At 34.3% G+C, this 144,179-nt stretch overlaps 3 protein-coding genes across 4 annotated transcripts; 2 read left to right on the forward strand and 1 right to left on the reverse strand.

The window, feature by feature from the left end:
* Positions 1-35,479: 35,479 nt before the first annotated feature.
* On the reverse strand, positions 35,480-71,662 carry LOC150096185 (uncharacterized). Of its 2 annotated transcripts, none has more exons than XM_090409162.1 (15): positions 71,644-71,662; positions 68,273-68,332; positions 68,093-68,144; positions 66,325-66,472; positions 63,272-63,434; positions 58,973-59,015; positions 57,322-57,442; positions 53,928-54,093; positions 50,473-50,521; positions 46,096-46,231; positions 42,235-42,397; positions 40,915-40,966; positions 39,347-39,479; positions 35,932-36,094; positions 35,480-35,678 (listed from the first exon to the last, which is right to left on the reverse strand). In XM_090409162.1, the coding sequence occupies exons 2-15, from the start codon at positions 68,328-68,330 to the stop codon at positions 35,617-35,619; spliced, it is 1,509 nt and encodes a 502-aa protein (XP_090265288.1). In that variant the 5' UTR covers positions 68,331-68,332; positions 71,644-71,662; the 3' UTR covers positions 35,480-35,616. The 2 variants fall into 2 exon arrangements, with proteins under 2 accessions (XP_090265288.1, XP_090265287.1); XM_090409161.1 differs by having other exon boundaries at positions 57,322-57,445.
* A 3,413-nt stretch (positions 71,663-75,075) lies between these two features.
* On the forward strand, positions 75,076-99,107 carry LOC150096186 (uncharacterized). The gene is made up of 7 exons (XM_090409483.1): positions 75,076-75,141; positions 77,519-77,578; positions 77,673-77,727; positions 82,153-82,276; positions 86,771-86,912; positions 95,777-95,826; positions 98,941-99,107. Exons 2-6 carry the CDS (start codon positions 77,521-77,523, stop codon positions 95,812-95,814), a joined length of 417 nt encoding a protein of 138 aa, XP_090265609.1. The 5' UTR covers positions 75,076-75,141; positions 77,519-77,520; the 3' UTR covers positions 95,815-95,826; positions 98,941-99,107.
* Positions 99,108-119,436: 20,329 nt separating this feature from the next.
* LOC150096187 (uncharacterized) lies at positions 119,437-124,685 on the forward strand. The gene is made up of 9 exons (XM_090409443.1): positions 119,437-119,493; positions 119,672-119,731; positions 119,815-119,923; positions 120,241-120,364; positions 123,200-123,329; positions 123,563-123,633; positions 123,743-123,808; positions 124,091-124,357; positions 124,486-124,685. Exons 2-9 carry the CDS (start codon positions 119,674-119,676, stop codon positions 124,630-124,632), a joined length of 972 nt encoding a protein of 323 aa, XP_090265569.1. The 5' UTR covers positions 119,437-119,493; positions 119,672-119,673; the 3' UTR covers positions 124,633-124,685.
* The last annotated feature ends 19,494 nt before the right edge of the window (positions 124,686-144,179 follow it).

A 144,179-nucleotide genomic window follows, 5' to 3' on the forward strand; every position in this document is an offset into this window, starting at 1 on the left:
ATAGTCATTAGAGAGGACAGAGACTTTAACCTATTCAAATATCGAAACCATTGAAGCTGAAGTAAAAACGCATCTTGTTTTATTCTATGTGATGGTCACAGTTTGGTTTTGAATTCCCTAATACAATCTACTTCATTTCTGTTGCAATCCGTTTATCATAATTTGTGGTAAAAATTAAAGTTCACTGATATTTTAACGTGAAGATTTTATTTTACTTTTTTCTTATGTGTCCGTTATGCTCATCTAATCACCCCTTCTCTTGTGTAATTAGGCCCGGTTGCTTGTAACAGCCAAAAAACATGGATTCATGGGAAAATCCTGCTCTGATGGGATTGAAAATGCTATGAACAAATCCTCTTGGTCTGTTACATGTATCATATGGCCTGGCTGTTTATCTTGAAAGAAGAAAAACTCTGCCATCTTCGTAGGAGACTGGTAAATTCACCCCTCAGTTTAAAAAATGTAAACGTTTTCAGTCATCTTAGATAGCATTTGAACCCAGGCCTTATCAACATATGAGCTTTGTCGGTCGTCCTCATCTTTATTCTTATTCCCCATATATTACTTTAGTTACCCTCTTGTTTCTGAATATGTTGTTGTACGTGTGTATTTTCACCACTAATGCCTTGTGTTTGCTCCTCAGTGTGTGAGTTTGTGCCTTTATCTTATGATGATTGTTCGACATCTTGCATTTGTATACCGTGAGATTTATAACACGAAACCATTACTAAGTCTCTTTTATTTACCAATTTTGATTTCATTCCCTTTTTTATACTTTCTTTTCAGCATCAAACTAAGAATTGCATTATTAATAATAATTACCTGTAAGGGGAATCATGATTGTGTCATCTGTGTTTGAAACTAAAGATTTACAATAGTTTTTACATTCAAATGTTATTTTATGTTTCCTTGCTCTTAATGCATCTTTAGCTGTTGCATTACCGCTGCTAGTTATATTCCCTCATTAGTGCATTTGGTCATATAAAGCACTAGAAAACGTAAAGGTTGTTGTTAAAAAGTAACTGATGTTCAAACAGTCCTCAAACCTTACGAAAAGCGGTGGAGGAAATCACAGCGAATTCTTTGGAACTGTACACCTTGCTGATCTCAGTTTTTCAGCTTCTTCAAACGTTGGTATTCGTAAACCTCTTTTGCATTTTTTACGGAGTTGATTAAAGGGCTGGCAAATGTCTTTATGATGTGTATTTTTCTGAAAAATATATCGCTCTAAACAAACAGCACATCTTCTATAAGATGAGTTGTTTATTATTGATTCCTCCCTTATAATATGGAACTTGTAAGTTGCGTTATGCCTTCCTTAAGATTGTTGGCGTGAGTGAAACCCGGCGAACGGAGTCAAATGTTGTAACTGGGTTCGAGTGTAAAAGATATGCTTAAGGTGCGAAGTGCAGGTAAGAGAATGAACTACATGGTGGAGTGTTGCTATAGACTTGGCGGCTCCTTTCCAGGGGACGATAAAATGCAACCCTATTTAGCTTCATGGGTACTACGACTGATCATTATCAGTTAACTTTATTTATCCAAGCGTTGAGTAGAAGAGAACTCTACTAATAAGAATTAAGAGCCACTTATTGAATTGTTACGAGAGAACTTACTAAGGTGGTTTGTGAAAGAAGGAAGTAATTCGAGGTCAACGAGTGTTAGATTTATTAATAGCATCGGAAGGGTCTCTGTTAAGAATATGACTATTTCACGCTAGCTGGTGAGTGATCATGCGGTGCTTTCTTGTGATGTATCTAATTATATTGATGTTCCAATTAGAACAGATTACATACTAAGGTATAAAGCTGGAAGTCCCATTTGATCGGCTACTGGTACAGATTTAAAGATTTAACCACCTCCTTAGTTTCCAAAAGTTCGATACGAGTAACAGGACTCGTCTACTGTCCCGTTACTGACTACTTGTTTGTAACTTAAATATAAAGAGCCAATAGGCTTCATTTCGGCGATATAAACATTATTTAAATTAAGGGGATATTAAATCCCACATTGTTTCAAAACCGAATAAGAAACTCAAAGACCGGAATCGGAGAGTTTCATGCCGAATATAGTATAGTAAACTATAAAAGTATCGGCGACTACCAGCATGAGCCAATGCACATTATCGAAAGTATTTTCGATAATGTAAAACACATTTCCTAGGAAATCGAGTTGCCCGAGTTTTTACTAAATGTGTTTTACATTATCGAAAATTCCAAGAATAGCGATCAGAACTTGACCCACCTTTGCTGCGAGTTGCCCGAGTTTGTACTACGTACTTGGAACGACGTGCAATGGCTCATGCTGTTAGTCGCCGATACTTTTATAGTTTACTATACTATATTCGGCATGAAACTCTCTGATTCTGGTCTTTGAGTTTCTTATTCGGTTTTGAAAGAATGTGGGATTTAAATATCCCCTTAATTTAAAACTTGTTTGTAATTTTGGACGGACATTGTATTTTGCATTACAATAACTTTTCTGTCCAGTCTGCATTAAATGTCGATTGTTGTAGGTTCTCTTACCATAGTCATCTATCTGAATTCACGCGTTTTCTTAAGAATTTCATATCATCATTCCTATTTTCTTGGAAATTAACTTAACTTGCTTTTGAGAATTTGTTTTTTTTCGAACATGATGAAAGATCAGATGCCTGGAAGTTTCTACGGATGCCCTGATGGCTAAGTTTTTTTTTTTTTTTGTGTGTGTGTGTGTGTGTGTGTGTGTGTGTGTGTGTGTGTGTGTGTGTGTGTGTGTGTGTGTGTGTGTGTGTGTGTGTGTGTGTGTGTGTGTGTGTGTGTGTGCGTGCGTGCGTATAAGAGAGAGAGAGCGAAAGGGATGGACATTGAGTGGAAACAGAAACAGGTCATGCAAGTTAAATGTTCAAGGAAGTATGATATTTCAGTTTTGTATAAATACATGAATTGAAATTGCCCTACCAGAACGGAAGAATTCATATAGCATATTTATAAAACTACATCTTCTTTTTATATTAAAAAAATCTAGGAAAAAAATTTGTTGTCCCGTTAGAATGTGATTGCCCAGAGCTCAGACAACTTTCGACTCCTGCTTGGTGGAAAAATCGTCTTTCTTCATTCCGCTTCGGGCCGTCAATAGGTAAGGGCCACACCAGGCACATAACATAAAACCCCTCCGTTTATTCTTGTCGTCACGAAAGAAATATTTATATGGACGTTTCTCAATAGACTAAGATTTGTTAGTCTTAGTTTCATTCGGAAAGAAGCAGACCGTAGTTAACATACAAAAGACGTAAGTTTCTTATGGAAAATGCTTCACTTCTATCCGTATAAGTTCAATCGTGTGCAAGCACTAACTCCCGCACATTATGATAAGTGAATGACCTTCGCGCTAACGTTTCTTGCCCGACTTGAGGTCGACAATGACTAGCCTTGGAGAATATTGTGGGGCGAATTTTTATCTGAATGGGTCGGTCAACACTCACAACTGCAGAATTTGGACATCTCAACATCCCCAGGCGATCCAGCAAGTATCACTGCATTCTCCGAAAGTAACCGTGTGGTGTGTCTTGTCTTCACAGCGGATTTCATAATAGAACCATACTTTTTTGAGCGTATTACCCCTATAGATCCTGTAACCTGCTCCATTACATTGAAGCAAAGACAATGTTTCGACTCCATAATTTCTATGAAGGATGGAGCACGGCCACACATTGAACATTCAGTACAGCATCTTTTACTTCAGCATTTCCGTAATAAGAGGGTTATCAGTGAGTTGTTTCCGACGGCATGGCCGCATCGATCCCCGGACATCACTCCATGTGACTTTTGGCTGTGGGGGTGTTTGAAATCCGTTGTGTATGTTGGTGGCTTTCCCAACTTGCATGTCTAGAAAGAGAACATAAAACGGGCTGTTATGAACATCCAATCGGAATCCTTAGGCTCAGCTGCAGAGCATGTCGCGCACCAGATGCAATTTGTTGTAAACAAGAAAGGTCAGCACACATGAAAATCGTGTATGTGGTCCAGGGGACCCTGATTCTGATGAATAAAACACGATTTCCTGTGAGTTCAATCGCTACATTAATTTCTGTGTCTCTCGCAAGTTGTTGTTTTAGTTTAGTTATTATTATTCTTATTATCATTGTAACACGCCACATATCCATCTAGAATGAGTGATGCGGTTGTCGCTTACACCGTCGAAATATTATTATTCCATTTTATCTGCCTCTAATGTAATTATCCGCTTTTTTTCGGCTCCGCCAGTGCCAAAAATTTCCCTATCGGCGACTTTTGGTACTAAATATATTTTTTCACAGAAATCATCTCCCCATGTCTCCAGAAGTCTCAATATAAAATTTGGTCTCATTCTGTTTATTGGTTTTAGCTACAGATGCTTCCAAAGAGGGAAAGTTATTGTATGGCCACCCTGTACATTTGTGATTTAAATTATCATAGTGTTGAGTAGCTACCGGAGATAGAAAAGGATTTGTGTAATATGCAAGTAGACAACATGTTATGTATTACTTGAATTATTGCATTGCACATGTTTCCGAAAAAGGACTTCAAAATATGAACGTTTATTATTAATATTGGGTTTAATAGGTCGTAATGCACATAATTAAACCAACTAGAAAAATTTAATAATTTATATTACGACCTATTAAACTCAGTATTAGTTACCATTTCTCATATTCGTTTCTTGGTCGAAACTTCTCGATACTCATCACGCTCTTAAATAATAAATATTATAAAGTAAATTATTTATTTGCAATCCAGTGCCAACGTAGTTTGTGTTCCTAAACCCTCGGCATGAATTATTTACGAAGGTAGTTAAAATACATATACTGACTTCACATGAAACTTTTCTTACGTATAGAAAGATATCATCGATGTGGCTGAAAATTTATTTGATTTCCATTTTAAATGGAAGCGTAAATCCAAAAACTATAAGGTTTCATATTTCTTTCCTTTACTCACATAAAACATTATATAAGATTATTAATGTAATGACATAATACAAAAATAGGTAGAATTGAACGTTTCAAAATGTCAAACATAAAATAAATGCGAAAACCCCATAAATAAAGGTAAAACTGAAATGAAGGATCTCGAAATGCATTACCCTGACGCTTTTCCAGATTTTTAGAAACTCCGATGACGCACTGGATACCGTTACACAGCATCACTGATCTGCATCATGCGAAAGAGTTTTTCACGTAGCCTCTTAAGTAATTTAAATTTAAACTCTAAACTTTTTTTTTTAGTTTTATCACGAAACCTAATATTGTTAGGTTTAAAAATGAGGATATTATCATTTCTTGAAATATCACATTAACCGGAGAATATTTTGACACTTGACAATATTTCATGTTTTCGTGTCCTAATTTGTTTATACGGTTTTACTGAGAATTAAGCAGGACTTCTCCGTAATGCAATTGCTAAAACGAAGGACCTTTTTTGCCGATTTTTCTCAAACCCATGGCCTCGGTTTTGAATGACCTGGGTTCAGATATTATGTTAGAGATTGATTGTAGGTTGTCGATTAACCACGAATTAGCTGTGATCACATGCAAGAGGAATGATTTTTCCTTGTCGAAATTCTAGGCTTTCACCTAGCAAAACTGATAATGTAACCGAGGTTTCTTTGTTTGTAATTCCAACTAAAACAAATCAATAGATATTAAAATCTTCAAACAACACTAATTCATTATTTTAATTCAATTACAATTACCTTTCACTTTTATTCATTGTTTTTAAATACGCTGTGGAGAGATCAACACACACCATAGTGTGAGGAACAAACAGCCATGGTGCACACTTTAAGAATATGCAAAATCTCCTTTCGCTGCAATGAATATAACATTTCTACGGCGATTATCATAGAAATCAATGGGAATTTTGGACCATTCTTCCTGCGTGTTGGCATGCAGGAAGAATGGGCGTCCGTCCCGCTGTTGGGGGACGGATGCCCTTCAGTTGATCCAACAGATGATCAATAGAGTTGAAATCAGGGCTCTGTGGTGGTCAGACAATTTTGGTTACACTCACGTCTACAAACTACAGTTATAACAGGAAACTTATAACACAGTATATTGTCTTGCTGATAGAGCGATCAGTTCCGTAGAAATGTCACAAATTACGAAACATTTCAGAGACAAATCAGAAAAAACAGGACCATACCATCCCTCCGCAACTGCGCATTTCATTGTTGGGGTTACCCACTCTGACAAGAGACGTTCATCGGAATCCGCTACACCCATACTCGTCCATCTGCTCGGTAGCGTGATTGAATTGTCGCTCCGTATTACAGCTTTCCAAGCTTCCATGCACCTCTGTACACGGTCCTTGCACCACTGAATCTTTGCATGTTGCTTCGAATAATGTGGAATTTGCATATTACAGTCCTATCATCGAAGTCCATATTGCGAGGGTCGGTTCTGAATCTTTCTGTGCAGATTAGTGTTCCAGTTGATGACCTGAAATTCGCATTCAACTTCGCGGCGGAAGAATGGCCAAATTTACATATTATCCTTCCGGGTGCCCTGCTGTTCGGTATGTGTGGTGGGTCAGCCACTGAGGGTAGCACTTACAGTTGACTCCCTACGCTTCTGCCTGAGTGTGGTGTCACTGATTGTTGATCTGGGATGTTTCTATTTTCAACAATTTGCCAAATTGATACGCAACAAACCATCGAACACTACCCATTTTTCAAACACTGTCAGTTCCCAACTCGAAGTCCTTTCACTCGGTCACAGTTGTACAACATTCTGAGCATTATATTACTCCAAATCATACCAACTGCAAACAAGTGACTCGTTACATGGCGCGATGCACCTAGCTCATATGGGTATCTATTGACTTCTTTCGAAACAGTGCATTCGTAATAAAGAAATGGATATTTCAATTTCTAAATCGGTTGGTGAGTCAAAAGCCAATTACACTGATAATCATCATCATCTCTTTATATTAATATCATCATCATCATCATCATCATCAAATTCCTGCCATGTACCCCTCAAGGGGTGTACAGGATATGACAGTACTACATGAAAAATTTACATCTTTACTAACTTCCTATCTACAATTTTCCTCCAAATCAGTCTGTTACTTGTCAAGACTCCAACATTATCAGATCTTATATTTCTATCGTCTAAGGCACTTTGTACCGTATCAATCCACCTATATCTCGCTCTTCCTCTGGGTCGTTTTCCTGCCAACCTGGCGGAGAACACTTGTTTGGCTAATCTTTCCTCTCCCATTCTATTTAAGTGACCACACCACCTGAGATTAGCTCTGCTAATGCATTCCTGGATGCTGACAATGTCAAGTTCTTTCCTAATATCCTCATTTTTAATATGATATTGCCATTGATGCCATCTGTTCACGCCTCTAATCTTTCTCAGGACTCTCATATCTGCGGTCTCTAGTCTTTGGTCAAGTGTTTTACTTCTGACCCAGCTCTCAGATCCATTAGTTAAAACTGGTTTAAACACTGTCTTGTATACAGCTAATTTAGTGTTCTGACTAATTTCTCTCTTATTCCATATGAATTTATTCAATTGACTTCCCACCATACCAGCTGATTAAGGGTCAAAGCTGTATAACTGAGAGGAGACCTCCACATAGCCGTTAAAGGAATGTGGAGAACCGACCAGGGCTTCTGACCTAATGTCCAATCCTCACCTTCTCGTGGTGCACCCTGTTAGGTATCTACTTTGATACTGAACGAACGAGGATGGGCTGGCAATTTGGGATTTAGCCGACCAAATTGTATTCTTATTGGTTAAACCAAAATAAAAAATGATGGTACAACATGACAAAATATATTAATATTAGTATTGTTATTTTTATTTGAAACCTCCAGGGAGTGAAGGACTCATTGAAGAATGCTATAAATCATAAAACCCCGCTTTTTTACCCTCCCTTAAATCCATTCAGACTTGATGCACTCACACCCCTAAAGGCAAACTATTTGATTCACTCACTGCTCTCTGGGAGAAAAACCTAGCTCTTACCACTTTCTTCACTGTGAACCAATGACAACCAGTGACGGACCAAAATAATTTCGGGCCCCGGGCAGCCTCCGTGTGTGATGCCCTTAAGTTTTTTTTTTATATACTTAAGTACTTTCTAACTGCAAGCATACCATTTTTTAGAAATTATTAATAATTTCATTGCTTCATTATTTCTACTTATCATATTTGTTCACTCAGATTTATTAGATAAAAATGAAGCAAATAAAAATGATTACAAACAAAACGTTTTGATTTTACACTGTAATTTTAATTCAATCAATTATCATACAGATATATAATATTTTCTTGATTTTAAATCTGTCAAAGCTTTTATTTCTTCACTAATGTCTACTTTCTGAGCAACAGCATTTTCAATAGATAACAAGAATAAAGAATTTAATCACTCACTGCCCATTGTCGATCGCAAATATGTTTTGATAAGTTTTAATTTTCTAAAACTTCTTTTAGCCATTGCTACCGTTATAGGAAAATTGTCAGCAAAATTCTCAATGCGACAGCACTTATTTGGAGCTATATTCTGAAAATTTCATTATTTTTGGAAGGAGCGCGGTCTCTAAGGCGTTAGAGCCGGCCTTGGTTTAGGCGAGTGCCCGGTCAGCCCTTGTGTCCTCCCCTTAATCCGGCACTGATGACACCGTGTTCTCTCTTCACCTTACACATAACAAAAAATTTCATTAGATGATATCCTATAACACCCATTCAAAAGTTTATAGAGTTCTATCATATCACCCTCTCTTTATCCTGTTAAGCAGAGTCTACAATCCACATACTCGCCATCTGTTATTATAAAATAAATCCCATAATCAGGATAAATATAATTTATCCTGTTCTTTGGATCCTTTCCACAGCTTCTTTCTCTTCCTTGGAACCCGAGACACCAAATCTCCGCCGTAACATTGTTATAAAATATGGGCAAAGTGTTAAACATGACTTTGTTTTAGTAAACCCGTGCTGTTCCTTGAAGAGAATACAATGTTTTTCTACCCATTTCTGTATGCGAATTCTTACCAATTTCTCTAAACTCTTCACTACCAGAGCAGAGATACTGATAAGTTCGGTAATTAGACACATCAGTGTTTGCACCATCTTTTTACAATGAAACTATCATACATTCCTTCCATTCCTGTGACCTTATCAAGCCTCATAAATAAGCAAAATGCTTCCTTATCGTTACATGGCAAGGTTAGCTTCACTATCGCAATTATTGAAGGTGGATAGGAGTTTGAATTTCAAACTCCTATCCACCAATACGCCGAGATTCATTGCCTCCTGAGTTTCCTGTAGCATAACTCCGCTAATATAACATGACGCTGGAAATCTCATCACTCCATAGTGCATAACTTTACATTTATTAACATTAAACTGATAGCCGTTTTCTTTTGCTCAAATTTCCAGCCAATTCAAATCATTTTGTAAGTGCTGAATGTCAGTATCATCTCTGATTGTCCTGCCTATCTTTGCGTCATCGGCAAGCAAATGCACATCTCATTTTGATCCTGCCTGATGTCATAAATGCATAGATAGAACAATAATGGTTCAAGAACTGAACCCTGAGGCACACCAATGGCTCACCTTACATCTAACAGATTATCACCCACCGTATACCAATTTTTGATATCTGTGTGTCGAAATACACTTATCCAAGTCAAGAGTTTATATTTTAATCCCATATTCTCCAGTTTATGCAACAGCCTTTCCTGTGGTATACAATCAAATGCTTAGAAAACTCCAACATTATCATAGTGTATCCATTCCCTTTATCCAACCCGACCGTAACGTTGTTATAAAATATGAGCAAATTGCTAAAAATGACCTTCTCTTAGTACGCTCATGCTGTTCCTTGCAGAATATGAATACCCATACCTCTATCCGAATTCTTACTAACTTCTCTAAAATCTTCAATAACTCATCAGTATCTCTGGTATGGTAGTGAAAATTTTAGAGAAGTTAGTAAGAACTGGACACATCAGTGTTTGCACCACCCTTGTACAATGGAACTATCATACATTCCTTCCATTCCTGCAGTATCATTCCTGAGCTAAGACTCAAGTAATACAAATATGCAAGAGGCGTAGCCACTTTGGATGATCATTCCTTTAGCAAACGGGCTGATATTCCATTTATCCCTATAGACAAACTCTTATCCAGGTTAATGCAACAGCTTTTCAATCTCTCTTTCATGAGCCTCTAACTCTTCATCCAATATAACAGTAGCACTGTGCACCATGTTACTTACACCTGATTGACATGTTTTAGCAAAGTCAACACCCATTAACTTAGCAATCTCATTAGCTTCCGACACTCGAGTACCATCTGCATTCGATAAAATAATTCTTCCACATTCATTCTTTCTTTTGCTTACGGCATAACGATAAACTTCTTTTGGATTGCCATTAGCTTGCATGGCCAATTTCGTTTAATACTCCGATTTAGCTTTCCGCACAATACTCATTACTTTTCTGGCCTGAGATTTATATATTTCATAACTCTTCTCACTCATATTCTCATGATATTCTTTCCGCATCATCTGCTTCTTGTGGATATCTTGCTTAATTAGGTTGCACATCCATTATACTCCCAATATAATTCTTCGAACACTAGGGATACATTCAGATACATTTTCCCTATTCAGTAACTGATACCATGGGACCAAAGATAGTATTCTTCCAGCTTTGTAGTTCCACATGTAACGTTTTTAATCAGAGCATCTATACAATTAGATATTTTCCAGGAAAGCACTGCATGATCATTGTCACCAGTTTGTGGTAAAATAGCCATATTCTTTACAGAGACCCCTTCTGTCGCTATGAGCAAATCCAACGTTCTTTGACCTCAAGTTCTTTCTTTCACATGCTGCTTGAGAAAGTTATCTCGCAACAATTCAATTAATTTTTCTTTTTTCTTATCATGAGATTTCTCTTCTACTCAATTAATGTTTGCAAAATTAAAGTCACCCATAATGATCATTCGTTTGGTTCCCATAAGGCTAAATTGGCGATGAATTTCTTCCTCCCCTGCAACTGAGCCACCAGGTCTGCAGCAACACCCCTACCATATATTTCTTTCTGTTAACCTCCACTTCATACCAGGTGGATTCAAAGTCACCGCTACACGGGACATTGTTATCATCATTGTTTTCTTGTTTTTATATAACGAAACTTGTGGTGAATTCATCACTAAAAACACACGTACTAATCACAGTGATTAGTTTTAATAGGTAAATATTTCATCCCAAGTATCTTGGGACATCATCAGTACAGTAGTTCAAACAATGCTAGGAATGACAAACAATTAGGGCGCATGATTACAATGGAATCTCAATATGCGTACAGGAACGTGTTATAGAAGTAAATTAAATATAAAAAAATAAAATAAAATAAATAAATAAATAAATAATAATAATAATAATATTAATAATAATAATAATAATAATAATAATAATAATAATAATAATAATAATAATAATAATAATAATAATAATAATAATAATAATATATAAAGATTATTTTACACATTTTTGTATGACAATTTCCCATACTTTAGAAATAGTAAGGACGTCGTTGCGGTTTAAATTTGGTCTGTGTAGTAGGTCTTCAGCACTTCCTTTATATAAACGTTCATGTTTATATAAAGATCTATGTAAAAGTTTCGACTTTTCCCAATGGATTCTATGGTTTGGATTTTCACCTCTGTGTTGGGAGAGACCAGATTTCTGCGTTTTGAAAAGACGAATGTGGTCTTGATGTTCCGAGATGCGTTTCTGAACAGACCTACCTGTCTGACCAAAGTAAGACAATTTGCAGCAGCATGGGATCTCATAAACGCCCCGTAACATCAGAGGTGAGAATTTGTCCTTAGGAGAAGGCAACAAGTTACAAATTTGGTTGTCTTACTTTGGTCAGACAGGTAGGTCTGTTCAGAAACGCATCTCGGAACATCAAGACCACATTCGTCTTTTCAAACCGCAGAAATCTGGTCTCTCCCAACACAGAGTTGAAAATCCAAACCATAGAATCCATTGGGAAAAGTCGAAACTTTTACATAGATCTTTATATAAACATGAACGTTTATATAAAGAAAGTGTTGAAGCCCTACTACACAGACCAAATTTAAACCGCAACGACGTCCTTACTATTCCTAAAGTATGGGAAATTGTCATACAAAAATGTGTAAAATAATCTCTCTCTCTCTATATATATATATATACATATATATATATATATATATTTTGTTTGAACTACTGTACTGATGATGTCCCAAGATACTTGGTATGAAATATTTACGAATTAAATAGTCATCACTGTGGTTAATACGTGTGCTTTTAGTGATTGTTTTCTTCTGTTTCCATCCTTATTGGACATAAGTCATCTGATATCATTAGTAGCACTCCTCCACTTCTCCTATCTCTTCTGTCATTTCTAAAAATAGTATACCCATTACACTCTATCTCACTTACCATATCTGATTCTGATAGCCAGGTTTCATTAATGCCAACAATCTTAAGCCACATGATATTCAATAAACTCAACTCCTTTGTTTCTAATGCTCCTGTGTGTATAGACGTAATAAATTACCACCTAGCCTATTGTTCTAATTAGATATGCAATCGATTTGGTCTTGTTCGAGAATTTTCACGGTCTCAAAAGGTTCGAACCCAAAGAATATTTTTCCAACCATTCCCCACATACTTCGAAAACCATGTTTTTGAAGATATTCATATCGTAATCAAGTTTGCATACTATAGCTGAACTTTCTCACACATTTTCTGCATTCCTCCCTTGATGGTCTAGTTTCCCTCACTCTCTGCATTAGGTCTCATACCAAGAAGTAATTTCTCCAAGCATCGCATTCCAAATGAATTCAAGTGTAGACCATCCTTCTTATAGAAGTCTTTATTGCATCAAACACACTGTACACATCTAAAAACTCGCATCCATTTGTTCTACACAGCCTGCGCGTGAAATCGTTTGCTATCATCGTCCTCCTTAACTCAGTACTGCGATATCTGGGTAGTAATCCAACAATTTTTACTCTCTCACATTTCTTTCTTGCTTCTCCCAACATACTTTTCATATCTTCTATCATACTATGTTTGTCACTACTTAAATTATTAGTACCTACCAGATCTGCGATCTCTTTTACTTTTCTTTTTTTTCTTTTCAATTAGATTTGTTATGTTTTTAATTTTCTCCCCGGGGAAACTAGAACTGACTGATGACTCCCTCGGCAAAGCGCAAATATTAATATTGAGTCACTATACCATATCACCTCTTTTGTCTTAGATTTTAGCTGACTTACCTTGTTGTTATTAATATTTCGGCTACCAAGTTCAGTACTTTCCTGTCTGTTCTTGTTCTGATCTTTTTCCTATCGTGTGCAAGTTTAGTCAAACGTTTTTCTACCTTTTCAGTTCTTTGGTCGATTTTCTAATAATTTCTTTTCAATTTCTTTCCTTTCAATAATTTCTTTTAAATTGACATTACGTTTAATGTCAATTTATCCGTAGATAAATTATCATCACTGCAGCAGTACTACGTTTCATCAGGACAAACACTCTCCTTAGCAGTAATAGACAAACACTCTCCTTAGACGCTGCCTTGCTACGACGAGTTTTCGACGCCATTCTAAAGAGTACTAAAATGTAAGTACTATACCATGTAAAGAGAATGCAAATAAAGTGAGTTTAGTAGCTTACGATCTAGATGACTACCTGAGGTGCAGTTCTAACGCTCATATCAAGACACCCCCATGTAGCTTGAGTTTAAACAAAACTGATCACCCTTGAAATGTATTTAGATTTATATATCCGGGCAACATCCGAGAATTGGAGTTTAATAGTTACATGCAGTAGGATTCTGATTTGGGCTAATTCTGTTCAAAATCGTTGGGTTATCTTATGTGAATTAGCAGGACAAACAAATATTCATTTGTTTGTTCTTTATGCAATGTTGAGGAAATGAAAGGAATAATTTCTAAGGTTAGGTCGCTTCAGTGAGATATATACATATATAAACCCTTTAGCAGACATTATATTTTCCGAGGTTATCCTTTAGTAATATATACTGTATTAGTGGTTTAATGTTACAAGAGGTGAATGGAAGTCTGGGTATGAGTCAGAAGAAGCTGTGAGGTTCAAGAGTCATTTTTTGAATCTGTTTCGGACTACATGACATATTACAGCTGTTATAAGAAACACGTGGATAAGTAAATAAGGAGGTGTACCTTACACTACACATGCCATTGATGAGATTGTTGTGCCGATAACTGCGCACCCGCTTTCCATTGTGATGAAAAACGTCCCGAGAGGGGTACATGTACAAGTAACTAAAATATCAGTACACTGGAATGATGATTACGTGGAACCTTGAGAGAATTTAAATTTCATTGTTGTGGATAGGAGAAAGAAAAGGTAGTGATAGACACATTTAAGTTAGGTGATAAGATTTTACTAGATTAATACAGAAGATGTTATAGTAGAGGCATGACTGCGTTGTGAGATGACATTATCACTGGAAGTTAGTAATCTTGGATGAAAAAGAAAGCGAGCAGTAAATTTTTACGTGTAGAATGCCGAGTGAATGTAATGTGTTGTCAAAGTTAGTTGTGTATCCTCCGTGGTTAAGGTTATCACAACTTTTCAGCACACCCTCGTATACTGATTCTATAGAGTGTTCCTACTAACACCAAATTGTACATTGTTTTTATACTATCCTCCCATACAGAAGATGGGATCATTAATGGCAAATCATTGCCCCTTTTGTAGACAATATGCGACCATGGGGAAAGAAGGAATGTATTGAAACATTTCTGGAAAGCCTGGGACTGTTAGTCGGAGAATATTTCGTGAGGATGACTGTTTTATAGATGGAGAAAAGACGAGTAGATGAGAAGAATCAATTTTATTGTGTTTAAAGTTGCACTATAAATGAATGTTGGGAAGATTGTACTCGGATTTTATTAAGCACTTTAGAATTTTATTAAGATACGATTACTTTGTATACCAATTTTGCAATTTGTGTTATTAATAGACAGAGAATCTAAACGTTGGTTCTAGTCTTGTTTTTTATTGCTGAATTTAGTAAATTTTCTCTTTCTTCTTTCATAGTAATTTTACTCAAAGCAAGAGAAGATTCTACTTTTGAACGTAACTGTAGTGACGTGTAGTAATTATCTGTTAGTCAGTACGTTATAACAGATAGATTATAGTGGTTTTATAGTGCACATTAAGTGATTTAATATAGTGCACATTATAATGTTTTTTATAATGCATGTTATAGTGCAAATTAAGTGATAATTATAGGAGGATATGATTTTATTTTCGGTTATCTTAATAGTTTCAATATGAAATAGAAATTTCTCTTCGCTCATCAGTGTAATTTTTCTTCAAAATCTTTTTATAAATAGATGCTTATTTTCTGCACATTAGGCCCAATGGATATTTTCTATCTTCACATCGGTTCTTTCGTGGTTTCTTGCAGTGTAGATTGTAGAATATCATTCGAATAACTTTTGTCTCAAGTCCTGCACGCATTCCAACTCAAGATGTGTTTTTTATGTATCTGTGCCCATCCAAACCTGCATGGTATGTTGTAAGTTAGTATCCTTACCAATCATCTGTGGTACGAAGTCTCATTGCAACACATCGAAAGACCGTGATTTAGACTTCTAAATGTTAAGTGGATTCTTTAGTTCATTCTTTTTGGTGTGAAACTCACCTACATACGATGGTAAGTCTGGATTTCATTACTATTATTAGCATGGATGGATCAGGAATTATACACTCATGAGCAGTTGAATTAGAGACACCTGCCTAGTAGCGGGTAGCACTCCCTTTCGCCTTCATGACGGCGGCGATGCGGCCTGGCATGGACTCCACAAGGCACCAGTAGCGTTGGGTAGCCAAATCGATCCATGACCGCTGCACAGCCTCCCACAATGCACGGAGATTGGTCAGAGCAGGGTCCAAGGAGCGTATATCTCTCTCGACAGCATCCCACATCTGTTCAATAGCATTGAGGTCAGGGGAACTCGGGGGCCAGCCAAGCATCCTCATGTCCGTGGAGTGTTCATCCACCCACTCGGCCACAATTCTGCAGCGGTGAGCCGGTGCATTGTCTTGCTGTAGGTACAGGTCTCCTGCATAGTGCTGTAGGAGCATAAATGGGTGCACATGATCTGACAGCAGGTCACTGGATCGTCCGCTGGTGAGCGACGATGGTAGATGTACCAGCGGACCCATTTCATCCCACGTAAACAGTCCCCATACGAGGATATCACCACCAACCGCCTGAACTGTACCCTACTGACACGAGGGATCCATCGCTTGATGTGCTTGGCGATGTGTACCTCGACTCATCAGTCCGGGCGACCTTTATCTATGCGTCGAGGGTCCAATGGCGGTGTTCCTGAGCCCATGCTGATCGTTGTGCCTTGCCGCGCGGTGAGCAGAGGTGGCTTATTCGGACGGTGGCTTCTATACCCTATAGCGAGGAGATGGTTCTGGTTGGTGTGGCTGCTCACACGTTGTTGTCCAGCATTGAATTGGCGAGTGATCTGCGGTACTGCTAATGCTTCTGCCTTGAACACACGATGTTCAAGGCGCATTAGCAAGTCTATCCACTGTTACAATCCGAGGTAGCCGACTGCGTCCCCTGTCATCGACACGTTGTACACCACGCCAGTTTTCCCTGGCGGCTGTGGTTTTACGCGATTCCATGTACACACGGTAAACTCTTGACACAGTTGTCCGTGAAAAGCCCAGTGCCTGCACGACTTCGAGATGGAGTGCCCACATACTGCTGGCTCCGACTATCTCGCCACGATCGAATTCGCTGATATCTCGAGTCTTCCCCATTCTGTGCTCGACTATTACTCTGACAGTCAGTACAAGTTCGTGGCACTATTCCATTCGCCGGGGCGACCACAGCACCAGTCTATTGGTTGGGAAGCTTTGTTTCTAGATTATGTAAATTCGTTCAACTTTGCTGGAAAGTTATGTCCGTCGTTTTGAAATAAACATATGACGGGTAACAATGATAATATCTATAACGGTATTTTCCATATATATTTTTATTCTGATCTCTTCTCTTCATATTCATAACGATTTTCAGATCAATTAGCCATGTATTAACTAACGACGTCCTATTTAAACAAGTTAATTTAAATTATATTTTATTTCAGGAAAGATAAATTTCATAGACTAAATGTATATCTATCTATTTTTGTTTGGTAAGTTCTGGACTAACGGCATTAATGTTCGCTTCAAATAGCAAACAAAAATCAGCCAATACTGAGTTTTGTTGTTGTTGAGAAGCCAGCAGAGAATAATTATTTATTCTATTAGAAATTGTTAATTCTTGACCAGAACGATTAATGAAAATTAACTATTATTTAGATATTGGTCAAATGTAGGTGAATAAGTAATTTAATTACCAACTAGTTTCGCTGCTTGTGCTGTCGGCTTCATCAGGGTACAATCAGGAAAGCAAAGAAACGAAAATTACAAGCTAAACCTTAACTGACAATTCTATTTCAATAACAAAATGGTAGTGCGCTGAAACAATATGCGTGTCGTGGATACATGATTTACTTGTTGAGATGCATTTTGTAGTGTGCACTGAAGTTCATTTCTTGTGTGTTTATTGATCTAATTAAAGTCTTCCATTTATCTGGTATTAAACCTTGGTTCCTGTTGAGGTTATTTGTAGAACGGGCGACTGTAGCAGCTTCATTGAAGATTCTGGAACGGTAGTTTTCTTCTATATATGGCATAAGACTTTTATTCCATTTAATAATGTGGTTGGTTGTACACAAGTGGGACGAAAGGCCAGAAATATCTTGTCTGTTGTTTCTGACATAGCTGATGTGTTCCTTTTGTCTCACTTCGAAGCTTCTAGACGACTGACCAATGTAACTTAGACCACAGGAACAGGGGATGTTATAAACTCCTGCATGTTTGTAGAAAGGATTGAAATCTTTTCATCTTGGAAATTTCTGGATAGTTTCAACTGGTTTGAAGGTCACTCTAATATTGTGTGGTTTTAGGAGGCGAGCTAGTTTTTTGGAGATGGTACCAACGTATGGAATAGTTATAGTAGTTATATATTGGGTGTCATCACGTTGTCTTTGTGGTGTATCAGAGAAGAGAATCTTGTTAACAAGTCCTCTAGGTAGCCATTTAGGAGTAGATCGTTTGATATTTTATTTAATTCTTCTTGTAGATCATTATGGTCTGTAGTGAATTGTATAGCTCTTTTCTTAACATATGAATAATACTGAGTCTTTGGGAGATGTGGTGTAATCAGCTAAAGTTTAGATAACGTCCAGTATTTGTTGGTTTTCTATAAACTGACAAGTTGGCACTGTTATTTTCTTTTTCTTTATTGTGATGTCTAGGAATGGTAGTTGTTTGTCCTTTTCAAGATCTAGTGTGAATTTGATACTATGGTGGAACATATTGATTTTCTTTACATAATCTAATAGCTCTTCCTTTTGTAGTTCCAAACGATAAAGATGTCATCAACAAATCTGAACCATGCCTTAGGTTTTGGATTAATTTGAGATAAGATTTTACTTTCAAGATCTTCCATAAATAAGTCAGCACAAGAAGGTGAGAGGGGGCTGCCCATGGCCAATCTGGTTAATTGTTTGTAAATTGTTTTCTTCCATACGAAATAGTTAGAAGATAGACAGTGGCTAAACAATGAAGAGACGGCTTGTGGGAATAAATTGTCTAAGATGTTAATAACTTCAACCACTGGAATGTTGGTAAACAGGGAAGTCACATCAAGGCTGGCAAGTATATCATTTTCAGAGATAGAGATGTTTTTTAATTTTTCTATAAAAATGTTGAGAGTTTTTAATATAAGTATCTGAATTGTGGATGTGTTGTTTTAGAATTTTAGCTAGATATTTTTACAGTAAATACGTTGGAGAGTTGATTCCATCTACTATGGGGCGTAATGGTGAACCATCCTTATGTACTTTTGGAACGCCGTATAGTTTAGGAGTTAGAGGATGCATAGATTTTAACTTCTGTAGATCTAATTAAAGTTTGTCATCTGACGTAATAATTCATTGGTATCGTTATGGTTTTTTAACGTAGAATCTGTGTTAAGTACATTATAGACAGTTGTATCCGATAAACGATTATTGCAATTGTCTTCATAATCTTTTGTGTTTAAGATGACAGTGCTGTTCCCTTTGTCCGCCATAAGTATGATGATGTCTTTGTTGTTCTTTACGTTGAGTAGCGTTCTTTTTTCATAGTGGTGACGTTGGTGTGAGGAGATCTTGAAGGAGACGAGAGGATTATGCTGCTGCTTTGAAATCTAAGGTCATTAGCTATAAGTTGTGGTAGTAGTGATATCGCTTTCTCTAAATTGCCGATGAAATCTACTTCATGTATTACAGAGGGTGTTAAGGCGAAATTGAAGCCTTTTTTGAGAATAGCGGTCTCGGGTTTAGTTAGTATGTGCTTAGATTGGTTAACGATCACTTTGTTGTCCGGTATAGAAGGTTTTGACTCAAGATTATTATACAAATGATTGAATTTCTCGATTTGAGTTCGTTTGCTATTTCTGGAGGTTTTATCATAACTTGTGTAAATCATATTATCTAGAACTTGCCAAATATCTTCATCCACTGTATTAGAGATGTCTGCGAAGAATTCATAGCATTTTGAGTCTATATTTGGCTTAAAGTAAGTCTTGTATGACGTATTCTTTCATGTAAGAGAGAGAGAGAGAGAGAGAGAGATGTTTTATGATAAATGCGTTTAGCTCGTCTAGAATTAAAATGCTATCTGAGAGGTAGGAACTTTGGGATAACGTTGTTGTCCTGATATATTTTTAAAAACGTTAGGTGATTTAAAAACATTGCTTTTTTACAATTTAAAAGTTCAAGATGGCGTATCTTCCATTTAGTAATCTCATCGATCCTGCTCATATTAGAAATTGTTAATTCTTGACCACAAAAATTAATGAACATTAACTATTATTTAGATATTGGTCAAGTGTAGGTGAATAACTAATTTAATTACCAACTAGATTCGCCGGCTTATGCTGTCAGGAAAACAAAGAAACAAAAATTACAAGCTAAACGTTAACTGACAATTCGATTTCAATAACAAAATAGTAGTGAGCGTGAAACAATATGCGTATCGCGGATACATGATATACTTGTTGAGGTGCATTTTGCACTTCAAACCAGTTGAAACTATCCAGAAATTTCCAAGATGAAAAGATTTCAATCCTTTCTACAAACATGCAGGAGTTTATAACATCCCCTGTTCCTGTGGTCTAAGTTACATTGGTCAGTCGTCTAGAAGCTTCGAAGTGAGACAAAAGGAACACATCAGCTATGTCAGAAACAACAGACAAGATATTTCTGGCCTTTCGTCCCACTTGTGTACAACCAACCACATTATTAAATGGAATAAAAGTCTTATGCCATATATAGAAGAAAACTACCGTTCCAGAATCTTCAATGAAGCTGCTACAGTCGCCCGTTCTACAAATAACCTCAACAGGAACCAAGGTTTAATACCAGATAAATGGAAGACTTTAATTAGATCAATAAACACACAAGAAATGAACTTCAGTGCACACTACAAAATGCATCTCAACAAGTAAATCATGTATCCGCGACACGCATATTGTTTCAGCGCACTACCATTTTGTTATTGAAATAGAATTGTCAGTTAAGGTTTAGCTTGTAATTTTCGTTTCTTTGCTTTCCTGATTGTACCCTGATGAAGCCGACAGCACAAGCAGCGAAACTAGTTGGTAATTAAATTAGTTATTCACCTACACTTGACCAATATCTAAATAATAGTTAATTTTCATTAATCTTTCTGGTCAAGAATTAACAAGAATTAGATAAGTACCAGATCGACATAATAGGGGTGACTGAAACAAAAAAGACAAAAACTGGTGAGATCTTTCTGAGCAAGAAATGCAAACTGTTATGTTTAGGCAATGACAATCAAGGAAAAAAGGATTAGCCATAGTATTCAACACAAAATACGAGGCTAATCTTCTTGAATGGCAGCCAGTCTCAAGTAGACTGCCTGCTTGGGAAATTGGGGAATGGAGATAGAATGGGGAACTGGACAATGAGACTTATTTGTGCCTATGGTCCCACAGAAGGTTCTACTAAGGTAGAAGTGAGGAATTTTTTGATGCTTTAGAAAAAGCAACTGACACAATGAAAAAGGAAACGTTGGTCATTGTTGGGGATCTAAAATAGCAGGGTAGGAAATAGTTGTTAGACATACAAACATATTTTGGGAAAATTTGAAGAAAAGAGCAAATCTAATAATAATGGCAAATACCTGTTGGATTTCTGCTCAGGACATGGACTGGTTATTACTAACACCATGTTCCAACATAAAAACGTGAACAAATTCACATGGAGAGAAGAGGCAAGGAATAAGAAAAGTCTCATTGACAATATTATTGTTGATAGTGATGTTTTTTGGTGTCCCTGGTGCAGGACACCAGAGTGTACAGAGGATTTGAAATTGGAAGAGATCACTATTTATTATTGAGCAGGATAAAATTGAATTTCATATTGAAAAGAAGAACATGTAACAAAGGTTTAAAGCGAGTAAAAGTGGAGCAGCTCTCAGATATTAATTGTAGACTAAAATACACAAACATTATTCAAGAAAAAAAAATAAAAGCCTTTTTTCCTGTTCTCAAACGCTTTCATTTTTTTCTTGAATAATATTTGAATAAAATAATAATATTTTAGTCTACAATTCATATCTGAGAGCTTTTTCCACTTTTATTCGCTTTAGAACTTTCTTATATTTATCTTCTTTTCAATAGGAAATTCAATTTTATCCTGCCCAATAATAAATAGTGATCACTTCCAATTTCAAATCCTCTGTACACTCTAGTGTCCTGCACCAGGGAGAAAACACCCTTATCAACAATAACATAGTCACTGAGACTTTTCTAATTCCTTGCATCTTCTCTTCATGCGAATTTGGAGATTCATTGTCAAGCTCTAAAGAAAACATCGATCGATTCAGTCAGAGAAGCATGAGGTGAGGATGTCTGCAAAGATAGAAAAATTAGAACTCCGTGGTGGACACAGGAAGTTAAACAGATAGTGAAAGTAAAGAAGAAAGCATATCAAAAGTTCCTAGCAAATAAGGCAGCTTTTGTATAAAACTAGCCAAACAAAAGTCATGGGAAGAATTTGCTAAGAACATAGAAGCTGAATATAAATATCAAGAAGGTGGCAAGATATTCTGGAGGTTGTTGAGGAAACTCAGAAATGGAGGAAAGAGTGCTGTAAAAGGAATTAGAGATGATAAAGTTGACATCGAAACATGAGAAAAAGATATCCTTAAAGTATGGAGTAACTACTTCGAAAAAGTGCTAAATGAAACAAGCAGTGTTGACAGCACAGTGGTAAAAAACACTCAACAGAGATGCAGTCAGTCAGGAATACGTGTCATACTTGAAGTAGAATAAGCTATTATAAGTTTCAGTAAGGAAATACCGTGAGTAGACATATTACTTACTATTATAATAACGGAATTAACTGACGTAAAATATTCTTTATTAGTAGAATTTTCGCCAGAGTATCACAGGCATCATCAGTACAAGTACAAAGGTTAATTAAACAATAACTTATATATTCAGAAAGTGCCACCTAAGTAGCTAAGGTAAAATTTCCTAAATTTATTTCAAAAAAAGAAATTAATTAATAAATAAATAAATAAAAAATATATATGTAATAATTTTTTTTGTAAAAAATTTATTATATATATATATATACAGTATATATATATATATATATATATATATATATATATATATATATATATATATATATATATATATATATATATATGTTAAAGATACCAAGCAAATTTAAACCTGGTTTTACTCCAATTCCCAAGTAAGCAAACAGACTAAAAGTCAAGTTTGCGCCTGCAATTGATGCAAGTCTAACTGATCCCACAGGTAGTGCAGGAACAATATATATATATATATATATATATATATATATATATATATATATATATATATATATATATATATATATATATATATATATATATATATATATATATATATATTGTTGAAATTAGGATTTACTTGGGATGTATACATTTATAAAAATAAATTTAACTGACTAGAACCCGAGAAAGTATAACAAAAACCTTTAATACATCACAACTAGTTTCATCGGTGATCCGACTTCTTCAGGTGAGAAATAAAAACATAAGACATAAAATAACACGGTAAAAAATGAACTCTTTACAGCTTAATAAAAAGCAGAATAATAACAGTCATATTTGAATAGGTGACCGCGTGCTACCGTTGGCATGAGTAAAATGTGTGCGACAGCTAATTTTTGAGCGCCAGTACTGGATTACTGCGCTGTGGGAATCGGGTAAATTGTAGCTAAGATTATTGTTTAAATGTGAAGGGTCCAGAACTATTTCTTTTGATTCAATGATTCTTCTTTCGAATTCATCCTTGCAAATATATAAATTAGTAGTGCGTTCCCAATCAACTTGATGTGGCTGTTCTTCAAGGTTAGAGTTTGCCGAGAAAAGGACATGACTGGAAAGGGCGCTCGCTCGTGCTCTACTGTAGGAGATGTCACGTCTATGTTCCTCAAGACGAAGTGAAACAGAATTGTCTGTCTGGCCAAAATAAGGTCGACCACAGTTGCGCAAAACTTTATAAACACCAGGAAAATGCAGATGGTTGTGTTTTGGTTTTGGTCGACTCAGAAAAGAACGAAGTTTTGGCAGCGTAGTATAGTCGGTCTTTATGTTGAATTTTTTCAGAATCTTAGCTAGTTTTGGGTAAGAGTGCTGATAAAAGGTAACTGTATATGAGTGATAGGGTTGGAGTCATCTTCTTGTCGAGGATGTTGGCGTGGTCTCAAACGTTTAGTGATGTTACGAGACGAATATCCATTATTTAAGAAGGTGTTTTTCAGGAAGTTAAGCTCTGTTTGAAGGTCTTCTTCAAAACACAACCATCTGCATTTTCCTGGTGTTTATAAAGTTTTGTGCAACTGTGGTCACCTATTCAAATATGACTGTTATTATTCTGCTTTTTATTAAGCTGTAAAGTTCATTTTTTACCGTGTTATTTTATGTCTTATGTTTTTATTTCTCACCTGAAGAAGTCGGATCACCGATGAAACTAGTTGTGATGTATTAAAGGTTTTTGTTATACTTTCTCGGGTTCTAGTCAGTTAAATTTATTTTTATAAATATATATATATATATATATATATATATATATATATATATATATATATATATATATATATATATATATATATATATATATATATATATATATATATATATATATATATATATATATATATATATATATATATATATATTTATGAAAAGAATTGAATGACTAGAACCGAGATTTAATTAAAAAGGTTTTAATATAAACACACTACTAGTTTCGGCCTGTAACAGCCTTCTTCAGGTGACATTATAAAAGAAAAAACACTAAACATTGAGGGTTAAAAGACTATGAACATCATAGACAGTCTTCATAATTAGCATTAAAACGTTGTAGTTGTATTTGAAGCTGTTCTTTCATTTGTTGCATTGTTGGGAGAGTGCGTGCTTGCTGCATCACGTGAACGCCAGTACATGATTACAGCTGAATGACTATCAGGGAGGTTGTAGCTTAAGTTGTTATTTAGATGAACAGGACTGAAGATGATTTCTCTCGATTCCACAATTTTTCTCTCTATTTCGTCACTGCAACGGAAGATGTTTGTAGATTTTTCCCAGCAGACTTTGTGACTTTGGTTATCATCATTAGGATTAGCCGAGAAGAGGATATGGCTTGATAATGCACTTGCTCGCTGTCTCTTGTAAGTAATGTCTCTCATGTGTTCTTCCATACGCATTTCGACAGATTTGTCTGTCTGCCCGAAATAAGGAATATCGCAGTCACATAATATTTTATATACGCCAGGGTATTTGAGTTGATGATGACAAGGTTTTGGGTGGCTAATTAAGGAACGGATCTTTGGAAGTGGAGTGAACAAGTTCTGATATTGTATTTTTTTAGAACTTTTGCTAATTTATGTGAAACAGTACTTATGTAAGGAATAGATATATTGCTTTTGAATCTATTTGTTTCTTCTGAGTGATGTCTGGGAGGATTAAGAAGGAATTTGTCAATGATTTTCTTGGAATATCCATTAACTTCGAAAGAAGTTTTCAGATGGTTTATTTCTGTAATCAATTCATTTGGATCATCAAAAAGAGAACGGGCTCTATGTCCCAAGGTGGAAATTATTCCAAGCTTATGAGGAGGGAAATGATGGGATTGACTGTGTAGATATCTGTTGGTATGTGTGGGTTTTCTATATATCGATATTTTTAGTTTACCAGCAGAAGAGCGAGTCAGTTTGACATCAAGAAAAGGCAAGGAATTATCCGTTTCAAGCTCAGCAGTAAACTTAATACTTTGATGTCGGCTATTGAGATGTTCGAGGAAAACCATAAGGGATTCATGTCCATGGCTCCAAACAATGAAGACATCATCCACATAACGTTTCCAAACTTTAGGTGTTATAATAAAGGAAGAGATAGCCTTGGTTTCAAAATCTTCTAAGTAAATATTTGCAAGAACAGGAGATAAAGGATTACCCATAGCCAGTCCATGATTTTGTTTGTAAATATTATCTTGAAATTTGAAGTAACCGGACCTGATGCAATGTGCAATGATGTCAAACTGACTCGCTCTTCTGCTGGTAAACTAAAAATATCGATATATAGAAAACCCACACATACCAACAGATATCTACACAGTCAATCCCATCATTTCCCTCCTCATAAGCTTGGAATAATTTCCACCTTGGGACATAGAGCCCGTTCTCTTCTTGATGATCCAAATGAATTGCTTACAGAAATAAACCATCTGAAAACTTCTTTCGAAGTTAATGGATATTCCAAGAAAATCATTAACAAATTCCTTCTTAATCCTCCCAGACATCACTCAGAAGAAACAAATAGATTCAAAAGCAATATATCTATTCCTTACATAAGTACTGTTTCACATAAATTAGCAAAAGTTCTAAACAAATACAATATCAGAACCTTGTTCACTCCACTTCCAAAGATCCGTTCCTTAATTAGCCACCCAAAACCTTGTCATCATCAACTCAAATACCCTGGCGTATATAAAATATTATGTGACTGCGATATTCCTTATTTCGGGCAGACAGACAAATCTGTCGAAATGCGTATGGAAGAACACATGAGAGACATTACTTACAAGAGACAGCGAGCAAGTGCATTATCAAGTCATATCCTCTTCTCGGCTAATCCTAATGATGATAACCAAAGTCACAAAGTCTGCTGGGAAAAATTTACAAACATCTTCCGTTGCAGTGACGAAATAGAGAGAAAAATTGTGGAATCGAGAGAAATCATCTTCAGTCCTGTTCATCTAAATAACAACTTAAGCTACAACCTCCCTGATAGTCATTCAGCTGTAATCATGTACTGGCGTTCACGTGATGCAGCAAGCACGCACTCTCCCAACAATGCAACAAATGAAAGAACAGCTTCAAATACAACTACAACGTTTTAATGCTAATTATGAAGACTGTCTATGATGTTCATAGTCTTTTAACCCTCAATGTTTAGTGTTTTTTCTTTTATAATGTCACCTGAAGAAGACTGTTACAGGCCGAAACTAGTAGTGTGTTTATATTAAAACCTTTTTAATTAAATCTCGGTTCTAGTCATTCAATTTTTTTCATAAAACTATGTATGTTAACCGAGTCAATGATCATTCTGTCATATATATATATATATATATATATATATATATATATATATATATATATATATATATATATATGTGTGTGTGTGTGTGTGTGTGTGTATATATTTAAAATTTCAGTGAAGCCCGCGGTCCATTAACAATAAGAGAAAGAATTATTTGAGCTATAAAAATTTCCATCCCATCCGAACTTCCCTGCATGTTAGACGCAATGCCTGGTCACGCCCATATAACTTGCTTGTTGGTAACAATTGATGCCCCGATAGGGCGATTAATTCTATCTGCATGGAGTATTTTGTGTTCTTTCAGGCGGTTTTGCAGTACGATGAGTTTTCTAAAGGAAAAACCCTCTTACCTCCGTATGAGACCGGCTAACTAAAGGTTTTTCCCGTCTTAGACAGGATTCGAACCAAGATCTTTCAAAACAAAGAGTATTGTCGAAAACTACTGAAAAAATGCGCGCACGCGTTTCCGACACGCACGTGTGTGTGTGTGTGTGTGTGTGTGTGTGTGTGTGTGTGTGTGTGTGTGTGTGTGTGTGTGTGTGTGTGTGTGTGTGTGTGTGTGTGTGTGTGAAACATTCGTCATGACATCGTTCTAGATACACATAATCACAAAATCTCATTTTACATTTAATCTCCAATTACACATGCAATGTCGATTGAGGATTACTTAAATGATACCACTCATAATGCTTTTATGAGAGTAAAAGTAATAAGTAAAGGGTATAATATATAGATATTTAAATGTTTACACTCCACATATTTCTAGAGTCCTATATGAATCACAGAAAAATTTGATCAAATGATAACTGCAAGCAATCTTAAAATCCTCTTAGGTGTTTTATTGCTGCTATTACTTTGGTGTTTTATTTCAGTTTTATGTACTTTATATCGTAACAGCATCTTTATTTATGGAGGGAATCCAAAAGGTTGTCTGCAGTTGTTCAATGCTAATAACACTTCTGGTTTTACATTTGAATACTCGTAAAATTCGTGACTAAATAATTCTGGATGTGAAACAGACAAACCGCGGTGTTGTTGCTAGGAGACTGATGATAAACAGAATTCTGTTAGTAAACAACAATAATATGAAGCAACTTGTTTGGCTGATTGAAGATGGCGAATGTAATTCTAGCTTTCCAATTTTATTCTTTGTCCAACTTGGAGTTTCTGAATGGTGTTAAAATTTTAACAACTTTAAAGTAGTTAAGGTAGTATCCAATTTTCTTGAAATTGGTCAAGAAAATTGGATTTCGTACAATATTCAGATTTCACATAATGTAATTAGATACTAAAATTACGTCAATTTCGGTATAAGTTTCATTATTCAAGAGGAGAGAAGAATGAAACATAAATTAATGATTACCGTCTTCTTATCACACGTTTGGACCTCCTGTGCGTAATGTCCTAGGAAATATTACATAATTTCATTTCATTTCGTTCAGCAGTACATAATTGTACTGCTGAACGGAGCATATCATCTACAAATATGAGATAAATGTAGATGATATGCTCCGTTCAGCAGTACAATTCAAATGACGAAAGTAATCTCTGAATAATATTTAACATTTCATGTAGGAATTCAGTCACTAGTGCATTAACCTGAGCTTTAAGTTATGAAACCTGGTGAGTGTTATGAAATCTTGTCCAAAGATTTGGGCAAGATTTCATAACATTGTCTTATATACATAGATTTCCTGAATCTATGCCTTATATGCATAGATTTCCTGAATCTATGCCTTATATACATAGATTTCTGAATCTATGCCTTATATACATAGATTTTATGAATTTTGTAAGATAACAATACATAATATTATGTATGGATCGTTTTAAATTTTTTTAAAAACGTCCTCTTCTCAAATCATTACTCTGTTGATGAGGGTACATTAGCGATGCTAAAAGAAGAGAAAATTATCTTTTTTACGTTACATTTCAATAAAAAGTCAATGAAAAATATTAATTTTACCTCACATTTCAATTAACATCAATTAAATGTAAAAGTAGGATGACTTCAAAGGTGATCCGCAGTTGAGTAACCAACTATCAGCATTTTAGAATCTTTTGTTGGGTTTCATGGAATGGTGATGACTGATAGATACAATATCAGCCATTACTGTTAAGGCGGCAATAAGGATTCTACAACAGGCTATGCAAGGCCTCATTTGGATATAAGTAGAGGATAAGAGTATGTGTCCTTTAATTATCATTCATGGCCAAGTAGATAGCATATCCGCTCCTCAACAGACAATAGTAGATTAATTTCGTCGCTTGGGTGTGAGACCCTCTACTTACTTGGAGATCTAAAGCAGCTTATATACATCCTTATCAGTGGCGCACTCACGATTTAATATTGTGGGGGGGGAAGTCGGGTAGACGATTTGATTATACACACTACGCATTGCATACGACCTATGACTGAGCATCTGCAGTGATCGCCAATACATGATACCTGTGATCTCATCTGCCCCGGCTCGGGCAAACGAAGAAGCGCTCAGTTCTTCCCAGCATTACTTCGTTTGCCTTGCGTTCATTCACAGCGGCCGTCATTTCCGAGAGCTATAGGGTCTTCCCACCTTATGTGACTGCTAATTCATAAGTAGTATAGAAATAAAAGAAACGACACAACATAAATTTTAAAAAAATGAAGTTTAATTAGGAAAAGATTTTTGGAAAATTTTTTTGTGTTTCTTTCGTTTTTTTTTTGGGGGGGGGGACAGAACCATGCCCCCACCCCAGAGGTGCACCATTGATCCTTATATACATCCCATTCATAGCGCATGCTCTGGCACTAAGTTTCAAATTTCGGATCGTAAAGATAAACGATAAATTGAGATATTTTTATTAGGAATCTAATTAGGAAAACAATTTTGCTGCACGATTTCAGCCACAAATACAACTTGCACTGCCATTTATTTATATTGCTATTCGTAGCTCTTACTCCTTACTCTCTCTCTATAGCCAAAACAATGAAATCATGTAAGAATTATGCATCCTTATGATCCTTTCGCTGTCCACTGGGAAACACGGAAAGAACTGAATTTAAATCCTTTCCTTAAAGGTGTGGAACTATTTCTAGGCCTTTTATCAAGTCGAGCTAAGTTACTCAATTTTATAAGAAACAGATTTTTCTGTCGTAAATTTTTAATTTTTTTTTTAACAAAATGACGTCGATTGAAAATAAACTCCTCAAACTCTGGCAGATGTTGAGAGGATCTTGAACTAAGAAGAATAAGAACCTAATAAAACATTAATGATTGATGTCAAAGACCCAAATTAGTTGGTTAGATGCTAAGCTATACTGCGGTACTGAGAATTGTAAGATGCATTCCAGATTCACAAGGAACGCTGTGCATTTGATACTTTGCATAAATCCTATAAAAATAAACAAACTCAGCATTAAGATAATTTAATGAAGAAAACATTCATTTTTTACAATGTTAATAAGAAACTTTGCAATACTTATCCTTGACCAGCTTGTCGATGTTGGAATCAATGTTGGAAGTCGCTATGCGCAGAATATTATCGAGATGCTGGTCCATAATCTGGGTTCTTGTCTGGGAATTCATATGCTTCATTCTGGAGAAGAACTGCTCACATAAGTATGTGCTTCCTAACGAAGCGCACATTCAAAGCATGCTGGCGAAGATTAGGGAATGCATCCTTAGAAATGTAGTCTTTGTAAAATGTAAGAAAGGGCACACGGAATAATTTTTCTCTCAAAGAAGAGTTGTTTTGGAGTTCAAGCAGCTCCATTTGTACTAAGCCTGGCATTTTGGCAGCATTGACACTGATTGGCATTGAAAATAAATCTAAAGAAGAATGTTGGTTATGAAAATCGTAAATCTCTCTTCGAACTCACTTCGCAACACGGCTAATTCTGTAACGTATTCATCAAGAGACGAACAGTTGGACTCAGCGAGAAGCTGAAAATGCGTTATGTCTTTTTTTGCAAGTTGTGCCTCCCAAAGTTTGATCTTGGCCACAAAAGATTTGATGTGATCAAACAGAGTGTGCACCAGTTGATCTATGGATTATAGCCACGTATTTAGGTCATTCATATGAAACTAGACGTCGGTCACAAAGGCAAAGTCTGTCATTCACTTCAGATCGTTAAATTCCGCAAACGGAATCTGCTTGGTTTGCATGAACTGCTATATTTCGCTCCTTAAGTCAAAGACTCTTTTAAGAACCTTCTCTCTGCACAACCAACGCACATCACTATAATAAACCACATAATAAGCCGTGATCCGCTTCGCACTCTTGGGTCAAAGACTCTTGGAATTGACGATGATTCAATCCTCTTTCCATACTAATGTTGACGACAGTCACAATAACTTACATGACATTCTCAAATCCAATAGTTTTCGCGCACAAATTCTCATGGTGGATTAAACAGTGGTAATGGACGAAATATTTTCTTTCTAGTTCCCGTTCTTTCCGTAGCAGCGCAACAAACCCTTTGTTCTTTCCCACCATAGCAGGGGCATCATCAGTTACCACCCACTCCAGGTTGATTAAGCTGAGGTCGAAACAGGGAGTGATTTCTTGGCGGCTTCAAGAATACCAGTGCCTTTCGTCGTTCCCTTCATAGGTACGAGCTCTAGCAGTTTTTCTGTCACACTGAATTGCTGATGAATGCCACGGACAAAGATAGCCAGTTGATAAACCCTTCTTTATTATTTTGGCACAGAATATCTTCAGCAGCGATGAGACACTCTTTCACAAACTCGCCTTTCAAGAAGGCTTTTGATTTTTTAGCAATTTTTTCAGCTATTACATAACTTACTTTGACGCACGTTTCTTTCTCTTCCCTGTGCCTTTTAAACGTACCCTACTGGCATTTTAAATCAATTTGGAGACGGTTCACTTTGTCCACACAAAGCCGCCCTTGAAGGTGATCGAAATTAGACGCTTGCTTTGTCTCATGGTGTCGTTTTATATTGTATTCTTTTGACACTGATACTGACTCACTACAAATTAAACACACTGTCTTATCATAGATCGGCACAAAAAAGTACAAATTGGTCCACTTTTCTTTAAAACCCGACAAGAATCACTTGATTTACGATTTTACTCGTAGACGCCATAGTGATGGAAGGTGAACCCAAAAATGATCCAAAATGGCCGTGTAACGGTTATTATCTGAATATGTCTCACACTAATGAAAACGTCTGGCAATATAAAACCACAATAGGCTATGGCTGAGAGCACGAATCTGTGTGCGCTTAGATATGAATATCACACTGTTCACGACTGAATGACTGACTGCGGATGAGATCCTCCAAAGTTTGTCCTTTAGAGACGTGAGGAATGTAGAGATTTTTCTGATGGATGGAAAGGCAACACAAAGATTTTGTGGTTTTAACACTTTAGCTATGTTTTCGCTAACGCCTTGCACATAAAGGATAGGTATAAGCGTTGTTTCTTCTATATTTGAAGAGGATGCTGAAGAACGACTACTCAAAGCTCTTTTTATGAAGGAATTCTTATAACCATTGGATAATGGAGGAATTAATATATTGTAATTATCTTTGTAATAATTCTTCTGAAGAATAAAAGGAGTGGGTTTTATGAACCAGTATTTTTATAATACCTGCCTTTTGACTGGGATGGTGATGTGATTCAGCATGGATGTACTGGCTGTATGAGTCTCTTTGATATAGACTATGAATTGTAGGTTACCATCTGGTTGGCGAAGAATTAAGAGGTCTAGAAAGCCTAACTGCTTATTTACTTCTACTTCTAGGGTGAATTGGATCATTGGATGAAGAGCATTTATTTTTTAGAGAAACTGTTGTAATTCTTCCGAAGTGGCTTTCCATATGGCAAAAAGTCGTTCACATATCTGAACCAAAGATTAGGTCTAAGTGAAATGTCGTCAAAGATACATTGTTCGAAGTGCTCCATGAAGTAGTTGGCAATAGTAGGAGATATTGGATTACCCATTGCTGTTCCTTCGATTTGTTGGTATAACTGGTATTTGAAGGAAAAATAACCAGACTTTCTTACAAATTCAAATAATTTGACTATGCCTGGAGGAAATTCTTGGTGCAGTAATTACTGGTTCATAGAGCCAACTCCTTTTGTTCTTCAGAAGACCTATTATAAAAAAATTACAATATATTAGTTCCTCCTTCATAGCCAATGGTTATAATAATTCCTTCATAAAAAGAGCTTTAAATAGTCGTTCTTCAGCATCCTCTTCAAATACAGAATAAACAACGCGTATACCTGTCCCCAATGTTCAAGGAGTTAGCGAACGATTAGCTAAAGTGTTAAAATTACTAAATTTTTGTGTTGCCTATCGATCCATCAGAAAAATCTCTACATTCCTCACGTCTCCAAAGGACAAGCTCCCACATCTCAGCTATCCAGGTATGTCTACCAAATTCCCTGCTCTTGTAGGTTATCATATTTCGGACAAACAGGAAGATCTCTGATCCGGTTAGAAGAACACAAGTCGTATATTCAGTACATTCAACCCGAACAGTCTGGACTTGGAGAGCATGCCATCAATACTAGACATAGAGTTCATTGGAATAAGACAAACGTCATTCACAAAAGTAGGATCCTCATGGAACGGCTTTACCAAGAAACATGTGAAACGTTACTTCATTCCTCTAACCTAAACAGATCCAATAGTATACGTCTTTCTCCCTTGTGGGAGATACAAATCTTTCCTAACTTTTGTAATTGTGGACACACACACACACACACATAAATTTTTATTTATTTATTAATTTTTTTAAAATCAATTTAGGAAATTTAAACTTAACTACTTAGGTGGCGCTATGTGAATATATCAGTTATTGTTTAATAAGCCTTTGTATTTGTACTGATGATGCCTGTGATACTCAAGCGAAAATTCTACTAATAAAGAATATTTTACGTGAGTTGATTCCGTTATTATAATAGTGAGTAAAAGCCATAGAAGGCCTGAAATGTGGAAAGACAGCAGGAGTAGATGATATGCTCGAGTATGGAGGTATAAAAGTCTTACTGTGGCTGCACTGCACAGTTCAGAATGCCTGGACAGAGAACGAATTCCGGATGATTGTAGTAGAGCTCTAATAGTACTCTTATATAGAAATGGAAATAAAACTGAATGTGAGAATTAAGAAGTATTTCCCTACTGAGTGTTCCTGGTAAGATTTGTGTAAGTATACTTGAGAAACGATTGAGAAGGATTGTGGAAAAGGTTTGTGACGAACAATCTGGATTCAGGCCAAACAGAGGATGTCAGGATCACATTTTCCCTTTACGAAAATTAGATGAGAAATCGTGGGAATATAACAAAGATCTCCATTTATGTTTTGTAGATCTGGAAAAGGCACATGACAAGGTCCCAAGAGAGAAGCTATTCAGTAAGCTATAGTTATATGGTGTCAATGGGGCATTATATCAAGCAATACTTAGTCTTTATTTGAGTTGTAAGTCAGCAGTTAGAATTGAAGGAAGTACAGGAAGATGGTTTAATGTTAAATCTGGTGTGAGACAAGGATGTACATTATCCCCTCTGTTATTCATTATCTCTATGGATCACATTATGAAGGAAAGTGGTATTAAACCTGATATCAAAATTGGAGATGTTAATGTCAGCTCTTTGCTTTATGCGGATGATGTTATACTTCTAAATACATCCGCTACAAGTCTGCAAGATTCCCTGACTAAATTGAATAACTGTTGTAATAGATATTGTATGATGGTCAGCAATAAAAAGACAAAGACAATGAAAACAGGCAGAATCATTGAAAATGTCAACTGCATTCTGAGTGAAGAACCTATAAAACAAGTAAAACATTTCAGCTACTTAGGCATGATTTTTAGTGAAGATGGTAAATTAAATGTAGAAATAGAGAACAGAATCAACAAAGCTGGTATGGTGGGAAGTCAATTGAATAAATTCGTATGGAATAAGATAGAATTAGTCGGAACCCTAAATTAGCTGTATAACAAGACAGTGTTCAAACCAGTTTTAACTTATGGATCTGAGAGCTGGGTCAGAAGTAAAACACTTGACCAAAGATTAGAGACCGCAGATGTGAGAGCCCTGACAAAGATTAGGGGTGTGAAAAGCCATCAATGGCAATATCATATTAAAAACGAGGATATTAGGAAAGAACTTGACATTGTCATCATCCAGGAATGCGTTAGCAGAGCTAATCTCAGGTGGTATGGTCACTTAAACAGAATGGGCGAGGAAAGATTAGCAAAACAATTGTTCTCTGCCCAATGGCAGGAAAAAGACCCAAAGGAAAACCGAGATATAGGTGGATTGATACGGTACAAAGTGCCTTAGACGATAGAAATGTAAGATCTGATAATGTTGGAGTCCTGACTTATAACAGACCGATTTGGAGAAAAATTGTAGATAGGAAGTTAGTAATGATGTAAATTTTTCATGGAGTACTGTCATATCCTGTACACCCCTTGAGGGTACATGGGAGGAATTTAATGATAATGATGACATGAAAATCATTGTCTAATAGTTAGCACTTCTCAGGTAAATGTTACAATAGTTCTGAAAGTATTCAACTCTTAAATCAATTTCCTTAGAAACTGATGTCTTCAGAACTGAACTGAATATTATTATTTATTCATATGCGTTGTGAAATCATCGTGTACTACGCAATTAATTACACACAAAGCAATTCGAAATGAATCGATTTATTTATGCATTGATCTTTTACAACACTAGTTTAATATTGTTTTCATCTGTTTTCTTGAAAGGTACATAGAAAGGTTTACTACAGTCGTTACAACATTACTTCTTTGCCGATCGAGATGTTCAGTACAGGAGAAGTTCCTCGATGGAAATAAACCTCGGCTCGCTGTAACTCGTTGGAAGTACTGGAAAAACAAAAGCAATTTATTTATATAAAATATATATATGTATATTTAATTTTCTTTTCATGTTTTTTTTATTTACAATTATATGTGTAATTTACAACTTCAGGGATCGCTGTTATTGTAAAAATTTTTTGATGGAAACTTTGTTCTGAATATAATTCAAATTGTAAATGCAAAATGCAAGACAGTAATTATTAATCTAGCACAGTTATTATCAAAGCTATAATTAAGTCTATATAAAAACAGGCATTACATTTTTCAACTGTTGACAGCAGGTTTAGCAAAATGTCCCGAACACCTTCTGGTAATGATTCAGCGGATTTTCTTATTGTATTAATGACCGTTTGAATCCCATTTTTGGCTTGTTCTCCTATTTTCATTCCCATGTTAAGCATTGTATTTATTAAAGTTTGAACCTGTTGAGAAGAGAGAATGAAATCAAGTAAATAGCTGGAAAAGAACTAATTCTTTTATCTAATGAAGTAATAATAATAATAATAAATAACAACAGAAATCTTGTAAAAATAAGATTTGTAAGATAATGGCCGTAGCAGTTTCATCCATGCATGACTTCCTCAGAGCAAACTACGTTCTTGAATTGTGCATAGCAAATCAAGAGCAGTAGGAATTACGAATTAACATAATTATTAAATATGCACACATTTAGAGAATAGAAATGCGTCTTTATTGATTTAATTTAATTGAATCAATAAAGTTTTATCTTATTAATTAAATCAAAAAATTTAATTAACTTAATTTAACTGATGTTATTGAATTCTTAAATATTTCTTACATAAGTCTAGATTAATAACTGGTCTTCCCACTGCTGAAAATGTTTTTACTAAGAGATCTAAGCGATTACCAAGTTAGGAGTGACAATTTTATCAACAACGAAGTCTGAACAGTAGAGTTCTCTAGTAATACTAGTAATACTTTTATATGTTTCTATATTCGATTAAGCAACTATTGTTTTTCAGTTTGAAAGGTAACTGTGTCTGTTTTCAGGGTGCTTGTCTTAAATTTATGAGGATATATTTCCTGTGAAGTAGTTTCTGATTATGACAGGAAACAGGAAATTTCTGATTATGAACAATTCGAAATTCATTTATTTGTTCTACTAATGAGATAACAACATATTTTAACAAAAAATCTTAGGCTACTCAGCGCAGAGATCTAATAATAAAGTTTTGCACCGTGATTTATTTCATATCATAAGTTACATTTTTTCCGCTTTTCTTTTACTTTTCTATAGATATCATCTCCAGCCTTCTTCGACCAATGTGAGAATATCACATTCGCAAGCAGTTACAATAATCGCATTAGATAGTTCTTGCCTGCTTTGGCCCTCCCACTTCATAGGTACCCTCTATTTTGATTTCTTCCTTCCGCACGGTTAGCCTAGTGGCTTTGCGCTTCGCAACCATATGCCTGGGGAAGGAATGGTCCTAGGTTTGATTCCCATCGACGACGCAAGGAGCTTAAGGATCTTCCTCAGCCATAGCTAAGTTAGCTGGTCTTGGGCGTGGACAGCAGGGTTTCCCCCCTTAGTTTATCTGTGATTTTTCATCCCACAAGCAGGCAAACCGGCCCCGTGAACATACATGCCAGTAACCCTCATTAGGAGGGGACTCAACCCGTCCTAGGACAAACGAGCATGATATGATCGAAGGAGTCCTTCATACATTCCGGTTCTATATCATTTTACACCGATTACACAAACAACGCTTTAAAAGTAATTACAACGAAGTAATTAGAAGCTGATATTCTGAGTGTATTCTGATTCGAATAACAAGGCTTCCTTCTTTCTGTGCTTTCATCAGGTTTGAAAACATCATGCGACCAAATCAAAACAAAGAAGAATAACATAACATCGGTAATAGAAAATCATTACCTTGTTGAAATCAGGACGAACTAACAGTCCTAAGAAGACGTGTAAATGACTCAAACGACTACTTCAAAGTATGTACAACTATCAACATTTAAGACAGCATAAACGACGACTGAAACGCGAAAACAGAATAGTGGAAAAAATTCTGTACTGTTTGAACCGTATCGAATTCTTGGAACTGTATAAATAAATTAGCAGCAAGCTAGAATAAAGCAATACCTATATTATGAACTATTAAGGAAATATATGGCTCTTATACTAACAATAATGATAAACAAGTTTATTCTTGATGAATCAACACACGAAGAAATCCAGAAAGCTTACAGCCAAAGAATGGTGTTCTGAAATAGATTCAATATTAAGATCAACGGATCCAAGAAAAACTCATGGAGAGGACGGAGTAACCGGCGACATACTTGTAAGAGCGTTTGTGAACGAATTCCTAAAGAGAAGGGCTTCATTACGGAAACGCTCTACAATTATACCCATAATCAAACCAGGAAAAGGATCATCAGACGAAATTAGCAAATACAAGCATGCCAATTAGTCCCATAAAGGATGACGCGATAGAATAATTTCTAATAAACTGAATAATGCACTTTGTCTATTCAAGAGACCTATTAAGCAGCAATCGGTCTCCATTTAGGTCTCAATCAAGCACAGTAGACACAAATATGGAGGTTTAAGAGTTCACAGAACACTGTATAAAAAATCAATAAACACATGCTACTGATCTCACTGGATGTACATGGGCCCTCAATGTTGCTTGGTGGCCAGTCATAATTAATCAATTAAGAGATATCAAATATCCAAAAAAACCTAAGCTTCCTTAGAAAAAAATTATACTGGAGATAAAAAAGCAACCCTCATTGAAAACCACAGCTGTAACGAAAGAAGTCAAACTAGACTGTCCGCAAGATTCCTGCTGTGCACCAGGTTCCTCCATCATCCAACACGACTAGATATTATTAAGACTCCCTTTCACTACCGAAAGAACGTTCTTCTAAACGGAGAAGTTTTTCAGTTAGCCAGTGAGCTAAAATACCTAGGAGTAACAATAGACGAAAAATTCACCTTCAACAAGCACATCTCATATGTTGTCGAAAAAAGCTTACAAATGGTAATTCTTCTAGCTAAGTCTGCAAGGATCAAGTACGGATTAGGACAACGAGCGCTGAAAACAATTATACCGGAGCTATACTATACTATCATTGATATCTTATGCTGCACCTGCCTAGAAACATAAACTAAAATCAAAGAAAAACCGACAAAAGCTAAACAGAGTTCAACACCATATAGCCATAAGGATATTAGGAACGAATTTATTAGTATTCGGGAATGTACTAGCAGAGATAATCTGCGGTAGTCTGCTTCAGCAAGATGGGAAAAGAAATTTTAGCAAAAGAAGTGCAGCTTTCCAGAATGGAAAGAAACACTCCGGGTAAGACCTATATCCAGGTGAACTGATGCAGTAGTATGCGCCTGTGTTAAAAGACAGAAATATAAGCTCTCATAATATTAGAGTCTCGGTAGATGACAAATTCATTTTAGGAAGGGTGTTAATAGATGTAATAATGTAATCATTTCATGTAGTACTATCGCAATATACTATACACCTGTTTATTAGGATAACAGAATATCAGGAACTTGATGGAGATGATGATGAAGATGGCTAATTAAGCTGCATTTATGATAAAAATAATCCAATACTCCTTCTACGTTTGCAAATAAAAGATAGTGAAGAAAGGAACAGACCTATATATCATATTTTAAAACTTACAGCTTGCATAGCGGGTTTTATTAAACTTTCTGTAATTAACTCTTTTCCATCTTTAAGCGTCTGGATAACCTTATCCAGCTTATCCAGAGCCACTTGCAGTACACCATCCAAAATTCCTCGTCTTCTTCTCATTCTATGAATATGAACAAGATTGTATAAATAATAAATTTAAGTATATCATTAATTTTTAAATTGTTTTATATTTCAATAGATACTCAATTCAAGACAATTGAACATTCTTTATGACGGCAAATATTAAAAGAAATCTAAATTGCAATATAACAGTGCAATAACATGTTTTTTTTAAACAAACAAACATGTAATTGTACACATTTGCATTTTATTCACATGGTGCGTTTCTATCATAATTATGCCATTATGCAAACGAAAAGAGAATGGAAAGATCTTCGAAAGCGACTTTACTTTATGCTGATACGAATACTACTTCCTAGTTTCATTTCAGTTCAATATGCTTGAACTTGTAATCTACGATTGTTTATCAGCAATCGTAGATTACATTTTCTCCACTCTTACTCATTATCGAAATAACCTCTCTAACTTAGACACGCTCCATGATTGCACCTCTCCTCTTCACTCTTACCTAACTCTCGCAGTTATGTAAGAGTGAAGAGAACAAATGTGAATTACATTCAAAACATGCCTTTAGGTTTGAGATAACTATGTTATTCAAAAATGACGGTTACGAAATCCAAGAATGTCATACGCTAAGAAAGACCTTTGAAAACCACCTATTTTTGATTATGAAGATTCCATTCTATCCAATGAGTTGCATTATTTGCAGTCTAATAATACATGGCTTTTGACAATAGAAAAAGAAACATTTATTTGATTTCATTTCTCAGTTAGTATTATATGATACTGTTGGGGATACATATAGCTCTCGTACATTGTAAAACTTTCTGGTTTCGCATTCATTTCTCATCCCTTCATTCACTGCTTGCTTTATCTTTGTAGGACGAACGGAAAAAGCTTCTTTATTATAACATCCAAAACATTTCTCTCCATTGAGATTTCTGCTTCATTAAAATTAACAGTATTCAAAAGAGCTGATGAACCTGCTCCAAATCCGTAAACCTTAACAAAGGAAATTTGCACTCATTTATTTATTAAGATAAGTAATTCTTGTTCTGTGAGATAGTCTCATATTAAATTATTATATTGTAGTGGACCTGTAATTAGAACCAATATTATTCTCTTGTATTCATATACTTGTAGATAATTGTATACTTCAGATTAAGAGAACCTATAAGCAGAATCAGAACCCTTTATCTCAAATGATTGTTCCTGATTCCTTTCTTTATAACTTTCTTGCAGTTATCTGTGTATATCAAGTCTACTTAAAGAAACAAGGAAACCACCGCTTTACTCTTCGCCCAATGTAGTAAGGCTGAGAATGAAAAATAAGAATAAATTAAGACCGAAGCTAGAAACGATTTAAACGCGGTTTCATTAAATTATCACAACAAACAAACCTCATTTACATAACAGCCTAACTATAGTATAACATTTCGATATCATCAAGTTAAATACTGCAGTTTGATACTTACAATGGATCCACGGGAAGCGCACGTTTGTCTGATCCTTTCATTTGTTTCATATCTGGAAAATAAATTTAAATATAAACCAAAAATCACATTGAATTCCCTAATTGTTCTGCTTTTTTATAATGAATTATATGTTTTGTTTGCATAACAACCTTTGTATTTCTATCCATAGATTGCACAATATGTAATTAATAGGAAATCCAAATTGCGTTGTCGTTATATGAGTAGGAAAAAGAAACTGTGTTTGATAACTTCGGTTTCGCGAAAGTAGCGTATATATCATCGAATGTCAGATACTCAATTTTGAATTCGGAAATTGTCACGAATTTTAGTACGCTTAAAAATAGCTTCTGAAGATGCAGAGTTATACGCAGAATATACTATTGGATACTCGCACACATCCACACATTTATTCTAAATGACTGAACAATGATCGTGATGCTTCCTTTTATCCTTTGTATTCAAACTGCAGCTGCATAAGAAATAGTTTCTATATTGAAAACAGCCATTCTAATTTAATTATTCTCACGATGCTCTTATCTGAATGGTGCTGCGTGTTCATGATTCTGCAGTCGGGAAATGCAAGAACTCTTCTCTAGAGCTGTCAAAAGAACGGAATGTTCTATTTATTTGGAAAGGACTACGAATTACGCAGAGCACGCGAGGAGTACTTTTCTAGTGGCTTTTCAACGGAAATATCGAATTACTCGATATCAGACAGAAGAAATGCTATTTTTCTTCGAGAAACTCAGTATTTTACTTCCTAATAAAATCATAACAGTTTTCTGTTTAATTTGGAGGACGGAGTAAAGCGCCTTAAAATAATTAATGGTGAATCATGCAGAATTGGAAACGACCTGTCTAAATCTGTCTAAATACAATTATCCATTTACCAAAGTTTTGTGTGTCTTATTCAGTACCCTTTAACATGTTTAACTCTTATGAAAATAACCTTAATTATGTAATTAACACATTCATTATTGTCTATTGTTAATCTATTTGAGATATCTAATTTTATATTTGGTATGGAAATTTCTAATTAAAAGTATTACATTATATTTTACTGATTTTTCGTACTCGCGGAAGAAATTTATGTTAAAGAAAAGTCTTAATGAAACATAAAAACTATATATGTAATTTAAAACAACCTTCGGGGTCGAAATAATTGCAAAATATTTTAAGTGTAAACTTTGTTTTAAAATCAGTGATTTTCTTAAAGTCAAATACAAAACTTTATTTATTAACTAATCACTGTTATTATTACTGAAGATATAACCAACTCCAATTTATTCGCATAACGAATTATAATAAAATATATCTTACATGTTTCTATTGTTGTGAGGAGTTGCTCCACATATTGTGCAAGAGGTTCTGGTAGTTTATTACTGATTGTTCTCACTGCTTTAAGGAATTCTTCCATGGCTTTCATCACGATATCTGATACTTTCGTTCCCATTTGTATCATTGTATTTACTGTTTTAGTAACCTACAGAGAAGAGAAAAAGAAATAAAGTAAATAGCTAGATAAGAAATAATTCTGTCATCCAACGAAGCTATAATAAAAAGCTAATAAAACTATTGTAAAAATATTATTTACAATATAATGATAACAGTTTCACTGTCACAAACAGAAATTCCTGTTTATGGAGGAACAAATGTCTGCAGTAATAACGAAGCTTTCACTGCTGAAAGATTTTCAATAACACTTCTAAGCGATTACAAAGTATTTTACTGGCAATTTTATCAAGAATAAAGTCCCATCATGCAAACTTCTATATTTTCTTCCATACTCGTTTGAGCAATTGTCTTTTCCAATTTTATTGGTGACGGACTGTTTTCAGGGTACTTGGCTTTCATCTCTTAGGATGTGTTGCTATGAATCATTATCTGGTTATGAACGATAAGAAATCATTGATTTGTTCTTTTAGTGGAAGAAGAACATATTTTACAAACATTTAGGCTACTTCCTTCGATATTTTATCACAGAGAGAAATTTATCATTCAAAAACGAATGATGAAATTTCTCTCTGTGATTTGCTTCATACCATAAGTTAAATTTCTTCTGCTTTACACATACTTTTATACAGATATCATCGCCAGCATTGATCAGTCAATGTTATATTATCCGCTTTTCAACCTGTTACAATATTGACAGTGATAGTCAATGCCTACTTTGGGACTTCAACTTCACATATGCTTCTGTTTTGATGTCTTATTTTTCCTACACCCCAATTCAGGTTTATTTTTGGGAACAACCGAAATCGATTTCACTCTAAATGTGGATCAGCTCATCATTCTGTTGATTGCAGTATTTTTGTATGTTATTTTACACCCCATTGCAGAACAACACTTCAACATGAAGTACTGAGAGGTCCTCGGAAGCTAATATTCTGATTCTTTTATAGAAGCCAAAAGATAACTAGGAAACGCGAATACTTGAACTTCGGTTGTCAATTCCTTTGAAAATAATTACCTACTTGGTCTGTTCTATTCATGTCGACATTTCTCATGACAGTGAAATCCTCTTCCCATATCAGATCAAATATCACTCTCTCCCCCCACACACACACTTAAAAATGAACATCAAAATTTTAGGTGTATGTCCAAATGTTGGACGTACACCTAAAACACAGCTCAAACTCAAAACATGCATTATTATGGTAAGCAATGAAAACGTTAGTAGAAACAGCGCATATTTAACATAAAAAATCAAAACATCCTGTAAGGATCTTCCTTAACGGGGATGTTCTCGAGGTAACCAGTGAGCTAAAATACCTGTGAGTAACAAGAGATGAAATACCTTCAAGAAGCGCATCTCATTTGTTGCCGATAAAAGCTTACAAATTCTAAATCTTCTAGCTAAGTAGACAATTATAAAGTGTCTCTTATATGACCAATGAGCGCTGAAAACATCATATACCGGAGCTATACTACCATTGATATCTTATGCTGCATTTGCTTGGGAAAATGCACTAAAGCCTAAGAAAAACAGGCACTCTATATACATGGTTTTCAACACTTTATAGCCATACGGTAATTAAAGAAGAATATTTTCAGAGGCGGCTTGCATTATTTCTGATCTAACACCGATCAACCAAAAAAATGCAAGAATGATCTCTTTTATATGAAGTCATTTTCGGAAGATGTAACGGAAATGCTAACATTGATCCAAATATTGGCTACACGCACTTCCGGTTCAACGCAGTAGGTGGCATCACACAGCCATCTAAACATATATTGAGTACAAAGAAAGCTCTGAAAGCAAAACGTTTCATATATAAACTGACATGAGCAAAATCGCAGGAAACGTCCGTTGATATTTCATTGTATGTTATATACAGTCTATTATACAAGAATGTCGCTCTAGACCGCATCCCCTCTGTTCCAACAAGTGCTATAGTTCATTCCCTTACATATCTTAGTGAATTCGAAACTTTGATATTTTAAGTATTCTGGCATGTTAATACCGAATATGCAATAAACAGGTCAGCAAAATATGCAAATTATTCATTCGTATAAAAATATGCGTAGCGAAAAGAATGTCATTCGTTGTTTTTTGTTTGGTTTTATCAGGTTTCCTCATCGGTTTAGCCACATCGCTGGTATTTTGTGAATCAAAGCCAGAACCGTTTATGGAATGGCAGTATCGTTATATGAAAATGGCGTCAAGAAGGTGTGACGGAGTTTCTTTCCAGCATTATGGACGTACCTTCTCAGGAACCATTAGAAGACGAGCTGTGCAAGGTAATGCGATAGCTAATTCAATGAAAACAGATCGCTCTTTTACTCTTACAAGAGATGGAACTCTACAATGTCCCATTAACAAATACCGCTTGAGGTTGCTGCGGTTACAAATGAAAAATAGTCAACGAATTATTTGACTAATACTTTGTTCAATCGTAAGCAAGGTAGCCAGCAATTTGCATCCTATGAAGCATAACTCAACTCGAAGTTGGTTAAAACCTATCCCATAAATATATATATATATATATATATATATATATTTATGTATATTATACTTCCAAAATACTAGTTTCTGGTAATGAAGAAGATGTGTAATTTTTCGTTATCAGTAACATCATGTTTCAACATAAAAATATGCACAAATTCATGTGAAGAGAAGATTCAAGAAATAAAAATAAACTCTTGTTGATTATGAAACTGTTCATAGCGATATGTTCGCGCTGTTCATCAGGCAAGACTACATAGAAAGAGAATATGAGACTGTCATTAATAGCCATTTCGTTTTGAGTGAGATATACTGAACAACATATTGAAAAAGAAGAGTGTCGGAGAAGGTTTTAAAACTAATCACAGTTGAGTAGGTTCGAGAGGTGAACTCTGCACTAAAATACACAAACATTATTCAGGGGGAAATTAAAAAGTATGAAAACAACAACCAGACCATGTAGTATTCCGCGGCAATCTGTGAAGGAAACATTTCGTTATTCAAATTGAGACCCATGCGGAAAAGTTGTCTGCAGAGATCGGAAACTCAGAAGTCCATGAGCATAACATTAATCAGAACCTTCTTTCGAGCAGTGCATAATAGTCTCTGTTTGCGTTTTAAATCACCAGACAAAACTGATGTAGGCACAGGATAACGGTTTGATTCTAAATGTGTTTTGAGAGATGGGTTCGCACTATCTCTGCTCTTCTTTATCTATAGCGATCATATTATGAAAGAAAGTAGTATTAAAGCAGATGAGGAAATGTTAATCTCAGCTTTTTACTTTATGCATATAATGATATACTCCTACATTCAATTATAGGTGGAGTAAATTTCGTATTAAATCAACAATAAAACAATAAAGATAGTGAAAATAGGTAGAAACATTAAAAACATGAAATACATCCTGAATGAAAAACGTATAGTACTCGTACTTGTAGAATATTTCAGCTAATTTGGGAATTGATAGGGAAGATGACAAATTAAATAATACAATGGTTGTTGATAGAAGATAATAATCTATTAATTTCATGCTATAGTAATATTCTGTACTTCTGATTAGGATAATAGAATAACGGATATTTATTGGTGATGATGATGATGATTACGACGACGATGGCTAATTATGCTGCATTTATGATAAACAGAAGAAAATAATGTAATACTCCTTCTAGGTTTGCAAATACAACATAATGAAAAATGAATGCTCATATAAATCATATTTTAAAACTTACAGTTTGTATGAGCATCTCGGCGGCTATTTCTGTAAGACGGGATCCTTTCTCAATCAGTGAATTTAAATATTCTTTAAGCTTGTTCAGCATACCTGTCAATACATCTTCCATAGCGTTGTGTACAATTTCCCTCCTTCTATAAATATCAACAAAATAATAATATTAATAAATCAACTATATCATTAATTTTAAAATTGTTTTATCTTTTAAATGTTAGGCAATTAAAGACGATTTAACATTGTTTGTGTACGTCAAATAGTGAAACAAGTGTAAATCAAAATATAGCAGTCTAGTAACAATAAAACTCTGTTAGAGTTCTACTGCTTCCTGATTTTTCCATTTTCAATCGATCTCACAGATTTTTGATAAACGTGATTGTGGACCTGCGTATTTCATTTAATTCTCTTTTCACGATGCGTTTCTCTTCTAATAGTTTCATTATGCAAACAAAAATTGAATTGAAGATATTTGAAAGTGACTTTTCTGTGTGCAGATATGCAAATTGGTTTCTGATTTCAATTTAATTTAAGATGCTTGCGTTTTACAATCCTCATAGATTACCTTCATCCCACTCGTTCTTATTACCGAAATAAATTCCCTAACCTAGACACGCTCCATGATTCTCTTTGTTTTATAGACAGTTGGCTTGTTGGCATCGGGATGACAATCTTACTCTAAAATGATGGTACGAAATCCAATAAATCTTTCAACGTCATGAGCGCCTAAAGATCTTCGAAAATCATTGATTTTGATTATAACGATTCCACGCTATTAAATGAGTAGAAATCTTTCCAATCTGATAATACCTGTGGTAATAATGAAAGAAACATTTATTTGAATCCTGCTAGTATTATTTAATACTGTTGGCGATACAGCGTTTACTATTAGTTCCTGTGGCTTCTTCACGTCACTGGGGACTTTGGTTAAATTTGCTTGATTAATTTTATTTCCATAATTTTCTCCATCTGATAATCCCTATGTTCTGCGCTGTTGACTGAAAGGTTTGCCTGATTTTAAAAATGAAAAAAACATCGTCCATATGATACCAACCACTTACTCAGCTTCAGTAAAACGTAAACTTAACAATTTAGGTCTAATTGTACTATTAATTTTATTTTATTTAATTAATTTTATTAGTAATTTTAAAACTATTTTTATCTTTTACTTGTTAATGCAGTTAAGACGTTTTAATATTATTTGTGTGCTATTTAAAGAAATTTATTATTTCATTTACTTTGTAATAAGAAGGAAACCTATTATTCTACGTCTTCCTAACGTTTAAATTTTAATCGATTTCAGATATTTTTGAAAAACAATACAGTTGAATATCTCATCACATGGTGTGTTTCCATTTCACAGTATCGAACAATCTAGCTTATAACCAGAGGATATGCGAATTAAATTAATCAGTGAACAGGAGAAATTATTTATTTGTAATAAAGACTTATTCCACTATATCCATATATACATTCAGATACGTGTAGTAATAATAATAATAATAATAATAATAATAATAATATGAAAAAATACCAAAATATTTGCACTACGTGGCATTAACATCGAGTTTGTCTCAGATCTAAAAACATGTCTAACAAATAATATTCTTCGGCAATAGACAAGACTTAGAAGTACAGTCTAGAGTAACCGGAACGTGTAATAACCACTGAAGACTGAGCTCGTGGATTAAGGGTTATTTGTCCATCACCCTTTAAAATGAAGTTGTTGGATTCTACTGTGTCATCTACAATGATATACGGTGCCCAAATAGGGTCTTTGAAAATAAAGAACAAAAATAGATTATTGTAGCGAAAATGGAAAGAAGTGTTAAGGAAACTTAAAAAAAGAATCACTGAAATTGTAAAATTTCAACATGAGGCAGGTTCCAAAATTACTCGATGTTACTCATATAAAAGAAACCGCTCAATTGAGGATGATCTGGCAATGCAGATAGAAACTAATAGGATATATGATCCGTCCTTACCTGCAGCATGAATTCGATTTCGAAAGGAGACAGCAATAATTCCACAGGAATACAGGTGATGGCATATGAAAGTGAATTTAAAACATAGCATTAACATAGCAGGAAATATCTGAATGAAGATGGCGTTTGAAAAACAAAAAGATCTCTGAAAAAGTTGAGAGATTGTTTGTCCAGCAGCGAGAAACTACAGCTCACATCTTAATCAGTATGGATGAAAAGGATATTTTTATATTTTTAATTTCTTTTGTTGTTGTTATAATTTCAGGCAATATAAACTATATTTAGTTTGAAATTATATGTCGCCTGATGTTTTTGTTTTATTAAAATAATTTCATATTATTACAAATGATATTGAAGTGTGTTTTATGTTGACATGCAAAATTCCTTAACCGTGCACAACTTATTTAGGAGATTTCTGGAGTATCTCAGTTTTATAGCAAGGTGCTAAGTCATATTTTGACAATGGCGGACGAAACGAAAACATAAATCGTAAATTGTTTTACGCACTGGAAGAAATGTCTATCTACATGATAGTAAGTATTAGATCCTGTAGTTGTTAGAGCCAATGAGGAACCTGGGTTCTTCACACACATAAATTTGTTTGATGAATCTTATTTGCATTATGTTCTGCATCTTCCAATCCATATGTTCTGCAAGTGTTCTCTGAGATGAAACTCTTAACACTAAAAGACGCATCCTCCATATGATACCAGCAAACTCACCTTGAGTGAAAGTAAACTTTCAACGCCTTCTTGGAGTTCTAGTGTGAATTCAAATACAATTCTACTACTTATGGATTGGACATATAGATCGCTTGGAAATATGTACAACAAGCGACTTCTATCCATTATGGATTAAATACGAAATAAATAAACTGTTCTGCTTTTCTTCTTTTTCTAATGGTTCAGTCCAGTGTTTAAATTTTTCAGTTTCATTGAAATAATTTTATATCGCTGAGTTAAGAACACAATCACCCTAAAACTTACCGTAATTTTTATATTTATCTATAACAAATAAATAACACGGTCGGAATAAATTACAGTAGCCATTTAACTGTATTACTTCTGCAATAATTCATTAATTGATTGTAAATGGTTCTGGAAGCGACTGAATGATATTAGAGCCTATAAAGACATGTTTCAATTTAGTTTATATTCTTATCGATTCAGTTCAAACTAGGTTGCAAAACCTACAGCACACGTGTGTTGTATGTTTGTAAGTCGAACTCCAGGAAGAGAAACGTGGTCACTGATAAAAACAGTGTCAGTATGTTTGTTCTAAAGCACAGATATATAAGTAAAAGTACAGAGGAGATGGATAAAAGCGAGATGCAGTAGGTTTGAAATTGGAGACTAAATTAATGATTACGTGTAGCTGTTGGTAAGAACGGGATCAGAGTAACTCGAATTGAGAGAGCGGCAATAAATATACCGAATTGCTCATTTGAATATCTTGATTGTTTTAGAGAGATTTTGATGAGTCACTAAAATGTGAAAATCCTTTTACAGATGTGAGTGTCATGAGCAGAAAAGCACGAATTTTGAAGAGTATCGAGATGCTACAGTTGTGTGGTGTTTTGTTTCTGACAAGGAAATCTACATATGTAATTCATTTCAAGACAGAAAACTAATAATCTAATCATGTCTTGAGATTTGGATGTTATTACGGATATGGAAGTGAGATCTTTCTCACTTTAGTTTAACGAAGACGGCGTCGGTGTTATCTTCGTTCAGCTGAAGAATAACAAACAGTTCTGATTTTAAAGTGCTGATGTTGCTTATAATATTCCTGTAGAAAAGATCTGTGAAATGCATAAAAGAAACTTTTTTTTAATGAAAAAGAAACTTCTTTTATGCATTTCATGATAAGTTTCTGTGGTTAGGTGTGCGAGTGGATATGTGGGTGGGTGTATGCATAGTGTAACTGCGTATGATTCAAAGGTTGAATTGGTGCATACAATAATGTCAAAATTCTTAAGTCATGGATCCAGCACCAAGATTATATTGTAATAGACCTATAATGAGAACCAATATTATTCTATCGTATTCATATACTTGTAGATAATGGTATACTTCAGATTAACAGAAACCAACAAACAGAATCGACATTGTCCCTTTAACCCAAATGATTGTTTCTGTTTCCTTTGTTTATAAATGTCTTGCAATTATCTGTGTATATCAATGTCTAATTGAAGAAACAAAGAAACCAAAACTTTACTCTTCTCTCATGTAGTAAGGCTGAGACTGAAAATTAAGAATAAAATAAGAACGAAGCTAGAAAATATTTAAAAGTGCTTTCATTAAAAATCACAAACAAGAAATATCATTTACATAACAACCTAATTATAGAATAATATTTCGATAGCATCAAGTTAAATACTGCAGTTTGGTACTTACAATGCATCAGCGAGAAGCGCATCCGATTCTTCGGGTTTTTTTCTTAAAACTGAAAGAAAAAATTAATATAACCACAAATCATATTGAATTCCCGAATTGTTCTGCTTTTTTTACTACAAATTATGTGTTTTCTTTGCATGACTACCTTTGTGTTTCTATTCATGGATTGCACAATTAGGATACTCAATCAATACACAAATTCAAATTGGATTGCCGGTATATGAATAGAAAACCCAAACTGTGTCTGATGACTTCGGTTTCGCGAAAGTGGCTTGCATATCATCGAATGTCAGATACTCAGGTTTGTATTCGGTAAATGTTAGGAATTTTGTTGCAGTAGCTTAAAAATGGCTTCAGAAGATACAGAATTATACGCTGAATATAATATTGGATACGCACACTCAAACACGCATGCGCACACTGACTCTACAATGATCGTAATGCTTCCTTTTATTCTTTGTATTTTTTATAGTTGAAAGTGCAGCTGCATAAGAAATAGTTTCTATATTGAAAACAGCCATTCTAATTTAATTATTCTCGCGATGCTCTTATCTGAGTGGCGCAGTAAATTTATGATTCTGCAGTCTGGAAATACAACAGCACTTCTCCGGAGCTGTCAAAAGAACGGAATGTCTTGTGTAGTTGAAAAGCAGTGAGAATTATGCACAGCTCGTGATGAGAACTTTTCTAGTGAATTTTCAATGAAATATCGAATTTACCTGAAACCAGACAGAAGTAATGATATTGGATAATCTCATAGTTTTGTTTCCTAATAAAATCATAATGGTTTCTGTTTAACTTAAAGGACGGAGTAAAGAGCCTTAAAATAATTAATCCGATCTCTCTAAATTTCTACATACCCCGCAATTCACCAATGTTTTATGTTGCTTATTCAGCAGTCTTTGACATGTCAGTGCATGGGAGGCATTTAAACACTAATTAAATGTGCGATATCAGAATGTGTCCCAAGATTTCGAAGAATAAATAGGGTAGGAGTCAAATGGATGTGTGATCTTATTAAACAAGGGATTCGTAAGAAAAGGACGATATGGAAGGAATACCGTATGCATAAGGATGACGTCAGTTGTGAAAGTAATAGCAGCAGGCTAGAATAGTCACAACTGTTGTAAGGAAAGCAAAGTCTTAGTATGAAAAGAAACTGGCTCTGTGTGCTAAAGAAATCCCAAAAGAATTGTATCGATATGCTGCATGAAAAGAAAGAATGAATATGAAAGAATAACTCTTCTAAATCCAGATGGCGTGATGGTTACAGATGCAGAAGAGGATGTTCAACAAATGACTGCCCATTTTGTTAAAATCTATCAATTTGATAGAGTTTAAAAAAACGTGTACACGAGATTGAACTCACTGCTATTTATTCACTGGAAAACGAATCTCAGGAGTGAGGACGAGGTATCAGAGCTGTTCTACAAGTTGAAAACGAATTCATCTATAGAGACCGATGGGATATCAACACGTGTGCTAAAAGTGTGTTCAGCTGAACCCTCTTTTAGTCAGCTAAACGATCAAAGGAATAGCCGTACAAACTGGGTATTCCTTTGACCAGACTGTTTAATATGAGTCTCAGAACAGGGAAGATTCCTCAGGAATGGAAAGAATATATGGTATTTCCATTGCACAAGGGTGGAGAAAAAATCGATGTATCTAAATATCGATCAATCAGTATTTCAGTAGTGGTGCTGAAGATTTTGAAAAAATTGGTTAGGGCGCATTTAGAAATGGATTGACAGTGAATCTCTACTTTGCAATCAGCAACATGGGTTTACTAAGGGAAGGCCGTGTTTTAGTAATTTCCTCATATTCTTAAACAATGTTACCATTGAACTAGACAAGAGGAACGGATACACCATGATACTTTTGGACTTTGCTAAGTCATTTGACAGAATACAGCATGGTTGACTGTTGCATAAATTGGAAATTATAGTTTTGGGTTATAGAATATCAGCGTGGATAAGAGCATGGCTGACAGACATATATGAAAAAGTGGTCTACGGGGGATGTGAGTCTACAAGAATTAAGGTAAGATCCCTGTGATACAGTGGTGTGCCACAGGGATCAGTGCTTGGTCCACTGTTATTCAATCTGTTCATTAATGATATTGGGAAGGATTTGACAAGCGACATACAGCTATTTGCTGACGACGCAAAGATAGGTGGGATAATCAGGAATGCTGCTGAGATGCAGTACTTGCAGATTGATTTAAGAAGGCTAGAAATGTGGGCATGGGAAAATGGATGTCAGTAAATGTAAAGAAATTCAATTCTGCGCGAATTGATATCCAATGTCTTATTATATTGGTGGGATTATGCTAGAAGAAACTGATGAGGCTAGGGATCTTTATATATAGGTAGGAAGTTGAAGTTTAGGGGCCATGTTCCAAAGATTGCAAATACAACTCAAAAGATAATTGCAATGCTGAAACGAACATTTACGTGTAAAGATAAGGATGTCATTTTGCCTTTTTACAAGACCTTGATAAGACCACACTTGGACTATTGTGCCCAACTCTAGTCCCCAGGTTTCTGTGCTGATTCTGATACAGTGGAGAGAATGCACAAGAGAATGATAAAAATGATATCAGGATTGTGGAATACAGATTATGAAGACAAATTGGGAATTTGAAGGCTGAAGACACTAACAAACAGGAGAAAGAGGGGTGATATGAGTGAGACTTGCAAACTTCTGTAAGGGTCATACAGGATTTCAATTGATGGAATTTTCCAATTTATGGAGGGTGGGGAAAGGACGAGAGGGCATCCTTGGAAGTTGAGATGAAGGCTGCTAAGAAGGGATGAGGACTAGATTTTTCTCTGAGAGAGCGATGCGTGATTGAAATGGATTTCCATTGGATATTGTGAGTGCAAGCAGTGTGAACGGATTCAAGAATTAGTATGACATCTGGTGCGTGTATGTGGTCTCCCTCGATGAGTCCCTGACTCCCTGGAGGTCTCTCTTAATAATAATAATAATAATAATAATAATATGTTTACCTCATACGAAAATAACCTTAGTTATGTAATTAATATTATTACTGTATCTAGTGTTAATCTATTTGTGAAATCTATTTTTATATTTGTTTAAGAAATCTTTTTATTAAAATTATTCCATATATATTTTACTTATTTTTCCATGCTCCTGCAAGACATTTATGTTTAAGAATAACCCTAATAAAACAAAAACATGCTATGATGTAAATATATCAGTTAATATTTTAATTTTCAATTGTTATTTTAAGTTACAAATATATATGTAAATTACAACTTTCGGATTCGAAGTTATTGTAATTTTTTTTAATTGAAAACTTTGTTCTAAACCTCAATCATTTTCCTAAAATCAAGTATAAAATATTAGTTAACTGATTAGACTTGTTATCATCGAAGATATAATTATCTCCAATTTCTTCTCATAATCCAGTCTAATAAAACAAATGTTACCTTCTTCAATTTTTGATGCGAGTTTTTCTAGAGCTTCACGAATAAATTCTGGTAATGATAATGATGCAGTTTTCTCTCTTACTACTTTAACGAATGTTTCCATCATGGTTTTCATGTGCTCTCCTATGATTGGGAAATTACCAAGCCTCCCTATTAAACTACCAGCCTGTTGAAAAGAGGGAATGAAATAAACAAACAAACAGTTAGATAAGAAATAATTGTCTCATTTACTGAACTTATATAAAATAACAATAGAAATCTTGTAAAAATAAGATTTTTAAGATAATGCCCGTGGCAGTTTCATGCATGCATGACTTGTTCAGAGCAAATATATTAAACTCTAAATGTAAGTCAGCATTCTGTTGAGTGCAATAATTTTGTATTATTTTGCATCCATTACACAATGGGTGCAAAATAATGCAACGTGTAATGCGACATTCTCAGAAGTTGTTATTCTGACTCTTCTCTAGTGTTCAACAGATAACAAGGAAACGTTAGCACTTTTAGAAAATTGGTTATTTATTCCTTTCAAAATAATTGCCAATTTCATCTGTTCAGTTCATGTTTCGTCCACATTTTTCATGCTAATGATATCCTTTCCCATATCACCCACACCCACAAACACACACTTAATGAAACAAGCATCTTCACAAGTTTTACCAATAGTCACTTTCTAAGCAAACACTGCCCGACATACTCCTATTTCAGACAGCGCAAACACAAAACACGCTTTAGGGAAACATTAATAAAGTTAGCTGAAACCGAAATACGTCATTGGCATGTCTTCAAATAAGTCATGAACGCTCTATCAAGGCTGTAAATAACTTACCATATTGCATAAACATAAGAAATATTGGATTAGCATTAATACAAGAACCTTACAACATCAACATTTTTGATGTTGTTAGGTTTAATAATTTACATTTTTGCTGCGAGAGTGTATATATATATATATATTCACTATCATACTGACATAACATACGACTTAGAAAAATGGACAAGATCGTGGATTTCATCATCAATCACTTCCTAATACTTGGAATAGATAGTAACTCCCATTCAGGTTTATGGTTTAACGAGGACACAAACAATAGAGGTACAAATCTAGAAGAATTTTTAGCATCAAATACCTACTCATACTAAACGACTAAGTAATACTTCGTTGTTTGAAAATGCGAGACAGCAGCAGCAGCAGCTTCATTGACATGACAATACACGACGCTATTTTAACCCGGATTTCTGAATGCAAATGCGAGGAAGAGGAAAGCTATTCTGATCATCGCATATTAAGTTTCATCATCAGTAGCAAAAAGGTAAATGAAATATACCAGGCAAACCACTGCAGTAACGTAAAGTACTTCAGATATCGATCCCAAATTGCAAACGCGAAAACAGAATCATGGAAAAAATGCTGTACTGTTTCGATCGTATCGTATATTTGGAACTCTATATATAAATTAGCAGCAAGTAATAATAAAAACACGTATATTGTGACATATTAAGGAAACATAGTTCTAATACTAAACTTGAGCGATTACTGCAGCCAATAATGATAAATAAGTTTATTCCTGTTTGACGATGAATCAACAGATGAAGAAATCCGGAAAACGTACAGGCAAAGAATGGAAACAGACCCACACCCACAGTGGCCGTGGGTGTGCATGTAAGAAGAAACATACTTCTAATGGCACCATCTCTAAATTATTCATATCTCAGGTAAAAAATCAAAACAACCTGAAACGCCTGCTAAAACGGAGAAGTTCTTGACGTACGCACTTGGGTACAATACCCAGCAGTAACAATACATGAAAACGTTTCCTTCAAGAAGCAAATTCATATGTTGCTGAAAACAAATTACAAATATTAAACCTTCTAGCTAAGTCGGAAAAGATTAAATGGGGATTAGGCCAACGAGCGTTGAAAACAATATATACCCGTATATTGTTTTCAGCGAACTGTACTACCATTGATATCTTATACTGCACTTGCCTGGAAATATGCACTAAAATCAAAGAAAAACCGGCAAATGTTAAACAGAGTTCAACGTTTTATAGTCATACGAATAATTAGAGGATATAGGACGATATCTTTCGAGGCAACTTGCGTTATTGCAGGTCAAACAACAATATTCCTGAAATGCAAGAATTCTCTCTTATGTCTGAAGTCACGTCCAGAATATATAACGGAAATGCCAATAGTGATCCAAATTAGTACGAACTTCCTTATCAATACAGTAAGTGACCTTACCTAACAAAGCAAATATACTTTAAGGAGAAGGTAAGCTCTTAAAGCGAAGAATTCCATACATACTGACAGAAACAAAACCGAAGAAAACGTCGGTTGTTTTTCATTATATTACAGAGAGTCCATTATTCAAGAACGCTGCGCTAAACTGCATCCACTCTGTTGAACAGCCAAGCAGAACAACTTGCTATAGTTCAGTCACTTACATATCTCCGGTAATTGGAACTCAACACCTCTCATCAAAAGAGAGCAACAATTTACAGCGACAGTAGAAGTACTATAGACGGCATAAAAAACCAAAACAACCATATAGCGTTAATAGAACAGACAAGAAAGCTGGTTCGGAATCTCACTTTAGAGGGATGGGAAATGAAGTTCTGCCTGGTGAGGGCGCATGCTGGTGTAGCAGGAAACCAGAGAGTGGATCAGTTCGCTAAAAAGTTACTATAAAATGGTTAGAAACAAGTTATAAAAAGTACTCAAAATCATGAGAATTTTATTAAGAATTAGAAGTTTCGAAACTAATCACAGTTGGGCATCTTCGAGAGGTGAATTGTGCATTCAAATACGCAAAAATTGTTCAGAGGAAAATGAAAGAGCATAAAAACAAGAACCACATCATGGAGTCTCCGTGAAGGAAACATTGATTTATTTAGGCAGAGAAACAAGCGGCCATGTTTTCTGCAGAGATCGGAAACTCAGAACTCTGTGGTGGATGGAGGAAGAGCAAAGCAATAGGGTGAGAAAAGCGGATGTTCTTGGTAAGAAAGTCCGCTTTTACTCTGAGACAATACAGAGAAAATGTAAGAAAGCAAAGCGCTGTGTAAAACTAGCTAAACAGAAATCATGAGAAGGCCTCGGTCTCAGTAATGTAAAACTTTGTGTGGCTGTTGGAAAACTCAGTAGTGGAGTAGTTGCTATAATGAGGAGATAGAGCACAGGCTTAGAAAACTCTCATTAAAACTATCACGAATACATAAATATATACTGAGCATATTTATCATATATTTGATTATGACGATGACGAAGATTGCTATTTAAGATGTAATTATTGATAATTTATTGAAAATAATCTAATGCTCCTTCTAGGTTTGAAAATATAAGATAATAAAGAAATTAACGGTCATGTATGTCACATTTTAAAACTTACAAGATTTATCAAACTCTCCAGAAACCTGTCACCGATACCCTTTCCTGTCGCGATGAGATCCATAATTTTTGCCATTATACGCTCGAGTAGGCTTTGATTAAATCGTTCTACACTTTGCCTCCTGCTATAAATATCAACAACATTATATAAATAAATTAGCTTCATCATTAATTTTAAAATTCCTTTATGTTTCAATTGTTAACCAATTAAATACGGTTTACCATTATTTGCATATACGAAAAATATTCACAGAAGTCTAAATTGCAATATAAGAGTACAGTAGCAATAAAACTACATTAGAGTTCTAGTACTCCCTGGTTTTTCCATTTTTAATAGATTTCAAGAATTTTTGATAAACATGTATACCTATATATATGTGTATTCTCTTCAATCCAAGAGAATTCTCTTCTATTCAAATCCAAGTACTCTTTCAACATCAGGAGCACAGGAAGATCTTCGAAAACCACTGAATTTGATTATGACGATTCCACGCTATTGAATGAGTAGAAATCTTTCCAGTCTAATAACACCAGTTTTTTTTGGCAATAATGAAAGAAACGTTTATTTGAATTCTGCTAGTATTATGTAATACTGTTGGCGATACAACCTTTACGTATTAGTTCCAGTGGCTTCTTAACGCCACTCAGGAACTTTGGTTAAATTTCTTTGATTAATTTTATTTCCATAATTTTCTCCATCTGCTAATCCACATGTTCTTGGCTGTTAAACTTAAAGTTTGTCTGATTTTAAAAATGAAAAAACATCGTCGATATGATACTAACAAACTCAGTTTCAGTAAAACGTAAACTTAACAATTTAGGTCTAATTGTACTATTAATTTTATTTTAATTAATTCATTTAATTGATTTTATCAGTAATTTTAAAACTATGTTTATCTTTTAATTGTCAATGCAGTTAAAACGTTTTAACATTATTTGTGTATACCGAACTATTTAAAGAAATTTTTTGTTTAAATTACTCCGTAGTAACAAGGAACCCTGTTATTCTACTTCTACCTAACGTTTACATTTTAATCGATCTCAGAGATTTCTGAAAAACAATACAGTTGAATACTTGTGAGTTTCTGTTGTATTTGTTTCATTATGCTAAAAAAAAGTGAATAGAAAGATCTTTGAATGGTTGTCTGATATGCAAATGATATCCTTATTTCAGTTTAGTTTATTATGCACGTGCTCACCAGGTCATGAAAGATTCCATTTACCTTACTATTACTTATTATCGAAATAATCTCCCTAACCCACACACTTTGGAAGATTCCAGATGTCTGGAAACACCTGCGTTGGAATTCCATTTAGAGGGATAATAAACATTATCATGGATTTTAAACTGATGAGAAGTTATTCGTTCTCATACGAAGGTTGTAGGGTTATATGTCCTTCCATAAAGATGCTTTTTTCATCTGGCAGTTATGCAGGACTGCGAACAAGAGAACCAATGGTGTTCGTAGAAACACGAAAATTGAGAAGTATGTCATACTCGTAAACTGCACTCCATGCGGTGATATTCAAAAATTACTAAATTAATTCTTTTTTTTTTCTGACATATACGTAGAAACAGATTATTGATTATTGAATATGTGAAAAGGATAGATTTCAAAATAACAGGAAATATATAAGATTATTATACTCACGCTCTGAATATTTGAGCAAAGCTGTCAGGTTTGTTTCCCAAAACTGAAAAAAAGAAAGAGACGTATAAACGGAACATTTTAATCTTAAATTTGATCGTATACTAAATCATTTTGATAAATAATGGAATTTCATATTCCTACATAGATTCTAGGAATGATTTCATAATTTGCTATCATCAAATAATTTTTTGATTATGATGCCTGCTTATTTTTTACACAGTAAATTGAATTTGTCATACAGTTTTAAAGTAGCTTCTTAAGTGAATGGGATAAGATGATGAGTACTGTATATCGTTAACGAGAAAACCAAATCTAGGAATGTGTTTATGATAGCTGATTTTAATGCGTTTCCATTTTGTCCTCACAGTAAATCTCTGATTTCTGTTTACATAGGATGAAGGCAGTCTAAAACGTTTTTCAAGCCATGTAAAGTCTTCAATAATCTTGTCAGGAGGTATGATTGCGTTGGATGTTTTTAAAGAAGAACTCTTTAAAAATGCATTTATCCATTAGAACATTGAAATTCCTGTCTTTTTGGAACTCCACTAACGATTAAAATTCTCTGTTAGAAACTAATATTGTTTTTGTATTGCCTTCCATGATAATAACTGCAATATCTTAGTACCTATTTCTAATATAGTAATAGATCTCTACTATGAGGTGTGACTGCGCTCCACATTTTTACGTGGATTTCATATAATTACTCTTTCTCTAGGCTAAAGGTTTAAAACACAATTTGGAGTATACAGATGCTGGTAGAGACAATAGAAAATAGCAGTATTTCAGATTTATTTCATTTGTATCAGTAGCTATTTGAAGGAACATAATTTTATTGCCTTCTCATTCGACAGTGGCATTATTCTACATTTCATTTAAAGAATATGCTCTCTCGCATGATATATCGTCGTACATTTCTCTTCATGATAAATAATGATAATGATATATTTCTGATAATATGAGACTTTATGAAAGCTGTTCTCAGCAATCATAACAAATTCCGCATACCACTATTTATCATATAATGAGGTTTATTCGATTTAAACAAAAGGCAGTTTTAAAAACTTATATATGAACAAATGACTTCTTAGTAATATAATGATCCTCCTCTATTCAAAAATATGAAAAACGAACTTAAATATGGCATAGATACGAAAAAAGAAAGCATTCGATTGCTCCAACATTATTGGATTCTCAAATCCATAAAAATATCTGAAATTAGCAAAAACATGTTTTGGCTGCTGCCATGAAATCATTGAAAACAACTTTAATAGTCAATAATGAACAATTCGGAGTTTTTAGTATTACGCGTTGAATTATGAAAGGTGACTGTCTGTCATCAATACTCTTCAACGTTTTATTGATATACTTTTATATAAGACAAAGATATAAAAGATCTATATATAATATGAAAATTTCCCATCTATTGTACATAGATGACTTGAAGTTATAGAGAAAATGGACAAGGCAAATAGACTCACCACAAAACGACATTTGTGTTTTCATTCAGGATATCAAAATGAAATTTGGTTGGGATAAATGAGTAATATCTATTAAACTAGGAGAAATTAACAACGCCAGTCATTTTAATTTGGATCAAGAAAAATTTATAAAAAGAATTTCAGATAACCAACACTATAAATATCCAGTAATATTAGAAGCCAGTGTTATTCTCCACTCGAAAGTTAAACAGGAATTCACCAAAAGTGCTAGGAACTTTCTTTGAACAAAAGGTAACGGATTAAACAGAATTAGAGAAATTATTTCTTATCCTATAACAGTGATCAATACGCAGCTGTGCAATACTTTAGACAAAACAAGACTTGAACTAATTTGACTGGAAACTCGGGAATTAATGACTGTTCATCATGCATTACATCCACGAAGTGATGTTGACTGACTGTAAATTTTAGGGTAGAATATTGTATGATAATAAATTTATCATACAATATTACTCCTACCAAGAAAAATAGGAGGATATGATCTGTGCAAGTGAGATAAACTGCTGAAGAAGAAATTAGTTTAAAAAATACACGAACAATTGCACTGAGCCAATGCTTCAAGATAGTAAAGCGCCATTTAAAAACAATATAAATCAGATCTAAATAATATTAAAGAAATAATCAGCAAAATAACAGAGAAGTGCGCTGAAGAAATAAACTCTTTCATAACCAATTTCTTCGAGAAACTGAGGATAAAAGTGCCCTGACCAAGCAGGGGCAATGGCTACAATATCGATATGTTAAAAGAAGAAACAGAAGGATTTGAGACCGTAGAACATCTGATCGCTGCCTGCAGCATGATATACCAGCGTCATATCATATCATTTATGGATATGATATGAAATCCATATCCATAAATATCGCCATGATGAAGTAATAAAACTCGATCACTGAGATATATGCAAAAAAAATTGATTTCCTACTTCTGATAACTGGTGGCAGCATTAAAAACGAAACAGAAAAATACTTCTCAGGGCTTTTAGATTAAAAAAAAAAACTTGACATTACAATTATTGCCCATGGGAAGGTTTGCATTACTGACCGATATCGCAATACCAAGTGATAACAACATGAATAAAGAAAGAAGTGGAAAAAATTATTAGCTAGCGAGATCTAGCCATAAAAATGGACTCACTGTAGATTAAACAGACTATAGTCATCTAGCTTATTGGCCCACTTGGAGAAATTTCTGAGAAGCAATCTGACTATAAGGTTTTAATATTAAAGTGATAACTAAGAATGATCTACAAAAACGATCACTTGGAAGAGTCCATATTTGAGCTCGTTTCCTGCGACCCTTCTTCGATTCTTGGGTAGAATCTGAATTGAACTATAACATGAGACAAATTGTTATTTGAATGATATCTTGTTTCCGCGGTGTGTCAATTTTGGGAATAATAATTAATAATAATTGTGTGTTCGCATAGAGTGTCATATTGTATCAGTATTATTCCAACAGATGTGGTAAATAATTTCTTAGTACTAATTAGTATCATATCCTTTACTTGAAATAATTTCACAAATATAATGGTAAGTTTCTTTTCAATGTATATGATGTGTTTTTTCCATTTACGGTGACTGTCAGTGTGAAGGCCCAGGTGTTTAGAATGGGTTAATTTCAGGACAAAGGCACATTGATAATACAAATGAGGCCTGTGACTATAGAGTGTAATTGGTACTGGTAACTGGCTAAAGAATATTCTTTATTCTATATTTATTCTTTATTCTTAATATCTCACATTAAACTCAGTTATGTATAACAATATAATCTTAAACTACTTGAAATTCTAAAACAGCTCCCGTGAATGTTTTTTTAATTCTATTTATTTACGTTTATTACGCTTACGAAGGAAAAACGAGAAGACTACAAGCGCTTGTTTCCAGTTAACTGATCAAAGTGTAAATATAAATTACTTTCCACTAGAGTCAAGAATGTTGATTGCCGATTTGGGTGCACTATACACTACTATAAATATGGTAAGTTATCCTCCTCAAAGAATGCAACCAGAATCACTTGTTGCATTTTTTGTTTCAAAATTTGTTTCGAAGTTCCAAAATTTGTCAACTCTTTTTTTTTTGACAAGAAATATTTGACAAATAAACTTGAACCAACACGATGGGTGAGAATACTTTCCTGCACATGGTGAATGTTTTTAATGGTTGGAGAATTTCATCGCCCAGTGTGAGGCCACTGTTCCACTTATTCCAGCCACTGAGCTGCTAAGTGGCTTAAAAGTTGTGGTTTCATCTTTGTATTTGGCAAAGCTGGATATATGGACTAAGTAATATATATATATATATCGTTATAAAAATACGTGAAATAAATAATCAAATAATCAATTATGCATTTGATTTCTTAGTCAGATAAATGACACTATCTATGGACTTTTTCCTTTAAGTCTTCATCACTAGCTGCCTCCAGAACATTGATCAATTCATTCTCAAGAATTTCGTTCAAGATATCGAAGGACAATGCAATTTATGTGATTCTCTCTCTCTCTCTCTCTCTGTCTGTCTGTCTCCTCTTTACTTATATCATTTAATCTCCAGTGGCATATAAATTGGCTAGAAGACGTTCTTAAGATGCTGCATCTGCAGGTCCCTGTTAAAGCTACCAATAGTTCAATCAGACATGCAGCAAACAACAAAATCGCTGTTGAATATAATCAGAAGCATTGCACCAATCTCAATTATTCGATGTAACCAGAATATGCTTTAATAAATTTAGAAAAACTGTGTGCCGATATTTAAGATCAGATTCAAAACTAAGTAAATTCGAATGAGCGTAAAAAGCATTTACTGTCTTTCATCTGTTTTATCCAGTCTTCCAGAAGTGTTTTAACTTTGCCTGTAGCATCCTTCAGCAATTTCTGCATTTCTTCCACAGTCGCTTCTACTATCTTGCGAAAAACTCCAACGTGCATTTCTCCAGCATCCTTCATTGATTTGAGAAAATCCAGCACCTGCAAAGGAGTGAAATGTAAATTAAAGAATTTTATAAGTTGATTAATTGTCGAATAGTGTTTGTATCTGAATAAATAATAGCGGATTCCTTAGTTTATAGAACAGATTTGAAAACATCTGTCTAGTTCTTGGTAATGTAAAGGTTTTTAAAGTAACCCAGAAATTATATAAATTCCTTTATTTTCATAAATTTATTAATTTTATCTGAATGAACAAATTAATATACCTTAATAAGCGACTTTCATGTTACATTTAAGCGAATTAGAAGAAAATTAAGTAATTTTATAATAAATTAAAATATATTGTTTCAACAACATATGGATGATGTTTTGAACGGAAATGGTATTAAACCCAGTGTCAAAATGAGGGCGTTAATCTCACCTTTTTCTTTCCATAGGTGATTTATACTTCGAAATCCCTAGAAATTTCTAATTTCTGCACAAGTTTGCATTATTCCTTCCCTTAATTTGAAAAATTGTTGCAACAATTTCTGCATGACAACACCAAAATTTGGAAAACAGGCAGAGATATAAAAAGCGGCGTTAACTGCATTAATGGTAAATGTATAGAAAAAAATACATTTCAGCCTCCCCGTGTTAAGTGAGGGTTAAAAAATTAATATAGAATTCAATTACAGAATAAACAAGTCTAGATTTAGTGAAGACAACTGAATTATTCTTGTTTTCTTTTTTTTCCTCTTGGATTAAGAGAAAAATTACTCAAATCTGACATCCTCAAACCTGTTTTACTTTACATATCTGAAGGATTGAGTTAGAACTAAAGTAATTTGATTTTAAAGCTGAATATATTAGGAGAGCATCCGGAATTATTAACATTCAAGAATGTGTAATCAGAGCCGACCTCCAGTGTTATTGTCACATAAACGCAATGTAAAAGGAAAGATTAGAAAAGCAGGTGATTGATGCGAAGATTTCAAAAATGACTCAGAGGACAACCCATATCTACAGTGACGTAGCTAGGGGAGTTTGGAGAGGGCAGTTCGCCCGGGGCGGCACTTTTCACATGAGACAATTTTATTTTTCAAAGATTATTCTATTTATGTTAACTTAGTAATTTTATTACTTAATTAACAATTAGTTTTCAACAACTATACTTACAACTAAAATAAACATAAACATAGTGCTGAGATAAAGATCCAATAGGCTTCACTTCGGCGAAGTAAGTTTATTCAAATTAAGTGGATATTGAATCCAACATTATTTCTCAGCCGAATAAGAAACTCAAAGATAGAAAATCTAAGAGTTCCATGCTGAATATAGAAAACTATAAAAGTTCGGCGAGTCCAAGCGTAAGCCAACACCCGGTACAATATCCACTTACTTTGAATAAACTTACTTCACTGAAGTGAAGCTATTGGCTCTTTATCTCAGTAATTTATTAGTGCACCTTTTGGCGACTCGTACAGTAAACCTCAAAAATGGTCGAAACCGGTCTGGGTAGTGACCTTCTCCCATAATGTATAGCAGTGTGGGAAAATACTAAGGACAAAGATCTGAGCTAACTCCACCTTTACTACGAGTTTCCCAGCATATACCAGGTGTTGGCTTACGCTTGGACTCGCCGAACGTTTATAGTTTTCTATATTCGGCATGAAACTCTTAGATTTTCTATCTTTGAGTTTCTTATTCGGCTAAGAAATAATGTTAGATTCAATATACACTTAATTTGTATAAACATAGTGTTTTAATTTATTTCCCTACGTCGTTTTGACTTTTTGTAGTATTTTTGGTGTGTATTGAGAGGGGCTGCAAACTCAGGGACCGACCGCCCCGGGCGGCAAAAGCTCTAGCTACGCCACTGCATATCTAGGTGAAATTGATGCAGTTAAAAGCGCCTTAGAATAGCGAAATATAATAACTATCGGTATTTCAGTCGTTATAGACCGCACACTAATTTAAAGGAGAGAAATTACTTATAGGAGGGTAAAAATAATGTAAAATTTCAAGAGGTGCTCTCATTGTCACCTCTTGACGAGAGATATGACGATGATTATGATGATGATGATGATGTTAGCAAGAAAGAGTACGATATTTTGAAACTAATCTATCTCCTTTTTCCGTTGCAGTCTTATCTTCCTTAATATTGTTATTAATTTTCTTATGTAAAACTGGAGAAATATTTTATTTGAATAAGTCATTTGAAAGACGTAGAAGTGTGTTTGAAAGACACTTATAATATACGCTATTCTTGTGTAATCATTTAATAAAAGCACTTCATCTTTCTAAATGTACAGGAAGTAATGAATAGACAAGTGCCCACTCATTAAAAAAAAAAAAAAAAACCAGCGTGGAATGCAAAATATCTCCATGGCAACGGCTACTCTTGTCATACCCAGTAAAGGTACTACCCAATTCGTATTTTAACTGCCATTCGATTTGGAGTTTTCTGTTTTTCGCCAACAGTCCAACCTTTACAAATTAATATCTACTCATAAAAAATCAACTGTTTTTAGATGAGTCTTTGGACAATTTCTTTCGCTTGAATCACATATTTCTACAAGATAACAAGATACAAGTCCAGATTGATCATCATATGACACTGAATGGAAATGTGTTAGGATAACTTCATTTTCTCAACTTTCTTAAGAAACAAAAAATGAAATCCTTCAAGAATATTCTTCGCTTTCGATCATGAATATGTTCAGATTCATTTTCTTTGGTGAAAGTAAATGGTTGAGATTTATTCTTTGTTTCAGTCAAGAAAGCCACAGTCGTATGTCTACCGACATCACATTTCATATTTTCTTGATGAATCTCCTCACGATCGTCGCATTTGGTGGGGGGGGGGGGGGGGGGGGGTGCGAGCGCGCGCGCGCGCGCGTGTGTGTATGATATTATTCATAAAAACATTTAACATTTTGGGACTTACTTTCTGAAAAATTCCTGAGGCTACATCTTTTCCCTTTTCAATGGCTTCTTTTATATTTTCTATCAGTGTATTCATCATGCCTTGGATTAATTCCTTGAAGTCTATAAAAGCATGGAGTTCTTCTGCATTGAACACCTGTGATTTCGCTCTATGTAAAAAAAAAAAAAAAACGGCAGTTCTCAATCAGTTATAGTTTTAACATTTTAGACGAACAAGTTTACTACAAGTATATTACACAACGATCAGCTTATTCTATAGACATGTTTTTAAATAAAGCAGCAGTTTTCAACTAAATTTCTGACGAAAAGAGTTTACATTTATGCGCTCACACTTGTCTGCAATTCAAAAATCAATTCTCACATGAAATGACTTAATTTTCTTATATTCTGATTATATTCTATTGTTTTAAGCTTATAAATTAAGTATAAATTATAAATAAATCTGTAATAACTGATGGAATTTGAAAGAGGCATTTTAATAGGAAGTAATATTGCAGGCCAATCTCTTCCGCAAATTGTTCACAAAGTGGGACATCCATGATCAACAATCATTGAATGCATACACAGATGGAAGCGCAGGGATCCAAGTGCAAGTGCTGCCGCAGTGGACGTTCCATCACATTTACCAAACGTGATCGTAGAGTACCACGAATGATAACATTTAAAAACTGCCATGGGTCGGCAGACGTTGAAAGCGGAAATCCCAGTATGGATGGACTGAAACACGAATCTGCACAAAAACATTCCAAACAGAAGCTCCTAACATGGGTTTCCACATGTAAGCCCCGCATTACCTGAACCAACATGCAACGTCGTCTTTAGTGATGCAAGCGACGTGTACAGAGAGACATGGAAGCTTTTAAAGCTTATTGTGGAGCGAAGAATCATGCTATAACTTTGACGGATCAAATGGAAGAGTGTGGCGGAGATGCTAGGTGAACAACTGTTTCCAGAGTGCGTAATCCCAGTTATGGCATTGGGAGGTGTCGGTGTGATGGTACGGTCACGTTTTTTCCAGGTTCGACCTCGGACCTGTGTTTGTGGTGACATGAACATTGTGGATAATGTAATGATTCCTATTTCTTGACGTTTCTACGGAAGTCACATTGTCTCTTTCACAAGGTAATTCGAAACACCGTGTCATAAGGCTTCTGGCTGCTGCTGTAACTGCGTGGTTTATGGACATGAACGTCACCACACATGACTGGCCCCACAAATCCCTGATTTCAACCCTACTGAACATCCGTGGGATTAACTGGAGCGTCGGTTGATATCAATGTCGTCCGGCCCGAAGTCCAGAACCTCATTACATGGCTACAGGAAGAATGGATCAAAATTTTCATTGATCGCTATCATACGCTTGTGGAAAGTATGCCCTGTAGGAATGCCGCATTTAGTGCAGTGAAAGGAGGTCTTACATCTTATTAAGGTGAGCGCCATGGCTGTTTATTCCTCACACTATTGTGTAAGTTGACTTCCTTCTAAGCAGTGTATTATATGAACATATTTATGTGCAAATAGTTTGATTCTCATTATCAAGTTTATCTGCTCAATAGATTTTTAATGGTTTGCGATTTGATAGCTTAATTCTCAGTGTTACATTTGACACATCACCTGAGCGCAAAAGAAAGAGTGTGGTAGCTATGAATAAAGTTCACTTCTAAATCATTCCGTAATTATACTACAGATTTGGTCATAAAATTCCCGGATGTAACATAGAAGTTACATCCGGGAATTTACGTTAATCGCATAAGATAAATGAAACTTACAAGAGAAGATCATCGCTCTTCTCGATCAGAAAATCTCTGAATGGTTCTGCATCTACAGATACATAAACAAAAGTAATAAGTTAGAACAAGAGCCAAGATTAAAAATAAATCATGCAATTAATTTTTTTAATTATTAAACAAAAAGTACGATAATTGATCAGTAATGCAGTATTTACTTACTCGCCAAGGCGAATGCAGTGGAAGCTCCGAGAAGGCAAAATAAGATGAGATACTTCATGGCTAACGGAAGGGACAAAAAAAAAATATATAATAAATAAAAAAATAAATAAATAAACTCAGTTCATTCAGTGTTGTTTAAACTTAAGTTTTATTATTATTTCGCTATCGAAACAGCGAAAACAACCGATATTATCCACAAAATTTGATGATGATGATACTGTTCAATAGAGATTCTATCCGAAAACAAGAATCTTACAAATCATATATGTTTGAATCGTCAGTGTTTCGTTTGTGTAAATACTTAGCTCATTTCAAACTGCATCGAATGCATTAATAATAATTGGGTTGACCTTAATATATTTAATCAACAACCGTCCAATTAATCGAGTCTAAGACGACAATAATCTTTATAACGACTTTTCAACTGAAAGTTAGTTAGACAAATACTTGCAGAGGTGGCAGGATTTTTCTCATGGAAACACTACTTTTCATTCTGCATGTAGACAAATCGGCTATAGTATTGCCTTACTTAAATTGCGTATACCTTACGTAAATAAAATTAACTACTTAATAACATAATTGTGTCCATGTTTCCTTAGCATCCTCAGTATTTTATGTTATGTGTTGCTCCAATTTATTCATAACAGAAAATCCAACTTATTTCCTTGTCACGGATATATTTTAGAGTTACAAGTATTCCTAGAGTTCCAATTCAGTAAACAAGAACAATAATGATAATTATTGCATGGGTTTTGGCTTAGATACCTGACCAGCTATCATGCTCGATTGGCTAAGCAATTTAACAACCTGTTGTAAACAGGCTCAATTGAAGAGTGGATGACAGGAAGAATAATTCTGATTTTGAAACATAAAGAAATATGTTAGCAGGCAAGTTATTACTTGGCTTACAACAACGTTTAAATAATTCAGTACTGATTACTTCGATTAGTCAATATTTATTTGGACCTCAACTTCTGTCTATTGAACTAAGTAGATTTTTGTTGCAGAAATTCTAGAGGATCAAAAGAGCAATCGAAAATTGAAAACATGATTTTGAAAACTTCTAAAGACGAAACGTTAGCTTATATATGCCATGGATTGATCACCAGAAACCTTTACCACTCCTTTGCCACAAACGTGGAGTAGAAAATGTCTAGAAATATTTGGAGTGAGAAGAAACTCCAGAAAATTCCTACCTGCTGTCATGGCGTGAAACACTTAGCTTATACTCGAGTGAATATCAAAAACAAGAATTTTCCAAGATGAGTCACTCTAACCTTTGTCGTTTCATCCTACCAATGATAACATTTAATTCTAAAAAAAACTAGTTTCGGTGACAACAAACAATAAAACAAGCAAGAAAAATATCACATATGTTATATTATACATGGAAGATCTTAAGCTGTACGGAATCATCCAGAGAAATTGAATCACTGCTCAATACAGTCCGAATATTCAGTGAAGACATTTATATGGAGTTTGGAACTGAGAAATGTGCAACAGTCCATAGTTCGAGGGAAAATAACACGCAACAAAGGCATCGCATTTGCAAATGAAGTGGAAATTAATAACTTGTCCCAGAACGAATCCCAGAAAGATACCTAGGAATTCTTGAGATTGACGACGTTTTGAGTTCAGAAGTGAAAACGAAAAACAGAATTTAAATATCTGAAATGAGAAAAGTATAAAGTCCCAACTGAAGCAAGGCAACACTGTAACAGCAATCAATGCAGGCACCACTCCTGTAATCAGATACACATCAGGGATAATTGACTGGACACAAGTCGATTTAGATGCAACTGATCGTAAAACATGAATTTTAATGACAGTAAACCATGTCTTTTCTCCACAAAGTGATGCGGATTGGTTAAACATAGCCAGGAAAAGTGGAGGACGTGGTCTTTTGAGTGAAGCAATCAGTAGAAGAAGAAGAAAAAGAAAAGCTAGCCTTGAATGATTCCATCAAGGAAAGCAGAACGTATGCTAACTGAAGCTTACAAAGAAAGATTAGTGAATAATATAGATTCGAAAAAGCCCCACAAAGAGAAAGCAATGGAAAATAGATCAGAAGTTTGGAAAAGTAAAGCATTGTATAGTCTAAATAGTATAAACAGGATTTATTTAGCCGATATATATATATATATATATATATCAGAATAGACCCAAAAGAGAAAACAAGAGACTGGAAGTTAAATATTAAAAGATCACTTGGTAAAAAGAAAGAAAAAAAATGAATGGGGACTGTATTTAAATACTGTAGACTTGTAATAGGCTGAATCTTTCTGTTTTACCCTTCCCTATGTAATTTGCTATATTCGAAGCTTCGAATTCATTGTTGATGTAAGGTAATAATTATATATACAGTATAACCTTCTTAGTTTTTATTTGTATTGTGGCAAAACTAATTATTTTAACTGAAAAATAAATATAATCTAATTGTGGCACAAATTTGATGACCCTTTAAATGTCTTTTTTCTAATTAAAGTATCGGTTTGAACTTTAGTAGCAGTTTGTTTCTACTTTTAACAGCCGATTATATTATTCTGTGGACTGCGTTTACAGTGTGTTTGCGTAACACAGTAATTGTTTCAACTGCTGTCAAGTACAGAAATATTCAGTGAAATATATTTGAATAGGAAAGAAAGAATAGTTCCTTTGCTTCTTCACGAACATTGTATTAACCACACTTAGTCGAAATGGCATCTACTCGTTAATGATATTGTACCAGGAATTATGAAACACCTAATTATGTCTGTAATTGCAATTTTGAGAAGATATTAAAGAAATCATGAGTACCCTGTCTAACCATAGTGTTACCAGTATGAATCCCCTTGTGTATGTTTTCCCCCACTATTCTTATTCCACTAAAGACTTTAGATCCGAGTCATTATTACTGCTCCCAATATCCAGAGATAAAATAGTTCCTCTTACCCTTGGCGGAACAAAAGGGTTCTAGAAAGTTTATGTATTTATGTACAAATGAAAACGTCCCGCTGCTTCAGTATTATTAAATGGATTGGTAATCCTATTGCCAATAGTTTTAATGCTAAGTTAAAATTCTAAAAATATTTCATTTAATCAACGAAATGAACACCCTTCGTAACTCCAGAAATCATTTTATAAGTATTTTTTCTGGGAAAATTCCAATGTTACTCCTCTAAAATAAACTATTATTTTAATGGCTAATGTCGCCTACTAATGTAGCACTCCTAAACGAAATAATAAATCATTTAAATTCTAGAGTTAGTAGAGTTTGCACAATCCTTACACAAAATTTCTAAAAAAATTGTTACACACCTATGATCTACTCATAATCGAATTTACTAGATTAACAACGTATATTTATAAAAGTGACAAAAGTTGCAACTTACCTGGTTGTAAACCTCAGGAAGTAAGGTACAGAGAAATGAGCTCTTTGTCTATTTATACTCAATTTTTCTGTACACGTAATATGTAACATCTGTCGATTGTTCTGGGAAAGGACACTATTTTGTCCATCTGAGATATTATTGCATTCATTGTGAGAATCTTCCATGTGTACAGACGGATCTCCTAATCGCCGATATCTCTATTATCGTTTTTAAGATATCCAAATGTTACTGTGCCGAACTCTCTCCCACAAGGAGTAGCAAATGTGTGATTGCAATTGTGAAATTCATTTTAAAAACTGTGAACGATAATAATTCATGCCACTGGACACATTTAATTAGTATGCCTAATAACGAATAAATAACAAGTAATATAGCATTTTCGCTAAAGGCGCAATGTTCACATTACGAAATATCCATCACTAAATTAATACTAGAGACATCTGCAGATTTCACAGAGTAAAACGCAAATCTGAGATAGGGTGAGAATCAAAAATTAAGACAGGTGTTCAGTAGGTAAAATATCTCCAAGAAAACTGATTATGGGTTTGCTTCAATGTCACCGATAACGATATCAGTGGTTGCAGTTTGTGACATGTGTCCTCTTAGATATCGTCCCATTCATTTGAATAATAGAAGCATTAATTAGAAGTAAGTTTTTTTATTAGAAATAAAATTAGAAAAAATTAGTTAATTAGTTAGAAAAATTTATTAGAATATTTTTCTAACTAATTATTTGGAAAATAATTTTTTAGTTAGAAAATTATTTAGTTAGATTAGAAATTTTTTTAGATTAGAAATTTAGTTAGATTAGAAACATTAATTAGAAAAAATTAAATAGAAGTAAGGTAAGAAAAATCTTATGATGAGCTAATTATCTCTTCCTGAAATTATGTAGATATATATACACTATTTTTTTGATATACACTCATCTGATATTCATTCTTACACTTCATGACCTCAGGCCTTTTTCCAGACATTTTTACAGGAAACAGCTGACATCTATGAATCTCCTAGATGAAAGGTTGTAAACTTATCGTATATTCAAGCCAATTAAGGTCTCCTGTAAGAGTGATAGTTTTACATTAGACAAGGAAATACGTGCGTGTTTGAAGGTTTGCATCTACAGAAGAATATAGAAGAATATTCGTGTTTATTGTTAACACTGATGATGCTTTTCATTATGTGATCTAATCTTGTCTTTTAAAACTTTAGGAGCTTTATTAGATATCACTTCTCCAGCTAGCGTAGGCATTGTCTGTTAACGTCTGCGTTATTTTGGAAATGGCTTTGTCAGTGAAGCGTCCAAAACTGGATGGTACATCAGACTGTCTCCTTAAAGAAAGATTGAATTTGTAGGTCTGATGGACAAGCAAATTACATTAGCATTCTCTAACAAAATCAGCAAGTGGGATTCAAATCAAGAAGATGTGGGTTTAAATCCCTTTCCAAGGTAACAATATTTGGGACAGCCTTTATGTGATAGATGAATTTCATTGCCTGGAGTGAGATCTCTACCGTGCTTACTGAAGTGATTTGAAAAATTCCTTTTTTGGTCTCTGGAGCAGGATTCTTGGATCATTGGATTATTTAATCATCCCACACTCACAGTAATAAACAGACGCTAGAGCTACAACCTTTCTTATGGGATTATAGAAAGAGCATAGTTTTTCCTTGGTTAATTTGCTCGGGTCTCTCTCTCTCTGGCGATAAAGATTAATTTAAGTATAGATTTTTGGAGAGATGTGATGAGTAATATTAGAAATACATACCAACCAACATTGCTTGTAGTAAATAGGTATAACAATTGAGAATAAATAGAATAATCCTATATTCCAGTGCATGATTATTGATGATAAAAATGTTTCATAATTGTTTCTAACTGGATTTGGGGAAATCGTTTTAAAAGGAGAAACCGGTTGGATTTGATTCTGTGCATTAAATTCCATTCCCTGTTCGAGATACTGAACCGGCTGCCCATAAAGTAAAGATTTGGTATATAGAAAAATAGTTTGTTGAATTGAGGGACAAAAACGATAACATGACTCGTACCACCATTGGATTACCGATGTGTATTCTTGATTGATACACACGAATACGCATGGATCGCTCTATATGTCAAAGATACTCGTAACTGTCACCATGGATGTCTCGTCAAGTGAGTGAAATCTTCCAGGAAGTGGTTGAGAAAGATGAAATTAGTGATGGTTTTGAGGACTGACCACCGCTTTCAGTCAGAACCAACTTCATTGTCATATGATGTTTTCTCCTAACCATCTAATTTAACGCTAATTTTATGTCATGTTATAATCCCAGTCACTGATTAAGTCCAGTCATGATTATACAGATATTTTGCATTTGGTAGCGTTTTTTAAAATACGCCTACCAACTACTGAATGGGAAACCTTTATGCAGATATACGTAAACGTCCTTTACGTACCATATGTTCAAAATACTTGGACACGTGACTCACCAAGTGTTCTTCGCAACTATTTAAGAATGTTGCTGATCAGTAATCGTCAACAGTGTTTGTTGATTACAATGGAAGAAACAAAGGATCTTTGGGAGAGTCATGATTTTGAAAACAACAAAGCTGACTGGTTTCTCAAAGGGTGTAAAAATATTTCGAGTATTTAATCAGTGGAAAAATTAAGAAGCATAACTTTGGTCCTAAGAAAGCTTGTCAGGAACGAGATCGCGGTCGTCTGAGAAGGATTGTAAGTACCAACAGAACTTGCTGTGTGCAGCAATTGACCGAAGCATTTAATGAGGGATGATCCCAACTCATATCTCACAGAATGGTCCTGTTTAAAAAAAATTAATAAATAAAAGCAAACCCTCTCACATATTTTATTTCCAACAGTAGAGTAGGGAGAATTCATGCATCCCTAACTAACATTTCGAATACAGGCAAACAGTCAGTCCTCTTTCTTCAAGCATTCACTGATGAAGAGCCCAAGTTCCCAAAAAATCAGAACAAAAAAAAAGAAGAAATAAACGAAACAGTTGGTCTCAAAATTATGACATTGTTTACAGATGTTTCCAATTTTCTTTCCAAATAAAAATTATGAAATTAAAAATGTCAAAAAAGGGTTCACAGTTAGACACATACATTCATTTTTCTCATCCACGGTTCAAACTCACGGAAATATTTCCCATCCTCTTGTGATTCTCTCTTTTTTTTTTTTCGTGTATCCTTCTTCATACGTATTTCTTTATCAAAACGTTTATGAAATGTGAAAGTGCAGTTAAGTTTTTTACCACTTATGGTATTAATTTAACATACATATGATCGCGTTCGTGTTTGTAATAAGTATAAGAATGGCCCAAAGAAGGATATTGAGAAAGTAGCAACAGATGTCCTTTTTCACATTGTGAAACAGATATCAAGCCCTACGTAAGATATGATTATAAAAGGAAGTGCATCAGACTGCTGTCATATCTTCTATTAAGCCTACGTATCAGACTCCTGGCACATCTTGTATAAAGCCCACGTATCAGGTAAAATTCTATACTAGATTTCCAATAAAAATAAACTATGTACCAGTTCTTAAAAATAGATTATTTTCTATAACAAAGAAGTATAAATTCGCTTATTAAGCAATTCTCCCTGAAAATAGCCACGCAGTACACCATTATAGAGATATTTACTGTTTTAAGAAAGAGGCACTTTAGCTTTCGTTTTAATTTATTCAGTATCTTTTATAACTTTAATAAATATTTTTTAAATAAAATTACCTTAAAGGGATAATAAAGGCAAGTATTACAACTTGGAAGGCTCCATAACGATTCTTCTGAAACACTCCTGAGTTAGTTAAATAGTGAAATAATTGATTCGGAAAAAACATGGCCTCCAATCTTTTCCTGAATACGAGAACCTTTTCAGCTGAAGTTGAAAAGATTTGACTGCAGCAAAATAGATAAATCGGCCCGATATTATACCCCTGAAGACAATGTACAGCTAGGATTAATCGGGCTTCATAACATTAATTAGATTTAAATGAAACTTAACAATAATGAGAGATTTTATGAAACAACTCCGGTCTTGGGAGAGAGTTTTATTTCCAGGTGGCTCGAAGTAGATAGTGTTCACAGTTATGAATTCAACAATTTGCAATTTATGGAAAATTCCCGACAGTTTCCACTAAAGTCTTTTTTAATCTTTAAGCTAAAATCTTTTATTAATGTATAATGTGTCAGTACTGTTGACTTATATATCGCAGAAATATTGATTTATTAATGCTTATGCACTTCAGTATAGATTCATGTTTATAACTGGAGGACTGTCTCTCTCTCTCTCTCTTAAGACTGCACGCGCTCACTATCTTTTCTTGTGTCTTTATTAGATTGTTTGGCTATTTCAACGCACTGTTGCCGAGTCATATCCCTGTGGTCTGAAATCAGGATTTGAAACATTTCACACATCCCTATTCATTATGTCATGAGGTGCATCTGTTATTCTGTTATTTCATACTCAAGATGCCTCTGTTACATGGGCAAAATTTAACACATTCAATAAATTATTCATTTTCGTATAAATTACCAGTATTAATTTAGATTTTTATTGTAAGATTTAATAAGCTAAGTCGATCACTACTGAATAATTTCTCCCTATCGGTTGAATATAAAATTACGAAGGAATTGAAATAAATTTATTACATTAATTTAAAAAATGTATTTATTTAAATTAATTAATTGATTAATTGTATTTATTTAAGGCAGAGACGTGGAAAATATTTCAGGAAAAAATATTTCATTATTTTTGCAATTAGAAAATGGTTAAATTTGGTTTTGAGGATTCTTAATTCAACATTTAATGATTTGTTGTACCCTCTCTCTCTCCAGCCAAGATTCTAGGGATCGAGTCCAGCCGTGGCCTTAGATATTCCTGGTTGCTGTTAGGTTGAAGAATGATTTGAAAAAGTTCTGTTTAGTTTCTAGAGAAACGTACAGGATTATGTTAAAAATAACTAGAAAAATAAACAACTAATTAAAATAATAATAAAAATCCTTACTAAGCACATAATACTAATGTGCCGTAGATTGATAACGGTTCCTTAGTGTGAGATATAATAATAAAAAAAAAATCGATCCCCAAAATTGTGACATTGTTTACTGTTTCCGAGTTTGTTTGTTTGTTTTTTTAAATAAAAGTTATGAAATTAAAAATGTCAAAAATCGTTTAAGAAAAATTCGTTCATCTTTCAGACTCACAGAAAAATTACAGTCGTTTTCGTACTGTCTTTTTCATATGTATTTCCTCATCAAATAGTTTATAAAATGTGAAATTTCGTTCACTTTCTTTACTAAACTGAACGGAAGTATGATATTAATTTAGCATACATATTTAGCATGATCACATTTCTTGTTTGTAACAAGTATAAGAATTGCCCTGAAAAGGATATAATTGATAAAGCAGCAATAGATGCTTTTTCACATCGTGATTCAGATATCAATACCTACATAAAATATGATTATAAAATAGAAGTGCATCAGACTGCTGCCATATCTTCTATTAAGCCCACGTATCAAGTGTTATTTTATATTAGTTTTACAATAAAAATAAACTAGGTACCAGTTCTTAAAAGCATATTATTTTTTTGTGACAACAGGTTGAATGCATCCATCGACGAGTATGAAAGTACGAAAAAAATTGAAATAAATTTATTAAATTAATTTCAAGAATGCTATAAAACTGCATAGATGAATGGAGACTCTATTTATTGGCATTAAGTGATTAATCCCTATAAATCAAATAATTAGTCTAATATGGATAAAGAATAACCTGACACTTCTACCCGTAAAACATAAAAATATTTATTTAATCAACAGCCGACCATTTAACCAAATTCATTGGCTTTTTGTTTTCATTTTGTAGCCATGAAATTCCTCATTTTGCTTTGCCTTCTTGGTATTTCCACTGCCTCTTCTCTCCACCGTAAGTAAAATATTTCTTTGTATATTTTATCACATAGAACTTTAGTGTCAACAATATTAACGATTTTAATACATCGCTAATCTATTTCTTATAGGGGAAGCCTCAGTTGGAGATGGAAGTGAAATAAAGCGTATCGATATACTTGACAAGTAAGTAATTTTGAATTAATGAATTAAAGTATCGTTAAAGAAAGTGAGATATCATTTTTAGTAAATGCATCCTCTGCAATTGGCAGAGGATGCATTTGCTAAGCATGCATCCTCTCACTGAGCACAGTGGGATTCAGCTTTGTCATATTTGCGGCTTGATAAATGACTGACTTCCTGATGTAATGCAATCAAATTAGATTATCGTCTTTCTTTCAGCAACAAGTAGTTAATTGTTTCTTTGTCGTGTAGGGTTTCCCCCCCAGTTTTCTCCATCCATCCCCTTAGGACCGGTTTCAGGGACCCTTCAATGAGGGACTTTTAAGTATGAGGGACGAAAACCCTCTAACACCGTATAAGACCGGTTAACTCACAGGTTAACCGGTTAGTTCAAAAGAGACCAGATGAAGCTTCGTCACGTCACTGACGGGAATCTAACCCGATTTTACCGTCCATTTGCCAAGCTATGATTCAAAATAAAATGACTTACCGCAGATGACTTATATTAAGAACCCAACTTCATACTCAGCTTGTGTGGAAGCACGCAATAAATATCAATCTACTATCAGCAAATCCAATGTAATGATGCTAATTAGAATGAGCTTAATGATTTCTTTACCTCCTCATAGTATGATTATGATTCTGCTCTTCTGCTCTTGTTTTCCGTATTTGAAAAGACCAAATGAATAAACTTGCCCGCTCATACAACAGTGGAAATCTCATCTCATCTTTCTTTATAGCGGAAATACATAGCGCATATCCAGGCTACGGGATACAACTTCCATCTCTCTGACGTTACTCAAGGAAAACACTTCATCTTCTTTAACTATTGCGTGGACGGCCAAATTATTTCCATCTAAACCAAAAATAAATGTCTATATGTCTCCGCTGTGATTTCTTTCATCAGAAAGAAATCACAGCGGAGAAACGACACTTGATGGTTAGAACACCAAGACGTTTACTAGTCAATTGAGCTGTTGGTTCGTATAATATTCCTCAACGCCGCTGGTAATTTATTTCAGAATTAACACCTATCCGACATTACGGAGGCTGTCTAAATTCAGCCTACCCTAAAAAAATCCAAAAAAAAAAAAAAATCAGAGAGACAGAGAGAAAGATAAAAACAAAAGTCTGCAATCATACTATCAATGCCAGTGATCGAAAGCTTTTGAAGTAACTCATGTGGTCATTCTTGAGATTTTCAGGTCATATCTTCGATCTCTATAGAAGGTTTGTTACTAATCTACCGTCTTATGGTCCAAGCCTACCTTCCAGCGTATGCGACTGGACCGGCTTTTTCTTCATAGGTTGTTTACAAATGTGTCACAGAGGGTGGTTTCCTCTTTTATATTTTCGTCCCGCTCCTGCATATTTTGTGCTCTGTACTTTCGTTCGCGCATTTCATCTTCCTATAAATGCAAAATTCTGTATCAATGAAGTCACTTGGGTGGAAAGACCTGCGTTGGAGTCCTGTATAGCGTACGAAGAAACTTTATACGGTCTTGTCAACAGAAGATGTGTTAAATTGTCTCATACACTAGCTTTGCTTTGAGTCCACTTAAAGGCTACAACGTACAACATCCATTGTACTCCTCATCGTTCTTCCCAACTTGGCATCATCTGCAAGTAACTGTACATCATCATTCAAGATTTTCCAATATCATTTATATACAAATTCAACATCAATGACAACCAAACAGACCCTTGACGCACACCACTATTGTGTTTCCGCTTCTGGGATATCGCGCCAACAGACTCAACTTGCTGATGCCTATCAGACATATATTCTCCAGCGCACTAATCTACTATTCAAAAACATCTGTTCCAGTTTAATTACTCGCTTGTGATGTAGCAATCTATCAGAGGATACTCCTTTGGGACATGGATAAATCTGACTCGTGTTAAAAAAGGAAAGTTAACGCTGTTGTTAGCTCCTTTGAACATCCCTTCAAGACGGTGATATACGATCAAATCCTACGGCCTTCGTAACATCAAGTTTACTCAATTCCTTATATATCTCCTGCTCATTCGCTATCAGTGGCTCTTTTTCCCACTTTCGTCTCGAGAAACATTTTTTACATAATCTTTTCCAGATTCTGTCAAATACACATAAATAACACGGAAAGCATATACTGACTGAAGAAAATATTCCTCCTCGAAAAAAAGTGCCACACACGGCTACATAACATATGCGTTGCTTGCGAAAAAGTCAACAGACACACTTGTGGGAAGATACATTGTGCCCTGTAACGAGTGACGTGTTTGTAGTCGGTATGAATTGGAGATTATGATGCTCCCAAGATAATGCAACTGTTTACGGGCGAAATACCTGCGAAAATAGAACTAACGGAGATTGAAAGAGGCGTTGTGATAGGAAGCCATATTGCAGTCTTATATGTTCGGCAAATTGAACAGATAGGATTGCAATATGGTATCCAATTAAGCCATCCCAGGTCAAAAACCAGTGTTACCATATTAAGATGGAAATACAGGGAGTCTACAGCAAGTGATATCCGTAGTGGATGACCTACTACTCATTGAAAGCCACCGTAGGATGATATGTAAAAACCGCCATTCGGCGACCGACACGTTGAATGGCGGGTTCTGGACATCGACTCGAACACGAATCTGCACAAAACATTCACTACACTCACTAAACACTAAACGTCACTCCACTCCACTCCACTCCACTCCACTCCACTCCACTCCACTCCACTCCACTCCACAGAGCCCTGCTCTCAACCGTTTTGAACATATGTGGGATAAACTGGAGTTCAGGTGAGGTCAAGGTATGTCCACCCCACAAGAGTCCAAGACCACATTACATACCTACAGGAGAATGGTAAAACATTATCACTGATCGCTATTGTACGCTTGTGGAAAGTATGTCCCGTAGAACTGCTGCATTCATCGCAGGGAAAGGGAAAGGAGATCGTACATCTTATTAAAGTGGGCGTCATGGCTGTATGTTCCTCAAATTATGGTGTTCGTTGACCACTTTCCAAGCAGCGCATAAGGGGAATAACATGTTAAGCTTTAACCGCAATTATAATTTAATCCAATAAAAACTGCAGTTCTTTTTGATAAATACACTTCGCTTCACTTCACATATCTTATAATAATTTTTCTGTGAATTGTTCATCCCACGATTTGCTGTCAGTGGCAGCATCCTAGTATCAAGTTCACACTAGAAAAAGAAACGTCAACAGGAAACGAAACCAACTTTTTCAGGTCATTATATTCACAATACATCAGCTCCCCAACCATCTCAAAAATGTGGCATCATAAATACTTTAGTATCCAAAGCGCACAAGATTTGTTCTTCTGAAGAAACCCTAAAACAGGAATTGGAAATTATCAAAGAAACAGTTTTACAAAAATGGATACAATCCAATAACAACCTAAAAAATAATTAACCACTCTTCTACCAATCAACCCAGACAAGAAGAAGCCAAAGGACTCCCATTCCGTATATTAAAGACATCTCTGAACGTGTGGCAAAAATTATGAAAAAATATCAATTAACTGTTACTTGTAAACCCATCGACCAAATTCACAACTTGCTACCTTTTTCAACTCACACGAAAAATGTTACCTAGCGTATACGAAGTATCGTGTTCGCGTAACTTGTCGACTACGGACAAACAGGAAGAGCTATACATGAACACATTTGTGAACATCAAGATCACATCCGCCTAATCAAACCTCATAAATCTGGCCTTGCACAACATGGAATCAAAAATGCTAACCATAAGATTCAATGGCAAAACGCTAAGTTATTACATTGATCCACATATAAACATAAACGGATACATAAAGAAACTGCTCAAGCCTTACTTCATAGACCTAATCTTAATCGAAATGACTGTCTCACTATTCAAAAGTGGGAAATTGTTATCCTCAATTGTATTCAATAATTTGTCTGCTATATTTTAATTTAATTTAAGTTATTTTAATTTCAGCCCAGTAGATTGTAATCCATGAGCACGTGACTGTATACATAGAGGGATTCTAATTTAATCATGCGCACTACTGTTTTTTTTTTTAATTCATTCCTATTGTTGTCGCTAGTTATACTGATCATGTTTTCTAATACATAACACGAAATATTCACATAATAAAAAAGTTATTTGATATGGCCTACGTGGTATTTCATAGTTTTCTTTTCTATAATCTCTCTCTCTGTCTGTCTGTCTTTCGGTGTTGTTTTTGAATGCATAGTTACCTAATACGAGAGTGAGATTAATATTGTCATTCCTGTTCAACTACTCTATTACATCATTAACATTAAACTGTTTTAAAGGTAGTTAAGTGTAAAGTTATATTCCTATAATCAGTATTGTATATCATTGAAATATGTTTTTTGCAATTCTTTTATATTTTTATAACTGCATAAATCTTATTCCAAATTTTCTTATTTGAATCTAGAATCTATAAAAATATGATTGAGACTTGGGCGAGGACATTTGAAGAGTTTGTCATTCGTCTGCAAAAAATAGTAGAGGATACCAGTGAAGCTAGTACGAAACTGATGACAGAAGTGGTGGACAATGTAGGTTTTATTTAGAAAAGTTATCTGTAATAATTTTGGAATGTTACAATTCATCAATTAGTTGCAAACAGTAACCCAAGAGAATAGTATGAACAATGATAGAAGTATACGTAGCACACTAATCTAAAAAAAGTTTATAAAAAAGTTAAAGTTACTGAAATTTACTGAATTTTGAACAGCTGACTACTAGGAGAGCATTCAGCCACTAGTATCCTTCTATAATTGTCGGAATAACCGCTGAATCAGCAGCCGTTATGAAACTTTCACTTTAGGTGCGCATGACTCGCAAATGTGTACGGGCAAGGTGGGTTTCATTCGAATCCTATCCAGCAAATGAAATTATTGAAACATAATAAGCTTAACTTTTAAGATACACACAGAATGATAATTTATATCTTGCGTGTAACCAGACAGTGGTAAAAAGGCAGTGAAATATTATCATTATCAATATCAAATAGAAACGTGTCATAATTTGGCTCAATCATTCATTAGCCCAAACAGTATGACCTTATGATCAAGTACCTAGTAGCATGTTGGACTTCCTTTGGACAACTGCTTACATCGTGATGCTATTGTAAGAAACTAGCATCGACAGTGGATTCTTCTTCCACGTGATCTGACAGGTGTTCGATTGTATTCAGATCAGAAGAATTCGGCGACCAGGGAGCACACGGAATGCTTGGATATACTCTTGCAACCATGAGTGTACAATGCGAGCCTTGTGGCGCTGGAATACCGATTTCAAATCGCAAACTCATTGCACGCGTGTTTTCCACGTGTTTTAATACTTGAATTTTTTTATTAACATTTAAATCAAGGTTTCTGAAAAGAATTAATATTATTGTAGAATACGGGTTTGTAATTTTTAACTTATTAATTAATTAATTAATTAAATTATACTTTTCTTTCTGGTTATCCATGGATCCAAAAGTTACCATGTTTAGTCTTTCGCTTGAGTACGTAAGACACTGATGTGCTGTAAGACAAGGAAGTTTTCTGGGAAGAATTATAAAAATCTTCCTAAAATATCATTAAGCGATTATCTGAACTGGTCACTGCAAAAAAAAAAAAAAAAAAAAAAAATCGTTGAAGTTTCAATGATTGGTTTTTGCACCTCTGGGTTACTTGATGGATTTTTTCAGGAAAGCTGCTATCATGCAGGATTTGTTCTATTAATTTACAGTTGCAACTCATTTCGTCTTCTGATTCATAGAAGAGATGGCGTTTTAAATCAGTATTTTCCGAATAACGAGCAGAAGTAAGACAGTATATGTGTTGTGTAGTGGGCGGTGGCCAGGAGACAGATCTGGAGCTGGAAGGAAATGTCATCAGGAAGGTGAGAGACTTTAGATACTTAGGTTCAACAGTGGAAGAAGATGGAGGAGCTGAGAAGGAAGTGGGATGCAGGATACAAGCAGGTTGGAGAAACTGGAGGGAGATGGCTGGAGTGTTATGCGATAAGAGGGTGCCGATCAATCTGAAAGGCAAAATTTATAGGACAGTAGTGAGGCCAGCTATGACATATGCTATAGAAACTGTGGCCCTGAGGAAAAATAACATTAGCAGGATAAAAGTAGCAGAGATGAGAATGCTTAGGTGGATGTGCGGTGTGACCAGAAAGGATCATCTGAGAAATGACTATGTCAGGGGAACAGTGAAAGTTACGAACTTAGGAGCGAAAATACAGGAGGCAAGGTTGAGATGGTTTGGTAATGTGATGAGGAGGGAGGACGAATATGTGGGAAGAAGGGTCATGCAGATGGATGTGCAAGGAAGGCGGAAGCGTGGGCGGCCAAAGAAGAGATGGAGGGAGCTGGTAGAAGAGGACTTGAAGATGAAGAACTTGGATGTGGTGACAGCCCAAGACAGGAAGGTGTGGAGGAGACTCATAACAAACAGTGACCCCACTTAAGTGGGAGAAGCTGCAGAAGAAGAAGAAGAAGAAGAAGAAGAAGAAGAAGAAGATTTTCTGAATAATGTAAGAGTATTTCTATTGCTTCTTGTATGCATTTCTCAAATAGTAACTTTCTTCTTTTAACTTACTCATAACCGTATCCTTTTTTTCTCCAGTGATACTCAGTTTCTAATCTTTGTTAATAAAATAATAAAATAAAGACTTTACATAAAGAGAAAGAGGTAAACACCGGTTACTCGGGTAAAGCCACCAATGTTGGTAATTGGTTTGGTGCACATTTCTGATAAGCGTTTGGTTGCCTGTCTCTATAGTTTAATTACAGACTTGAAATATTAATTTTATTCATCCTCAAATGACGTGGGCTTTGGAAACAGAGGGTTGAGTTGTTTGGAATTGCTGCCATGTCAAATAGGATTATGAAGCCAGTTGAATATAATTAATTCCGCGTGTTCTCGAGTTTCTGGGCTTCGTCTCCTAATGAAAAGGGGGCTGCCAAAGCAGCCAATCCTCCTTGGATATCCACCCACCGTACCGCCGTATGCAACCGGCTAACTTATTTTCATTTGACAAGACTAACAGCATGATCTCTCTCTCTCTCTCTCTCTCTCTCTCTCTCTCTCTATATATATATATATATATATATATATATATATATATATATATATATATATATATATATATATATATATATATATATATATATATAGTAGAATATGAAGAATCATCAAAGCAACACAAGTTCAGCGACAGAAAGACGAGGTATTGCTTGGACTTTTGGACTTCAATCGCCAATCCAATTCTCCCACAGGTGTTCGATGGGATTGAGGTCAGGACTCTGTACAGGATAGGGCAATCGTTTAGCACACATCTTTTCATAAATTTCATACCATCCCATTACAGTTGGAGATTTGTGGCATGTTGCATTGTTGTCTTGATAGTAACACGGATCCGATCCATAAAAACTCCACACTGTAGGCAGCACCTGCTAATCCAGAATATCAAAGTACCAAGCTGCCTTCATGGAACCATAGACAACGACCAGCGGTTCCACTCCAAACCAGCTTAATGCCCCCCACAACATTATCTTTCCACCATCAAACTTTACTGTGGGTATAACAATCGTTCACTTGGCTTGGCTGCCTCTACATCCACACCCTGCCATCAGACTGGAAACAGGTGAATCTTGATTCATTGCTCCAGAGTACCGTTTTCCACTAGTGAATTATCCCGTTCCCACGCTCTTTGCACCAAGCCAGACGAGCACCTTGTTCGTTGTTGTGATGTTTGACTTCTGTGCCGTTGCTCTTCCGTGGAAACCCAGTAAATGAAGTTCTTTTCATGTAGCATTAGTACTCACAACGGTGCAACGGTGCTAAAACTCATCACAGATGTTCTATGCCGATCGTAGCTGGTTTTTGCATGCCACCCATTTCAACACCCTACTATCCCAGTCAGTCATTTTGGGTGGCCGTCATGGGTGTTTTCTTGCACAAATGATGCCAGATCGTCTCCATTTGCTGAATACATCGACATCTGCTGATTTTGGATGCTCTAGTTGAGCAACAATGGCACTTTAGGACATGCCAACACTATGGCAGCCCACGATGACGCATTTCTCAGAGTCATGATTTCACTTAGTGTTGCCATACCACCTGCATTCAAATACTGCGATGAAATACTGCTTCCTGCTATGTGTACACTGGTTTTTAGGTTATTAACAACTTTGGAATGTTCACAATTCAATATCTTCAAATAACAAGGATGTCGGACAAGTATTGGTAGATAGAATGTGTGTGTGTGTGTGTGTGTGTGTGTGTGTGTGTGTGTGTGTGTGTGTGTGTGTGTGTGTGTGTGTGTGTGTGTGTGTGTGTGTGTGTGTGTGTGTGTGTGTGTGTGTGTGTGTGTGTGTGTGTGTGTGTGTGTGTGTGTGAGAGAGAGAGAGAGAGAGAGAGAGAGAGAGAGAGAGAGAGAGAGGGCGATTTGGTTCGAATCCAGAATAAAGATTCCTTGTATCGGACATACAAAGAACATTTATTAGATATTTTAAACTTAATGGTGAGTTAGCCGATCTCAAAGAAAAGTGGGTTGTGGGTTTTACATGAATTTTACATCACTCAAAATTAGTGACGCTTTTGGAGCATATACCAGATTAAAATACATAAAATACGCCGTCCTTACTTTAATTAGTTTGGCAGTAATTCAAGGGAAAAACACTCCGTACAAACTATTCATAGAACATCTTTGTCTTGTTTCTACAATCATCTTGACCGAACAAAGGAAAGTGTAACTTCTTGCAAATAGCAAATAAGATTTTCAGTACCTCTTCAAAAATATAGTTATGGGATATTCCATTAAAATATCTACTTCGAAAGTAGAAGTTTTATATTTATATAAACTAATAACTACGTTCACACATTATGTATCTCTTTATCACACAATTATGATATTATGTGCTCAGATTCGATATATATTTGGAAAAATTACTGTAATAAGACTTCAGAATATCTGCTTGTATACATATTTGTTAAAGATCAGTATGCAAATATATATATATTTGTTTTTTACCCGTTTTTATACAGATCACTACAGCTTGCAAATTCGCAATGCGATTTCCAGTATGGTTGATTGAAATGTTTGTGGAAGTCTGTAATGACCCAATTCAAAAGATAGCCGAAATCGTAGGCCATAGGAGTATGCAGCTTCAAAATAAGTTAATGGACGGTAAGAAATGCTGAAAAAATGTTATATTAATTGGGATCCTTTCTTTCTTATTGGAAATTAATATATTTTTTTATATTAATTAATATATTATTTGCATAGATTTTAAAATAACTATTTCAGATTCCATTTATAAATTGAATTATTTATTCAAAGTAATCAAAATTGAAGAATGATATTGAAACAAGATTCATTACCTTTTCGAGTCAGTTTAATTAATAATTGATCTTTCAACAAATGAATTGAGTATTCATATAACTGAGACTAAAGCGCTTTTGATACATAATTTCTGAATGTAATTCAGGAAACGTCAATTGTATTTATTCACAATGAACTGGAAAAGAAAAAAGATTAAGCTACAAAAATATTCCAAGGTTTCCAAGTATAAATATATTATACTAATTATAACTACTGACAATTAAATTTATTAGTATTAAACAAATGAAGCATAACAAAGCGCTAATAAGGAAAAAAAAAGTGTGCTGCCATGTAGATAATTATCATTATATAACACTTCCAGGGAGTCCATAAACTCATCGAGGGAGGGAGGGAGCCTACTCTACAGCTCATTCTAACCACAACTACACAAACGCCATCTACCGCCCATCACCACCATTAGTATTTCAGCAGACAATCACAAACATCCATGCCCACAGCGGGATTCGAACACGCAGCCTATTGGCTGGAGAGTGGATACGCTAGGCACTCGGCCAATTAATAATATATTATTGGTTACTTTATTAATTTCTGATGTTCTCAAGGTTTGCTTTAATTGCGTCTTTCTTTATATTTAGAATAAATGCTTATGTTTCTTTCTTGTTGTATATTCATATTGTAGCCACATTCTTGTCTTGTTTTTATCAATTTGTTTTCAGTGCCTCGCATCTATTAGCGGTAGTCACACCAATCGGTGTGGCTGACTTAGTCAATCGGTGATACTGTAACTAGATGAAGACCATTCGCTCAAGATGGCCGACGACAACTTGCGCCATTTGGTGGTACCCAACTCTGAATATATTTCTGTCTGAAATAATGTGAGTTCTACGTAGAGTTTCTTGAGCTAAGGGATGAAAAAAGAGTTTCTGGATAAAAATCCTACTTATCGCTTCCAGTGACTGATTCGAAATCCAGGTTGAAGAAAGAAGTCGAAAAAGTTCCGATAATACAAGACTCAGTACTTGTTAAATAAATCTACTAATGGCCTTTATTCGCAAAGGGATTTTTTTTTGTAATCCAATGTATTACTTTGGGAAGACATTGTGAAATGACTCGGAGCATTTGCTTAACGTCATTATCGATATAGTTTTTATAATTATTTTCTTCTGAAAGCGACACAAAAACTTTATAACCGTTTATCCCGCTTGCAGAATGTAATGTAATCCACTGGATCTAATACATAATGCATAGTCATAATTTTTCGAGTTTTGCACTCTAATTTCTGGAAGGTCTTTTGTCCAATGACCCTTTCAAATCTGTATCGGATCCCATGTATAGCTCAAGAGTCTCATAGCTCATTGTTCTAATTGAGTTTAATCCATTCAATTGTATTCTCGGAATCTTCCTCAGTTTTTTTTTTATATATTCGGCTGCTGCTTGTTATTTCACTGGCTTCGAATATTTGTAGGTCTGTATAGCATTCATTTGTTGAATTTGATTTCATACATTTCTTCTAAAAACGTTAATATCATTTTTTCTCGTTGAATATATAAAAATTACACACTTATTCCAAAGAAATTTGATTTTGGTGTCCTGACCACTCTTCGTTATGAATCGTGTCTGTAATGAGTCTATTTGCTGTTTCGAATTTACATATAATTTTACATTATTTATATACAGCAAATAGTGAATTGTAATGCTATTTTTTTAGAAATTCATATGCGAATTGTTTGCTTCTAAACAACAGACAGATATAGCAGCAAAGAATGTTGAAAAAAATATAGATAAATGGAAAATTTCATGCCGAATTCTAACATCTACAAGTTAGCCATTATTGACTATTTGTTTTGCTGTTCTTCTTTAAATTGTATGATCGTCATGCTTTTTGTTAACTTTTCGTTTCTACCGGATTTTCAATGGTGCCGACTGCTTTATATTCGGTTTCTGATCTTTCAGTTTCCTACCAAGCTTCATTGTGATGATACAAGTCGCTATGTATAGATTGCTTGTTTCATTTCAATTTTCATTTGTGATTATGTGTATTGCCACACTGGCATCTAATAAAAGCAGTTTTCGTCTACCTTTATGAAGAGCTTTTAACGTCGGGTAGCTTTTCCAGCCCATACGCAATGTTCATCAGTTCCAACATTGCCAACTTCAGTTCACACTGCATATCTGTGGCATCCAGAAAATTCACCGAAAACAATTCATCGAAAGACACTTTATCGAACGACAATTAATCGAAAGGCAATTTATTGAAAACGTAATTTATCGAAAACACTTTATCGAAAGGCAATTGGTCGAAATCCAACAATTCATCGAAAAAATACAATTCGCCGAAAGTACAAAAAACCGAATGTACAGTTCATTGAAAAATGAATTATAAGACGTGTGTGGAGCGAAGTGAAATGAATCAAAAAGAACTGAAGTCTTTAATGGATTAACTTGTAATGTAACTGAAGCTTAACATGATATTCCCATCACAATTTTTGAGGGATATTACTTTCAGTCAGTGTACGAGTTTCGTTTACTTTATGCGTGTTTTGCACAATCTAGAAGGGATTATGTAACAAATTATTGTTGGGATAGAAATGCTAATTTACTGGGAAATAATTAGAGAACAAGATGGTTTCCCATTGTCTTCTTTATCATGTAAGTGTTTTATATTCGTGAACATGTGAACCAGATTGGAGTATGAAATGCCCGAGTTTCCGGGAGTAAAACCCTGCCATCTTCATATGAGACCGAATAACTCACCTTCAGTTGAAGAAGGCTGATAAAAATTCTTCACGTCACGGACCGAATTCGAACTCAGGCCTTTGTATTTAAAGAGCTTCGTTTATACTGACAGGAGGCTCCATTGTTATTATCAGTAATGGTAGTATTAGTATGGTGACTTCTGGTGAACACCATTTATATGGTGTTTGTGTGTTCAATGTGATGAATTTTACTCACATTTGGTATTTGAGCCTTTTCAAAAATCTTTCGAAATGTTCCAGTTTTCAGTTAACCTATATTCGAAGCGACGAAGGAACAATTTGTCGATATTTTATAATGCAATAACAATTTGACTTAATGGAAGCGCAAACGTCGGAATTTGTAAAACGCACAAGAAATCTGTGTGGTTCAGTTTTAGTTCGAACAGGTTTTAGTTTAAACCTAACATTAATTACAAATTTTGTAATTAATATTAGGTTTAATTTCAATCTGTTCATTGTTGTTCTGAAAGAATTAGGTAAAGCGAACTTTTTTTGTTTAGAGATAAATCACTATCTTCACAATGAAGTTGCAGCACGCTTACAGAATAATGTTGTAAAAAAGAACAACAAAACAGTTATAATTTCTCAACGATCGCCTACGTATTTGTATAAGTCTTGGGTGAAATTAGATATTCTTATCGCACACTTTAAAACAATAGTTTTAAAGAAAATTAATATTTCGATGAATTATCAAAGAACTCATCGAAAAATTATTGGTGAATTGTTTTTTGATCAATTACATTTGCGACGAATTTTAGTGTGGTGAATAAAGCATTCTTCGTTCGATGAATTTCAATGAATTTCAATATTTCGATGAATGGCAATTCATCGAAATTCATCATTTGGCAATTCATTAGCTTGATGATCGCTGAGTTTGATTTCAAAGATCGCTACTGCAATATCCTGATGATTGGTTGCCACTGGAACTGTTGTTCCCTATTTTCCATTGAAAGTTGGGTTCTGTAAATATTTTGTTGTTGACAATAAAATTCTTTTGGTCCATAAGACTTCATTCTGTTATCGTATGTACATAATTTAAAAACAGTTTGTTTTCAAATCGTGTGCATACACCTTTTAAAACTCAGTTTTTCTGGTGTTCATTAGTAAAAACATTTGATGGCTATATTTTCAGCTTCCTTCTGGTTGCCCAGAAACCAGAGCTGGGTCGTATAGCTTAACTCAGTCTGTGATCATCTGATATGGTATGGATTTCTTCGAATTGTTCTTGCTTTTCAGCATTAAGACTGGGAGTGAAACACTGTTAGCACGGTCTCTTCGCTGAGAGCTGTCTGCCTTGGGTTGCCCTTCTAACAGCAACGCATCATCAGAACCATAACTCTCATCATTATTGAAATACCCTCTATTCCCTCCACTCTGTCCACGACAATGTTCCTGGTAGGATTGCAATGGTAGGAACTCGACGAATTCCATTTTTTTCTTTTTAATGTTACTTAAATACTAAAATGACGTAAAAAAACACCGAATATCTAACGCAGCAAGTTAGATAATCATTATGAATCAAATTTAATTAAGTACTCCTCCAGCCAGCAATTCCCTAATAAATTCCTTAAAGTTATATAAACTCACGGCTTCTATTCCCACTTGCCGGTGGTCATTCATAAACTGTATTTTCTATCATAACATAAGCAAAAATGAATAAATAAAAAACTTCACTGTATCCGTCTCTGCCTTTCACTGTATTGATATAATCATGATACAATCATTCCACGAACCTAGCCTGATTTAAGCTGAGTGGCCTAATCTAATATTGTCTCACCTAAAGTCTTGTATGACGTATCATCACTGACTTTCGCCTGCATATATAGCTTCTTCTAATTAATCCTATTATCTGCTGGTTTCTTCGTTTATTCAGGGCGCTTGACCTTTGTTGAATAAAGTAATCTTTCTGCTGAGATATCTTCAGAGGAAAGTAAGATGGCATGTTTTAAAACTAGTATTAAATTAAGTATAAAAACTTAATTTAATACTTAATTTTACGCAGTTAAAACTAGTATTAAACTATGGAAAAAGGGCCTAATTTAAAATTACTCATTTTGACAAATATGTTTATATAGGTACTAAGTAACGTCATAAACGTCACTTTTATTACTCTAGAAACGCTATTTTTAATGCTTTAGAAACACAAGTTTCTCAAGTACTTTAGCTTACGATTAGGATCGCCGCCATCATAACCTCAATACCTGTGACCATCCTACCAGGCTAGCGTGTTTTCATCAGTAGGAAATTTTACACTGTCCTTCGCACTCCCTTCACTATATCAACATCTTCAAGGAAGATGACCGCAAAATATAGGCCAAGTGAGGTTTTATCGAGGCCTTGTAAAGAGGCACAGTGATTTCCTTATCTTTGCTTGTCAAGGTTTGTTTCAGCGTTACAATTATGCTCAGAATTGTATTTACAATCTTTGCTGTATGGACCTTGAACTTTAACTTGCTATTTGATAAAACTCCAAGATCTTATCCTGATCAGTTTCTTCAAGCATAATCGCACCAACATACCTCACTGGGTCTGGCCATCTAATTAGAAACATTTATTTAATTCAGTGGTGTCCGTATAGGAATGCGACTGCCAATACTGAACCTCTTCAATATTCTGCGTATAGTTCGTTGAGATATGGATGGGAGAGAACAGCCTTCATTAAATCCTTCGGCCAACTGCTGCACATAGAATTTTCGGATAGCTTTCTTAGTCATTTTCAAGCAAGTACCTTTCCTATTGACTTATAAGAATTTTTCCACACAGCCAGAAAATTAAACTAAATTTTAGACTCTCTGAAAGATAAATGATCTCTTCCTCTTTCTCATCCTGAAATTTACAAAATCACCGCATGATTATTTACAAACGATCATGTGGCCTTACTTATGATGCAAAGACCTGTCGTTTAGTTCGCATTTGTCTTGAAGTATATTAAGGTTATATTCTACTTCTAATAAGTCAGGTTTAGACAGCTACACTTCATCCATTAAACACAGAATTCAATGGAATAAAAATAAAACCTTACACGGAGTTATTTTATACTTGAAAGATTATAGAAAGGAAGTTGTGAAGCCTACATCCACTGAGATAACCTCAACAAGAACGATTGACTTAAAATTTTACAATTTTAGGGTCATTCTAAGTCACAGTCCTCATTCCTGTGTGTCATTAATTAATAATTATTTAAATGCATTTATTAATTATATTCTAATAGATGCAGATAGAGCTATCTTCCTGCAATAAATAGCATATATTGTGTCACGCGCTTACATTTTAAGTGTTGTTATAATTTGCTTATCTCTCTTTGATTCGTATGTATTGACAATAACTAGGAAACCTATATAAAATTCTTCAAGTGTTAAATATTGATTTTTTTTTATATATGAAAATGTTTTTCCTTTATTAGATTTTGTCATTATGTCGCCCTCTTGGGTCTCAATATTTCGTTTAATTTTTATAATTGTGTTTGACAATGATCACTGTCGCTTTTAAACAAAACAAATTCTAAATGAAAGTTTTTCTCTTTTTTGTAGTTAAAGAAATATGTTTAACTTCTTCTTCTTATTGTGCTATCTTCTATCGAAGGTCAGCGACCATCTTGACGAACAAACTGCGCTCTTGTGCTAATCTGAGCAGTTGTGCACTGCTCTTTCCTGTCCACGTCTTGATGTTGTCAAACCATGATATTCTTTTTCTTCCTCTAGTTCCTTTGCCACCAATTCTTCCTATCAAAATAGTTTGTAGAAGTTGGTATTTGCTGTTTCTCATGATGTGGCCAAGATATGATGTTTTTCGTTTCTTGATTATTTGTACAAGATGTTTAGCTTTGCCAATGGATTTTAAGACATCTTCATTGGTAATTTTTTCTGTCCATGATATCTTTAGCATTCTTCTGTATAACCACATCTCAAAGGCTTCGATTTTCTTGATGGTTGTCGCCTTCAATGTCCATCTTTCAACTCCATAGAGCAGAATAGACCACACGTAGCATTTCAGCATTCGGCATCTGACTTCCATGTTTAGGTGTTTATTGCAGAATAGTGTTCTCATTTTCATGAAGGACTGCCGTGCAACTTCAATCCTTGTCTTTATATCTATTTCTGGATCCCACCGTTCATTAAGCCAGCAACCAAGATATTTATATCTTGACACTTGATCAATATTTTTCCCATTGAGTGTCGGTTTCATTGATGAGGCTGGATGTTTGCTGATGATCATGTATTTTGTCTTGTTGATGTTTATATTTATTCCCATTCTTTGGCTTTCTATGTACACTCTGTCAATGAGTTTTTGGAGATCCATAATATTATCTGCAATTAGCATGGTGTCATCTGCATATCGAAGGTTGTTAACAATCTTTCCATTTATTGTGATTCCTTCTAAACATTCTTCCAATGCTTTTTTAAAGATTACCTCTGCATATATGTTGAACAGTTGTGGTGAGAGCACACATCCTTGTCTCACTCCTCTTTTGATGTTAATATCACTTGTGGTAATGTTGTCTAATTGAACGGTAGCTGACTGATTCCAATACAGATTTGTTATTAGTCTTATGTCTTGTTCGTCTAGCCTTATTTGTTGAAGGACTTCTATTAAGTTAGTGTGCCTGACTTTGTCGAATGCTTTTTCAAAATCTATGAAACACATAAAGACAGATTTCTGTTTTTCTATGCATTTTTGTATCAATATTTGGGTACAGAAAAGGGCCTCTGTAGTACCAAAACCATTCCGAAAGCCGAATTGTGTTTCACTTAGAGTTTCTTCACTTTTTCTATAAATACGATTCTGAATTACTTTCAAAAATATTTTTAATGTTTGGCTCATTAGACTAATAAGTCGGAAGTCACCACAGGAATTCGCTTTGGGTTTCTTTGGGACAGTGATAAATGTAGATTTGAGCCAATCTGATGGAAATTCATCACTTTCATATATTTTATTAAATAGTTTTTCAAGAAGTTTGATGTTATCTGGTTCTATTAATTTTAGAAATTCTGTTTGAACACCATCTGGTCCACTGGCTTTTCCTGTTTTACTTGCTCGTATAGCGTTCTCTATTTCGCATTTCATGATTGCTGGTCCTTGAATGTTATCTTTTATATTTATAGGCTTCTGTCTAGTATCATTGAAAAGTTCTGTTACATATTTTATCCAAATCTGTGCTTTATTCTCTTCTTCTAGAACTATTTTTCCATTTTCGTCTCTTAGAGACACTATTTGCTTTTTCCTCAGTTTTCCAGAAATTTCGTTGATTTTCTTATACAGATTGAAATTATCATGTTTCTTCTGAAGCAGTTCAATTTCAGTACTACATAAATTTTTCATCCAATTTTCCTTGGCTTCTTTTATTTTTTTCTTGATGATGTTATGTGTTTCTGTATACCTGGCAAGGTCTTTGTTTTTGTACATTCTTCTTGTATCAATAAGAGAAAGAATCTCATCTGTCATCCATTCCTGTTGTTTTATATTATTCACACAACCTACTTCTTCAATACTTGTTACGATGGCATTCTTTAAGCTATTCCAAAGAGATTCCACACTTTTATTTTCTTCTATGTTAATCTGTTGTAATCGCAGGTTAAGCTGTGTCTTGGCACTTTTATTTATGTTCGGGTCTTTCAGTTTTTCTACATCAATTTTCTTTTTCTTCTTTTGTGATTTTTTAGCTGATTTTAATCTAAGACGTACTTCTGCAACTATGGGATTGTGGTCTGATGAGATATCTGCTCCAGGATAAGTCTTTGCACTCTTTATACTACTGTGGAATCTTTTATTTATCAGTATATAATCAATTTGATTTCTGACAATGTTATGCTGGATATCTTGAGGAGATTTCCAAGTGTTTAACTTAAGTGTACAATCTAATATAATAACAATTACAGTAAAGTTTATTTCAAAAAACAAAGACCAGTATCATTTCAAACAGTGTATATTAATGACACTTATCTTTCCATATAGCTTTTATAGCACTCAAAAAATTGATACCCAGCAAGTAAAACTGTGACGTGGTAAGTTATTATTAAATTTCTTGAATACGTTTATTTAATAAATAGTGTTCTTTCTTAATCCTGTAATCATTACATTAGTTATAATTTTATCATGTTACATTCCATGACCTTATCTACTCTATTCCAATTATTTGATCTGATACAACATTTTAGTGCAGTAAGAGCCATTAGAATCCATTCTGATTGACTTCACTCATCTAAGTTGCACTCAGTCCTCAGTGCATTTTAGTGAAATGCATATACGCCATATGTTTAATACAATTTAATACAACTTCACTCTCAGCGCAATCGTCAGCTCTCTCCACATTTTCTTATCTGTTAGAGATTTACAAACGTCATTGTTTCTTGTTGATACCATACATCACACTACATAAATTACACGTCATACATAAATTGGCAAGAAATCGTTCTGATGAAAACTCAGGATACATTCAACCTCACCATGGCAAAAATTCCGAACTCATCACGAAGGATACACCACAAGTAGCAGTATAATTGGATACCAATAGGTTTGTTTTTATTTCATTATAAGTCACTTTGTTGACTATTAAAGGCAGTGCTTCAACCGTTCTTAGACAGAATGTAGTATAAACACTGGCCTTGGTGTATAAAGGACAAAGAGAGTACCTTGAAGAAGATAATAACAGGAATTTGTAATTAAATTAAGCCTTTCCTATTTTCCATCAAATCAAAGAACATTTTCAGAGGACCTTTTTTACTTCCTTCAGTTATACTAGCCTCTGTTATGAAAGATCTCTGTGCCATTTTTTTATTAATGATGGCAGATTGAATAAAAAACTTTTTAACATGAATGTCTTATCGTAGTCGTTATGCTTTCAAGTTTAAAAGTAGATTCAAAAAAATCGACAACATCCTTATAGTTTAAGATTACAGCAAGATAATTAATGATAAAGGATTGTAGAGCAAAAAATGAAGGCCGAATAAAAGTTATTTGCCATTTTTTTATTAATGATGGCAGATTGAATAAAAAACTTTTTAACATGAATGTCTTATCGTAGTCGTTAATTTGCTTTCAAGATTTAAAAGTAGATTCAAAACAAATCGACAACATCCTTATGGTTTAAGATTACAGCAAGATAAGTAATGATAAAGGATTGTAGAGCAAAAAATGAAGGCCGAGTGAAAGTTACTTGCATCTTACATAGAATGACATTCAAGTTCAGACACACTAAACGAAAAAGTTTTTTCCTCTGAATTAGAGAAGCGAGCAAAAACTAATAAAATATGATTTAACTGCAATGTTATGTACATGTTCAGTGAAATTGAAAACGAACGTCATTTTACGTTGATTGTTTCATTTTTAATTTAAAATATTGGTTCATCATTCCTTGGATGTTCTAGGAGGCGTTCTTGGAACGTCTGGTAAAAAATTATTGTTTATTCGTTGTATTGCATTCGGGAGGACACAGTGAGATTTCTTTCCTGGTGGGAAGAAATCTCACTGTGTCGGAAAGATCTAAGTTATAATTCTATCAAGGAAGCGAGGGAATTTTAGGCCACCAAGTAGTTTGGCAAAAATCAGAAACGATGTATATTGGTCATAACTGTTTCATAAAAAATTTGAAGAAGCTACCGAAATACTCCAAGAATTAAACCAAGGTTTACTCCTTCACCATGTTTGGTCTGCATTCATTAATTAATTAATCCAACGTGTTTTTGTCACCCTGTTTATATGTATTGGACTGTTGACGTTCATGAAACATCATCTGTAATTATTTTTCTAGCTTTTTTATTTGTTATTTTTATACAAATCTTGAACCCTAATGATGTAAGTTCCACGACTTACGATACTTGTCGGGTAGTGATATTTAGTATTATTCACCACCATGTATTCAGGATCAAAATTTCAAAGGATGATCATCACACCAATTGTCAGTTTTACAATCGGTCTTTTACAGCCTTTTACAATCGATTTGCAAACGACAATTAGAGATAGATAAGAATATTATCTATCTATACGTAAGCCTATATTAAATATATAAGTAAATCTATAGTAAGTTAAAGTACATTATTTATGTAATTAATGACGTCACGATCATCAAATATTAAAACCAAATGGGAAACCTTGAATGGAGAATTAGTTCTATTATGGTCTTCTTCTTGTAAGCAAGTATTAAGGTTCCTTATTAATATTGCTTTGAAAGACGAATCATTATCGGAATTATACTACAGGAAGACATGATCTCTTTAAGATTAATTTAAAGAAAACATAAAAGAGTATGATTGTATACAAAACTGAATATAATAAATTATATTTTCAAAAAAAATCAATATTGCTTTTACTCTTTGTCTTTTTCTTACTATGTTTGACTTTTCATAATTCTTGGAATGTTTCTAACACAAAGACAATATTCGCTAAACAACGATGCAACTACTAAACCTTCGCGAAAGTCTTATTGAATTATTGGGAAACATTATTAAAAGTTGTGGAGAAAGAAGGTGTTGGGCAAGTACAATTGTTTTTCGTCAGGAGTAGGATTTAGCATACGTTTCGAGCTATATTTATATATACAAGCATACCAATCAAAACAGATGTTATAAAAATATTCAATAAATGCTTCGGTGACATTTTTACACTCTATGAATCATTAAAATACCACAGTTTCGGGAGTTTATTTCAACGCTTTGGAGAAAGATAAAAAGTATCACTCTATTATATACAACTGAGTATCACATTACTGTATTAGGCTATACTAGAGCTTGTTTGGTGACATATAAATTGTACGTTGTAGTATTTAATACATACGAAGGGTTGGGGGGAACACGAAACTGATAAACACCTAGAACAGATGATGATATTAAAGCAACTGATATAACCAGAATAAAGCACATATCTTAAAACCCTTTAGCCACCATGTTTCATCAAATTGTAATAATTTATTCTTTTTCTTTTATGATACATAAGAAGACAAAATTAATTAATTTTTGTTCTGGGTGTTTATCAGAACTTTCCAACTCCACCCCCCCCATCCCTTGTACACCAAATTTTAAATGTTTTATGTTTTATCCTTGAAAAACGGTGATTGTGTTATCATGTCAATTTGGTTTTGGAGTATTTAGTTATTGCTACTATTAATTAACTCTATTTTTCAGCAACTTGTAGAATCAGACGATTCTCTTAATCTGATGGAAGCAACTCTGTTGAAGAAGCATGCTCTACAAACTTTGAAAAAAAAATGCTTAAATCACATAATTCAAAATTCCTGAAATACGCTTTTTGTAATACTACATAACAATAAATAATCCACAAATAATTCAGCTGTGAAGATATTCTCTGTATGACATTCCAAGTCCATTAATGATACGTAATTTTTACTACAGTAAAGATTTATGGAAATAAGTAATACTAATAATACTACCATGGTAAATTTGAATCAAACTAGATAAGTCACGATTTTAGTATGTCTGTGTTATCCTTTTAGTATTACTTCTTCAGATGGAAAGAAAGCGGCCGAAACGGGCGAAGTAAACATCGTTTACTTCGCCCGTTTCGGCGAAGTAAACATCGTTTTACAGTTAAATGTCTTTAAAAATATAGAAAGAAGTCTAGAAGTTAGGTTTGATGTTGACTACTTTGCTTTTAAAATATATATAAATACATTAGCATTTGCAATTTGAGTTTCTTCACAATTACGAAGAATCAAAAGAATTTGTACTTTAGAAATGAAGTACGTTAGGATTTTCGAAGGATGAATGAATACTTCAGTTAAACATGGCTTCATTAAAAGCGCCTTGAAACCCAAATGCTGAATTATTCAATATGATGCGTGTCTTTCATATATCGCGTCTTTAATACACATTTGATATATTTAATGTGTATATTACTTATAAATATAGTAAGTACTTGAAATTTAATAAGCAAAAATAAGCAATACTTGTACTTTAGCTGTTCAAGGCGGTTTTAACGAAGCCACAGATTACCTGAAACATTCATTCATCGTTAAAAGAAACTTTTGTCTTTAGAATCCCATCGCTGATTCTCATATTAACAGCAGATATGAATAATAAATCAAACTGTTCGATACGAGTGTAATCAGAAACAATTTATTGTGTGTTCTTTTTAATATATAAATATGAAACTGATAAATACTCGAAACCTGTGATTTATTTTACTTTTTAATGCAAATTCACACCCGCTAAATGTTGTTTAACGTAAGGTATATTTAAGTATCTTTGGTCGGATATGGGACACACTATCCTGTCCTCCTGCTCTCTATAGTCCAAGAATGGAATTTCAACCCATCCAAGCGTCAAATAATAAAGATTGTTCGTCTCACACAGGGCGATGAATCTCTTCTAGCACTTAAATATATTCACAAACATCTTTTCCTACTGTGGATTTCTGATTGCTGAGCAAAAAATACTATTTCACAGCTAACCAGGCTGGTATTGTAAACTGGCATAGCTCACGTATTGATTTATCCCATGCGGTTTCATAAAGACAAATTCTATTATGTTATTAAGAACTGCAAATGCAATACTGATATAGTTTTATATTATTTTTATTACCTAATAAAGGTCTAAACACCAGACTCAATGCATTAGCAGACTAAGGATTGAGCGAGATTATCATTTTCCTTAAAAAGAAAATTATATGTTATTGTTTAAAAATATTGACCTGTGATTGAAACCGTGAAAAGAACTACCAAGCAGAAATATTAATCATCTCTGGGATATAAAGTGGAACTGTGTAAGTCAGAGTAAGAAAGGAATTACTAATTGAGTCTGGAATTTTAAAACACGTGGAAGCAAAAGCGAAAGAAGATTGTGCAACATAGCGGATATTTGATTATGCAGTCAATTGCACAAAAGATGCAAATTCTTTGATGCTAAATCAACTATATATTACACATAGCTATTACGATATCCATTGTAATATACACAATAAAAAAATTACCAGTAAGATGACAACATAAATGCAAAATAGTTGACAGGAAATGAAGTATTGATGACGACGTTTATGATGTAAAATATACATACAAAGCTTGGCATAGAAAACATCGAGCAGGCTTAGATATCTACATAAATTGTACATGAACTTTCACGAAAAAAGTAAATAAATGTGAAGTACTGTATATAGAAGGAATGTATTACATATAACAGGAAAATAATGACGTAAAGCTATTTCTTTTCTGCTTCACTCGCTTACCTTACTATTTATAACATTGAATAGGAGTAATTTACTCAAAGTAATATCGATAAACAGATTTCAAATTGAAAAAAAAATTAATGTTGTTAGTATAATATTATGTCTAAATTTTCAAAATATGCATTTGTTTTTGTCTTATGAATAAGTATTCATTTGGCTAATAGAAAAACAAAGCAAAAACACATATGTATTTGTTTTTAACTTTGTTTTAATATAACTACAGTCCAAATACTCAAACACGAAAGTGGCTTCTTGGGAACTTTAACCTTCACGACTTAGATAAGGCTTCCATCCAATTTTCTTCAGCCCACAATCTTCCAGAAATATCGATGTTCCAGAATATATGATACTCCTCTGCACTGTACCAAGACTTTTAACCTCTTTTTAACCAGTTTCCCGGTTCCATCAAAAATTCACCGAAACAGTTAATCGAAAGACAGTCTACCGAATGGAAATTATCGAACGACAATTCATCTAAAATGCCATTCGTCGAATAAACAATTAAATGAACAAACTTAGCGAATGGTAATTCATCGAAAAGTTAATTTATAGTACACAGTTCATCACCCTACGAGAATTTGTCACACATGCCATTCGTCGAATAAACAATTAAATGAACAAACTTAGCGAATGGTAATTCATCGAAAAGTTAATCTATAGTACACAGTTCATCACCCTACGAGAATTCGTCACACACGCAATTGATCAAAAACAGAATTCGCAGATAATTTTTTACGGTAACAATACCTAACGTTACTGAAGATGTATACGACATATATAAGTAGTCTGTGAGACATAATAATTATTTTGTCGTATTTTAGAACAAATTTTCAGTAAGCACACAGATTGCTTCATTGTGTTCGTAGTGATTTATCTCTAGACAACAAATTTCATTCTACCTAATTTTTTTCACAACAAAAATGGCCAGGTTCTAATCAAAGCTGACAAATTTTAATATAGATCTTAATTATATAATTTCATTATATAACTAAGATTTCTTCCAGCCAGAGCGGAATTACTAATATCATTCTGGAACCTCTTTACGAAAATGTTATAATAAAAGCGATCCATTTGGAACTAAAACTGAACCGCGCTCAGACAACGTTTTCGAATTCCACTAAGTTAGAGAGCTATTGTAATATATAAATATGACATGTTGTCCCTTTGTAGTCCCGAATATAGTTCAACTGAAAACTGGAACGGATCAACAATTTTTTTAAATACTTCAAATACCAAATCTGAGTAAAATTCATCCCACATAACTGGTGTGGGGGGGCGGAAATCACATACTACTCCTACTTTTTTTTAAATAATAATAATTAATAACATATGATACATACATTACATACTTATCATTACATATGATACAACATTACATACATTTGTTTACATGTGATACTTACATTAAATGCATTTGATTACATTTGATACACTTATTTTATTTATTTATTATCTTTTTTATTTATTATCTTGGATGAGATGAGATGTATTTTCTCAGCTTTCATCCTCAAAGCTTATTTGTGAGCTTATCTGAGGATGACACCAGTTATTATTTATTGGTTTATTTGCTGTGTAGGGAAGCTATGAAATCAAATATATAATAATAATACTTTTTTTAAAATAATAATAACTTTATTATTATTCACATATAATATTTACAATACGTACTTGCACTCTAATCTGCATACAGGTATTTATACGTACTGCTAACATTTTTTTTAATAATAATAATTTTTTTTTATATACAAGTACATTCTGTATATATCCATATATGTCTACATTACATATAATGTTTTTAGATTTTATTATATCTCAGATAAATTACATACATACATACATTTTTTTACAATGGCAAAGTTTATTATTCTCATCACAAATTGTTTACAAATATATAACTGAAGTATTACTATCACATTTTCTGTTTACTACAAGTATTCATTACAGAATGTCAAGTAAATAATGTTAGATAAATACTGCTGCTGGGATACTACTCTTGATATTTTATTGATTTAATTACTTTGATGGAAGTAGGCAGGTGTTTGGGAGGTCAAATGAATGATCTGAAAGGTCTGATCAAAGTGAAATTGCCGATATATCCTGTGCTATTGCATCTGTCTTGATGGTTCACATTCTTCTTTTTTATTGTGAGCTTCTTTTTGAGCTAATTAGGATGCTTTTTTTTCTTTCACAGTCGCAGCTTTTTTATGTCTTCTGAGCTTTTACTTTGTATCGGCTTTGAAGTTTATGACTTCCTTATGAATATCTTGGCATCTCTGGTCCACAAAAATTGGCAATTTTTTTTTTCTATTTTTGCTTTTCTTGCTTGGTACAACAGATTCTGGTTGAATGGTGTTAAATATTCGAATAGGAAGATTGGTGTATTGTCTTGCTGTGCATTCAAGCCCTTGGCAACTGGTTTTTTCTGCCTGCTGGCTTTTATGAGATTGTCTCTTGTGGACTTGCTCGTGAGACGAATTATGACTGGTGCAGATCGTGGCAAGCCTTGGTTTTTGCTCTTCCTAGGAATCCGATTTACGGTCTGAATGTCGTTAATTTGTAGGGGGATGTCAATTCATGGCCTAATTTTAAAATTAGGTCTCTGTGGTTTTCTGTAGGTGCAGTTTCAGGAAGACCGTTTATGACAAGATCTTCTTTATGTTGTTACTGATTTAAACGTTCGTATTGTAGTTTTAGAGAATGAAGTTCTTGACGGAGTTCAGATGTCTCTTTCATCAAATTGTGTTGTCTGTGATTTAATGCGTTAATACTCATTTTAATGTCTTTTACCGTTTGCAACACTTCTATCACTGCTAAATTATTATGTTTTACCAAATCTTCATTTCGCTAGATTTTTTGTTATTTGTTCCTTCTGTTTATTAAAGAGTTCTTGCACAAGGTCTACTAAGCTGGCTTTCATGGTCTCTAGACCGTTTTCTATTAGTATATTTAAAGACTTGAAATTATAGTATACTCATCTGCATTTTTTTGTCTGTTCAGTTGGTCGTCTGATTTTGCCTCCAGTATAATCGGCTGCGTTGCAGGTGGCTGCTTTAGATCCGTTTCTTTGTACTTCCTACAGAGTATGCACTTCCATTCCTTGCATGTTACATCGGATTTATATTTATGTTGCCCGGTTGTTTCTAAAAAGCCAACATATTTTAAGTGTAGAATCCTACTGCATTTCATACAAGTTATGTTATTTCCGTCGGACGATAACTCCTCCAGGCATTTGACACTTCATGACTCACCTTTCTTCCCTTTGGCAATTATAGCGTGATTGTAAAGATGGCGACGTCCTTTGTTCTTCGCTCGTTGTTGACCACCGTCCTCTCTGTTCACTTTCCAACACTTCAAAATTTGGTTTTTTCTTAGCCGATCTCGCTGAATTTTATGACTGTCTTCCGCATGACAAGTAGGGTTACTTGGGAACACTTTCAACTAAAAACAGGAGTAGGAACCACTTTAAAACTATAAAAAACCGCAGCAGCGATATCACTGTGCGCCCGTTCGTATGCCTACACAGCTCTCTCTTGTCTAATAGTAATAATAATAATAATAATAGAGCTTCCAAGTTCAGTCGGTATAAATGAAGCCCTTTAATTGAAAGACTTGGGTTAGAATCCGGTCTGTGACACGAATAATTATTATCGGTCCTCTTTAACTGAATGAGAGTTAGCGGGCATCATACAGAGATGGCAAGGCTTACCCTACTGGAAACAGGCAAGCAATCCCATAAACACACACCCGCAGACAGATATGAAGCAATTATCGGACAACAAAGACAATAGGAAACCATATTGTTCTATAATTATTCCCTAGTAAAGTGACATTGCTATCCCACTGACCATTAGGTTGATGAGAGAGGATAATGATTACAGAGAATAATAATAACCATTATTATTATTACTGCTAACACTAAGGATTATGCACCTACTATTAATAATAGAATTTCATAATAATTACTATAATTAATAGTAATTTAATGATTCCATGCGATAAAGAATTTATGTCAATATAAAGATTTTTTCCATAATCTTCTCAAGATTGCGTAAAACACACAGACTAAAAGGGATATCTCTCAAAAAAGAAAAAAAAGTAAAAAATTATCACACACACATACACACCTACTGTATACATGAAGGGGATATCATGTGAAGCTTCAAATACATCACAACTTAATTCAATAAAAAACTGCAGTTGTTTTTGATAAATGCACTTCGCTTCACATGTCTTATAATTCATTTTTCGATGAACTGTTCGTTTGACGGTTTGTAGCTTTCGGCGAAATGTGATTTTTTTTCGATGAATTGTTGGTTTTCGATGAATTGCCTTTCGATAAATTGTGTTTTCGATTAATTGTCGTCCGATGAATTGCTTTTTTCGAGAAACTGCCTTATCTGATGAACTGTCTTTCGATAAGTTGTTTTCAGTGAATTTTCTGTATACTACATCCGGTTGAATGAAAATTCATCGAAAGGCAGTTTACCGAATGGCAATTTATCGAACGACAATCTTCTGACAAAGCAATTTATCGAATAAAGAATTAATCGAACAACAATTTAATGAATAGTAATTCATCGAATAAACAATTTGTGGAACAACAGTTCATCACACAACAATTCATCGCAAATTCAACTGATCGCAAAAAAAATTTACCGATAATTTTTCAATTAATTCTATTATAATTGGTCGAAAGATTAACTTTCTTGAAAATTATTGCTTTAAAATGTTCGGTAAGAATATCTAATATCACCCAAGATGGAGGTAACATATGTAGGTGGTCACTGAGATGTTATTATTGTTTTTTTTTACAAGGTCATTCTAGAAACGTACCTGTTACTTCACTGTGTAGACAATGATTTATCTCCAGACAAAAAAGTTCGTTCTACTGAATGTTTTCACAACAATGGTCAGATGAAAATCAAAACTGACAAATTTTAAAATTGATCTTAACTATAAAATGTCTTTAAATTTCATCCAGCTAGAACTGAATTATTAATATCATTTCGAAACTTATTGACCAAAATTTTCTAATAAAAGTGATCCTGTTGGAATCCATTAATTGTTCTTAAAAATCTCATCTCTGCACCTTGTATTTTACTTTCATCTTTCTTTTTTAACCGTATATATTTCTGCGCCGTATAACAAAGTGGGAGTAGCCATTACTTTATAAAATTTTAGTTGAGTTTCAACTTTTTTTTTTAATTCGGTGTCTTTTTAATTGTTCTACAGATTTTCTGGAATTTCTTTATGTTTTCATCAACATCTTTATATTTTAGTTATGTTATTTTGCAGCCTAAATAATGAAACTGTCTCCTGTTCTATTATATTATATTACATTCTTTAACTATTATTGATCTAACATGATCCCAACCTTGAAATGACTTTACGTTCGCTTTCTTTTGTGAAATTTATTGTTGGGTTATTTAGTTTAATTCGTAAACTGATTTTTGAAGGTGATCTTCATCATCTTAATATCATCGGAGGATATAAAACTCTTACGGGATAAAGAAGACAAAGGGGAAACCATCTTGTTCTCTAATTATTCTCTTGTAAAATGAGGAGAGAGAGAGGAGAATAAAGGGGAATAATAATAATTAAGTTTGTTTTGCATAATGTTTTCCAGATTGTGTAAAATACACACATTAAATACATGAAACGCATATACTTACTGAAAGGAATATCCCTCAAAAATTGCAACACATGTCTACATAACATACATAAAGGAAATATCATGCTAAGCTTCAATTATATCCTAAGTTGATCCATTAAAATTTCAGTTCGTTTTGATAAATAAACTTCACTTCATATGCTTTATAATTCAATTGCGATGAATATTTCGTAGTTCCGGCGAGTTGTGATTATTCTATGATTTTTTGGTTTTTTGATGAACTTCTTTTCGATGAATTGTGATTTCTATTAATTACCGTTCGATGAATTGCTTTTTAGGTTAACTATTGTTCGACGAACTATTTTTCGATAAATTGCCTTTTCGCAAATAATCGTTCGATAAATTGTATTTCGAATGATTGTTTTAGAACCCCCTCCTTAATTATTGCATTGAATCACTGCTGAATTACATTCTCACAATATTGCAATTTACATTCGTAAATTGCAATATTGTGAGAATAATATCAAGTTATAATGGAGAATTTAATCTTGTGGGATAATAGAAAGTTCTTGTCATTTATGTAAATAAATACATTTAAAGCGTAATATGAAAATTTTAAATAAATGCACTACAATATAATTAACATTAATATTTGAATGTGCCTTTTAAAATAACATTTGTGTTTATACGGATATTACTGTACGTAGAGTACTTCATCACCTGTGCTCCAAGGGTTCATTTTAGATCGACAATGTTGTCTCCGAAACACACTTCATTGTGGCGTACTATTTATTTGGGAAAGACTTCTGACTATCGTCTAGTCCCGCCTTAAACACTTGGGAAAACCTTGAGGAATCTTTTCAACGTAAGATGAGTTAGTCAGTTTCGTACGAGGCTGGCAGTTTTGCCATTTATTTAGTCATGTTTTCAGTATTGAAAAATAGATAAAATAGGACACAGAATACACCTCTGAGGATTGTATGCATTAACTGTCTTATAAGGACATTAATTGGATTTATATTATTATTATTATTATTATTATTATTATTATTATTATTATTATTATTATTATTATTATTATTATTATTATTATTATTATTATTATTAACTGATCAGGTTACTATGCTGTAGATCTACTATCGAGAATAACTTGCCATTTGGTCGGATAAACATATATTCTAATTATTAACATATGAATAGTTATCGAACATATCATAATGATTCAAATGACATCATAGCATGTAATATTATCATGTAGCATTTCATAGTAATACTACACGATAATACTACATGACAGTATGTAGTATTGTTATGTAGTGTTATCATAACATATACTGTCATAGCAAGTAGTACTTCATGAAAAAGTTATATCATTACTAATTTACTTTCGACAATTTTCCTCCTAATTAACATGCCAAGACTCCAATTTTATTCGATCTTATATATTTCAATTCTTGGTGTATTAAATTGATCCATTAAAAAACTTTTAATGTATCACTCCATCTAGATTTTAGTGTTTTTCTTTGCCTTTTTACTACTATCCTTGCAAGGAATACTCGTTTTACTATGCGCCCATATCACCTGAGGTTATCTCTGCTAACACATTTCTGAATGCTAATAATGGCAAGTTCTTTCTTAACATCATGTTAATAGGATACTACCATTGATGCGATCCGTTCACTCCTCTAATCTTTCACAGAATTCTCAGCGATTCCAGTCTTTGGTGAAGTGTTTTACTTCTAACCCATCTCTCAGATCCATAAGTTAAAATTGGCTTGAATACCATCTTGTATACAGCATGTTTAGTGTTTGACTAACTTATCTTATTCCATATAAAGTTCTTCAGCTGACTTCCTATCATACCAGATTTTCTAATTTTGCTACATATTTTCATATTTAATTTGCCATCGTCACAAAAAACCGTGCCTAAGTAGCTGAAATATTTTTTTGTTTTACAGGTTCTCCATTTAGAATGCAGTTGATGTTTTTAATATTTCTGCGTATTTCGATTGTCGTTCTTTTGTTATTTTAAAGCGGATTTTCATTCTAAATTTATTATAACAGTTGTTCAATTTAGTCAGGAATTCTTGAAGACTTGTATTGTATTTATTCAGAACTATAACATCATCTAGATAAAGAAACAGCTTCAGCTTGTTCTTCTCCAATTATAATTTTGGTTTCAAATAATGCTAGTTTCATTTCATTTTTGAAGATTCTTACGTTCAAGGTGCGAATCTCGAATGCTGCTGATGTCCAGTTGAGATATTTTTCAGGATTTTTCTGATACTTTATGACTTCGAATAACTTCAGGACTTCCTCGCCCCTCTCTCTTTTTATTCCTCACTCTCTTTTGAGTATAAAGTGATGAAAGTGTTCAACATATTTGTAAATTAATTTGAAAACAAAAACGTGTAAAAGTTACATTTTATTATATAACATTACATCACATTTTCCTTCTTTACATCACTCGTTTATTAGCAGTATTTATTTAACCAATATGTCTCCAGTTAATTCAAAATTATCCATTTCCATTTTTGTATATTTTCTTAGCCATGAAGTTCCTCATTATGATCTGCCTTCTTGGTATCTTTGCCGCCTCTTCTCTCCTTCGTACGTAAACTATGCATTGACTGTCTGATTCATTTTCCCTTTCAGTCGTTTCAGACCATTGATGACTTTGTAGGTGTTGCCCACAAGGCATTCCTGGTGAGATTTTGACAGGGTAGTTCACCATTGCTTTCCCCAATTCCCCAGTTTTATCCGGGCTCTGGATCGGCTTAGCGCTGGGACGTATTCATGACTGTAATCCACGTGTGTTCATGAGGAAGGTTAGCCTGTTCTAGGGGACGAAAATCAGAGTTTCCGGGTGAAAAAAACCAACCTTCGTATGAGACTGGCTAACTCACCTTTAGGTTGAAAGAGACCAGATAAAAGTTCCTCACGTCACTGACGGGATTCGAACCCAGGTTTTTTCCCACCAAAGGGCTTCGTCTATACTGACTGAGCTAAAGCTCTAAATATGTATTAATCTGCGTTATTATGAAAACAAATATGGATGTTTAGCAACATTAACCGCTTCTTAATATTGCTAAATTTTGTTTTATTGTAGAAAACGTTTCTGTCAGAGATGGAAGAGAACTCAGGAGTCCTAAGCGGTTGATGTAAGTATAATTTTAAATTACTGTAAGTGCTTAAAAGACGTCTGAAATAAAGGAGATGTTGCTGAATGACTACAGTTCTTTATACTTGCGTAAATTCTTTTCATAATTTAATACCCATGTTGTGTCACTATTCAACGATGATGACTCTCACTGTTCAAAATACGACAGAACCGTGAAATGTCTTTCAATGGTATGAAAGGTTCAAATTAGTTTGCCGTCAAATCGAACTATATTCAATGCGAACTTCCTCCTCTTTTATTCCCACTGCTTTTCCCAAAGATTACAACCCTCAGCTGATCAAGAAAAATGTGAACACATTCCTTCTCCCTTCTCTCTCTCTCTTGCCCGCACAAGGAACTAATGTGCTGTAGGTCTTGTGGCCTTTCGTATATGAACCAGATATAAAAAGCGTCCACCTAATAGCATGTTGTAATTCAGAATATCCTGGGTCCGTCACCATATCTATTATATATATATATATATATATATATATATATATATATAATAGTATATATATATAATATATATATATATAATATTCACTATATATATATATAATATATATATATATAGTGAAGAAAATTCGAAATAACCAGTACATGTAAAAACAAGTGACAAAAAATCACTCAACCCCAGTTAATAAGCTAATGGCTCTAAAATCACCGTTAAGGGATAAACACAGAGGAGAGTATATACTTGATAAAAGATAGAATGTCGATGAAGTTTTGATCCATGAAAAATTCTCGGGTGGTCTTGCTATTTCATCCACCTCAGCCGGTAGGAAGGTTAAAATCTTAAATTATAGACAAATCAAAATATTCGGATGAGTTATGAATATACAAAAAAAAAGTGTGTGTAGTACTGCCATCTATACATCACCAAAGACAAAACTTGAAGACAATGATGGATGTGTGTCACCCTGGGAAATTCCAAGATATCTTATCTTTAAATAACACCCACATTTCCATAGTCAAACCAAAACACCACGTGATGTCACTGACACATATGTTCTCCAGAAATTTCCAACCTGATAACATCACGATTCCTTATCTCTGAACATTACCCACAATGTATATGCGAACCAACCACACCACGTGATGTCCCTGACAGAAGGGGACCTCCGAGCCAAATATGCCAAACTCTATCTCATCACTATCCATTACCCATAACACCATACGCAAACCATTTACTTATCTACAACTCATAACAACACACATCCACGACACCGACGTCCCTTCACCAATTCACCCTACCCCCATTTTGTTTAAAGTGTTCCACCAATCACGCCACGAATCCTTATCCACTAATATATCTTCCTTTTCCATTCAATACAATAACGTTACTTATTGACAACTAACAAATGACGTCATTTATCTTCATCTGATAAAAACACACACATCCACGACACTGACGTCCCTTCACCAATTCACCCTACCCCTACTTAGTTCATAGTGTCTCATCAATCACGGCACTAATCCTTATCTACTAATATATCTTCCTTTTCCATTCAAAACAGTAACATCACTTATTTACAACTAACAAATTATGTGATGTATCTTCATCTGATAACAACACACATCCACGACATGGAAGCCGCTTCCACCATACACCCTACCCCTAATTTGTTCATAGTGCCCCACCAATCACGATATGAATCCTTATCTCTAACCTACACCCACAATTTCATACGCGAACAAACAAACAACATGACGTCACTGACACATATGTTCCCCAGAAGTATTCCAAACATTCCAAACTCATGACGTCACGCACACAATGACGTCATCATCGGAACAAACAATCATGTCACGATCTTGATCTTGATCTTGTCACTAGTCGCCGCCCTACTACTTAGGTGCTATAGTTCAAGGCATCTTTTGAAAAATGCCTGATTTCTGATCGTGCATGGAAATCGGATTTTGAACTCCAAAACGTAGAAAATCCGATGAATAGCTGAGATTGTCACAGTAGTTGCTATTTAAAAAAGAATCCAGTTTGTTTACATTTCTTTGCTATGCATAACCGACGGAGCATAGAAATTTCACTAATATCCACCGTTGACAAAGATAAAGACCTAATTTATAAAAGTTAGATCTAAGCAATTCCAGCTTGATATTTCCTTTTGTTCAAAAACACGTTAAAGTATTTATTATTTAATATTATAATTTATATTCTTATTGTGTGGTTATTACGAAATCATGACATTATAATTTTCATGGTATCCAAATATGCACATCTAATTTAGTAGATTTAAAAATCCTGATTTAGGAAAGCGAATATCCAGAATCCCGACCGAACAGAAGCACTTTTATATGAATGACATTTATAACGGTTGTCTTAATGAGTTCTTAAATTGCAACAGGAAACTTTTTTGCTCTTTTATCAACGCATTAGAATAAATGACACTGAAAACGTTCTAAGTCATAAATCTGAACTTATTTCTCAAGCGTATTACCTTTTGTATTATATAAGCATGAACACCTTTTCCCGTTTCAAGAAGATCCAATATAGTTTCCACAAGCGATTCCATATTGGGCTTTAATTTATTGATCATTCCCCCCCTATAACTCTGAAATAAAACGAATTTATATTATCATAACGCAAAATATCATAAGTTGAAATATTATTCTGTATATTTAACTTAAAATACAATGAGAACTCAACTATCAAATTTAAAAACCATCCCTTGTTTATATAATGAATACGAATGAACTAATCGACTTCAGTTTTGGCTATGCCACTTCTTTTGTGATGAAGAAAACTGAAGAAACATTTTGAATTTTACTCACCGTAAATGAGAACCGCTCAATAATCGCATAGCAATTAAAGGATTATTCTATTTATAACAATTATAACAACAATTGATTCTTTTAAGATTTTCTGATCTTCAGGAGTAATAAATTCATGAAATTCATAAATTCATGAGGAAGTGATACATTAAAGTAAGTAAAATAACGCTTAAAAGAAAGCAATCAAATGAATCACTTTACTCCCAACATTCCTTTAAGATTTGTAAACCTTATTAATGGTTGAATGGAGGAATATTCTTGTGAGTATCATTAAAATCTTAAAAGAGTTTATTCCAAATGGCATGAAGGCTGTAATCAAGCTGAAGATATTATATTAGAGTTTCATTTGTAAGTGGACTTACATCGTTTAAATTATTCAGGGAATTTTCATTAAGTGCGTTGATGGACAACAAATACTTATGACAGATGATATCCATGTCAAATCGCTTTGACCTTGAAATCCAGTTCAGATTCGACAGTGCTTGGAAGAGCTATGGAAAGAAGCATTGGATGAAAGGGGACCTCCCCACAGAGCAATGGAGAAGAGTTTATTCGGAGTATCCAGATTAGATACTCCGAATAAACAGTTCAAATTTTAAAAGAGATCTAACAAAACAAAAATAATGATAATTCGGAGAGCTGGGTCGTTTTCCTGCCAGGTTGGCAGGAAAACGACCCAGAGGAAGACCAAGATATAGGTGGATTGATACGGTACAAAGTGCCTTAGACGATAGAAATATAAGATCTGATAATGTTGGAGTCTTGACAAGTAACAGACTGATTTGGAGGAAAATTGTAGATAGGAAATTAGTAATGATGTAATTTTTTCATGTAGTACTGTCATATCCTGTACACCCCTTGAGGGTACATGGCAGGAATTTGATGATGATGAAGAAATCAAAATGGGATTGAACAGGCCACCTGGCAAGATATCAAGATGATCGATGGTCAAAGAGAGCAACACAGTTGCTGTTGCAGGAAACCATATTAATGGGTTGAATGCCACTTCCTTTCTCTGGAAGACAGAGAAAAAGTCGGAGAGATGACATCTCTCCCCAGGTATGGAGAGAGTGGGAATGATTGGAGGAGGACTTTGTCCTGTAGTGTGACATCTAGGCTAACAACTATCACAACAACTGGAAACGAACAGCAAAAATTCCCATCCAAAACTAAAGAAACCCAATGCAGAAAAATGTATATTTCGTAAGTGAACTTTCGGTTGGAGCATAAATTAATTAATAAAAAAAGCCATATTGCTTCATTTCGGCAAGGTAAATTATATAGAAATAATGGGATATTAAAGATCCAATATTATTTTAAAGCCGAATATTTGTAGAAACTATTTCGAATATTTGACAGAGAGCCGAAGAGAATGACATCCTCGACATCTGAGTTGCCTTAGCTTTCAATTCTCTCCCATTAAAAATCTTTAGTATTAAATGAAAGTTTTTGCTCTTCTAAGGTTTCTGTTTGGTCTCAGAAGAGAACCAACCACAAAATAGTTGTCAGGCCAGTGAAATTAAACCTTATATGCCAAATGTTATAAGTACATAAACCATATGTTCGCCTTTTATAAGTACATTTGGTTTATGTACTTATAACATTTGGCATATAAGGTTTAATTTCACTGGCCTGACAACTATTTTGTGGTTGGTTCTTTTCTGAGGCCAAACAGAAACTTTAGAAGAGCAAAAACTTTCATTTAATACTAAAGATTTTTAATGGGAGAGAAGTGCAAGCTAAGGCAACTCAGATGTCGAGGATGTCATTCTCTTGGGCTCTCTGTCAAATATTCGAAATAGTTTCTACAAATATTCGGCTTTAAAATAATATTGGATCTTTAATATCCCATTATTGAGCATCAATCATGTAATTTTAAGTAGTGCAAGCTAAGACAGCTCCGGTGCCGAGGATTGTATTCTCGTAAGCTCTGTGGTCAAATTTACGAAACTTTCATAGTTTTTTCGAATATTTGGCTTTGAAATAATGTTGGATCTTTAATATCCACTATTTCTATGTAATTTAAGCCGCTGAAATGAAGCTGCATGGTTCTTTCTTTATTAATAAACTTTATTTTATTTTTCATTGATTTCAACATAGTTCAAAACCCTGCTCCAGAGACCAAACATGGATTTTTTTTCCAACTAAGATTGGGGATCTTGTATTACACATGCATTCGGTTATTCAGTATATGGCTCATTATGAAGTAAGTTCCCCAGCACTTACTAGGTCTTAGGATAATTGCTGTGGGATTTATTATTATTTTTTTTTTGTGGGATCGATCATTATCAGACTTTCTCGTTCGTTATTTTTAATCTTTTTTCGGTTTATCATATCTCTCCATCCTTATGTGATCTTAGGATATTATAAAAACCAATGTATAAACCAATGGACAGCATTTTAAAATTTAAATAATATTTAAATTAATTTTGTCAGTGTCAGTTACCCACTAACACTTACTCCAATTTTAGTCATATCTACCACAATTTCTGTGGACTTCAAATCATCATTACAAGAGGGCCTCTAAATGGTGCAAAAAAAAAGTTTAGTTTCAATATCACTACACAATAACAATTCTGTTTGAACACGTACTGTTTATTTCTCACAGTGAACAATTTGTAATAGCTTACCTCGCAATGCGAATGCCATTGAAGCACCAACAAGGTATTGGACGATAAGGCCCTTCTTTGCTAAAAAAAAGAAAAAGAAAAATAGGTGTTCTTTCTGGGTAAAACTCCCATGTTACTCCTCTTAAAAACTATTATTTTTAAGGCTGTTTTTCCTGCTTTGGTTTATGAGTCCCATTTTGGTTTAGAAGAAAATAGAATAGAATAGAAAAAATAATAGAAGAAAATTCGCACATACCTTTTCTTGCATGATGTTACCCGTCTTCTTTCTGCGGTGGCATACTTCTGCTGTTATGGTGTTGAAAGAGAAGTTGGGGGTTAGGAAATGTGGGAGAATTCATTTGAAGAAACCTGTGTTTTTTTATATAACATGTACATATATTATTTTTAAGGGTGGGCGGACCGCTTTTTTTGTAGGGTGGGAAAGAGATGAAAATGTGGCTGAATATAGAAACTGGTTTTCTGAGGAAAGGGAAGAGTTTATGGGAAAAGGCGGCCGGGGAGAAGGTTAACGGGGTGCGAGCCGTTTCGACAGTGTGTGAACTCATGGAGGAAGTGGATACTATGTCACATCGGTTTGGTGTTTCTGCCTTTGAAGTGCTTGTGTGTTATCGCCTATTGGTCGGAGTTGCGGCCTAATTTTTATGTTGTGGAGCTTCCAACACTCGGAGAATATCGGAAAGTATAGCCATAAAATATGACGAGAACTCAATCAACGTCCACTACCCTTCATAATCTCCGATAATACCCGTAAAATTAATAAAAAGAAAAACACCTCGTATTAATGTAAGATTATAAATCAAAAATAGTATTTTTAAAATATTTCGGTAAAAATAACTAGGTAATACGTGGTAATTCCATTACGCTTTTTTTAAAAAAATCAGCCCGTTCCACAGTTAGGTAGCGATCTCCTGTACAATACTGGAGCTAGTTACGTTTTTTTTAAATTTATTTGTTATTATTACATTATTTTAAAATCAGGTAACTTCTCAGTTGTATAACTAATCACAAAGCAGCATCAGGTACCCTAGATGGCGTAAGTAGTCTGTTGTACTCTCGTCTCCGATGCCCAATATTTGTCTGCCCAAAAAACACTTCGCGTTTGGCTGTGGTAAATTACTTCTACTGCAAGGTGTTCTTCATAGCAGAATGTTTTCTTCAAACGCTAGTACAATATAAATATGATTCATGAACGCATTTTCAACTTTCCACCCCAAAATACCATATAATAATGGAAACATAAATAATTAAATGCAACGCACTATGAGTAGTAATAGATTTATTGTTTCTCCCATAATGAGCATTAGCAGTCTAGATTCAGTAGCACGTTACATGGCTATTGAAATCCTACTAAGCGAACAATTTGTATGAATCACTACGCTGATCGAGAACCAATGTAAAAAACATTTTCCCCGTCACATTAATGTAATGAATCTACTATATTAAAAAAAAGAAAAAGAAAAAGGAAAGATGTGCTTTTGGCAATTCCAATTAACGTTTTAAAAAGATCATGCAGAAAGAACGTAGTGTGATGATTAGAATATTATTATATTGACTAACAGACAGAGCTGTTCGATTTATCTGAATATCTTTCTGACAAACGGTTATTCTTTGTGTCAAAGTAGTATTGTTGAATTATATCGTGTTATAACTACCTGATTCCAAAAGGAAGTGTATTATTTCAAATGGTCCTCATACACGTTTCTTTTATCCACTGATAATATAAATATCATAACGTGGGAAAAGGGATGATTACTTTGTTATCTGTACGAGATATTAGCCATGTGTCTCAGAGAAATGAACAGCACATCCTTTATGAAAAAAAAAAGATTGAAAATGAACTTCGTCAGCACATAACTTGAAATATTTTAATCCTAATATTTTTCACATATTCACAAAGCACAACTGTCTGCTTGAAATATGTTTAATTCTCAGAGATTTTGCAGTTAACACACTAAACAGCACAACTACTTTAAATGTATTAGAGAATATATACCTGCAGTTAATATAGAAATGTAGGGTGTATAGCAATAATCCTGTTGTGTCAGAATTCATCATCATCTGTATCAGTTCATCGGACATCCACAGATGCCATAAGGTCATTCCGATGCTCGGTATGCCACACCAGTCCTTGCCATGCAGTCCTGTTGTATGCTTTTCTAGAGGCTTCAACTCTCTGAAGATGAGTCACTTCAGACACGCTATCCATCCATCTCATTGAAGGTCTACCCCTTCTTCTTTTCCCAAGAACTTTACCTTCTGTTACTGTTCTTAGAAGTCCTCCTTCCATCCTTTCAATGTGTCCAAAATATTTTAACTTTTCTCTGTCAATATCCTTAAGGAGGCTTAAAGTTCTACTGATCTTTTCTAACACCCTTTCATTTGTATGCCTTAAGAGTCTTAGTTTTTTATTCAGCGTATTCCCATATACAATTTATTAAGTTCTAAACAAATTTAACAGTTACCACGGAAAAATATCTTGTTATTATTAATTACAAGATCCAACACATTTCACTTGACGTGATCATGTATCTAAGTTCAGAAACTAGTCCCTAATTAAGATTATACCTTCTTTCTTTTTTTTTCTTTCTTTCTTTTTTTTTTGAGTATTTACCCTAGACACTAATCGTATTCCTTTCACTTAGGTAGTTCACTTGGAGCTCTGATATAAAGTTAGGGGTTTCGATATGTTTTGAAGCCGATTTTGCGTTTACACATCTGAATTGAATAAAGCGGCAGAGGGGGGCTTAGAGATGTTCTTGCTGCCATTGACGACAAGGAACTCAAATATTTTTCCACAGAGATCGTATTTTACTTCTGTTACACTAAGCTAAAAGTGAAACAAGACTGGTTTATGTAGGAGACGGACTTCATCGCCCTGTATGACACTAATTCTCTGCTAATTGGAAGTTTCAAGAAGTTCCATGTTTTGAATGCTAGGATAGGATTTCTGGACTCTGTAAAAAATATGCAAAAAAATCAAAACATGTATATCAATAGAATAAGAAAGTAAAACCCTTAACTCTTCTACGGTACGAAAGTATCATAGCTTTGCAAATCAAATTTTCATGTATGAGATAAAAAAACAACAACCGTAGATTAACACGAAAAATACAAGGGATTAGTTTATGTTTACTTTATTTAAGGCCATATATTTTCAGCGTGAATATTACAGGCCATCATCAATGGCGACAAGAGTTAATTACAAAGTGGAATGCGAACAATCGATTGATTTGAAAAAGTAAGAGCGGCGTGTGTTATGCATAAAACATTTTTGAAATAGATAATGAATAATTAATATTGCAATATTTCCTCAGTTATCCCATTGCGTTGTTTTATGCATAACATCACGCGGCTCTTACTTTTTCAAATCAATCCATTGTTCGAATTCTACTTTGTAATTAACCACTGTCGCCATTGATGATGGCCTGTAATATTCAGGTTGAAAATATATGGCCTTAAAGAAATAGTATTACTTATCCCTTGCGTTTTTCGTGTTAATTTAAAGAAACCTCCCATGGGCCCAAATATCTCTTAAACAAAAATTGAAGGAATGTTTTAAGCAAGCATAAATTGCTAGTTTATTATTATTATTTTCATTATACAGTGTATAATAAAGTCTAAGTTGAAGAAAAACTGTTAATCTAGTTACGTGTTTCTGGGTTAAACTCGTATGTCGAGTTCTAATCTTTAAACATTGACTGTACTTGTATTAATCATTATATCAATGGAATATTTACAAAGAATACAATTTTTCATGGAGATTTCAGTCATCCCCATAAATCTCTTAATTGCATGCATAACGATTGTTGTATCGAGATAAATTTATTAACAATAACTGCTTCTTATTTGATTATTAATGATTAGTACAATCTGCATTACCTAATTAACCAGTAGTATGATTATCCAATAGAATTAATTCATTGAATTCAAACAGTAGCACTGGAATATTCAAGAAAATCACACTATCAATTGAGAAAGATTATGCATATCGGTGTGTGCGTGCGTACGCGCTCTCGTGTAAGGACGCGCTTGTCTTATTTCTCAGATAGCGCTTCTAATCTTTCTAAAACGAGGTTTTTTTGTCGCTGTACAGCCGAAGGATCCCACGAAGATAAAAAAAAAAACACCTTTAAACTACAGATATATGACTGTTTTTTTTTTCTCTGAAAAAAATTCTCACGGATCTGATAACAAATTAATACAGAATGCTATAAAAATGCTGGCTGGAATTAATTCTTCACACAAGGACAGTATACTGCCCAAATCAGATTTCCTTCTTCTTCTTCCCTTCATTGTGCAAAATAAGGTAAGATTGAGCTTTGTTATTTGACCTAGTTAGTGATGAGATTAGTGTAAAGACATTTATTTAGTAACACAAGTTCTTTTTAGCAAGACTAAGCCTTCGTGTATTGAATAACCTTAATTGCTATAAAGACTCATGTAAAGTATTTATATCAATAACGGTATTTGTTTTTTATATTTAGCCATGAAGTTGCTCATTCTTGTGTGTCTTCTTGGTCTGTCGGTCGCTTCATTCCAACAGCGTAAGTTAGTTTCACTGCATTCTATTTTCGTAGCATTTTTATTCTAATTCGCTCTGTTTAAACATATCTTATTGGTCTTGTAGAGGCTGCTCCTACTATAGAGAGATGTGCCCAGGCAGTGAAGAGAGGAATGGCCGAAACACCATCCTTGAAGGATGCCCTTGGTTTACCTCATTTGAAAGTCTTGGATGAGTAAGTGTTGATTTAAACCCTTTGTTTATTTAAATATTTTAGGATGTAAAATCAGACGCACACCAGGATTAACAAAGACTCTTGTCCTGAATGTTTGTGTCTTAAAAGGAGTCTTGACTGTCACTTTTACATAAATCATCAAGCACAAAAATCGTACTAAAATGTCTACTAAACGGAAATTATAAAACAAATAAATAAACGATATCATGATTATATTTTCCAGTCGCATTTGATCAAACATGTTTCCTAATTTAATTTAATAATATACAAAAAAAATAATAGTTTACCCAATAGGATTTGTACTTTTCGGTATGTAGCCTGGAAAGATTTGTGAAGGACACGTTGGTGAAAGCAATAAGGGAGACTCTGACAAAGTGGTTGAAAGAAATCAAAGACAGAGCTGATCAAGGCGAAGAAATTGCTCTCCACGTGTTAGAAAAGGTAAGATGTTACATGTTTAAATCGTAGTTTAATTAATTTAATACAATAATAATCGGCTTAGTTTAAAATAGGACATATGTTAGTAAGATCAATTATTCATTTGTCGCTTATTTAGAGGAGAATAAATATATGATATTTTGAATAAATGCAACAACGAGAAAAACCACATTTCTGCCAAATAATGAGGGCTATGCTGGTCTGTTCTTTCTCCCAATGGAAACTATACGGAATAGAATAATAAAACTCGTACATAGAGATGAATACTGAATTTTGATTATCGCAATGGTAAAGAAAAATTAAAAGTTGTAATTGAAAATGACGTAATTCTGTTTAATGCAACGAACTGTTATTTTAAGTGCTAATTGGGAAAAAAAATACAATATTTGCGAAAGAGCAGAAGCACTCAGGAAAGAATATTTAAACAATAAGTAGGTAAATAAAGACAGTCGTATACTTTAGATCACAATCACATTGCTTGAATTACTTGAAAATCTCTGGTTTTTCCACAAGCCGAAGAAGGGGGAGAGAAAGATATATCTTTCATCTGTTAGCTGATGAAAGTTTCGTTTTTGGCTTAGTTGCCCTATTACACGAATCTGCGTCATCTTCCTATTTTAATCGGTTTCTCGTTTTTAGTCTAACTACTAACAACTTTAAGTAAATTGGTTCGCAATTTTGAGCTTCGTTTTCTCCAGTGTATAATTTTTAATTTCTTTCAGTGACTCATAATTTCTTTATACAGAAAATATTCTGACTATTTTGAATAACTTTAAATTTGACGCTGTAAGAAGCATGTTTAGAGAGAGTGAGAGAGAGAGAGAGAAAGAAAAAAATAAGTGTTTGAATCCACGGCATTAAATTCAAGGCAGGGCGCGATATTTAAAAAAACATTCACAAAAGCAGCGCCACCAAACTAAATAAAAATGCACAAACACTACATAGTGTTTCAATATTATCTGCCACTGATATGAGAACATGCCTTTTGCGTAATACAACTGATATAATTCTCTTGTCATAATTATGCTAATTATCAGAAACCTCAGTTTATATGAAAAAAATGAAATGGAGTATATTAGTCGTATGCAATGGACTATTTAGATTTATTTATCTAAATTTAGATTTCCAAACATTTATGATAAAAACATCGACAAAAATAACAATCTGCGTAGATATTTCTCAGCCGCATAGTCAGCTTTAAATCTCTCGTCTAAAAGGATTGACGAAACAGCCGTTAGTGTCCTTTAGCCACGGCAACCACTCTGCAATAGCTCCGCGTTAGGTTCCATCTTTAGACTTCATACTGCACATAGAATGGGAAATTCACAAATTTCTTTCTAACAATATCAGGCTTGACATAGTAACTATTCTTTTTTCAAGCTTTGTCGCCTAGAAGAAATCTCTCTCTCTCTCTCCATAAATTACGCACAGACAAAAAAATAATAATCACTGCTAAAGACGACAAAGAGTAATTCTACTCTGGTCATCAATGGCATTGAATATAATTGCAAGATGAATATCTTGTTCCTGAGAGACTGCACTACTTAAGATCCTACTAATTCTCAAAAGAAAATATTAAAAAGTATTCTTAAAAATATCACATTTTGGCATCCTGAAATAGATAAAAAAACACAAATCGTTTTTCCCGCTCTTCCCGTATATACGGATATACGGACTACCTAATTCATAAACCCAATAACATTCTCCTTCTCATAATGGATGCTATAGACTCTCTCCTCCTCCTCTTTTAAGTTATCCAAACAATTAGCTAAATCCTTAACCCTACTCACACATCATTCTTCTTCTTATAGCAAAACATTCTAATCATTTCAAATCTTTAATCCAAACTTTCGTTTTAGATAAGAACGATCTAACGATAAGATTTGATGTCACTTTCCTTTATACCAATATCCCTCTTTCTGAAACTTTAAAGTTACTAAAAAAATGCGCTCCCCAGGACATCATTAACCTTTTTAATTTTACCATACGTTCTGCCTATCTCATTTGAAAAGATACCATTTATAAACAAATTGAGAGTGCAGCCATGAGCTCTTCCCGCTCTTTTCCTCTAGACAATTATTATATGAAGCATTTGTAAAAACATTCTCTTGACACTGCTATTCTGAACCCATCTGTCTGGCTAAAATGAATCGATGATATGTTCACTGTTTGGCCACGTGGCTAAGACACATTACACTCCTTACTCCTCTATCTCAATAGACAACTCCGGAATCCATTTCACTATAGAAAAAGCAAATAATATTATCCTGTATTTTCTAGATGGCCTATTTAAACGTCTCCCCAATGGCACCCTTTATACACAAAACGCACTCCCACCCACACACAAACTTTCCCATCATCCACCCTGTCAATAATATGCTGTGATCAATAGAGCCTTCAATCTCTTCTACTGAAGCATCTTTTATTTGCCAGACTTTCCTGTCCAATGGCTATAATGCCAAAACGATCAACAAATTAATTGCCCCCCCCCATATCTTCTCATCCTTCTCATTATGCTGACTACAGTAATGCTATCATGGCACACCTAAGACAAAATAGCTTGAATTCTAACAAATTTTAATATTGTTTCCTTGATGATACCTCAGTGATTGAGATGAAATAAAGGAGAGATTAAACGTACTGTTTATTTTAGATGTGCTGTGTTTATTCCACTACATCTCATAATGAATATGCAATAAATTGCAGCAACGATAATCTCATTTTTACAATTACACACCTCACTGGTTGTTATGTAATTCTATGAACTGAATTTTATCAACAATTAGTGGACAGTTTTGTTCTGATAAAAGGATGAACAGATTCTACTGTTATTTGTAGCTCGGTGCACTCAAAGAGAGTCTAAAAAACCTTGGTGTTGACATAGGCGATGATGCTAAAGAAATCCTGGAAAAAATCAAACAAAAGGCAAAGAATGTATGGGAAAAATTGCACCAACTGCTAGAAAAAGGTAAATTTTTTAAATTATTTTCTTCCTTTTTCTCAAATATATCTTTTTCAAGAAATAAAAAAAAATGAAAATAATATCATGATGTGTTAATGTTGGAGAGTAAGGAGAGGAAAAACATGTGCATGAGTGTGTTCATAAACTGCCCGTCTTAACCAACTTATCCGTGATTTTTAGAGAGAATGAAACGTTATAAACCGAATTCATACTAAAGGCGAAATATGTTGCTTTTCTAGAAGAAGGTCATCTGAAGGAAGTAATTTCCCAGTTTGATTTGAAGGAGATCATGCACAAAATAATAGAAAAGGTAAATCGAACTTAGGTAATTTATAAAAAAAAATTCTGTTAAATCCTTATTGATCCAAATTCACGATTCAGACCACTAAATCCACGTTACCTTTTGTTATTTATTATAGCTCGTCAGCAGTCAGACCATCGCCAAGATTAGGGATTACATCAGGAATATCGTCTCGAACCACCCAGTAAGTTCCTTCTTGTCATCAAAAAGAACATTGAAGTAAAGTGTTTCATTTTAGGAAGCTTGCAACAATGAAATTAATTGTTGCATTTTGGAGGAATGCAACAATGAAATAGTGTTGCATTATTCCTAGAACACTTAATGAAAAACAGCTTCCTATAGGCAAAATATATTTCATTTTTGCCATAAATGTTGTGTATAATTGTTAATCTAATTATTATGACATTTATTCCTACCAGTACTGTACCACCAAATAATTTTAATGTATGATTTTTCTTTTTAATAGTTTATCGTGGCCCTTAAACAAATAGTGCAAAAACTGAAGGATTCTGACTTCCGTATGCTTCTGAAGGAATTGATAAAACCTAAGGAATCCAGAGATCTTCGCTCTATTGGAGAGTTGTGGGAAAAACTAAAAGATTTTTTTAAAGATAAATTCATCGTACTTCAAGATAAATTCGCTAAACTAGGCGAATGGTTCAAAGACGTTTGGGACTCTGGCATGGATAAACTGAAGAATCAGAAGGAAGTCGTTGAAGCACTTGCAAGAAAGGTAAACATAATGAAAATAATAAATTATAATGCTAGGTTTAAATTATTTCAAACATTTCTTGATGATTGAACTAATTCTTTCCTTAAGAAAATTTAATTTATAGAAATTCTGTGTTCCTTTTTCTGTAGCTGATTGATCATGGCAAGGAGATTAGTGTAGAAGTTGCTCGACAAGCACTTGAGTTTTTCAAAGAATATAAAGAGGATCTAAAAGATAGGATGTGGGAAAAACTTCAGGAAATTCTCTTGGAGAAAATTGGCCAGATAGGATACTAAAGAATAAAATGTAATTGCATTGCTGAAATCGGAATAAAAAATAATAATTTATCAATCATGAATCGAGTAATTTATTTTTCAACAATTAATTAATTGACTGCATTACAGAACTCTGTCAATAAATATAATGAAGTAAAAGAGAAAGATGAGAAGAGAGAAAAAAAAAACTTCGTTAAAATTTGACGTAAAATTTGTGAGATCCATCCTAGATTAGCCAATCATACGTAATATTTCACACTTGAATACAATCGCAGTTTTTCATTTGAAACTGCAGAACGTATTGCAAATGTAACAGTGTTATTTCACTGAATAAGTTGCACTACATGCACCGTTTCCACTAAGATTCGTTGTGCAGCAAGTAGTAATTGAAATGCTCCATCCCATGCTCGCCGCACTGTTGCTGCGAAATTGTAAAAAATCAGAGGAGCAGTTCAGATTAGTAAGAATAATTCGGCAAATCGTTATTTAAAATCAATGGGCATTTGTTCTCTGCAAAATACATTTATGTCGTACTCTATTAACACATTAAAGAATAATGCCCTTCTTGACAGAATAATATATTCTTATAAAACTCGTATACATTATTAACAAATAATATATTTTCTATTTTATTATTATTATTTTTCCATGCCCACAGTGACAGTAATGATGCTAATCATTTGGCCAATCAGGACGGCTAATTCATCTTGAATAATTCTGTTGAAATCATTATAACTGTTCAAAGAAGGTTTGTACTACGGGGTACAAGCTATAGGAGTTCCAAAAATATTTGTCACCTTTGCGATGTAGCTTTTGGCATGATGCAATTCAAATATTGCATAGCTGTAGACAATAAGAATTAATTTATTATTATAACAATAAAATAACACATCGCAATTTTAAGAGATTTCCCATTCTGTTGATATAAACAAGTTAGATTACCTTGGAGCAGAATTGTTGAATGATAACTTTTGACATGTCACTGAATTCTTCACTTCCCTAATTTTTTTCTGATTCTAATATTTATGGTCTCTACACTGCATTCAGGTTTATTTCTAAGCCAACTTTAATCCGATATTCAGTTAGATTCATAACCGAAAATCCGATTAAAACGACTGCCTTGTGTAGTTTAGATTTCTCGCACTTATTCCATATAAATTTATTCTAATATGTTCCCACGATACTACCTTTATTCATTCTATTACTCATTTAAATTGCTTCTTGTACAGGTTCAGATGAAGAAACAGTTCGCGATTTTTCTTTCCATCCTGTAAATTCAGCTTGTAAATTCCCCCCCCCCCTGCTACTACTACGTGAAGACCTCTCTAATATGCGAGAGGGTCTGGTGTACTTCTCCCCTAGCGACTCAGTCTATCTTGAGATAGCTTATGTACGTGTATGTGTAGACGAATGTTTATATGAATTAATGAGATTATTAAAATTCCATACCAATGGCAGGAATCAAACCGGGAGTCTATTAGCTGGAGAGCATATACTCTAACCACTCGGCTCACTAGACTGACATTTTCGACATAACCAGGCACTATCCCTTAAATGATACCTCTGAAGTTACATACACTTTCCTAGAAAACGGTGACTATGTCTTACACGAGGTGAGCACAAATTAAAATCCCTAGAGACTACTATTAGTAAACATAAAGAAAACTTTCTGGTTTATCTTCAATATAAAAAAAGGAGAGAAGATTCGTTCCGTAATAACAGAACCTACCCCACACCACGACACCACTTCCAGAAGTTCAGTTCTCTTTACAAGGCAAGTTGGGTTTATAGCTTCATTAGGATCCCGCCAAACAATTTGTGTACCTCGATACATACAAGGTGCGCCGTAATTTGTCAAATCATATGGCTTTTTTGCACTCTGGAACTTCGGAAAAATATATGGTTTCTGTATGTGCATGGGACTATTAATACTGATCCTCTTCAATTCCCTGCACATATTTCGGTGAGATATGGTTCTTGAATAGCCTTCATTTATTGCTACACTACGATGCTGCACACAGGAAGTTCTGTTTGTCCTTACAAGCCTTCACTGATCTGCGATCTCGTTCCTGGCAGTCTTAGCACCACAAGTACACCTTCCGACAAGCATTGTGGGTTATTTTTCCACTGAAAAAACACCTGGGATATCTCACCTTTTGAGAACCAATCAACATCGTGGCTGCAGCCAGGCGAAGACCAACAATAAGTCCTTTATGGAACTTAAATATTTTGTTTTTCCGTATGCGATGAACACAGTTGACGAACAGCAGCATTCTTAAATAGTAGACTAGCACACGTGATGACACACGTGGCCAAGCTTGCATTTTACCTTGCATATTATAATCATTATTATTATTATTATTATTATTATTATAACCTGAGACCTTCAGAGAGTCATGGACTCATCGAGGAAGGCAATAAATCACCTAAACCAGCTGTCATGCCTAATTTTAAATTCATTCACTGTCCCTAAAGGCGAACTACACCCTCTGTCAAAAAAAAAAACGAACGTTTCGAAAATAGAAAAAAACTAGTGGCTCCACCTATTGTATCTTTTTGTTTGTCGAAAGCGGCAATCTTCATTAGTGTTGTGTCAACTGTTAATGACGACATTTGTTTCATTAGAAGCCGAGTTATAGTGCCAAGAGTGACAGTGTGTTTTGACGAACGGTCAGTCGTCACGTTATACATGCCGTAAGCGACGAATTCTCGCTATCAATTGCTTCAACGCTTCGAGATAAAACTCACCGCTGACGGTTTGACCAGGCGAAATGAATTGTTTGTGAATAATGCCCTTGGAATCGTAGAATTCAAGTAAAGTATATGGAAGACAAATCAGCATTGTCTTTACTTTTGACTTCTCCAAGCGACTTTTTTTTCGGATGCCCCTCTTCTGGTGGTCTCCACTCAGCACTCTGGCGCTTTGTTTCGGGTTCATACTTGAAAAACCACGTTTCGTCACAAGTAACGATCGTTTTATGGATTTGAGTCATACGAGCGGTTTTAATGAGGTCCTTGCAGTGTTCAATTAGATTAATTTTTTTGGTCGACGGTCTACTTGTGGGGAACAAATCGCGAATTCAATTTACGAAGGTCCAAATGTTGTCCACAGTTGATTTTGGAATCCCAATTCATCTTCAATCAAGCTCATGGAAGATTTCGGGTTTTCTTTGATGAAATCATGCACTTTTTGGGTGTTAACTTCGCTGAGTCCAGTTTTTGGACGGCCCGGTTTTTCGTCGTCCTCAAGCGTAAACCACTCGTAAACTTGAGTACTGGATAAGCATTCATCACCGTATGCTTTTTGAAGCATTTGATGATTTTCGGTAAAACGTTTACCAAGTTTAACACAAAAGTCAATCGCAGCTCTCTATTTGAAACTCATTTTCCGACCTTTTGTCAAAACACTGTCACTCTTTCCATTATAACTCGGTTTTTAATTAAACAAATGTCATAAACAGTTGACACAACACTAACGAAAGTTGCCGCTTTCGACAACAAAATGATACAACAGGTGGCGCCACTAGTTTCTATAATTTTCGAAAAGTTCAGTTTCTTTTTCGACAGAGCGTGTATTACACTCTCTCACTGCTTTGTGAAAGAAAAACTAACTCTTACCACTTTTTGGAATGTAAATAAATTTAATTTTCATGGATGCTCCCACTGTTCTCTCCCCACCTTCCATTTAAACATAATGACATATCGCTGAGTATTTTTGGAATGAAAAGTGCTTGGAATCTAATAGTTGAATAGTTCATAAAGTATTTTTCTTTATTTAAAACTGACTTTGAAAATTCCTAACTGCTTTGCTAATGAAAATTTGAAATATGTTAACATTTAATTTCGTTTGTTGATTCGTTTCTAGACTGAAAAAAAAAAGCATTTTGACGTATTCAAATTCTTGTAGAAAGAATAAAAGTCTTTATGAAAGTAAACGAACAATGATCAGTGAATAGTATGGGAACACAAAGCTATTTAGTGAAATTATTTGGATCCATATTTTTAATATCGTTCTGCTCTTTTATGTAAGAGATATAGAATTAATAATAATGGTATGTTGCTCAAAGTAATAACAGGTGTGCTTGTTTTGTTTTGTTTTGTTTTCACTGGATGGGACAGTGCATAATTATGTGACAATATAATCCAGTCGTTACCTTCACAAGCAAATACTTATAAACGCGTTTGGCGCTTAAGTAAGAGTGATTTTCCTCAGAATTTACTTAGTTAATCACACTATATTGCTTACGAACACATTCAGCCACTGAATTAGAAATCTTTATGCAGATATGCAGATTTGGCCGGCCTGGTTGGCCGAGTGGTTAGTGTAACCGCAGTAGTATGGGTCCCACTAGTGACAAGATCAAGATCAAGATAAGGAAATGTGACGTGTTGGTTGATGACGTCATTGTGTGTGACGTCATGGGTATGGGATGTTTGGAATTTCCCTGTGGGCATATGTGTCAATGGCTTCAGTTCTTGTGTTTTGGTTCGCATGTGGAATTATGGGTGATGGTAGAGATAAGGATTCGTGTTGTGATTGGTGGTGCACTAGTGACAAGATGAAGATCAAGATAAGATAAGGAATCGTGACGTGAATGTTTGTTGTTATGAGATGTAGATAAGTGACGTCATTTGTTATTTGTAAATAAGTGACGTTGTTGTTTTGAATGGAAAGGATGATATTAGTGGTTAAGGATTCGTGTTGTGATTGGTGGTGCACTAGTGACAAGAAGAAGATCAAGATAAGATAAGAATCGTGACGTGAATGTTTGTTGTTGTCAGATGAATATCAGTGTCGTCATTTGTTAGTTGTAAATAAGTGACGTTATTGTTTTGAATGGAAAGGGAAATATATTAGTGTATAAGTAATCGTGTTGTCATTGGTGGATACTTCTGACAAGATCAAGATCAAGATAAGATAAGAATCGTGACGTTATGTCTTGTGTTTTGTATTTTGGTTTGGCTATGGAATTGTGGGCTATGTTTTGAGATAAGATATCTTTGAATTTTCCCAGGGTGACACACATCCATAATTGTCGTCTGTGGGAATTCTTAGAGTATGTCGTGATGGCGGGTGTGATTAGATATTTCTGATTAATTAATTATATACCGGTGTCACTCAAACATACAGGTTTTTTTTAATTTTTTATTTTTTTTGTATAGATGGTTGTACTAATTTTCCAATACATTTGCGGTATTTGTTTCCTGTTAAAGGGTGGGAATTCTTAGAGTAAGTCGTGATGGCGGCAGTCTTTCGAGCTTTTCTGAATAATTAATTACATACTGATGTCACTCAAACACACATACACATTAGACATAAAAAATCGCTAATGTGTCCATGTTGATACTCTAATATATACCCTATGATTATTCTTATGAAAAAAAAAACTATTCAGTATTAGAATTACGCTTACCAAACAACATGCGAGCAGTTATGTTTAAGTTAAAAAAGTACTTACAGCTTTCCAGATGACTCTTCTAAATACGAATATTCCAAAATAGTTCAATTTTATATCCACAACACAACACAAACACAAAAACCACAAGGAATGAAATTTCTGTAAATACTGTAACCTGAACTAGTTACTTCGTCCTTTAGATTACAGACCGTAGATGCTGGGGTTTCGTCATTTGCAATATCCCCACAGCGAGCGGTTTTCTTCAAAGGGATGACATGAGTCACATCCGTAAATTGGGGTATTGTTCAAAAGGTAGCATTTCCTCAAGTTTGGATATTTCTCAAATAATTACATATGACTAAGGACTTAGTATCAAGATGTTTGAATAACACATATCCTAAATTATTCATTCTTCGTTACCGTCTGCATTCATTGGTGTTGTTAATTAATGCTTACATTTAATTTTAATTTAGAGTACTATCCGATTGGTTGTCTGTATTAATTCTTTCCCACTGTTGTCCAACTTTGGTGGGAAAGTCTATGCGCCGTTTTGTTTAGGGTAAGTGTTATTTCTGGTTTCGAATTCCGATTGCTGTTAGAGTATGGAATTCAGACAAGTGATATTTTTTTTTTATCAATTGATTCGTTATTTTCTGTATTTTACTTTTACAGGTCATATTCTAACAGAATAACTCAGCAGAATTAATAAATATATAAAGTATGTGAGAATTTATTTTCCAACACTGTATATTTGTGATTATGTCTTACCTTTAAGGGTATCTTATCTTATCTTATCCAGTCGCCTTTTGTTGTACGTAGGTGAGAAATCGTGTGTTTTGTTTCGAACTCTTGGTTTCCGTTGGGAAATTACCAATATAACTATTAATTTTACCTTCGATTCCTTGTGCTCTTAACCTATTTCTGTAAGTAGAATTTATTTGTGAATTATTTTCCCAAACTTAATTTTCATTCATTAACCTTGTTTGTAGATAACGAACAAATAAGACTTTTAATTCAATGAATCAAAAAAAAAATTCTCTGGTTACTTTGTGGCATGAAATTTCACAAGGGAAAAAAAAAATGTTATCTTCCTTCTTAAATTTGTATAACACATCTATGACACCCAATTTGTTCATTTAATTTACACATTTTATTGAACGAAATATTATTTACAAATTGTATTTACTGAATCTAACAATACAGAAAATAAATAAATTGAAAAATGCATCAAAGGTTCTTCCATGGTTGTGGAATTGCCATCGTATGGTTTTGACAATGTGACTCTCATCTGAAAGTTAATTTTCATTTGGTGTTTGTTTGTTGGGAATTTATTACTGTAGTAGTAAAATTAAGGGTTGCATATTTATATTTTCGAATTCAATACGTATACTTCAGAGAATTATTAAAAGCACAGAATCTTTCGTTATGTTTCCAAAAGCATTTAATAGTACACATTATGTTTTCACGTTTTGGGCATCCAATTTCATTTAAATCAAGAACAGGCCTCCCTATTAACTTCGTTAATGTTTTTGATTTTTCTCTTCCTTTGGCAAGTAATATATGATATTTGCATGTTGATTCTATCATCCAATCTCTTAGTTTGTCCAAAGCTAGTGAACCAATTTCCCACTTCAGCTGATGGTTATATTTTATTAACCAAGAATTATGTTTTTTAACTCTTTCAGGTAATTCTTTCCAACTACAAGGTGATTTTGTCACTGCATATCTTACACTAATTCCATCAGAAATACAAATTTCTTTAGGAAATAAATTTGAACTGCTATTCAACAAAATTGTACATCAATTATCCCAATGATAACTGAAAGTTCGTATTTTTCACCCACTGTCGATTTTTCATAATCGTTTACCTTCATTCTTCTTCTTCTTCTTCTTAGATTACTTCATATGGCAACACAAATAAATAGTTATTTATTATTATTTCACTGATTATTAGCTCTGATCGTATACTTTATGGTAACATTGGTTTACAATGAACAAATAAGACTTTTAACTCACTGAATCAAAAAAAATAAATAAATAAAATAAAATAACAAAAATCTAGTTAGTTTGTGGCATTAAATTTTACAAGGAGAAAAAAAAAAATGTTGTGGTCTTACTTAAATTTGTATTTTGACTGTTGTCCTCTCAGCCCGACTCTTTTTTTTTTTCACAGTAGGGATATTTATATATTTTAACACAATTATTATATTAGATATTCTTTCCAACACAAATAAATAATTATGTATTCTTATTTCAAATGAATATTAGCTCAGAAAGAAAGAAAGAAAATTGTAAAGAAAAAAAAAATGTTTACCTTCAAATAACTATTTTGGAATCACAGCAAACAAGAAATTCATCACCTTTTCAAAGTTTTTAAATTCCTACCCATATTGTTTTCATCATTTGGTATCATTTAAATGAAGAACGGTTCTGGCTATAAAGTTTGTTAATGTTATTGATTTTTCTCTTCCAATGGCTGTAATTTTTTGTTTTTTTTTTGATACATTCATGCTGATTCCTTGTTATCTACACGCTACGATACCTTTTTATTTTCTACAACAAACGTTTTTTGAGTTTAAGTAACGTGATTGGCTAAAATATCAGCTGATTGTCTCTGTAAAATAATCAAATTCTAACAGTCGTATTGTTAGAATTTGGTACGACTGTTTTTTCTAGTCTGGTGAAGGTATCTACTTCAGATGTAGTAACAAATTGTCACTTATCACTTCATTTTTACTTTATTCACAAAACTACAAATCCGTTATTTGGTATGGTCTCTGTTTTTAATTCCCCCATTACTAGAATGTACGGGTGGTAAAGTTTTGAAATAAGTTTCGACTCGCAAGAAAAATAAAATGTTTACATTCAAATAACTATTTATGATCACAGCAAGCAAGAAATTCATCAGCTTTTCAAAGTTTGGAAATTCATATCCATTTTGTTTTCATCATTTGGTAGCATTTAAATGAAGAACGGGTATGGGTATTAAGTTTGTTAATGATTTTGATTTTTCTCTTCCAAAGGCGATTATTATTTGATATATACATGTTGATTCATTCGTTATCTGCATGCTACGATATCATTTTTATTTTCTACAATAAACTTTTTTAGAGTTTAAGTAACGTGATAGACTAAAATATCAGTTGTCTCTCTGTAAATAACCAAATTCTAACAGTCGTATTGTTTGAATTTGGTACGATTGTTTTTCTAGTCTGGTGACGGTATCTACAGATGTAGTAACAAAATTGTCACTTTTCAGTTCATTTGTACTTTATTCACCAAACTACAAATATGTGTTGTCAAGTTTTGAAAAAAAAAAAAGAAAAAAAAGTTTCGACTGGCAGTAATATGTTTTTAAACTTTTATCATGTACAAATATCTTAAAAGAAAAGAAAAATGTACCTTCTTTTCTTTTTTACATCAAGCTTTTTTAAAAGTTTGGTAACGTGATGAGTTAAAATATCTGCACTCTGTAAAATAACCAAATTTTTATCTTACTTTGTGTTGGGAAAGGTAAAATTTGTATTTGTGTTATCTGGAGAGTATAAACCTTTTTTCTATACTAAACTTTAAGAGTTTAAGTTATGTTTTGGGTAAAATTATCTGCTTTCTCTCTGTAAAATCACCAAATTCTAACAGGTAGGATTTTCGAGTATGCGAACGAAATGTTTACAGATAACTCAAAAAAAAAATGTCAATAGGTAGCATTAGACAAATTTCTAAATACTTAATTACAGGATATCAGGTTTCCCATGGTCCTTGCATTAATTTCACATTAGTGATTTTTTTTACAATAATTAAACAGAATTGCATTAAGGTATAAAGTTATGGATTTAATTATCAAATTCTAAACTGAATAACTGAGTAAAAATTTCACTGTGGAAAACACAACAGCAACACACATCTTTGTTCATTTGTTTTACAAATGCTTATTTTATTTTGCTGAAATATTACTTACAACGAAAAAAAAATCGAAACTTGTAATTACCTAAAATATTTCACAATATTTAGTTTACACTATTTTCCTGAAGAAAGAAAATTTCAAAGACTTTTGTGGTTCACTCATTATTTTACTTTACTGGACCTAAACACCACAACACAACACAATACGATAGCTGCACTGGATGAACGAATTGCAGTAACTGAAAAGACACTCGACTCGATTGTTTTTCTTTATAGTACTGTTTACCTGACCCTTTACCCTGACCGTTCCTTCCAAATGAAACTTTCGCGCAGGTGACTCACAGATACCCATTTGTAGATATCTTTTAGTGATGTCACCTCAAACTGATAACCAATGAGATGAACGATCTCGCCATTGCGGATGTCCGAAATTGTTTGGATGGAAAAAAAAAATAGCATTATGTGTTGGGTGTGAAAGGGTAGTCAAGAGGTTGACAGTGGTCTTCCCTGCAAGGCTCCCCCACCCTCCCTATCCTCCAGAAGATGTCTGCTCATCTAAGGGAGATGAGCTATTTTGCCATTGTCGGATTTCTTTTAGTCATGTCACTTCCAACTGATGCTAAATGCTCCCCCATCCCATACTCTAACCCATCATCCCTCTCTCCTCCAGCAGATGTCTGCTCAGGCTAGCGGAGATTAGCGAGCTTATCATTCGCGGATATCTTTTAGTGATGTTACCTCCAACTGATACTGATAACTTTGGAGGAAAAAAAATATCATCAGGTTGTGGAAGTGAAAAGGTAGTCAAGAGGGTGAGTGAGGTCTTCCCTGCAATACTCCCCTAACCCCCTCTCCTCCAGAAAATGACTGCTCAGCCTCGTGGAGATGAGCGAGCTCATCATTTGCGGATATCTTTTAGTGATGTCACCTCCAATTGATACTGATAACTTTTTTGGGAAAAAAAAAATTTAAAAAACTGGTTTTTTATGATAACTTTTTAGGAAAAAAACCCGTTTTTTATGAAAACATTTTTGAAAAAAAAATAAAAAAACGCGTTTTTTTATTTTTTTTTATAGACTTTCCCACCAAAGTTGGACAACAGTGGGAAAGAATTAATACAGACAACCAATCGGATAGTACTCTAAATTAAAATTAAATGTAAGCATTAATTAACAACACCAATGAATGCCGACGGTAACGAAGAATGAATAATTTAGGATATGTGTTATTCAAACATCTTGATACTAAGTCCTTAGTCATATGTAATTATTTGAGAAATATCCAAACTTGAGGAAATGCTACCTTTTGAACAATACCCCAATTTACGGATGTGACTCATGTCATCCCTTTGAAGAAAACCGCTCACTGTGGGGATATTGCAAATGACGAAACCCCAGCATCTACGGTCTGTAATCTGAAGGACGAAGTAACTAGTTCAGGTTACAGTATTTACAGAAATTTCATTCTTTGTGGTTTTTGTGTTTGTGTTGTGTTGTGGATATAAAATTGAACTATTTTGGAATATTCGTATTTAGAAGAGTCATCTGGAAAGCTGTAAGTACTTTTTTAACTTAAACATAACTGCTCGCATGTTGTTTGGTCAGCGTAATTCTAATACTGAATAGTTTTTTTTTTCATAAGAATAATCATAGGGTATATATTAGAGTATCAACATGGACACATTAGCGATTTTTTATGTCTAATGTGTATGTGTGTTTGAGTGACATCAGTATGTAATTAATTATTCAGAAAAGCTCGAAAGACTGCCGCCATCACGACTTACTCTAAGAATTCCCACCCTTTAACAGGAAACAAATACCGCAAATGTATTGGAAAATTAGTACAACCATCTATATAAAAAAAATAAAAAATTAAAAAAAACCCGTAAGTTTGAGTAACACCAGTATATAATTAATTATTCAGAAATATCTAATCACACCCGCCATCACGACATACTCTAAGAATTCCCACAGACGACAATTATGGATGTGTGTCACCCTGGGAAAATTCAAAGATATCTTATCTCAAAACATAGCCCACAATTCCATAGCCAAACCAAAATACAAAACACAAGACATAACGTCACGATTCTTATCTTATCTTGATCTTGATCTTGTCAGAAGTGTCCACCAATGACAACACGATTACTTATACACTAATATATTTCCCTTTCCATTCAAAACAATAACGTCACTTATTTACAACTAACAAATGACGTCACTGATATTCATCTGACAACAACAAACATTCACGTCACGATTCTTATCTTATCTTGATCTTGATCCTGTCAGAAGTGTCCACCAATGACAACACGATTACTTATACACTAATATATTTCCCTTTCCATTCAAAACAATAACGTTACTTATTTACAACTAACAAATGACGACACTGATATTCATCTGACAACAACAAACATTCACGTCACGATTCTTATCTTATCTTGATCTTCTTCTTGTCACTAGTGCACCACTAATCACAACACGAATCCTTAACCACTAATATCATCCTTTCCATTCAAAACAACAACGTCACTTATTTACAAATAACAAATGACGTCACTTATCTACATCTCATAACAACAAACATTCACGTCACGATTCCTTATCTTATCTTGATCTTCATCTTGTCACTAGTGCACCACCAATCACAACACGAATCCTTATCTCTACCATCACCCATAATTCCACATGCGAACCAAAACACAAGAACTGAAGCCATTGACACATATGCCCACAGGGAAATTCCAAACATCCCATACCCATGACGTCACACACAATGACGTCATCAACCAACACGTCATATTTCCTTATCTTGATCTTGATCTTGTCACTAGTGGGACCCATACTACTGCGGTTACACTAACCACTCGGCCAACCAGGCCGGCCAAATCTGCATATCTGCATAAAGATTTCTAATTCAGTGGCTGAATGTGTTCGTAAGCAATATAGTGTGATTAACTAAGTAAATTCTGAGGAAAATCACTCTTACTTAAGTCGCCAAACGCGTTTATAAGTATTTGCTTGTGAAGGTAACGACTGGATTATATTGTCATATAATTATGCACTGTCCCATCCAGTGAAAACAAAACAAAACAAAACAAGCACACCTGTTATTACTTTGAGCAACATACCGTTATTATTAATTCTATATCTCTTACATAAAAGAGCAAAACGATATTAAAAATATGGATCCAAATAATTTCACTAAATAGCTTTGTGTTCCCATACTATTCACTGATCATTGTTCGTTTACTTTCATAAAGACTTTTATTCTTTCTACAAGAATTTTAATACGTCAAAATGCTTTTTTTTCAGTCTAGAAACGAATCAACAAACGAAATTAAATGTTAACATATTTCAAACTTTCATTAGCAAAGCAGTTAGGAACGTGTTTAAATTTGGAAATTTCTTGCAAAAGGTTTTCATGATACTTCCTTCAGAGAATGGTGTTTGTGTCAGATACGTATCAGGGAACAGTCAGTTTTAAATAAAGAAAAATACTTTATGAACTATTCAACTATTAGATTCCAAGCACTTTTCATTCTAAAAATACTCAGCGATATGTCATTATGTTTATCTTCGACCTTCAATTCGTCTGCGAAAGATAAATAAAAACAGATTACCTAACTGAAGCAAAATATGAAAAATACGACTTTAATTTGTAATTAATGTTATTTAATCTTTTCGTGCATGTAACAAAATAACGCAATCAAAGGAATGAAATATTGTTTGCCTTGTATAATCACGAGGAAAAGCCATAAAAAAAAAAAAAAAAAAGATCAAACATTTTTATAGCTGTAATAAAAAAAGGTCACTCTTAAATACATGAATTTGATTTTCTTATTACTTCTAAAAACTTTAACAGACTGGAACGTTCTTCAGCATTTCACGAAGGATAATGCAATGCCAGAAATACAAATGTTTCAATTAATAACTCTATAAAATTAGTTTTCAAATTTTTTCCTTCGTATCTGAGAGAAGGAGAAAAAGTTTGCCTGGTCATGGAAATAATAACTCTTATAGGGGAATTAGATAATCGGTGGATTTCTTCCCGTCACAGACTCATGCCTTCCCCCACCTGTGGCCTATCAGGATTAACACAAAGTGGGTGTTAGAGGCATGGTGGATTGGGATGCAGATTATGATTAGTAGGCTGTAATAGTTTACTTAAAGACGTGGCAGCATTAGAGGGTGAGTAATTGCGGACAGAGAAGAGAAAATCTAAGAGAGAGAGAGAGAGAGAGAGAGAGAGAGAGGTGTTTGACCATCCCAGAAATACGTAAGCACAATCAGTTGTAGTTACTTATTTGAAATGGTCAAGTTATAAGAATTTCAGTCAGGCTGATACTGGTTATTTCTCATTAGTCATTTTCATCTATAATGTTACTAATCATTAGTAATCGCACCTCCTTTTCCTGTTAGACTTGTCAGAGTGTAACTTAGCTTCTTCAAAACCTGCTTACTGCTAATGAAAAGGTTGTTAATCCGATCTGCTTCATCTAATATGTCTGAAAATTTCGAGTGTTCTACTGACAGGCTTTTCTGTTTTACAGGATAAAAAATCGCTCTATTTGAACAGCAAATTAACTTCCTTTTGAAAAAGATCTGAAAGATGCTTCGCTTTCTGGATGAGAATACGACGCGAGTGTTTCAAATCGAAGGCCATCATCGATTTCGAATAAAATGTGGAGGCACTAACTAGTCAACGTAAATCAACCAAAATTTTTGGCATTAGTGATACCTGGTTAACATAAGAGGATATCCTTACTAGAACAGAATACGATGGGAAAAGTGTATTCAGGGAGGTCTAGTAAAATAACCAAGATGGTGGGAATACTGCTAATTTCAGAAAATGAAAGCAACACTAAATAATGTTATCAATTACTCTGAGATTGTTTGGCGCAAATGGCAGTTTTTAGACAAAATACATAATGTAATGCTATTGAGAAATGCACAGACAGGCCAATAATCAACCCAAGGACTACCTTCCTTTATGAACATTTTTGGATTTAGAGAATGGTTAAAGTTCATATCCTATTTACATACCATATATAGGTGGTTTCATAACTTGTTTAAATTTTAATGTCTACTATTTTGATGTGTATGATAGAACCCTTGTTTTGTTCAACATAGACTTTAATGTACACCCCTGTCAAAAAAAAGAAAGCGAACTTTTCGAAAATAGAAGAAACTAGTGGCACTACCTGTTGTATCGCTTTCGTTGTCGAGAGTGGCAACCTTCATTGGTGTTGTGTCAACTATTTATGAGATTTGTTTCATTAGAAGCCGCGTTATAGTGCCAAGAGTGACAGTGTGTTTTGACGAACGGTCGGAAAATGATTTTCAAACAGAGAGCTGCGATTGACGTTTGTGTTAAACTTGGTAAAGGTTTTACTTAACCGCTTCAAATGCTTCAAAATGCATACGGTGATGAATACTTAAACCACACCTACACCCGTACTCAGGTGTAGGTGTGGTTTAAGCGATTTCAAAGAGGTGAAACGCTTGAGGACGACGAAAAGCCCGGCCGTCCAAAAACTGAACTGAGCGAAGTTAACATCCAAAGCGTGCCTGATTTCATGAAAGAAAACACGAAATAGTCCGTGAGATTGATTGAAGATGAATTGTGGATCACTAAATCAACTGTGCACAACATGTTGACCGAGAGAACAAATCGTGAATTCAATATACGAAGGATCAACCCGAGAGTTTGGTCCTTCGTATATTGAATTCGCGATTTGTTCCCCACGAGTTGACCGATGACCAAAAAATGTATCGAAATGAACACTTCAAGGGTCTCATTAAATCCGCAAGTAAGGATTTCCTTGAAACGATCATTGCTGGTGACGAAACATAATATTTTGATTATGACCCCGAAACAAAGCACCAGAGTGCTGAGTAGAGAGCACCAGAAGAATGGCATCGGATAAAGTCGCTTGGAGAAGTCAAAGTAAAGACAATGCTAATTTGTTTCTAGGATTCCAAGGGCATTATCCACAAAGAATTCATTCCGCCTGGCCAAACGGTTAATGGTGAGTTTTATCTCGAAGTGTTGAAGCGACTGATCGCGAGAATTCGTCGCGTACGGCATGACGTGTGCGACATGACAGCTGTAAGTCCTTAACGACCAACCGGTTTCCAAAACGTACGCGATTTGTCAAGTTGACCGTTTGTCGAAACACACTGTCACTCGTGGCACTATAACTGGGCTTCTAATGAAACAAATGACATATACAGTTGACACAACACTAATGAAGGTGGCCGCTTTCGACAACAAAAAGATACAACAGGTGACTCCAATAGTTTCTTCTACATATTTTCGAAAAGTTCGGTTTCTTTTTGGACAAAGGGTGTATATATCGACTGCACACACGAGCGCTGCCAAGATCATTGACAGGACAATCACATATGTGGGCAAGTGATTAAGGAGAGGAAAGGAATCCCATGATGTGTTTTTTGAAAAAATGGTAATACGCAGACGATACCGCATTACTACTTCTGACCCAATTCATTGACTGTGAACTACACTAAAATATGAAAAACCAAAAATTTATACGTCATACACTACTGATGAGATAGACACACGTACAACTGAATCACCTACTAGTTGCCACTGTTCGAAATCATGCTCATAACATGCGCTAAACTCTCAATCTATACATGAGCAACTACCTCAAATGGACTAAATATATCAATCATTACTGAACAAATTTCCCACCATTCTGCAAAAGTCTTCAAAGCAAAAGTGATGATGCCAACTAACTTAGAAAAATTCATATATCACCGAATTTATGAAACAATACTAAGCTACCGTATAACTGTCCCCGTAAATACAGCAAAAAGTCACTTATAAAATTTAGAAATAACACACCGAAAAATCGTTTCAACCGTGTGAGGACAGACATAAACCACTCATTATCCGAAAAATCTCTTAGCGTGACACAAACTCCTGAGCATAAAAAATAAAGACACGATGTAGTATTAAGAATTATTATTATCATATCTTAACTGTTGTTTCTTAAGAGCATATTACAATAAAAACACACTTACGGGAACACTGGACATGCGCAGTGCTTTTATTTTCTGGCGGTACGCAGAACCAGCACCTTTTTAATTAAGTTTTTAAAATTTTCCGATTTATTGACAGCAAAATGTATTATAAATATTTCGGTTAGATGATACTGTGTTCACGAATTGAATTTTCAGTTTTAATTACTCATACGTTGGTACCCTGCTTTCCTGTTTCATAGGTTGGTACGCAACCAGAAACAGGAAGTTGTGTTAATTTCCGATTGCTTCCAATATCAGTTTATCAGTTCTATATTCACTCTGCAACAGACCGGTGTTCACGTGAGTTTTGAATTAATCTAAGTTAAATCAGTGCAATCATTGTTCAAAATGAGTACAAAAAGTAGTTACTTTATGCCAATGAGTAAAAAAAGAAAGCTAAAGAAGCAGAAATTGTTGAATCTACTTGAGATCCTGTGAAACAGAAACCTAGCACCGAATATACACTTGGTGAAGAGGATTACGAAACCAAGACCGAAGATCCACGTGGTCAAAAGGAAGCAGATTTTCATAATGATTGGCCCCAATGTTGGACACTTTTGCAGAAAAATGACTTCTGCGAGAGACGCGAGTGGCTGTATGTCAAGAATAAAATGTTGTTCTGTAAAGTTCGTCGTGATGTCGGAAGTCTTACCGTCGATACACGTATGGGAACGAAAATTTCAGCTGAGTGGGTAAATCGCAAAATCAGTCATTTTGGAGAATCTCGCAAACAACAGTTAATGTTATTTAAATAAGGGGATAATTAAACGCATTTTATTTCACAGCCGATTAAGAAACTCGAAGATCGGAGTCTAAGAGTTTCATGCCAAAGAACGTTCGGCGAGCCCAAGCGTAAGTCAACACCTAGTAGTGCAACTCTTAGACTGCAATCTTCGTGTTTCTTATTCTGCTGTGGTTTTATCCACAGCCTGATAAGATTTACGATAATAAGGAGAGTGCAGAGTACAAAGCGTGCCGAAAAAAAATAAAATCTGAAGCAAAAAACGAAACATTACAGAAAATTTTCGTAAATACTTTGTCTCATAATAAAGACGTAACATGAAAAGTGTTTCGAACCGCTTAGAAAGTTACGAGACGAAATCAATCATTTAACAACTTTGGCCATAAAAACATGTTTTTATCGGAGCATAAATACAATTAGATTCTTCCCAAGAAAGTACAGTATGATAACTCTCACTAATTGGTGGTAAAATAGCTATAATCTTGACAGAGGCCGCTTCTGACGCTATGAGCAAATCCAAAACTCTTTGACCTCGAGTTCCTTCTTTCACATACTGCTTGAGAAAGTTGTCTCTTTAACAATTCAATAAATTCGTCCTATTTTCTTTTATGATGAGATTTCTCTTCTTCTCAATCAACGTTTGGAAAATTAAAGTCACCCATAATGATCATTCCTTTGTTATCCATAAGGCTTAATTGGCGATGCATTTCTTCGTCCCCTGTAGCTGAGCCGCCACTTCTGTAGTAACACCTCCACCCACCATATATTTTATTCTGTTAATCTCCACTTCACACCAGAGAGACTCAAACTCACCGTCACATGCGACATTGTTCCGATCATTGTTTACTTGTGTTTCTACACTAACTGGACTAGAGTCATCTAATATCATTAGTAGTACTCCTTTCCTACCTCTTCTGTCATTTCTAAAAATAGTATAACCATTACAATCGATCCCACTTACCGTATCTGATTCTGATAGCCAAGTTTTATTAACGCCAACAGTCTTAGGCTACATCGTATTCAATAACGCAACGAACTCAACCCCTTTGTTTCTAATGCTCCTGGCATTTGTGTATAGACATAATAAATTACCACCTAGCCTATTCTTTTAACTAGATATTCAAGCTATCCGGTCTTGTTCTAGATTTTATGATTAACTACCGGTTAATCAAAAAACTAAATTAATCCTTTGCGAAAGAGTTTCTTTCATAAACCGCTAGACATGTTAAATAGTCCAGAGAATGTCTTAGGATTCAGATTTTTTTTTCAAATTATGGTATATACGTCTGCGTACCAACCTTTCTTTAAAAAATATGCTACCGCCTTTTATTCTACTATAAACAGTAACCGCTTGGAGCCAGAGAGGTATTTAAAATTCACCGTAGCCAAAAAATAAAATAAAATAAAATAAAATAAATAAGAGATAGTTGGCTCAAGATTATCTTCACTTTTAAACGGCATCCTTTAAACAGACTGAAGAAATGTTCCGCCATCTGATGGTCCCTGATCCCATCAGAGCTTTTTGTTATCTGAAATAATGAGGAGGGTTCAGTCAATTGTTTGAGTTTACAAGTGGAAATCTGGAGTTTCAGGGAGTAAACTCGCTTGCGTCTTCTGTGGTATTTAGAGAGTAACGATCTCTAGATCCCGTGAAAGCAATGTTGGAAACGTTTTTTCTAACCGCCCATTAAAAATTGAAATTGGAATGTCTTTCTTCTGGCAGTCTATCGCTTTAGGTGCAAACGCAACTTCTACCGGGTTCCAAAAAGCAAGCGACGCTTTTATTTAAGACACATTGGGATTTCGGATATGAAATCGTTTGACGATTGCATCGCTACCCAATTTTATAACAGCCAGGTAACCTGCGACCTCGCCATATTTGCATGAAAAGGAAATTTAATAGCGTAAAGAAAATATATTTGAAGTAGATATTTCCGAATATTATTTCAACATAATATGTAATTAATATGGCTTTCATTTTATGAGATGGTTGTACTTACATCTGGGAAACCAGCTCCAAAATTCGCAGCTGAGTGTTTGTTAAACCCGATCTCACAGCAACCTCAGTATTCATTCGTGATGTGTGAATATTGAAAATCCACTCTCGGAGAGATAGATAGAATAAATGGAAATAAAACTCGAAAGGCAAAAACAGTGACATTTGGATATGACTGAAACATATCTCACTATAACTGAGTCAGCAATTTTTCATAAAGCAAATTACGTGCCGAGGAATCGTTCCAATCTGGCTACAATCAACCCTGGCTACATTCAGAAAAGCAGAGAATGGTTTTCTTACCAGTGTAGCTTTTTCTTTTTCTGTATGCTCAAAGAAGTACCGCTGAAATTCTTTTTCGAGGGGGTTCAACATACGCAGTAATCTTTTCCTTGAGATTCTTATCGAATTCACCTTCAGATTCCTCTCTCACACTCTGCACAATTGTTTAAACATGGCAATGTTTCCAGGATTTA

Source organism: Typopeltis vanoorti, chromosome 19 (genome assembly GCF_054136105.1).
Source record: "Typopeltis vanoorti isolate ZY-2024b chromosome 19, IOZ_Tvanoo_1.0, whole genome shotgun sequence".
Taxonomy (NCBI): domain Eukaryota; kingdom Metazoa; phylum Arthropoda; class Arachnida; order Uropygi; family Thelyphonidae; genus Typopeltis; species Typopeltis vanoorti.

Bases quoted from the DNA above. Each gene is read 5' to 3' on its own strand.
- LOC150096185 (XM_090409161.1), bottom strand. From the start codon at position 68,330: ATGAAGTATCTCATCTTATTTTGCCTTCTCGGAGCTTCCACTGCATTC. The intron at 68,145-68,272 runs GTAAGTAAATAC...ATGTATCTGTAG, and splicing joins CACTGCATTCGCCTTGGCGA to ATGCAGAACCATTCAGAGAT. The intron at 36,095-39,346 runs GTAAGTTTTAAA...TCTTCTCAACAG, and splicing joins TAAAACCCGCTATGCAAGCT to GTTCAAACTTTAATAAATAC.
- LOC150096186 (XM_090409483.1), top strand. From the start codon at position 77,521: ATGAAATTCCTCATTTTGCTTTGCCTTCTTGGTATTTCCACTGCCTCT. The intron at 77,579-77,672 runs GTAAGTAAAATA...TATTTCTTATAG, and splicing joins CACTGCCTCTTCTCTCCACC to GGGAAGCCTCAGTTGGAGAT. The intron at 82,277-86,770 runs GTAGGTTTTATT...GTTTTTATACAG, and splicing joins TGACAGAAGTGGTGGACAAT to ATCACTACAGCTTGCAAATT.
- LOC150096187 (XM_090409443.1), top strand. From the start codon at position 119,674: ATGAAGTTGCTCATTCTTGTGTGTCTTCTTGGTCTGTCGGTCGCTTCA. The intron at 120,365-123,199 runs GTAAGATGTTAC...TGTTATTTGTAG, and splicing joins CTCTCCACGTGTTAGAAAAG to CTCGGTGCACTCAAAGAGAG. The intron at 124,358-124,485 runs GTAAACATAATG...CTTTTTCTGTAG, and splicing joins TTGAAGCACTTGCAAGAAAG to CTGATTGATCATGGCAAGGA.